This window comes from Pagrus major, chromosome 10 (genome assembly GCF_040436345.1).
Source record: "Pagrus major chromosome 10, Pma_NU_1.0".
Taxonomy (NCBI): domain Eukaryota; kingdom Metazoa; phylum Chordata; class Actinopteri; order Spariformes; family Sparidae; genus Pagrus; species Pagrus major.
The window spans coordinates 4,865,548-5,009,726 of record NC_133224.1 but is presented as its reverse complement, the minus strand read 5'-3'; the positions used below and the strand labels follow the sequence as shown (position 1 = coordinate 5,009,726).

The window sequence follows — 144,179 nt, the reverse complement described above, 5'->3', positions numbered from 1 at the left end:
GTGTTTTGTCTATACATCACAATAAGACAGTAATTACAGCTCATAAATAAGAAGGCGGAAATCTGAGATTCAGCAAATGTGCCTCAAAAGAGCAGGTAAGAGTCCTGACGTAGACTCGTAGAGGCCCGAAGGGACACACACACACACACACACACACACACACACACACACACACACACACACACAAATGCCTTCATCGGTGTAGTTTAAGGTTTCGTCTGAACAACAAGTGTAAACCGATCAGTGGGTCCCCACGCATCGATGTGAAAGGATAGATCCCCCCGTAGACTCCTATGCCTGTGAGTGTGTGTGTGTGTGTGTGTGTGTGTGTGTGTGTGTGTGTGTCGCTGCAGGCTGCAGGCAGTGCACCAGGATGACAGCCTGGTAGAGATGATCCCACAGGGCAGATTAACAAACTGTCTCCTATGGGGCAGAGCAGCGATGTGACTGTTTTACGGTCTTTATGCTAAGCGAAGCTGCTGTCACATGACATCACGTCCTCTGGGATCGGCACATTAAGAGAGCTGCAACAGTTATTTTCTCGATCGGTTGTTGGAAATGACGGGAAAAAATGTCGATCAGTGTTTCCCAAAGCCCAAGATGACATCATCGAATGTCTCGTTTTGTCCAGAACCCGAAGATATTCAGTTTACAGTCACAGAGGAGGAACGAAACCGGAAGATATTCACATTTAAGACGTCCGAACCAAAGAATTCTGCCCTAATCTGTCGTCAAAATAACTGAAATAAGTCACTTTTGTACCTGAGAACTGAGAAATCCATATATCCAATACATCACATCACATCAACGTCCTCAACACAGAGTAAGTAAAACACATAAAGGAGGCAAAGAAATCCAAAAGCCACTCTCCAACAGACTTTTGCAGAGAGCTCAGACCTTTAAATTTCCTCGTCACTAATAAACCGATGATCCGTCTGATCTGAGCTCTGCACACAAACGTATCCTCTTAAAAAGCTCCGGGATCATTGAGCCAGCGTGCACCTCAGGTTACCTCACTGTATCCCGCCGCCGTGCCAAACAAACGCCTCGCACTGCCAGCCGCCGCTGCCAACCGGGGCCTATTTTTAGTAACGGAAGTCTCGAGAACAGAGGTGCTACTTCACTCCTTTTTTTTTTTCTTCTCCTTGTCGAGATGGTGCGAACACAGAGGGGTGGTGGTAATCTGGACATGGAGCTAGTGTGTCTGTGTGTGTGAATGTGTGTGTCTAGGATCACACCTGCAGGCTGAATGAAAACACAACTCTGGCACTGAGAGCCACAGTCTCTCTCTAAATCATCGCTTCTCCTCGCTGTTTCTTTTTTCTGTCTTTGACCCAGCTTTCCGTAACTTTATTGACATTTTCCGGTCAGAAATGAAACAATCTGCTGGACTTTGAGTTTTCAGCTTAAAGGCGTATATTACCAAGAGTTAAGATGAGAAGGTGATGATTAGCTTAGCTTAGCATAAAGACAGTGATCTGGTGGGAAACGGCTAGTCTGGCTTCATCCAAAGGTTACCTACCAACACCTCTAGAGCTCAATAACTAAAACTTTATATCTTTGTTAAATCCTTACAAACTGAGTAAAGTGTTGGTCTTTGTCTTCGCTCGGCCTCAGAAGTGTTGAACTACTCCTTAACAACGTTCGCCACTTTTCTGTTTTGCAAATTAGCGATACACATCGGAGCGTGGGAACATCTTTAACGTCACAGTTCAAAATATATAATACTTCACTTCAGTTTAAATTTCGGCTGCAACCGATAATAATCTGTTAATCTGTTGATTATTTTCTTGGTTAACGAGTTGTTTGGTCTATTAAATGTCAGAAAATGGTTCAAAATGTTGGATCAGTGTCTTCAAACGTCTTGTTTCGACTACAACCCAAAGATATTCACATCTAAGCAACTGGAATCAGAGAATTCTGACTTTTAATTGATGCTCAAAATATCTGCCGATGATTAACCGTCATCACTTATTCCTCAAGTTCCTCCGACCTCAGCTTCTTTAACTCCTCATGAGTCAGGTCACGCAGGTAAAACATCACTAACCACAGACCCGATTAACCTTCAGTTGTGGCTAAAGTTCACTCCTGACACCAGACATCATCAAAACCTCCTCTCGTGTCTTTAACCATATTTAATGAGCTGGATTTTGTGGATTTAGGAGACAGACAAGAATTCCCCTCCGCTGACTCATCCTCCACCCGTCCGTCAGCTGCATCTGCTTCACGTGTCCCGGCGATTGAAGTCGGGCTGCCTGTTCAAACACCTGAGCCCACATAAATAACAGAGCCTGCATTTCGCTGTCACCGCAGTCTGCTCATGTGGCTACTGTGCAGCCAGACGGAGATATCAAAACCACAAGGGTTAAACAGAGATCTGAGTCATCGTCGCTGGGCGTGTGAGGAGACACAGCGCTGAATCCTCGACCTTTAACTTCCTGTTCCTGACCACAGGCAAGACAGACAAGTGAAGAGAGGAAATTCATACCAATGCACACACACCTGGGAGAGCCTGTGGCGATGTAATAAGACCACAGGCTTAAAATTTCACTTTTAACCCTCCTGACTAACAAACGACAGCAGCTTCGCTCCATTAAATCTCACTGATGATGCTGACTAAGCGTGGAGGAGTCTGCTGAAGTCTAATCTGTGGTTTTGTGTTTTGACCGGACGGGCGGAGTCGGTCTGGATCGCATCATAAATCTGGCGGATCGATGTTTGTATGATGCCAGAAGGGAAGGTTTGGGCTTTGTTGGGCTTTGCAGGAAGGTCAGAGGTCAGGGTCGAAGACACTTCAGCAGCACAATGTCCTCAATCGATAAAAATCAGACATTAAAACGGTCATAACAGTCGTAATTTTCTGGATTTCGTGTGTAAAACATCACAGAATGATAAAAAAAAGGGTCAAAACATTAAAAACATGTATCTAAAGCAGCCACTTTTTGATTTAAAGGCACGTTTTTGCAAACTGGACCCTCTCTCCCATAAAATCTGGTCTGCAGGGTCCAGTGAATCCTCTGATATGATGAGAGCTGCACCGGTGCGATGTCCTTAAATGGAAAAGACGTGTGAAGTGAAGCGCGACGCCTGAACCTTCTGCACTATTTTTGTTTTTATATTCTATAAAACAGATCAAATAGGTGAAAATAGTGGAGCTGCGTTTGAAATCTGCAGAGTTATGAGTGATGTGATGTGTTTCGAGGCCGAGCTGCAGCCCGATGAAATGTCCATAAATGGTAAAAAGGTCCAAAAACTGAGGGTGAAGTCTTGAAACGAGAGCAGAATAAAGCTGATGAGTTTGGGCTGGCACGCTCAAGGAACCTTGAGGAAGACCTTGAGATTTTTCAAGCAGCAGGTCAGCCCTGATCTTCTTCTTTTTAATGAATGAGTGTCTGTTTTTTTTTTGCTTATTTCTCTCAGAAACACACCGGTTAAACCAAAGAAGAAGAATCTCTAAATACTTTTGTGAATGCTCCGTAACAGTCGGAGCTTCGGATTTTAAATCAATTTACAGAAACAGTAAAAAGATCTCGAATTGTCAGTAAACACCAGAAGTGAGCAGCGTGTTTCTTCAGAGCTGTAACAGCCGTTTGTTGTTAATTTAGATAAGTAACCGTAACGACTATCAAAGCCTTTAAACATCATTTCACAAACATTTTGGGAAATTCCCCTTTCCCTCGGAGAGTAAGACGAGAAGATTGATGTCACTCTCCGCTGTGACTGGAAGGCGATTAGCTTAGCTTAGCATAAAGACCGGCCTGTCAAGGCGCAGATTTGAAAAATAAGACGTCTAAAGCTGAGTAATTAACATGCTTTATGTAAGTTTGTTGTTTTTTTCCTTTCGTGAACAAACTTTACACAGCTTTAGCCCAGTTCACAGGGTTTTCTGCTAAGCTAAGCTAGGCTAATCACCTCCACTGCTATTTAAAGGGTTACTCCACCAATGTTAAACATTAAAGCGTGTCTACAAGTCTTAGGGAGCACTGCTGGATGTGTGAAGAAAAGTAGTATCTCTGGCGCCAGTGTTGTCACTCAGTGGCTAACTGCATTGTGGGTAATGTAGGCACCGGGTTGCCCATGCACATGATTGGATGCAAAACAACTTTCGGCGTCTTTTAGGGTGGAAACAATTACTTGCATGTGACTTAAAGCACGAGTTGACGTTGAGAGCCACACTTGGCCGAACATGTTGCACTACAGGAGAAAACTACCTGAGTTATTGAAAGTGTGTCTCACTCATTGACGTTAAGTGTAGAAATCTCTCGAAAAACACTCAAACAAATACCGAGGCACGAAACTACAACCGCACATTGTAACCAGGGTCGGAGTATGTCCACGTATAGGTCGGGAAAAAAAAAAAAAAGCTCCCAGCTATGCTATAGACTCCCTCCTCTCCCCTCTCCTCTCCAGTCAATCAGCTTTTCAGCAGCTCCTAAAGCAGCATGGTGAGGTTAAAATATCACCCTGACGCTCCGGCTTTTGTGATCTGATCCACCTCTTTCTCTTCTCCTGCACACACACACACACACACACACACACACACACACACACACACACACACACACACACACACACACAGTCATGCATGTGTGTGTGTGTGTGCGTGTGTGTGCATATGTGAATGTGGGAGAAAGGGAGAGACAGAGGAGAGGCCGGGGTGAGTGTGAGAACAACAGAGTTACCTACAGACCATTAGACTTTGATGGGAACCAGTAAAATACAGCCTGAAGCTGTGAATGGGAGAGACAGAAAGGAGTGAGAGGGGAGGAGGAGGAGGAGGAGGAGGAGGAGGAGGAGGAGGAGGAGGAGAGTTCAGATATACCGACGCTCAAGGACGAGCAGGACAGAAAGAGAGGGAGCTCAATTATTTAAAGATGATCGTATATTATGACTTTGTTATTTTACATTTTACTCTGATATCGATCGATTACGTCACTTTATTTGACACCAATAGTCAATATGAGGCGAAAATAAACAAGATAAAACAAATAGTTTAAAAGCTGTCTTGTGTAGAAACCAAATACGGAAGCTCAGAGGGGACAAATGTCACTAAAAAGGCCACCTGTTGAGTTTAATATTAAGTAAATCTTTAAGAAAATTTCTCTGATTCCAGCAGCTGAAACGTGAATATATTTCTGGTTTCCGACATTTTTTTTTACCCATTTTCTGAAATTTTATAGACCCGACAACGAAGCTATTAATCGAGAAAACAATCGACAGATCAATCGCGGTTGAAGCCCTAATATTAGTTGTTTTCATATATCCATAAATAAATCAAAAGTACAGCGAGGGACGCAGGAAGTCAGTCACAGACGGGGTCGCTGAGGGGTCGGTCTATATAGTGACGTCCACAACATTCATGTTTTTGTATCAATTTCAATCAAGACAACTAGCAGCCACATCAACTACAGCCAGCAACAGCAAAGAGATGAAGAGGGAGAGAAAGTCCCCCAGACTCCCTTAAAAAAACGCTCGATTTTGTGAGTTTTGAGTCAGGAGAAACTTTTTTAACCTCATGAAACACCATCTATGATGAATTCTTAACTATGTGGGCCTTCTCGTTAATTCGGCACACGTTATACATGAAGTTCCTCTTTCTTTGTGTAAAAAACATTGCAAAAATGTTGATATACCTAAAGTCGCTGCTTACAGGTATGTAAAGTAATAATAGTGCATAGAAGAGACAAAAACAAGGCAGATCATCGTGTGTCATATGGAGACAATTTGGTTTAAAACCAGTCATTAAGTGCAGATACACTGTAAAGTTTGTCCTCAGGTTAGAGCTCAGAAGAAAATGAGACGTGGAAATAAACTACAAGAGAAAGCATTAGGAGATCCTCGGACAGTGAGAGGAGGAGAAGAACTACTAAATCACAAACTTGTTGACTCCCACCAACACACCCATGCAGACACATAATGATGAGGCGTTTCGTTAGTTGTGGGCTCCTCAGGCGATGTATGTGTTTATGTGTACGTCTAAACGATCGAACATGTGTGAAGACGAGGCGGCTCCTCGGGTGAATCCGAACGGAGGCTGCGGTTGTGGTTTGACTGTGATGAAAGTGAAGCACTGTAGGTGACATCGTTTAGGGCGCTTTAAACGGCTCCTTCCTGTGGCTCGCCGACGTACGCTTGAAGGCGGCGAGGCTGACGACGGGGAAGGAAGTTGCGGATTAGAGAACGCCACCTTAAACAAACCGAACATCTGTCACCGCAGGTTTACAGCTCGACAAAGGAGGAAAAAAAAGTTGAGGGTTAAGGGTTCGACTGGAGAAAGAAATACTGCGGAGGGATTCAACATGATGCTGAAAGCCTCGAAAACTCCTCTTGCATGTCTTATTTTGGAAAGAAACAGCTTTGTGCATGTTATATTTGAAGGAATCTCTTCTTTGAACATCTGACTGTTTAATTTAAGAGCAAATGTCTTATTTTAATCTTATTTTGGCCCCAGACTTTTCCAGAATCGTATTTTGGCGGCAAAGTCAAAGGCAAACTCATCTTTGAGTGTTTTATTTTGAAGTTTTGACTGTTTTTACTGGCTGCACGCATTGTTTTTCTTCTTATTTTCGAGCCAAAACGTTTCGTGCAAATTTATGTCAGAAGCGTAAGAAGAAGAGTTTTCCTTCCTCTCTGAGGAAACAGTTTTTACCGTCCTGATTCAGTACGAAGCCCGTCAGCATGTACTGTTTTCTTCTCGGAGCATCTTATTGAGTTACAGAGTTTTTATGACGTTGGAAGGAAACTCTTTGCACGTCTTATTTTGAAATGTCACGTCTCTAATTTCAGTGTGAATCTCGTCTTTGTGCATCTTATTTGAACTGTTTCATGCAAATCATGCCAGAAGCAAATTCACCTTCAACTGAAGCATCTTAATGGGGAACGAAATAGCTTCGGTACGTATCAGGTTGCAGGGAAACGTAATACTTCTTCTCTGCGTATTTCTGAGGAAGATCCTGGATTCTTTGCACACCTCATTTCATAAAAATATGTTTTTGGCCTGTTTTTATTTTGGATGAAGTTCTTCTTGGAACAAAAGAGGTTTTGCACGTATCGTGTTACGAGGAAACTCTTCTTGGTAAGTCTCTCAGGGCAAAACTCTTCTTTGTTCGCCAAATTAAAATATCCTTTAAACTTCTGACGTCAGAGCTGCTGGTCTTCGTGTCCTTACAGGAAGAAATGTCACTCATTCAACCAGTCGAAACAAAGTCAAAGAAGACTTAGCAACAAATACCTTTAATCCGACTGATGTGTAAAAAGGAAAGAAACACATGCACACCTCGGTTTGCATGCATATTTCAGCATGCTGCAACAGAGCAGGAGTAACCCCAGCAGCCTCTGACACAGACAGCAGAGAGCGAGAGGCAGCGGGGGAAATGTCTCCGATACCTGCAGGCCAGACCGTGTTGACATACTTCTATTATTAAAAAAACATCAATCTGGATGCTGCAGACAACGGCTCGCCTGCAGTTACGTTCACAATAATAGGAATCACAGCACAGTTTGGACTCGGGGGCTGGTTTTTTTTCACATCTGGGGAAGGTTGGGAGGTTTTGGCATGTTGAAGCAAAATGAGGGTTTGACAATATCGACTCGTACGGGCAAAAACCGTGTACGCTTGCACGCTATGTAAAACACAAAGGATATAAAAGATTGTAGGGCATGAGAGGGCCAAAAACAAACAGCCATTGTATTCTATTAACACGCAAAATGGTACTAGGAGTGTCGTTTCCTCTGCCTTTACCTTACAAAGAATAAAACAGCATGATTTTTAAAGTTATTCAAGACTTTTTTTCACTATAAAACATCTGGCGGCCAAATTAAAAGCCCTCTTGTGGAGCAAAGCTGCACAAAAAGGGGCACGAGTCAGCCTGCAATACAGCTGGAAGATAAGAAAAAGTAAATAAGTGAAGTAAAAATGCTCTTCAAACATTTGATCTATTTTTCACAATCTGAGCACAGCGAGCGACGATTTGTGCTGAAGATAGTCAATTAAAGGAAAACTACGGAAGAACATCAACATTTTTTCTCATTTGCCTCTTTGGGCTTCCATATTGCGTCATTTAGGAAACTTGTTTTTGGCCCCTTGATCCAAAGATTTTCCCTGAACTGAAGTGTCACTCTGTCAATGAAGTCAATTAAGCGAATTTAAGATGATACAGAAGCCCTGAGAAGAAACTTAAAAGGATTATCCTGACAAAACATTTTATTTCTCATGTGTTCTTGTCCATTGTTGCATTTAAGTGCTTGTTTTTGACCATTAAGTTTCAGTTTTGGCCCTCAGTGGAAGAAAGTGTGATGTAGAGGTTATTTTATTGAACCAACACATCAATTTCCTTTAATTTCATTTCCAAAACTCCAATGTAGGATGTGTAGATTCAACCATTAAAGCCTGCAAGCCACCACTGAGGGCTACAGACTTCCTTCACGTCTCTCTGTGCCAACAAATTCCTTCACATTCCTTCTTGTCGAGCAGTTTCTAAAATAAATCCCCGCTCATGCCAACCTATAGGTAAAGAGAAAGCCACCTCCATGTTGGTTCCCACTGTACGCTGACACTGATGAATAAACGCGCCCTGAACAGTGACTCTCAGCTGTCGGCTCGTCCTTTATGCCACCACGATTTACCATCGTCCCCCTTCTCGGTTTCTAGGTGCGCTGCAATGCGAGCCGCATCCAAGTATTTCCCTCACATGTACCATGTGTAATTGAACGGTGTCTGCAAAGAGTGCGCGGAGCCAGCGGAGGCCATATATCGCGCCTCACATCCCGACCACATACCGCGTCTCAGTCTGCAGTCTCCATGTGAGGAGCGCAGGCATCCCGAGGGGATATTTAGGATGCTTCGGGATCAAGACGGGAAACGCTGTGTTGCGCTCGGATGCCGCATACGTTTGATATGTAAATACGAGCCACCTAAGGTTGTTACACAGAGGTGCACAAGTTAAACGTTTCCTGGCGCTGTAATTAGATGTTGTCAAGAGATTTGCGGATGCAATTATTATAATTACAGAGATGCGATTTTAGCAGGAGATTAATGTGGCTGAGCTGATGAAAGACGATCAGATATCAAGTGTAATTATTCTACTGTTGTTTTAGCACCTCTCCAACGCTGTACCACAGCATTTATACTGTTATACTGTAGTTAACATGATAATTCATGTTGATAAATTACCCAGAATAATCTGAACTAGCGTCGTATAAAGCGAGGAGTGCTACCAGTCATTAACCTCTAATGAAGCCATCATCCATTTATACACCTCCGGCTCAGAATCTGGACTGTAAGACGAGCAGCAGCAGCAGCAGCAGGAGGAGGATGTGACCAAACAGACCTGGCAACAAGGCAGGTCGCCCCGGCAACCAGACAAACAACACATATCTGACATGACAACGGTGTGCACTCGACCGGTCGATCCGTTTTAAGATGCTGACACATGCTCTTTTGGAACAATCCCACTTAAGTTTTTTGGCTGTCACATATTTGATTTAAGCCGCTCGAGGCTCACCAAGGGTTTAAAAAAAGATCAGAGTCTGACGCGATAACACCTCAGATGTATTTATTAGGTCGGGAATGTTTGTGTGACAGCCTACGGGAATTTTCAGGGTCATGTTGCTCGTTTAATGTCATCTTTTCACCAGAAACCTGGCAAAAAGATCAGCACAGATTCATGCTCATTCCTCTAAATCCAGAAGACAAGCCTGAGCCATTACAGTCTGACACTTTGCCAGCATTTATTTGCCTAAATATGGGATTCAATTTGAGAAACATTTTGATTTAAGAGCCACAAGAATACGTTTAAATACAGATCAGTCCTTATAATCACTAATAATCACACGGTGCCAAATCTCAAAGTCTATCTACTGTTTGTTTTAGTGTCTCAGATCAAGATCCAGCACCTGTATTTACCTTAGGAATCTCTTATCTGATTTACTTTCGCTCTCAATCATCCACATTGCAAAACAAATGCCTGTCAGCTCTCCAATTTCTCTTTCCGCTTCTTTATTCTTCCAGAGAAACGTTCACAGGGCTTGTTCTCGACCTTCATTGTAATGTTAGCGATGCTTGTTTCGACTGACGTAAGGTATTGTGTGGTAGAAATGTTAAGTTCGGACAGATTTGGACACACAAAAAAGCAACGTAATCCATTTTCAACTTCAAACTATTAACTTTGATTGATGATATCTTGAATTAATTGCTTCTGGATGAAGGTCAGCCATTGTGAAATCGCACAAAGCACCTGTTCAGCAGTGTGGGAAGAAGATGAGTAAACACAAAAAAAATGTGCGGCTGTAGCCACAACAGAGGTCTATTGTCAAATACACTGTATTTAAACAATCACATGAAGAGCTCCACCTTGACTTTTCCCTGCATTTACATCCATACTGACAGCATCTTTTTAAAAAGTAAGACTTTGTGGTTTTTCTCACAAATGGTACCAACAGGGCCAAATACATGATAATAACTATGCCTTTGTTTGAACTGTATCCTTAAGAAAAGCTAAAAAGAAAGGTTTTACATGGCCGCTAAAAAATGTCCGGCCCATCTACGTCTCCTGGTTTTAATATCTTGGTGTAGCTTAGCACAAAAACTGAATCAAGAAGGAAAAAGCTAGCATTCGCAAATGCCTTTTGAAAGCTTATGGATCGTCTTATGTTTTATCTTGAAGCTAGTGCACACATGCAAGAATCACCTGTTGATGTGTCTTTCCTTTGACTAAGCTAGGCTAGCCGTTAGCTTCTTTTTGCTGCAGCAATGTCTGAAAAAACAACGATGCTAATCATCTGTAAGTCAGAAGACTTACAGATGATTGATGACTTGGAAAAAGACTGGAAAAACAACCAACCCGGACGTTTGTAGGCAGGATTAAGGACATGGATGTCTTCTTTTTTTACATAGTTAGCGAGCTACAAAGCTACATCTAAGGAAAATGGCAACAGAAAAGTTGACTTAACAGATACAAAGCAGGCAAGTGTTTGGTGCTAATGCTAGTATGCTAGCGTCTACTCGGTATGTCACCACTTGTCCGAATCCGACATACAACAAGACAGCGATGACAAGCTAACAAGGTCAGACAAAATCCATCACATGGATAAGAAGCTAAGTGATTCCGCTCCAGGTGTGAGGCCAGAGGTGAGGTGAGGGGGAGTGAAGATGCCCCAAAAGACGGAGACAAATGGATGGTGGGACCCAGGAAGTGAAGGACACCTCCGAACCAGGTGCTCCCCTCAGGTGCTCCACTTGTCCTACACTGTGTTTAAAATGACTGATGTGAACGGCTGAACTGAGAGTGCCCTGCCACATTTGTCTTTGTGCCGTTTGGCCAACCATTAAGTCTGTCAGCCCGACATTAGCATGTCTGGTCGGTGACGAAATGAAAAAAAAAACAGAGATAAACGAGACCATGAGTCGATCATAAAACAGCAGAAGGGGTAAAGAAAATGAAATACAGACGGTGTGTCACCGTTTATGATCCGTGAAATACAACTTCGGAAACCCCGGAAAAAACATAAAGCTGTCAAATTAAAATGTGATTAATATCCTGTCAAATGACTCCTTAATGACGTCTAATATATAGAACGGCCATTCATGCCCTCAAACTCCAAACATCAGCCTATATAGTACTCATCACCTCACCTGCTGCCAAGTGTGTGTGAGAGTGTGTGCGACACACATTCCTCTATCTTGCATGTCTCCTCTATCTCCTCACGAGTTACATGACAGGACAAGAGACGTACATAGCTGTCCCTCACCACTGTGAGAGTGTATGGAAGGAGTGTGTGCCGTCCGAAGGGTGTGTGCGTCCAAACCACACAGCTGCTTTTCCTGACACACTTTCCCTTTGGAACAAACTACATGGTTACTTTCCTTCCTGCCCTCACGCACACCGTCCATCTCCTGCTTTATTTCTCATCTCAAATACCGTTTAAACTAGCTTTGAAAGTTCTTGTAAGTTTGTAGAAGCTTCAGAAAATGAAAAATCAATCTTAGATCAACACTCTGATGGATATTTATAGATGTATGACAATGTTCAAGTCCTTGTCTTACACTCAACACCTTTGAAAAGACTTGCATTTCTTTTCATCAATGTGTTCTTGATCCTCAACCCGTTTCTAATGTCATGATAGTCTGTATTAATACTTGAAACTAAATTCAGCATTGAATACCGATAACTAAAGTCTACGATCAGCCAAAACCAAACCAACCAAACAATCAACCAAGAAAACAACCAACCAACCAACCAATCAAAAACATGTAGATCTCATTTTAAGGTAACAAAGATTCAACAGTTCTTAGTTTAATGTAATTATACACAAAACATAAGTATAAAATAAACATAATTATTAATATAATGTATAACGATTTCGACCAATAGATCCCACTAAATTCTGCACACTGGACCTTTAATGTTTGATTGACAGCTGATCCTTACTTAAGCAGTGCAGAAACACCACCACAATGAGTGCTTCAGAACAAAGATGGTGGTTAATCTCGATTTCTGTTCATTTAGTTATTAATCACATTGACTTTTGGGTATCTGACATAAAGCCAGTAGTCCTCACTTCAACAAATGGCCCTTGTGAAAAAAGCAGCATATTAGGAATTCTTCGATCTCCTCCAGATAAGTAAAATGATCCAGTTCAGACAACAGCCCTCCTTCACCGTCCCTTTGGATTCCTCAAATTCCCAGATTTGGAAACATTGAGTTCCTATATGAGGTCTCTCCAGACCATTAAGCCCAGTGATCCTGACCCCCTGCAGCCGACAACATGACATTCCTGACCTCAGCGGTCCACTCTGATCCACTCCACTTCTCCCTGCTTTCATTCCTCCTTCCCTCCCTCCTGAGGTCCTTCCTCTGTTTCAGGGTCAGGGAGTTGGAGGAAGGGATGAAAGGTGAGGGAGGAGATGGACACAGAGGAGGGTTGTGTTGGGACGATATCAGAGTTTTGACTTTGATAGCAAGAGGGTTTCTTTTTTTGGCACTTGATTTACATTTGTCACCAGTTTAGGAGGACTGGGAGGTTTGATAATGCAGTAATTAGTCAATTGGTCTGTTAATTGGTTGGTTCTGTCAGTTTGTCGGTCGGTCGGTTGGTTATATGGCTGGTTTGTTGGTTGTTTCTTCTGTATGTTGGATGGAGGATGGGACTCGGCCCAAAATAAACCCCATTAACTTTTAGTGTGGATCCAGGAATATAACGCATGGATCTTGATGAGATAAATAAATTCTTGATGGAATTAAAGGGGACTGTTTTGGCGGAGGTATGCGCTCTATTCTAATTATAAACAGATACAAATCGAAAACAGACAGTATGGTGATACATGACATCCCGAGGAACAACATGCCATGTCTACACACTGACATATGTTATAACACAGACAGAGGTGGGTCATATCCTGTCTGGAGGTTCACCTGCATGTCTTCATGCAGGTGTATCTGTGTGTTTTCTTTAGCCTTATACCTATAAAAATGGGAATTCAGGACACATACAACAAATTTCCTGTCTCTGTATGTTTCATGAGTCGTCCTATCAAAGCAGGAATGTAATGCATTTGTCTTTAAAATATCCTGTCTGTCCAAACCTGTATGTTTTTCTGTATGTCTACTTTTTGTTCCTCAACGGCTTACAAGCATGCCAGACCTGGGTCACGCAGCATCTGCAAATACCTTGAATGGTTTGTTTATTTGACAGAAACAATCCCACAATCACAGACAGCTATTGAAAAGTCACTTCAGTGTACTTTTTGTGTGATTGACAACTCGGCTGGCAGCGTCTGAATCGCCCTGATGCACTTAACTGTGACCATCTGGATCTTGCAGGCAGGTTAAAACAAACTCGACGTGATATTTGCAAACAGTGTTGGGCACCGGGATCAGCTAGTACTTATTCGCTAAGCATCGCTGAGGGAGCGCTGCATGGGCATGCCTCCACTGGGCCCAGCAGCTGGCTGGTGTTGTGTACCACTTACACCTTCACGTGTTTTCATGTGCAGTTCTGCACCATCGAAATTCAGTACTGCGAGGAGCATGCATAGATTTGAACCAGAACATCTATGTATTTAGGTGTATGAGCATGTGCTTGTGTTTGTTTTGTTAACCCTGGCGTACAGTTAACCTTCCACACGTCACTTTACATTTCCAGGTAATCAGTGCACTGTCTGCACAAGCTCAGGTTCACTGTACCTGCACAATGTATGCACGAAAGGGGAAAGGACACAAACACCTGCACGTATTCTGAGGCAGCCTTTCAGAACGAGGCGTAATGGGGCTTTTATTTACATTTGTTTCTCCACACGCTTTGCTGGAACGAAAACTTTGAGCGTGATGAAGAGGTCAGGGGAAAAAGGACAAGGTGGACCAGATTGATTTGGTTCCCAGTCCTAAAAAAAGTTGTAAGCAGGTATTGACCGGTATGCAATACCAGCACTTTTACATTTTACGCCTTGGTGAACCGTGACTTTTTCTTGCGTACCGGCGCTTCTCATAAGCTGCCAGTGCTCCTTTCTGCGCCAGGGATACACAGGAGGCAGAAGTGCGCCGAAACACACCAGTGCGCACCAAACGAACCGTACCGCGGCACGTTTCGCCATCTGTTCTGTTTTCTTATTTGTTATTGTCGCTGCTGTTTGTGATTGTGGTTTTTTTCCGTACTGTACAATCAAACGTGAGTGAGGAATAGGGATGTACAAATTGGACTTATGCAGAAGAAACTTATTTTGGCCGATTGCCGATGCAGATTTTTCCACCTAATTGGAAAGAACATCACGTCTCTCCTGTAGCAGAACAAACACTGTATTGTGCCGACTCTTATCACAAGATGCTGGAAGATGCAGACATACAACACTTTTCAAAATGTGCACATTCACGATGTGCATGAGTTTAGTTTTGGGCATCTTTTATAGCCTTTATCGACCGTGACAGATAACGTGCACCCACATTCATGCAGAGTACAAAGATTCATGAGTAACAACATCGTGATTTCGACAACTTAATTCAAATTGTCAGAAAACTGAAAACTAATGTTGGAAGTTTACAATTTATTGTCTTTAAACAAGAGTCAGCCTCCTTTTAATGCAAAAAAAAACAAAAAAAATCTGAACTGGACATGTGTCGATCCTCAAGTGCAGCAGTGCATCAACAAACATCCATCACGGTAATGAGGGAGTGTAATTACACAGGTATTTAAAGTGTGTGTGTGTGTGTGTGTGTGTGTGTGTGTGTGTCTGTTGTTTTAACCCGAGGCTTCACAAACACCACGGGGCCGTGTTCTGTAGTAACCTCCGCAGGAATTAACTTGAACAACAGTTTAGACTGTCAACTCGACTACTGTCAGTCAGTCGAACATCAGGAGTGTGTGTCCTCTCTCTCTCTCTCTCACACACACACACACACAAACACACACACACACACACACTCTCTCTCTCTCTCTCTCTCTAAATACCTCTATAATTACACTCTCACTCCGATAGGGGACATCTGTTGAAATGATCCTAATCACCTGGAGCAGGTGATAGGTAGACGATTCGTACTTCTCCAAACACACACACACACACACACACACACACTGACACACACTGATAGTGGCAAGACCAGATCAGATCAGCTGAGAGTTTTTGGATGAAAGGTGTTTAACGTGTCGGTACATCTGAGCGGCCTGCAGGCCTGAGATCCAGGAGGGAGGAGGAGGAGGAGGAGGAGGGAGCGAAAAGGATGGTTTGGGTTTTACCACTCGTTCCCCGACATTAATTTTGACCCTCCCGTCCTCCTGTCCTCTGCGCCCCGGTGCCCTCGACACAGACAGATGAAGAAAGAAAAGAGAGAGAGGGAGAGAATAGACAGACAGACAGCGGGGGAGGGCGAAGGGGAGAGAATGAGAAGAAAGAGGGAGGGGAGCCGGAGAGGATCGCCCCGGTAATTTACGGCTTTTCATAGTGATGCAAAAAGGTCAATAAATTGAGTTGATGTGGGGCTATTGACTCAGTCGGGCCATGAATGCACACACACACACACACGAAACATAACCACACACACACACACAGACAAAATGACCTACATCTGATTTGTAGCCTTTTTTTAAGACGAATAAAAAAAAGTTACTCAGCACATCGAGGTCAGCTCAGTGTGTGTGTGTGTGTGTGTGTGTGTGTGTGTGTCCATGACCTTTGCAGCTACAGACACCGACAGATATACGACCGTCTCTTTATATCGTCTCTCGTCTCTGCGCCCACAATAACTCTGATGTCCGTCCGTCCCTCCCTCTTTCACTCTACTTCCTGCTCCGGTTCCTCAATCTCTCATTTCTTCTTCTTCTATCGCTGTTTTTCTCGCTGTAATCGAGTCGACAGGGACTCGCTGCAGAGAAGGTGACGACCCCTCTGATCCGAGTGACAACTGAGAGAGAGGCAGACGCACACAATGCCAGGAGCTGAGGGTTGACCTTTGACCCCAGTGGGCAGCTGTGCTCCACACATTCCTCCATCAACGAGTGAAGGAGACGTTCACTGACATACAGTAACTCTCAGCATGTCCTCCTACACATATTTGATATTTTGACTTGTTGACTGGTTGATTAATCATTATTTTATGAATGCACACATTGAAATTACACATGTAAACAATGTCAAAGACCCGACTTACACCTGGTATTAAAGTGCGATCTCTATCCGGACACGTTATCCTGACGTATGAACGTATTTGCTCTGCGTTCGCCCGATGAAAATGCCGTTCGAATCAGGCACTGATAGCGTCTTTCTTTTATTACTTTGAATACGTTTTTTACAATAAATATTATTTGTTTACTTTTATTTAGCAAGTTTATGTCATGTTTTGTAGGATAATGTGCAATTTTCAGCAGCATTTAGCAAATTGTGCCCAATGTCGACTGTTTCCTGAGTGTTTTCTTACTGTTAGACAACTTGACAAGACGAGTCACTTCTTATGAATCATTTACAATATGTCCAATATGTGTTTAACTTCCCTTAAATCCAAATAATATGAGTTAGATGTTTTAGTTTTAGTTTTAGTTTTAGATAAGATTTAGATAACCCTGGGCGGACATCTTGTTGCTAACCAACTGAAATCCTCGACTGCAACCAGCTGAAACGTGTCCGTGGCACAAAATACCAAACACTGTCAAATTAAAAAAAAATATTTGTCTTACAATTATCCACTTTTCTGTGCGCTGACAGCTTCGGGATTTCATCTGGCAAAGTTCTTGCACGGCTGCTCGTTTTATAATATTTGAGTTTGGCTTCGGTGATAAGATTTGGCAGAAAAATATCTTCATGTTTCCTGAGGCAGATTCAGAGAAAAGTATTATTTGTATATATGATGTTTAGATTTTAACATGTGTAGTCTGCAGAGCCCCTCGGGTGATGTTACACTGTGAATAAACTGAAATTAAGGTGAAACTAACAAGTTTAAAGTAAGTGATTTTATATATTAATGCCTGCTTAAAAAGATAGAAAACATATATGAAGCAACACACACACACACACACACACACACACACACACACGTCATGGTGTGTAACAGAGGAGCAGAAAACCCTGTTAAACCCCCTCCGACCGCGACAGCAGGCCTTTTGAATGGTAATGCCATTCTCTCCTTAGCTACGGTAAAAAACACCACATCACAATGCGCTGCTCATCTTCTCCACCACGGTCCGCTCTACAGGGGGTCACACACACACACACACACACACACACACACACACACAGGCATGCACTCACAAAAGGACGGATGGGTTTTCCTGCTGAAGGAGCAGCAGCAGCATGTCGACACAAACGAAGTGAGATGGATTGTAACCTGTTGCAGGTTTTCTTTACAGGCCACACACACACACACACACACACACACATTGTCTTTCACACACACACACAGACACACACATGTAAAGACTGTGCTGCCCTTTGAGGTTTTAAAACAGAGCAGTCCCCAGACACCACTTTGCTCCATGTGAGGGGCTTAAGGGGCCCCGGGGACCAGTTAAAACCTGGTGACTCTGTAGGTCACAGAGCTGCTGCTGGCCGGAGAGCGATCACACCGCTCCACTTAAACACATGCGTCTTTTTTAAACACAACGCAGGGAGCTTCAAATAAACACAGTGTAGATAAGCTGAAGGAGATCAGGGCAGGTCAGAAGTGAAAGCTGATGGTTTTGGTTTGATAGGTGATAAAGACGCGATGTGCATCTTCATCGGAAAAGTGCAAACAGCGTGACCGTGACGAGCGATAAAAGAGGGGAAGGTGTAGGATAAGTGCAGTTCTGTCGTTCTCTGAAGGTTCCTGTGTTTTCAGGTGTTGCAAGAAGCCACGCAACGCCAAGAAGTCAGAGGGAGAGGTGTCATGTAGCATTAGCCTGGCGAGCTAACAGGTAGTGAGAAGTGAAATGAATAAATGTGACTTTAGGGTCTCAGGAAGAAGAAGAAGAAGAAGAAGAAGAAGAAGAAGAAGGAGACGGAGAAGAAGAAGAAAAAGAAGAAGAAGGAGACGGAGAAGAAGAAGAAGAAGAAGAAGAAGATGAAGACAAAGGAGACGGAGGAGAAGAAGAAGACGAAGGAGAAGAAGAAGAAGAAGATGAAGATGAAGAAGAAGATGGAGGAAAAGAAGAAGAACAACAAATAGAAAAAGAAGAAGAAGGAGAAGGAGGAGAAGAAGAAGAAGCTAGCAATGTCAAGCCAATAGTCTACAAACTGACGCCAATTTGATTTCAAGCTAGCAGTCATCCTCCAAACTGAGAACTCAGATGTGAGATCTTTTCTCTCCCAGATCTTGTTGAGCAGTTTGAATATTGGCTTTTAACAGATCAGTCGCTAGGCTGCTTTAGCGTTAGCCGTAGCTACAGGTTGGGTTACATCTAGCAGTTAGCTTGCGTGAATGGTGGTATTGTAGATGTAAAGCAGGCAGAAAAGAGTTAATTGGCCCCCTTCTTTCCCACAAAGCGTGATACCTATGACCCAGTAAGTGTCAGGTTGCTTTAAATCTTTACGTTTCTTTTTTAATCTGGACTCCCCTTGAAGAGCTTTGTGAGGACCACTTCAATAAGAAGATTTACATACAGTAGACTCTTAAATGGGTCACTGGGTTACATTCCTATCCCCGTCCAAAGAAAGACCACATTATTTTGTGTTTAAAAGTAGCTTAGCCCTCTTTATAAACACAGCAAATTGAAAGGTAAACTGTTTAAAAAGCTAAAATAACTCGCTGCGGAATAAAACGGTGTCATGGGGATTCGCCAGTGTATTTGGGTTCACATGCAGGCGGGAAATAAATTGGTACTTTGAGTGATTTAAAGGCCGTGTGGGAGTGAAGGTGTGTGTTTGATGCCCCTGACAGCTCAGCTCCCTGCTGGAGGTGGATTCATCCAGGCCACCCAGGATGTAGAGGAGGACGGCTGCCAGATACTGAGTGTGTGAGGCCTCAATGTGTGTAAAATCATCTATAAATCATTTATCATGCTGATGAGGAACCTGTCATTGCGATCGTACAGCACGTTCTTTACAATCTCGTCGTTAATCCGGGAACACTTGTCTTGCCTACACATGCGCGATCCCTCCAGACCTGGATGCAAAACACACACGCAACAAACATCCTTCCAGATCTTGAATGAATCAAATCCTTCCTGCACATTAAACTATGAATACGTGTCCGCCAAATGTGCTTGATTTTGAAATGTACACGTATGTAAACATCATCCGTCAGCCGCAGACTTCCAGAGAGGAACCAGAAGTTTTGGTGCCCAGATGTGCACCACTGAACCCGAATCCTAACCCTTACCAACTGTCTGCAGGAGTCTACGGGAGCTTGGTTCACCTTATAGCATTGAGACAAAGGAGTACTCCACAAAAATATCACTTTTTTTGAATATCAATCATCGTTTTGCCAATAAATCCCCAATTACACGACTGTCAGCTGGGTTTTTGAACTACGAGGAGGGCTTGAGAGCCTGTTTTTTGTCCTTTTTCATCACAGGAATCGATTGTAATCAGTGTGAATCCATCCAAGTTTGCATCCTTGTTGAAGAAGCAAACCATAAGTGCTGTTTTTAAGGTGCAATGAAACAGGAAACTCGAGCCAAAACAAGTAACGATGGGCCACCGCTTCATTACAAGGGGTCGCAAGCCAAAAAGGTTGTGTTGTCTCTGCTCTGGACTGAATATCTGACTATACTCTGATGTTATTGTAATAGTCTGCATGCTGATGGGAAATGCAAGTGGGGGGGAGGTGTGCATGTGTGTTTGCATGTTTGTTCCTACATACTCGGGACCCCTCGGCCTGAATGGGGGGAAAGAGGTCACCAGCGGACATCACAGATCTGGGTCACAGCAGGAGAGAGAGAGAAAAAAGGGGGATGTATGACGGATCCATCACATGTCGTCGGAAGGAGCCGGACACGTGATCCTGTATTGGAGCTGATGCCAGTTTGACTTTGAGTTTTCAGTGTTTTATTTTGTAGGTTTTATCCTGATGTGTCATGTTTTGGATTGCACTTCCTGTCTTTGTGTTTTTTTTCCTCCAACTTTTTTGATCTAGTCTCACCTGTTGCCTGTAAATCTTCCTTCCTTTGTGTTTTCTGTTTGTGTTTTACCCCAAATCTTTGTCAGTTTGACGGCGTTTTGACATCTGATCATGTCTCACCTGTGTTTGCTGCCTTTTCTTTACCGGTTTGTTCGTTTTTTTTGCTATAGGATTATCACTAAATTGTCGTTTTTGCCGGCTGTTTTGTTCTCTGGATTTCAGCTTTTGAAAGCTTGCTTCTTGTTTCTATCAATTGGGTCCTTTTCTGCTAAGTTGTGACACTAGCTCCATCAGTTTTTAGCCTACAGTTTCTTCGAGCTGTTTCAGTTTCTTAGCCCAGCGAGACTCGAACAGAGACGGAGAGCGTCACATCATCAGGTTACATAAACAGGCTGCTACAACGGAGTCAAATATGGGTCCCCTCCCGTTATTTGGACACATTTTTGGAAAACACACCACTCTTGCATTGCTTCTAATTAACCGCAGATGAAAATCATCTGCCTGCACGTTCACGGATCCTCGTAATTTCATCAGACGTCATCAAATCTCTGCAAGCAAAAAACCATCTCCAGTCACATTTTGATGGATCGCTCTCGAATGATAATTTACAGCCGATACATGCACGCAGATGCTTAAACTTATTCCCCCAACTATTGACAAGATTGTGTTTACCCTGGACTGTCACTGTCTGTACTTTATATGCCAAGGAACAGTTCTATCGTATCATTAAGGGTTTGGCGAGATGTGATAAATGTTGTTTAAATCCTTACCAAGTCCTGTGCCACATAAAACACCTCCAATAAAACAGGCAATAAATCAGCTGGATGACTCTCAAATATTCCTTCCTGCTGGCGTCACCTCAGAAAAGTCAGGCTTCTACTTGACAGGTAAACTTTTCCATGCGTGTATCTGAGTATTTCTGGGGAGATGATTAGATATTACACAGGAGGACGACGTGACGAGGTTCAGTCAAAAAACCTAGAGGCTGCTCCTACTTTCGCAAAACACTGATAAGGACCATCAGAAAACACACGTAAACTCGGCCTTTCTCACACACACACTGATGTTTTCTCACAGCTTTTCCTCGACAGAGTGCGAGAAGTACCACCCACACTAGACGAGGCAGCCAAAACAGATTCGTGTAAATCAGTCGCCTCAACACGGCAGCGATAAAATAATCATTCATCTTCCTGAGATACAAGAGAGACGAGCAGAGCGGCCGTCACAGTGTGACTGATGGGCTGGTTCAGGCTTTATTTAACCGGGCTGAGACTGTCACACTGTGTTTAAATGGAAGCTCAAGCTTGATAAAGTGTTTTTACCTCTTGGCAGAAAATCTTGCTGTAATATATCTTTTTATAAATAAACACGGAGCCTCCTGCTGTCTTAAAGAGACAAACAGATAAGAGTTGAACACACACATGATTCAGACCTCTGTTATACACTGAAGAACATGTTGTGAGTCATTTGTTGATGAAAATGATCATTTATTTAATGGTTGTCGCTTCTTAAATGTGAGGATTCTCTCTGCTTTATGTTACTGAAGTGAATATCTGTGGGTTGTTTGGACTAAACAAGGACTTTGAAGGCATCACAGCCAGTTCTGGGACATTGTGATGGACATTTTTCACTATTTTCATATGATTCAAATAAGTTATGAAGTGTTGAGGAATGTTTTGTTCACGTTTCTGCATTTGGAAATCTTCTGGATCAATACATTTTGTGTTTTTATGGAGTAAAATTTGATGCAAACATGTCCAATTGTTATATTTGTAAAATTTATGACATAATTTCAATACTTTAGTCAATTATTATTGTGTATTGTCTTACATAACCTTTTAGCTCAGGTTGTACAGCTTTCAGGGACATGAAGCATCCGCAGATACTCCAACAAATGACATCACAATAAGCAAAGACACAAATGCAGGCGGTCAGAGTTCAACAATAATTGATAACGAAAGTAATCATCACAGGATTGAGTAACACAAAATGGTCAAACTTGTGAATTCAGGTGTGTAGAGTCACAAGAAAAGCACCTTTTGGTGGCACGTGTAGCCTTAAAAGATGTTTTTATGTTCGCTTTCTGAACGCCACAGGATGCAGAGGTTGAAAAAAGTCTGGCAAGACTCACAAAAATTCCCTAAAGCAAAGAAAACAGCACACAGAGTTCACGCTTTCAGTTTAAGAAAGGCTGAATTTCTGTCTTAAAGCTTAAATCTTTAAACTAACAGTGAGTCTAAGGAGGTTCTCCATCGACTGAATGTAAGTCGGGGGGGGGAATTCACGCTCATCCACCTGTGCACATGCACACAGCGACCTGCCGCGGCATGTCGACCCGCTCCACTTTTTCCTGACGCGTTCCTTAAATCGCACATTGTATAACGGAGCTCTGCTGCGTGCGGGCCGTAAATCAAAGACGTCAAATACCAGCAATAAAAGACATGGCGGGAAACATTACGGCTTCGGAACAACAATCAGGGGCAATGTTCGACAAAGCGAGGGAGGCGGGAGGTGTGAAGGAAAGAGGAACGTAAAGAGAAAAAAGATAAGCAGAGGAGAGGGATCGTAATCTCTCGTTATCTACTTTGTGGCGTTGTAGGGCCTGTATAAACCTGCGGCGAACAGAAGACGGGGGCCCGACTGAGTGAGATGAATTGACAGGTAAAAACCTCGGTGTGTGTGTGTTAGTGTGTGAGTGTGTGTGTGTGTGTTACATATTAAAGTGCGACTAGCAGCTACAGAATGTACAGAAATTCCTGTCGAGGCCGGTCATCGTGTATCAGGAGGCTAATCCTCAGAGTGCAGCCGCGGGGGCTTTTCATCACAAATCAGAGGTTTCTAGGAATCTGAACAGGGCGAGGAGAGAGGAGGCGAGGAGGCGAGGACAGAGGGAGGAAGGAGGGAGGAAGAGGAGAAGTTAAAGGTGCAATATGTGAGAATTGTGCTGGAATTCATATTAAAAGAAATAGGGGGAAACATATCGACGAATAACTGCTAATTTCAGTAAAACACATACAATAAAAAGACTAAACTAACATTTCTTCACATTTTGTTGATAATTTTACTTATTTTTTTAATGTTTTTGACTAAAATTCTTAAATTGCACCTTTAAAGGATCATTTGCAGGGGTTTAAAGATAATTTGCAGGTTAGCCAAATGGTTCTGGAAGAGAAAATAAAGGCGAGAAGTAAAATTTTGACACATTTTAATCACTTTATAGACTTATTGGTTCAGCTGTGACCTACCGTGATTGCCATACTTGTGTGCACGTACAATTTTCTTGGTTTTGCCTCCAAATGAAGTATATTTTTTAAGAAAAATCTGCTTAGAAAATCTTGGCAATAATAAAAAACGTTTTTAACATAATGTCAAAACTGTTATTTCTCCACATTCTGTTGATGATTTTTGAATGTTTCAAAGTAAAATTCTTACTTATTATTACAAAATTGTAATAAACCAGAAATATTCTTTATATCTGCTGTCCTCTTTTCTGTGTAGTGCAAATAAATATCATTTTGATGCCACAATAATCCACCTATTATATTTTTTATAATAATAACAACAGAAAAAAGTTTAAAAAATGTCCGAGCGATGCTTAAAATCTCGTTTTCTGTCCGACCAGCAGTCCAAAACCAAAATATAATCAGTTGACTGCGAGTTCCCACATTAAAGAAGCTGGAAACACTCAATGTTTGGCATTTTTTCGGAGGGAGATCGAGGAAAAGACTGAGTGGGAGAAAGAAAAACAGAGAGAGAGAGGAGTGCTGTTAAACAGCGACAGAGAGTCACAGAGGAATGGAGGAAGACGGATGAATAACGTGAGGGACATTTGTTTACCAGCCTCCATCATCACCGCAGCTGCTTGTTTTGAAAGTACAGTACTTCACCACCACCTCCGTCTCCTCTCGCCTCATTGGTCGACCCGGCCCGCCTCGCAACAGGAATTCAACGACCCGAAATCGTCGTCCGTCAATCACCGGTCGTTCAGAGGCTCACAAACAACCACAGGTAAAGTTCAGCCTTCAATCACAACCTATCAATCCGGCTATCTGGAGGGGACAGAGGAGGGGTCGACTGCGCCCCAGAGGGCATTCTGGGTATTTAAACCAACACTGACTGACATGTGCAGCTCTGAATGGGGATCAGTGTGTCGTGTGGATTATCATCTGACACATTCCTCCGAGCAGAATGGGACGGAGGATCAGTCGAGCTTTTCTTTTCAGGAGATATGAGCGGACATGATAACTGATCCGAGAGCAGCGAGTCTTTAGTCACACGACACGTTATCTAAGAGAAGAAAAATCTCATTTTTTTACCAGTTATTGGTCCTAAAATCTGAAAGCTTAAGCGCCACGATCACGGAGAAAGAGACACGTTGGGGTGGTAATCAGTGCGAAGAAGCGCCAAACTGAGCAGGTCTAGACCAAACTCCTTCATTATTTATTTACAGAGGTTTAACATTTCCCCCATGAGCGAGCATCTGGCGACAGTGGCGAGAAAAAAACTGCCTTTTAACGGGAAGAAACCTCGAGCAGACCCGGATTCGACGGTGGGCGGCCATCTGCCTCGACCGAATCACCTTGAATGAAGGAAAAATGGTGCTGAAGTGATAACAGAACAAAAACACACTCTTAACTAATGCACGAGTCTTTCTTAAAAAACAAATGTGTTGTGTCTGGAGGAAGAATTCCTGAATTTCCTCTCTTTCTGGATCCCACACTAAAACAAAGGGATGTACTTTCTCTGTCCCGTCTCCTTCACCGCAAACAGAAAACAATACATCGACTGTAAAAGACACTTTTATCCCAACGGGAAGAAGATGTTCAGGACGTCTTTTCTTCTTCTTCTTCTTCCTTTTCTTTTTTTTTTACTCGCCAGGCATGTGAACTGCAGAGACCCTCCAGTGCTTTTCCAAACACACTGTAATGTAATCTCTACAGCTGGCCGAGGGGAGACAAGCTGAGACACAAACACGCCGTCCAAAACACACACACACAGACACATGCGAACGCCGTCGCACACACACACACACACACACATGCACGCATGCTGTCCGCGGACTCTCAACCGCACGCTAAGTTCCTGTGGTTGTATGTCAAGTGTAGCAGGGGGATAAAAAACGGGTCGAGAAACCAAATACTGAGTTTAAACCCAAACTTCCTTCACTACATGTGGGTGACGGGAGGATGTAGAATGTAACAACAGCTTTGAAGACAATGAATGTGAGGGGTCGTGTGATTAACCGCGACTACGGGGTTCCTCCGTGAAGCTGGAGACGGGCTTTTCTCTTCACATGCGAGACATTCGGGTCGACTCTCTCGCCATTCAAGCGCTTCAAAATCAATCAGAAACTTGTGCCGAGCTTGTAGTATTTTATGACTCTAGCAGATGTCCTGCATCCTTCGAGCCATCTGCAGGTCTTTATTCTTTTTTTTTCCGTTCAAAACAAAACAAAGTTTCTGTGTTTACGTTCGCCGCTACCACCCACGACTCGGTTTGGCTCGGCTTATATGAAATTATACGAGAAGGCGGACATCAAAGCAGGCGTGACGACAAGAATGTCAAGATAACACACAAAGAAGTCGTGTCCGGATGAGAACTGTTGCCAAATCTCGCACGTGTGTTAATTCGAACTCAAACACAAATTACCGGCTGGCTTTGAACGCATCGTGAAATCTCTATCTTTGTCTATTCTGTTCATTAGCATAGCATCTGCTTCTTTTGCAGCAATTAGACAGATCCCAAACAAACAAAAACATAACAAACAAGACATTAAAGCTGGACATGAATGATTTTACACAACTTTTGTCTTGCATATATGTCTTACTTGTATCAAGAGGCCTTTTTTAGGAGCAAAGATGGCAGTTTTTACCCAACACAGCGTATTGATTTACTTTTTTCTTCCAGTTTCAGCCTTCAACATTCAAAAAACGCACCAAAAAATTGGTTTTTATTCCTCTCTTTCTCAATGGACAAGCTGTTAAGCTGTTAAAGTCTCTATCTGACAGGGTAAGGTGGTAGTTATTCATGATATGGGAATTCAAAAAGAAGGACAAGCTTTTTGTGCATTTTGTCCATTAGTGTAGCGTCTACTCTTACTTCCTTTGCAGCAATGAGACGGATCCCAAACAAAAATGCTGCAAGACTTCAATTCCTGCTTGAGTCTGCATCAAAAACTCTGCTTTTTCAGCCCAATCAGCCATGAAAATATGGCAGAATGATTAATTTCATTCAACTATTGCCATTAAAATGTGTTACGTCTATCCACAAAGCCTTTAATGGAAGCAAAGAGGGCAGTTTAGACCCAAAACAACATATTAATTCACATATTTTTCTTCTCAGCTGTCAAAACACACACAAAAAAGTTTGTGAAAGACGTGTTTTTGAGTCTTCTTGATGACTGAACTTTAAAGCTGTCATGACCGAGCACCTGCTGACATGTGAGCCAAAGAATGAAGAAGTACAAAAATCTCCAGTGTAACTGTGATGAAATTGACAGGAGTCGATCCACGAACATGGCGGTGGTATGTGTTTATGTTGGCACTAGTGTGTGTGTGTGTGTGTGTGTGTGTGTGTGTGTGTGTGTGTGACATACCGACAGAGAGACACTGCACAGGCATGCTGCGCAGGCAATTATCAAATTAGACCCTCAGTCTATATTCACTTTAAGTCCTGATGTATACGTATGCTCAGTGTGTGTGTGTGTGTGTACGACACCATTCACTGTCACGGCCCTTTGGCAACTCGTTCATCATATTTTCTATAGATCCCCTGAAGAGCTGATATAATTAATTCTATTCATCTGTCCATCTTTATCTCAGCTCCGGCTCCATTCTGACTGATTTCAAACACTCACAGCTCATTTTAAACAGAGACACGTCTGGTTATTAACTTTTAGCCTCAGGCTGGGTGATAATGGATGAAATCTATAGTGGTGATATGAACAATGTGGTACATTTTTCTGAAGATCTGAGCGAGAAACCAACTTAACAAGTCTGGAACGTCTGTTTTTTTACTCTAAATCTATCAAATCTGACCTATTCATTGATTTACTACGTGTCCTTGCAAGTTACTAAACCTTTTGGTTGGCTCATGACCCCCTTACAGTGATGAAATACCTTCCTGCAGCCCCTCATCACATGTTGCATCTACCGTTTTACTACTTTGGAAACAGAAATCTTAAGATGTGACAAATAAACAAGGTTATATGTAACATAATTAAGTTTCCTACCCCGATAATCATCTTGTTGACCCTTACATGACCACCATCTTGCAACCAAGTGAAGGCAGAAAGAGCAAAGTCCGGAGCAAAGGCCAAAGCTACCCCAAGAACCAAATGGGGACTTCATGGTGCGTTCAAGTGCACCTCACAAACTCTGAAATCCATACTCGAATATACTCTTGTACAACAGGCCTCAAAGTACCTCTGCGATGCTCTCAAGTTGTTTCCCTGCAGCATCTTTAACTGTGAAATATAGATAGATACCTCCAATCATTACTGCAGTTATTCGATCGTCACCGAGCTTATCTCCGACTCTCCGAGTGACTGCATTCAAAGAAAAAACATCTCCCTGGTCCTCGAGTCTTGCAGTTTAACACCACCCTGCTATCACAACACACAGGGTGGGGTGGGGGGCACCAAAGTGACAGGTGCTGATAGGAGCAGGGGTGCAGATTACATAAATCCGATAAACACACACACACACACACACAGTCGAGGAAGCACTATTTTAACGACGGTGACGACCCCGCTCGCTGTAATTGCTGCTCTTGGTTTAAAATAACCGAGACGTGTCGGATTCTCTGCCTATCTGTTTGAGTCATCCGCAGACACAGCGGAGGAGGGGGGACGGGACTGAAGCGCGCTTTTAAAGTATATATTTATCTCAAACTTTTGTTCAAAGACAGTGGCTCTAATTTTAAGGCTAGGCGTGTTTCTTCGCCTTCAGCTTGGCACCGGGAGCCGAGTCACGGGGCTACATTCTGACCTGCATGACAAGATTATCAAAAAATATGTTTTAATGAGTTTGGGTCGCAGCCAGGAGGACGAGATGCTCCTCTGGGTTTGGGTTTGCTCGTTTGTAGAAAGCAGAGAGTGAAACAGAAGCCTGATGAGTCTGTGCAGCAGGGTTCAGCATTTCAGAGTGTGTGTGAGCGTCTGTTTGAGTCCTTAAAGAAGTGTCCGAGGTCTAAATTCAGACAGGGGTCAAGGGTCAAAGCAGAAGTGTCCCAGCTCTGTCTTTAACTGCTTACTGAGTGTGTGTGAGAGGTAACAAACCGAGGGATGTCAGAAGGAGGAAACGTGATCAATAATTATTATTTTACTATTAATTGATGAAGTTTTCAGTCTATAAAATATCAGAAAATGAGAACAAGTGCACAAAGGAAGCGTCCGAAGCTCAAGAGGTCACCTGTCTCCACCTCAACATCCTGTAACATCTATACAGAGACCTGTCTCCACCTTAACATCCTGTAACATCTTTACAGAGACCTGTCTCCACCTCAACATCCTGTAACATCTTTACAGAGACCTGTCTCCACCTCAACATCCAGGAAAAACCTTACTAATGTTAGCAACATGATTTCAGTCTTGAGTAACATCAGTGAGTTTGCCCCAACATTTTTTGACTCTTTAAGTGACCAAATGTTTAAAAAAACATCTGTTTAAGATACTTGAACATGACACAGCTGATCAGCTGTAGCTGTAAGGCATCGTTGTCTCTGACTGAAGTGTTTTTATCAACCTTATTTCACCCTCACTCTTGCTGCAGAGGTTTCTGCGTAGGTGACAAGATGACAAACAAGCTCACACAGGTGAAGTCTGTCACTCCTGTCAGGTGGAACGGTTGTTCGTGAGAAACGAGACCTCCACCTCGCTTCACCCTCCTCCTACTCTTACCTACCCTGACCTCTTCTTTTCCTCTTCTGCTCCCCACCTCCTTCTCCTCTTTCCTCTTTTTCATCTTTCCATTCCTTCCTCGGCTCCTCATCCATTTCTTCTCCTTCTCACCTCGCTCCTCTTAACTTTTCTCCCCTATCATCCAATTCGTCCATCTAACTCATTGCCCTCCGTCCTCCTCCTCCTCCTCCTCCTCCTCCTCCTCCTCCTCCTCCACACTGTGCTTCTCCTGAGGAATTCCTGTCTCGGGTCGCTTGCAGCCTTTGACTGCAGTTACAAGGATCTGTAAAAGCAGCGTGTTTACCTCCCAAAAGAAAGGGTGAAATTCATTAAACATCTTTTGTTGACAGTAAAAAGGCGCGGCTACGCTCGACGGAGCGTACGCTGACAGTCACCAGGTTAGGACCCGACATGTGTGTGTGTGTGTGTGTGTGAAACTGAGGAATGTGAACAGTGTGTTTGTAGTGTATAGGTCACGTCAATCTACAACTTGTTCTCTGGTTAAAAAATGACAAGCTGGGATGGATGAAGTGGAAGATGAAGTGCAGGGAGGGAAGAAGGAGGAAATAGAAAGGATAAGAATAAAGTGTAAGAGGTAACGAACATGGGAAAAAGGAGGAGGAGGAGAAGGAGGAGATGTAATGTTTACATCCTCTCTCTCTACCTGGACTCTCTCCCTCCCTTCCTCCCTCTTTCCTTTTGTCCTCCTCACATTCCTCCCATCACAGGTCAGCCACAGCTGTCAGTTGTACAGGAATGAAAGCACCAACCTCCTCCCCCATCCATACAACTCTGCTCTCATATATGAAGAGACGTTACTATAGTCCTCACTGTGTGAGCTATAAAGGGATAAAGACAGAAAGGGTAGTGTTTTCAGGTCTACTGATAAAGCGTCCTAAGCGATATACAGTCAGGAGCTCGAACCACTGACGAACGAATGCACAAATGTGAGTGTAAATACCATTTCTTGAAGGTGGACTAGGCGGACTCAACCTTGTTAGCTAGCTCCTCAAGCCAGTACGAGCTATCTTTAGAGGCCGATCAATGGTTCAATTGGCCGATGTCGGCCTATCACAGGATACATCATATCTGTGTATATGTTGTCCAAAATACATTGATATGAAAATGTTATGTTGCAAAACAAGATGTGAAATACATCAAATTATTTATAAAGTTTATAAACTGTAATTTTCTGCGTCTGTAACAAGTGTTTGATCCACATTTGAGGGATCATTGTAAAAAAATGTGTGAATATCAGTCGATATCCACGGAAGAGGATTCGGGCCACTGAAAAAAAAATATTATGACTTTAAACTCAGAATTATGCTTTTTCTGAGTCAAGATTTTGAGAAAAAAGTCAAGATTGTGAGAAATAAAGTCCGGATTATGAAAAATAAAGTCAGGATTATGAGAAATATAATCAGGATTATGAGAAATAAAATCCGGATTATGAAAAATAAAGTCTGGATTATGAGAAATAAAGTGATGTCACAGCCTGAACATACCGTATCATGCAGGATGTACGTCGATATGCATACGTATCAGTGGAATGCCACATGACTGAACACGCCTCAGAATTGCCCCTTCTAGGTACAGATAACGTGTGACAGCACTGAATTTAGTAGTTGGCATATTTATAGCGGCCGTAAATAACCTGCCCCCAGAGCTAAAGAGGTGAGAACTGGGGCTAGTGGGGATATTTGATGACCTACGTCTGTATTCAAGATGATTTACAGGATATAAAATTTCACTTTGAGGTAGTTAAATGCAAATAAATTAATATATCCCTTCATTTTTGGGGATAATATTATAAATATTGCATGTAAAAAATGTAAAAATAGGGAAAAGAGCCTTTCTTGTTAAAATATTTACATTCTTAATGATAAAATCCCTCCATGCATCGCTTAAATCTTGATATAATGACTATTCTGTTATTTTAAGTGGGACGTGAGCAACATATAAGGGGAGTTTTGCCAAAATGTACAATAAAAATGTAGAAATTAAACAACAATTGTCATATATTTGCATTTAAAACCTGAGATCTGACAACATCAGAACACCTGGCTGTAGAAAAACGAGCCTACGGTCCTGTTCAAAGACTCCCTTCACCCTCCAACTGGCTTCAATCCAACTTTATTTGTATACCTCTGTTTACACAGCAATCCGTCACCGTATACTTAACGGCATTCCACAGACTTAAAGCTTCACAACAGCGCAAACCTCAGGTAAACTCACGGCATATACAAAAACCTCCTTCACACCCTCTGCCTCCCCTCTATCCATCTTCATCGTCTCTCTTTCTGGTTTGTGTAATCTTTAAAATGTCTCTGTGGCCGTCACAGTCGTTTTTCCTGGAAAGCTTCTCGACGGCGACATAAAGGGAAAATGTGTATAAACTGAAGACCGGACCACCAACGTCAGCCACTTCAAGCAAATCAGCTGCCGTGTCTGTGTTTATACATGTGCGACCGCATGGTTATACACTTTTTTAGCGTCTTTGTAGAAGAGAAATGTCAGAAAACACAAAAAAATGTTGATTTCTATGACTTCAAATGCCATTTTTTGTTAGATTAACAGTCCAAAATCCAAAGATATTCAGTTTATTGATACAAAAATGAAATAAATTATCCAAATCTTCACGTTGAGGAGCTGAAACTAGGCAACATTTAGCATTTTTTGCTTAAAAAAACACTTAAATCAATTATTAAAAAGCTGCTGTTTCCTCAATTTTGACTAACTTTTAGTTTTTTTGGTTCATTTCTGACATTCAGATGAAGAGTTTGATTTTTATCCACCTATTTCTGAAACTGTTAAGTTGTTAATATGTTAATTAATGGAAACCTGAACAGGAAGAGAAGCTGATAATCCAAGAAAATGACATTTTGTCAATTCCTCTTGAGTGTAACGGTAGTTTTGCACATCTGAAAGTAAACGTACGGTTGTCGGGTCATTTTGCTTTTATTGCTAAAAGTGAAATCTTAACACTTTGGGCAGGCTAAAAATAGAAACCATTCACTCCCATTTATCCTCAGACCACTTACTATGTGACACACACACACACACACACACACACACACACACACACACACACACACACACACACACACACACAGCTGCTGAGCTATGTGCTGTGGAAGTTGGCTGTTCGGTGCGAAGGCTGGACATGAAAAGCCACAGCAATGTCACGGCAGCTTGTCAAGGAAGAGGACGACCGAGTGACAGAGAGACACTGACAGAGAATAGAGAGAGAGAGAGAGAGAAGGTGTGTGCTTCAGTGAACGTAGGCATGGCGCTGTATTTGTGTGTGTGTGTGTGTGTGTGTGTGTGTGTGTGTGTGTGTGTGTGAGTGAGCACGCCGGCCGGACAGCTGGTGGGAATCTCTCAAACGTCAGCTCTGCTTGCTCACCTTGTGATCTGGCAACAGGTTGCCGCAGCAACCATGTACATAGAGCCAATCGGAGGCGGGCTGGCAGTGTTTGGCTGACGGAGAAGTCGGAAGTGAAACAAGGACTCTTAGTTGTCACGGAGACGAGTGATTACAGTTGAAATAAAGGGACAGTTCACCGAAAATAGCAGGGCTGGGCAATATATTGATATTATACAGTCATCGTGACATGAGTGTTGTATTTTCTGGTTACGATACAGTACGAGACGATACAGTACGATACAGTATATTACGATACAGTACGATACGATACAGTATATTACGATACGGTATGATACGATATAGTACGATACGATACAGTATATTACAATACAGTATGATACGATACAGTACGATACGATACAGTACGATACAGTATGATACGATACAGTACGATACGATACAGTACGATACAGTATGATACGATACAGTACGATACAGTATGATACGATACAGTACGATACAGTATGATACGATACAGTATGATACAGTATGATACGATACAGTACGATACGATACGACAGAACTTTATTAATCCTGAAGGAAAGTCTTGTGCCAGAAAGTGTTCAAATATACAGTAACATCAGATTAAAATACAAAAACAAAATAGACTAAAAATAAAAATAGTAAAAGGAGTAAATGCTGACTTCAGCATAAAATAAAATAAAATAAGATTTAGGAAAAAATTAGTAAACACAATGATATTGAGAGGTAATAAAAAGTTACACCGCACCTGATATTATAAAGGTAGTATTGGAAACGTCATTGATATCTGTAATGGGACAATATCGGCCAATAATATCAGCGAACCAATATATCGGTGGGCTCTCACACAACGAGCTTTAACTTTATTTGTGTCTTCTTGTTGCAGACGCTCTGATTTCAACAGGGTTTTTTTGCAAAAAACACAACTTTTGTTCCCCTTATTGAGCAAACAAATCCCTTTTTGTTCAGACCTGTCCCCCAACACATGATACACACAGTCCATTTTTAGTCCACACACACACACACACACACACACACACACACACACACACACACACACACACACACACACACACACACAGTGCCAAGAAGCCATCAGGTAGGTATGCGGAACAGGCCTGAATCCAGGATCCACAGGTATTAAACAAGGGAAGAAGGTAGAGAGACAGACAGACAGTCAGACAGATGATACAGGAGCAGATACGTTTTTGTCTCTAACACACACACACACACACATCACACACCAATAGTAAATCACCATGGAGCGCGCTGTGCTATGATCCGTTTAATCCACAGAGATATTTCTCATTTGTCTCAGTGCGTTAGACACAGGCCACTGTGTAATTTATGACATGAGGCGGCTGCTGCAGCCTGTAAACACAGCAGGAAGCTCTCAGAAGAAGAAGTTATACACGTCACGATCAGATACAGCGCGGGCTGAGTACGAAGCTGTGAAGGTAACATGACTAACACCTCTGCGTCTGATGATTTAATCACTGACAAAGAAAAAATGTAATTCATGTGTGAATGAAGAAAAAGCCTTGTCAGGAGTCGAGCATCCAAACCTGCAGTTCTCAACAAACAGATCGATCAATTATTCATTTGAGAAAATAAGAGATTAATCATTAAAGGGAACTACTCATTAGTCCTGCAGTTGAGTTAGAGTAAAGCAGTGAGTGACACTTTAACCCGGTCCAATCCGTTGCCTTAAAAGACCAACAGAGCTGAGAGCTACGGAGTCACAGGAGGGCCATGAAAAAAAAAGGTAAAAGGTTGAAAAAAATAAAAATAAAGCCACATTTTTAATTTACCAATTTATTATTTTATTAATTTCTCCCTATATTTACAATTCTTTTTGTTTTCTTGTTTATTTTTCTGTTTTTTCCTCTTAATATTGCCACATATTATATTCATTTCTTCTTATATCTCCACTTTCTTAATGTTTTTATTCATTATTTTATATATTTATCCTTATATTATCACATTTTTTAAACTTACTTATTCTTTCATTTATTTCTCTTTATATTTTCTCATTCTTTCACAGGCCGTGGAAACATATAGAGAAATAAAAGGAATAAATAAATGCATATAACGTGGAAATATAAAGAGAAATAAAAAAAAAAATGGATATGGAAATGGATGTGTCGCTCCTATGACTCCATAAGACTTCACTGATGAGTGATTTCCAGGAATACTTCGACACGGACAATTGCACACAAGTGCTGAACGTTAACCTTCAAAGAAAGCAAAAGTAAAAGAATACCATACTTATATGAAACTTTCAGCCCCTTTGACAAATTTTCTGTCAACTGTGTCAACAAAAAAACAATGTGAATTTCTGTGTACGAGGTCATAAATATAAAATATAAATGCTTTGATATCAACAAGACAAAGGGAGCGCAGTACGATGTGACAGCCAGGTGATAAAACATGATTTGTACGACCACAGAGGAAGATGACTGAGCAGCTACAACAGACGTCAGGGGAAATTTATGGACTTGAGGTACCGACGTATTTAAAAATCAAGACATGTTGCAAAGAGGTGATGAGTAATTTATCTTTAGAGAGACTGATCTGGAAGTAATCCAGAGGTTAAAGTAAAAGCACCACTGATTGAATCATGCACCGTTATCAACTTCAACTGATCTCAAAACAAAAAGATGAGTTATGAGAAGATTTGAACTCATATTCACACGCTGGATGATCTCACTTCGGAGGATATCCGAAGGATAAATTCTCCCCCCGACTCTGAGAAAACAACCTGACAACCACAAGATTTAAAGAGTCCTCTAAAAGCCTTCCTCTCTTCATCCCCGAGGGAGTTGATCTGTCTTCCTCCCACCCACAGCAGAGTCAGAAGGTCGAGGATAGGAGGCTCAGGCCTGCTCCTGAACTGCATCTGCACTGCATTATGGGTGCCGGGTGTTTAATAAACATGTACACAGTTTACCGAGAAGTTTTAAGCCGTGTCTGGAGTCACAGATGTAACATGTGACAGTGTGTACACTGGGAGACGTGCAGCCGCAGCTTAACGGTCTGTATGTTTAAGAGACGGGAGGACGAGCTGTAAATATCAGAGATAGGAGAAGACGGACGAGACATAATTCAGTTAGTGGACGACGAGGAAGCTAAAAAAAGAGACTTTTAACATCTCCACGTTTCATTTTTATAAAACAGTGCAGTCATTATCGATGACGCGTGGTTTGGACGACACACTCCACTAGCCGCTAACCACTTTAGCATGACTGTGGCCGCAGGGGTGACAGTTTGCACATAGCGCACTGGCAGTAAACCCAGAAACACGATGAATCGTGCCATGGTGATCAGCGTTCGGACCAGTATTTCGATGTAAGGAGGTATTGCATGAAAAGATGAAGTGGCTGATGTCTCTTTGCACAGTATATCTGTAAATCAACGTGTAGAGATGGGATCTTGCTTTTCTTGCGTTTCATCACTCTGAAACGAGCGAAACTGCAGTGAAAACAGGACGAGATGTGCAGATGATGGACGTCCTCTGCATTCATCGGTGACAGCCGTTTTTTTTATTCTATTTTTTTAAAGAAATGCAGGGACTTAGCCGAGCTTTACACAGCTGGCAGGCGTCACCGTTTCACACGAGGCGGGAAGTCCTGCCTGGACACGCCGCCTGCTGTCAGCCCCCTCGACTCCCCTCTCCACCGCAGGAAACCTCCACTCTGCTGCGAGGAAGGGGGGGAGGAAACTCAGAAGTAGAAGAAGAAGTGGGGGAGACATTTTGGATCAAACCACACTGAAATAATACAGAGCGACTGGGGTTAAGTGTCCCGCTGGGGAGCCATTACAGCTCAACCGATCGTCGCTGCGAGGTACAGAGGGACGCAAAGGATGACGGATAGACGTACGGACACAGAAACAATATTATGCATCACTGAGATAAGATCAGAGGCGTTCCAGATGGAAGCCATTTTGGGGCTCCACCATATTGAAATAACATAGGGTGAGTGTTTGAGACGCTGCATGGAGGGTCAAGTGCTTCACACATAAGAGAGGAAGAGGTCAGGGTCAAGATAGCTGTTTGATCCGAACACAGTCGGAGGGAGTCAATCCCAGGATCAAACACGTTAATGCCTTAATTTACTTCTACTTCACGGGTCTTTCCCATCGTGGGAACTTCAGGAGAAATCCAGGAGTCTTTATCGGCATTAAGACCAGAAGATGTAACGTCTAGATTAAGTTTCAGGGCCAGCAAGACCAATATCAGGGAACCAAGTCTCTCTGCTCACCTCATTTGCAAGCTCTATTCAGCCTTCAGCGTCACGCAACATTCAAGCACATAAAACAGCACTGTGGGTCCGTGTTTGTTGTTTTGCCACGTCGGAAAAAAGCATCTCATAAACAATCTGTTATCAGACATGAGACAATCTTCACCGTCCTTCAAGCGCGGCGTATTTGCAAACAGGAAGATGGAGAAGGAGCTTTATTGAAGTTCCTGAGGCGCCGTAGGTTCTGGTGGAGTTATTTTGTGTTTTTTTATATAGTTTATTGTTGTTTATGATTCATTTATTTAGTTTTTTTTGGCTTTTGACTTCAGTTTAGTTAGGGTTAGTTTCCAGAGTGGGTCTTCTCGCTGCGGCTCAGTTTTTATTGTTGGAAAATGTTTAGTTTTGTGTTTTTTAATCAGAATATTGGGGAATTTGTCAGAGGGAAGATTAATGAAGTACAGAATAGTAACTTAAATACATTTACTAATTACCAGATAATGAAATGTAGTCAGTTACCTCGTCCAACTATCCACGGGTTTGGGGAGTGACGGAGTTCATGAAACAGGGTTACGTAATCAGGATACAAAAACATTCGGGTAAAGTTACAGAAAGGAAAGGTGTAATTAGATTACAGATACATTCAGTTAACAAGGGGATTACTAACAGGATTACAATTCTTAAATAAAGAATAAAATTTGTTTTCTCTTGTCTTTATTTGCGGATGTTTGGTATTAAAGTAATCCAAAAGTAACAGGAAGTAATCAAGTTACAATACCTTAACATTGTGATACTTGGATTCTGTTATGGACATTTTTAGCGAGTAATTAGTAACAGTATCAGAATACATTTTTAAAGTAATCCTCCCGACTCACAATAGTAAAAGTAACTTGACTACTTTCTGTTACTTAAGAAATAAGTAAGTATCATTTTTTTCTCCTTTTTCCTCAAAGTATCAGTAATCTAATTACATCTTTATTTCTGTAACTTTAAGGGAATATAGTAACCTTTTTTTACGCATCCAAATTAAGTAATCCCGTCACTCCCCAAGCCTTGGACTGACCAAATTCAACCTACTTTGAAATCCAAACATGAGCGTCACACCTAGTTTAAGGTTTTAGTTCAGTTTTCGTCAAAGCTCCTGTTCGTAAGATTGTGACACTGATGCTTTGGGTTTATTAACTCGCTCTGGGATCGTCGGTCGCGTCGGCCACCATCCCAAAGCGTATTTGACGAGTTGGGAATGAGACTCAAAAAAATCAAGTCTTACAAACACGAGCTTTAACAACAATAACTTTGGCTTCTGGATCTGAAAACTGTTGAAAGGCAGTTGTTGTTGACACATTGGCCTCGCCCATCAATTACCCTAAAATGATGAAAGTAAGATCTGAGATGAAAGTGCAGATGAAACTACATCTGTAGGGGAAACACTGCAGATTACACAAATAGATTTATGCAGGAAATAAAAGTGTGATTTGCTTTTATTTTCTTTGGTTTGGACGTCAGAGCCGAGGCTAAAAGCTTCATTTAGCTCGGTTTCACAATAACACTCCAGAAATTCCCCGCGCGTGAGCCAATCAGTGATGCTTCCACCTGCTCGGGGTTAATTACCCATGAAGCATTGCATGTTAGAGCGCCCACATGCCCGGGGAGTTCAGAGGAAGAAAAACATCCTTCTGCCTTCGACTTTTCTCCCGACAACATGCAGAGAAAACTAACACAACACGCCGGGAAAAAACAGAGGACACTCCCTGCCAACCAGCACCCCTCCTCCTCCTCCTCCTCCCCAGCTCCTCTCTCTTCTCCTGGTCGACCTTTGACCTCATCTGTGGAGAGGTTGAGACAAGTGGAGGGACAGGAATGCTCCGACATGGGGTCAGTACGAGGAGACAGAGACCAGGCGAGTAAATGTACAACCACGGCTCCTCTGTGGCTCGCTGCTCCACGTTAACCTGCTTTATTAAAAAGGGTTCCCACAACAGGCAGGTGTCCATGTGAGGATTTAGAGGTTACAGGTGACAAAATAAATGGATATCATCCAAAGTCAAAGTCCTTTTATGTCCAGATTCCTTCAGTAGCTGTGTCCTAAATGCATATTACATACTGTTTCTACTACTATACTGTGAGTGTCAACATATCTGGGTTGCAGCTAACAATTATTTATTTTCCTCTCTGAGCTGTAATGGAGGGAAACTAACAAATGGAGGTAATTTTGCACTAAAAGGACTTTAACTTTGGAAGATAACCACTTTATTTGATTAACTCCGACGGCTGAAGCCTCATATTAACTGTGGATAAGCGTTGGAATGTATTTTTGCACTCTGGGAGGATTATGGATTTTGTCCCTCATCCTTTAAAGGGATCTTGTAATAGCCAGTTTTCACGAGATCTGACACCTCGTTGTTGTTTTAAGACGGACTTAATGAACCCAATCCTTTGGTGCGAGCATTTCACATTATCAGTATCTCTTTCTTGCTTTCTTTAAGGTAAAACCGACTCTTTTAGCTGATCATTGACTCTCTGAGACCACCAACGCAGCATCCTCTGTCCTTAAATCATCAGCTGACTAACGGATGTTAAACTTTCCCAAACTTAACATTTCCACTCAAAAACAAACACTCAATATTTTAAACTTTGGGACAGAGTCGGACAAACGAACAGCGACGACCATTAGCCTGGAAACGGAGAGGCTAAAATGTTCTTCGACCGAGAAGCGATGATTTACACGAAGAACAGGAAGCAGGAATGTTGGCCATGTTGGATGGTTGTAGTGTCGAGGCGTAAACAATGACCCTCTGGTGTGAAAGAGCGTCATGGGAAAGTCTGTTAAGGAGAAGGAAGGCAGAGCATTGGTTTAATTTGGTCATAAACATGCCGGCTGAGTTATGGGGAAGAGGCCCAGGGTCCATTTTGCTTTCTTTTTGTGTTGTTTCTATAGACGAGGTTATGGTGTTGAAGGAATGAGGGGCAGGAAACAGCATCCGTGGCGTGATTTTGCTATTTTATGTCCAATTTCTTCAAACTCCTTCCACCTTTCTGTTCACCTCGTTCTCAATTATTTTCCTGAACAACATCTTGTCAAGTTTTTGGAGGCCAATTAGCCAAAAGCACCTTGACATCGCGCATGAAGGTCACGGGGAGTTTAACTTAAAGCCAAATTCAGTCAAACGTTGAGCCCTTGTCTTGTGATTGGACGTGTTAAAAGAGCACAAGGTGTTTTGCGTGAGGCTTGTCTCCAGGCGAACACCCATTGCATCCAAAGCCGTTCCTTCTTGTTTATGAGAAGCAGCTGCTGACTACAATCATTTTCCCGAGGATCCAAGACGATCCTTTGTCAGCCTTGAGCATTTTCAGGAGTTAAATGCCTTCAATTCTTCCCCCAAGACTCATTATTGTCATCTTCAACCGATGCTATCTCTAGACTCCGAGCTAAAGGTCAGTCCATGACCGATTCTGAGAGATGGACGAGAGGTCAGACTTACTTCAGGTGCAATCTCTCTAATCAGCGACATGTCTCGGCCTCACTTTTACCTCTTCATCCTGAGGTCATCCATGGTCACTTGGACCATTTGAAGGAATCATTAACCCGCCTTAGTTTCACTTTTTCCATTTATTTTCGCTCTAACCTTGCTTCATCCATGGCTGGAGATCAAGTCTGGACAAGTCTGAAGAGTTTAACTTCAACCAAAGACCATTTTACACCAGTGTTGCCTCATCATCGTGAGGTCACCTGGACCATTTAAAGGGGTCATTACCTCGCCTTGGTTTCACTTTTTCATGTATTTTTGCTCTGACCTTTCTTTGTGCATAGCGAGAGATCGAGTCTGGACAAGAACTCAAACTGTCCCTCTAATCAGCGACATGTCCCGGCCGCACTTTTACCTCTTCATCTTGAGGTCATCCATGGTCACTTGGACCATCTGACGGGCTCATTACCTCGCTTTAGCTTCACTTTTTCATTTATTTTTACTTTAGTCCGCGGCTGGAAATCAAGTCTGGTCAAGGACTAACCCCTCTTAAGACTTTAACTTCAACCAAATATAATTTCCGATCTAAGTTATGTGGGTTTGCATCTTTTTTTTTTTCTACGAGACACACCAGAAACGATCAAGAACCGACCAGAAAACTGTAGAAAAAAGTTTTCTTTCAAATTCAACGCAGACAGAATGACATTGCTGATGAGTTTGAATGGAGACAGATGGAAAACATTTCCAATATGCATCATAGCATCACAGAAGAGCCAGTGAAGGGGCAAAAATTAGCATGTCCACCCAGGTGTCAAGTTTCTATCGATGTCTTGTTTCGTCTGGTTTGAAATGAGTAAAAGTGAATCTTACTCTGACAGCAAACAGACTGACAGCAGTGAATCACAGTGTTTAAAACAATTATGGTGTTTTTGAAAGAATGCTGGGTAATTCTGGTCTCCTGCTCACAAAAATAAAAGCCAGAAACTGTCACTTTCAACAAAAAACAGTCAAAGCACGACAGCTCGTTCTGATCCAGCCGCAACAAGATTTACCGCCTCTCCTACCTGTGGAGTCGACAGGTGAATCCGTGGTCACTTCCTGCCGTCACGCTCTAATAAACCCTGAGGAAACTCAACTTTGAGCCCAATCCGTCATCTCCCCTCTTATCAGCTACAACCCAAAAGACAACACACTTTCCAACTCAACAAACAGATAAAACTGCGACCTCTGCCACGGTCCTGAAAGGTCACCTTTATGACATGCTGCGCGCACAACCGAAAAAATCCTGAAATGCGTGTGAGCTCTTGTCAACGAATTCCTGAAGGTGACATGTAACGTTAAGTAATTGAAGTCCTTCTTTTTTAATGGTGACCCTTGTGCAAAACCACACAGCCTACCTGCTGGCGCTCGCTCACCTCCGACCTCCAGCTCTCACTTTGACCCCTCGCAGCTTTTCTCCGTGACCCCGGGGATTAGGTTCCCACACAGATGGATTTATGGGTATTGTAGTTGTTTTAAAAAAGGGGGAGAATTCACCTGTGAAAAAACCATCTGCTCGAGGATACATGTGGAGAAGCAAAAAAGAGGAGAGTGAAAGGAGACGCTGAGGAATGTCTGCGAGGTTCTCGGTTATCCAGGTTACTGGATATGAAGTCGTGAGGCTGAAACAGCTGCGGTGCGTCGTCTCTAACATGTTTTTTGTGGCTCTTTCAAGACAAAACATCTCCAAGACTAAACACAAGAAGAGCAGCGGCCTCTGACTCACTACCAGACTGATACTGAAGCTTCAAGCAGCACTTTTTTTTATGTAAGATTACACCTGTCCTCTCAGCTTAAATCAACCAAAAGCAGCTTCACGAGAATCCAATCCTCACCGACTGAGACGTCGTGTGTTCGTCTCCTGTCCTTCTGCTGACCTTTATACTAAAGCCGTTACAGAATGACGTGGTTTACATGTCGAACATTAAATGTCTACAGTAGATATTAGTTTCCTCAGAGATTTACAGATCGTGTAAGACCTACATTACATAAACGATTATATAAATGTTTATATAAATGAGATGAGGGCCGGCTCAATAACAGAAACATCTCTAGGATTAATTCAATAAAATACAGCCTCTGAAATGGACGTATAGTTGCATCGGTAGGATTGATGGCAGGGCTTTCAGCTCGGTGTAGTTGATTTTCATGAACAATCAGTTAACCCGAACCACTAATCTTATCCATACCCTTAAAAAACTCACGTAAAGTGGAGTGTCTCAGCTTTTCAGTGGTCTTGTTTGGGCATTCAGGGCCTCCAGTACTGGATGTGATTACACCATCATGTTCTGCAGCATTGATTCATCAAGGAAAACACCCAAGATCATATCTTTAAATAAAAAGACTAAACCTCCTGAGGTTTTGTCTGAGTTAACAGTAAAAAAAGATTTTGGGAAATTCACCCATTCTCAGACAAAGGAAATGTAAAACTTGAGGAGAGTCCGGCGCCCTGAAAATTGATCTAGGTCTGTGAGGGTTTTAATTAACTGATCAGTTAATCGTTTGGTCTGTAAATTGTCTGAAAATGGTGAAAATCACAAGATGACACCCTCCTATAGCTTGTTTTGGCTGAGCAACAGTCAAAAACCCACATTTATTCACTTTAAATGTACAAATTCGAGGAATATTTGTGTTGAAAAAATTAAATTGTTTTTAACAAGACAGTGGCGCTACAAAAATACGATGATCTCATAGAATATGATGCACTGCTGCAGATTAAGCGAGCCAGCCGTATATAAAGTAGCTAAAATGAGCTAAAAATGCAACTTGCACATTAAAATATGACATATAACAGTGAAACAACATTGTACTGCACGGTGAGTACTGTTACTCTTAATACTTGCTGGGAATACTTTTACTTTATTACAAAAAATCAATGAGGTCACTGAGTTCAGATGAGATATAAAGGACGGGGGGGAGGTGAGGAAAGGAAAGAAGAGGTGCAGACAGGTGTGCGACCTCTTCGAGGAGCTGGAGGGCAGCGGGGGGGAGGAGGTGGTGGTGGTGGTGATGGTGGGGGGGGCTAGTAGCTACGGCGATGACAAGGAATGTTCATGTCGCCCCTGGCAACGGTTCATTAGCTATCAGCCCTCACAGGCTGACGGGTCCTCGGCCCAGACCTGTTCCTCCCAAACCGTCTGTCACGAGGAATACCAGAGCGGCGCTGACGGAGGAGGAGCGGCGCTCGAGGAAACGTCACGACGACGGCTGCTTAGTTACGCCATCTTCTTTCTAAACATGCTGTAATCAGTGATGGAATGTAACTAAGTACATTCACTCGAGTACTGCACTTAAGTACAATTACTTAAGTTGAGGTACTTGTACTTAACGTTACTCGAATATTTCCATTTTCTTCTACTTTATACTTCCACATCGAGCGTTTTAATTTTTTTGATTACCTTAGTTACTAGTTACTTTGCAGATTACATGCTGCATCATCAAGTATGTTTAATATCGATACTTTAAGACAATATATTGTACCTGGAGGTTAATCAAATGTTAGTTTATAGTCATTTCAAGGTTAACTAACAATAAAAAATGCTTTATAATCCATTTATCAAGCAATTATTTAATGTAAAAGTGTAACTGTTACTTTTTAAATGGTTAATAAAACAGTTAACAGTTAAAAACGTGTCACTAAAGTTTAACCAATTATAAATAATGTTGGTTATGATCATAAAGTGTTACTAACATAACTCAGTAAGGCCTGAATGTGATTCAGTGTGATGACTCTGCAGGTTATTTTCTCAATTCGTCGATAAACCGTCGGTCAAAAAACATCAGAAAACTGTGAAAAAAGCTCAAGAAGACGACATCAGATGTCTTGTTTTGTCCGAGCAACAGTCCCACACTAAAATATTTCATAAACTATGATACAAGATGAAGCAAAGCAGCAAATTCTCCCGTTTGAGAAGCTGGAGCTGTCAAATATTTGACTAGTAAATCAAATCTCCTAATCGTAGCGGTTCTTCTCTCTTCGCAAAGGTAAAGACAGTTTGGAGACCCGGTCGGAAGGTCAACGTGGCCGCGAGGAGACCTTCCTGTGATGTAGGTATTGTTTTGAAATATGCACTTAATAAGCTTACGCTGTGTACAAAATACTGCACATACCTCCTCGTGCCGTCGCGCGAGCTGAAAGGGTGAAATGTATGTGGAAGCTATCGCTGCTCGGTGACGTCGCTGTGTAAAGAAAGTGAAGCGTGACAAAGACAAACGGAGTGGAGGTGTAAAAGTTTGGCAATCTGAGCTGGCGAAGGCTCCTCTCAGTGTGTTTCTGTGCTGTTAAATGTCAAATGAATCCACCATTGTCTGTACTTCATGCTCTTGCAGGCCCCTCAAAGTTACCGAAACGCTCTGACAGTCAGATCTTTGTATCAGTTCATCTTGTAGCCTGCAGACAGAACCGACGACACCACCACCACCTTCTCCTGCAGTGTGTTCAGGCCTGCAGGTTTCAGTTTTTGTGTGTGTGTGTGTGTCCTTTTTTTAAAGCCTTCGAGCCATGAATCTCTGAGCGATGTCAAACAGCCAATAAGATTCAAAAGATCTGCGAAGCACTCAGTCATGAGATAATGGCAGATGTGACAGGCGATAGAGGAGGTATGTAACATTATAACATGTACAATGAAGGTTTTATTGTCTCCTTTGCCATTTTCAACATTTACGTAAAATAAAGCAAATGTCAGAGAAGTTGCCGGCTGTCAGTCACTCGGTGGAAACATGCCGGAGCAGAGCGTAACATCGCGTCATTGGCCGAATTCCTGCGAGCTGCTGTAAGGACTCGCCGAGCGCAACAAGCTGACAAGATATACGCTGTTAAAAGGCCAATAACTGTCTTTTCTGTTGCCTAATTGATCCTCTGTTCTCTCTCTGTGCCCACACTGACTCACTTCATCCTCTCTGACTTACACTCACACACTAATTTAACACATTAAAGTGTGTGTAGGGTTGCAACGGGGGGTATTTTCATGGTATGACCCCTAAATGAATGAAAAACTTGATATAAACTTGAAAATATATATCAGGAGTCAGTTTTTATACCGTGACACACCTTAAAAATGATACATCGCTGCAGTTTTGCACGTTTTTTGCATCATTTTACTTCCTCACTAACTTTTGAGGAAGTTTGAGGACAAATATCTGAGTAATATCTGAAACAATTTGTCAAATCAATCAAAATGTTTCCACCTTTTCCTCGTGACAGCTTCTTTAAATGTAAGTATGGACAGTTTTTCTCTCCTTTGTGTTATTTTGATTGAATATCACGAGGTTGTGGACGGTTGTTTGGATAAAAACAACATTTTTCTGACGTTTCATAGATGAAACAGCTCAACAGAGTCATTAGTTGCAGCTCAAAACCAAAGTTATGTCAGTAAATCTTAAACTTTAGCGTCTCCTCAGAGTAAATATTGTCAAAAACACGCCGCACAAACAGAATTCAGTCCATAAACCAGGGTCAATATCCAAAATGTTGTCGATCCTGCGCTGACGATCCCTTCACTGACCTCCTCAGCGGCATGTTTGTGTGATTTCTCTGTCACACACACACACACACACACACTCACCAGCACGCTGACCATTCACAGACATAATGAAACCTCACCCCCTTTTTTCACTTGGCCCACAGTCGAAGCTGCTCTCTGGCCAGCTTGCGACCGAGCCAGCGGAGGCTATTTTAGGAACAAGAAGAGGAGCCAGCTAAATAAATATGAGGGGCAACTGCACTCTGTTGACAAACACACCGAAACAGGACGGCAAGAAGTAGAAGGAAGTGACCGGCGGACGGCACGGGAGTCTTCCGGCTGAGGGCGAGATGTTCGTGATCAAGATGATAAGAGAAAAACTTAATCGGTGGTGCTTTCGCAGTTGGCACAATGATCATCTGTCCCCCCTCATTAGTGGCCGTTTGGGGCCACGGTGGGCAACAGGGAACTCAGCCAGAGGACTAGCTGAGGCCCTTCACTCCGTAATGAATGGGAGTTAAAGCTAAGAGCACGAGGCTCAGGGTGAAGTTGAAGGGAACGGTGCCAGGTAGTGCTAAGCTGCGAGGCACTTCAGTCAGGGCGCTACAATGAGCACTATGCTGGATAACCTCTATTAACTGCTTAAATGGATGTTTTTAGGGCTGTGAAGCGACACAGAGCAAGTGTGTGCAGCTTTAAATCATATCGGTTTTCAAAGGTGAATTATTACTGATGTAAAGCGCCGTCTTTGTGTGTTATTTTGGTCAACGTTGTTCATTTTTATCTAATTTTTCTGCGTTAAGAAAGCACAAAAATGTCACTTTTCACCCACAAGATTTCACCTGTGAGATCTGAGACAACATGTGAAGACAACAGCATATTCGCCAGAAGAAAACTGGGTATTTTTAACGAGAAATCGAGACATTTTTCAGCGAGACAGCCAGACACTTCCAGCTGTGTTTGTGGTAATAACACTGAATATTTTTGACTAGATGTCAGGACATTTTCCAGCCATATTAGTGGCAACAAAACTGGATATTTTCAGCAAGACAAGCCCTGTTTGTGTTGACAAATTAAGATGTTTATGACTAAATGTCAGGACATATTCCAGCCGTGCTTGTGCAAACAAAACAGGATATTTTTGACGAGATGTCAGGATATTTTCCAGCTGTGTTTGTGGCAATAAAACAGGAAAATTTTGATAGGATATCAAGACAATTTTTGACAGCCACATGTCACTTTATGCTTTCTATAAATCACTTTTAATTGCCTCTGTGTTCCAAAGCTGCACGATAAAACCTTCCCACGCCTTAAGATATCAAACAAAGACATAAACACTGAAGTAAAGTTGAGTCGACTGTGATTTAAAGGGACCGGGGGGGGTAACAGACACCTGACAACAAGAGCTCTTTGTTAGACGTGACGTGAGCGCTACACCTGCCAAAAGTTGTCTTACACTCCCTCGCATTCACACAGCCAGGTATGAGGCCTGAGTTAGCGCTGGAGAAACTGGGCCGGGGGTTTGCGTGTGAGGAGGGAGTCCCGCCAGCAGCGGCGGGTCAAGGCTGTTTAATGGGTGCCTGCCAGAGGACGGAGTGACCCAGCCACTGAAAATACCCCCTCCAAGGCCTTTAAAAGTAGCCGCTACTCCCTCGTAAACAAGATTCTGTATCGCCGTGAGAGTTCCCCTCATGAATACCTGAAAATTCACACGCTGCATATAAAAGTTATACACCGATAATGACTTGTTAGACACAATCACAGCTTTAAGAGTCAGGATTATAAAAGTTAAGACTGACAGCTGCTCATCAGTCCCGTCACAGGTGATGAATAGTTTGGCCGGTGGGGGTTCAACTGCAGGGCGTGGGTGAGAGCTTCGCACTCAGCTACAAAGCACAGTAAATTACACCTGACTGATGTGGTATTTTCCCCCTCTGGATAGGCCCAGGAGACAAATTGGGAAGCCTTCGTGATTTATGACCCTTCGCATGACAATGCTGATTGACAAAGGTTACTTAGTGGGTACAAGTGAAGAGAAACAGCCGTGTCGTTAGCTCGACCGCCCTGAAACGGCCGTAAAACTCACAGATAACCATCAGTTTTGCAATATTTCATATGCAAATTGCTGAAAATATAAGTTAGAAAGTCTCCACAGAACATTAAAATATAAATGTATATACTATAAACTACATATAAACAATAATTCTGACACAAAAACATCAAAAAGACATAAAAAGAAAACTTGAATGTCCTTTTTTTTGCAATCCACAACATATCTGTTGGTCAGACAAGAAGTCAGCTCTGAAAAACATGTTTCAAGGCATTAAACCAACAAGTTATTGCCTTCATACATGTGTCTGCTTATACAGCAATAAGCTGGGGCACTTCCATAGCCAGCGGCTGTGTTTTCCTCAGAGCGGTGGCATCATTAACTTTGGCAGCCGCTCCAGCGAAGTTATGACAAAAGGGGGAAGCGAGACAAACACAGACAAGCTGGCATCACGGGCAAAACATCCAATAAAGTGGGAACCCGATGCACCAACGTTCTGCAATTCCTAAGAACCTCAGAGAGGAGAGGAGGGAGGTATATGGCGGCGTTAGATACCTGGCTGCCCGGATTACCTGGCTGGCACAGAGGAGGCAGCGAAGGATGAGTGTGAGACAAAGAGGTGGAAAAACAGAGCGGAGGTATCCGTAATTACAGGGACAGGCAGAGACACAGTGAGGTGGTAATAACTGACACATCTGATGTGCCAATGATAGTGTTCCTATCACACTGGGACATTATCGGGCTGAGGCCGGGGCTTACCTCACCATAGATACGGTAACAAGGTGGGCTGGGTTGGAAATGTGTCCTGATCTCAACCACGACAAAGTCAAGGGAAAGTTTTGCTAATGAGAAAATGTTGTTTCTGGAGAACTGGAGAGATAATACACAGAACACACATGGAACTGTTGGTGGTTGAGTTGCATTGTGGGTAATGTAGGCACCAAGTTTTAGACTACTGGTGCTTTCCATTTGAACTTGGAAGTTCCCAGTTGGCAATTTTAACAGGAACGACTCTCCCGAAGTCCTCGACAATCCCAACCCCAAAAATCCAAGCTATGCTAGCATGCTAAACCGATGGAGAACGCTTTAAAATAGCCCAAGATGACGTCCTCAAACGTCTCATTTTGTCGACAACCCAGAGATATTCAGTTTACAACAGCAAAACTGCCAAAAAAAGTCTCAAAATGCTAACTAGCTAACAGTAACTCCTGGTCTGTTAGCATGGTTAGCATGCATGGTTGATTAAATCCCTTTTTTAAGCTTTAACAGTTCAACCAATGTAAAAAAAGACAAAAGAGAGAGACGGAGAGCTTTTTCACCCTCCTAATGAGTTCAAGCTAACGCTGCAGTGCTAAAGGCAAAGTTAAACAGGATATTAGCGCTGTGCACACATTTGTTTTGGTTTGGTTTACATTAGCTGCCGGCCACATTTATCTGGCCGCGACGAAATGGGCAAATATGTGCACCTGCACCTTTATTACCCACAACAATGACATTAATGAGGACTAAAGTATGTAATTACAGTCTCGATTCAAGAGCATTAATGGTAATTAGAAAGTCACTCAAACACACACACACACATAGCTACACACACCTTGTCCCTGTAAGGGCGGCTGTTCAGACCACCACCACCACCACCACAGTAAACTGACAAACAAAAGAAGATGTGTTCCCTCTGCACAGGCATGCATATGATAATTGCAGTGAGGAGGAAAAAATGTTTGACTTAAAGGGCTGATGTTGGTGGCTAATGCCAAAGTAATGATGTTGTAGGGGAAAAAGTGCAGCATCAAAGCAAAGCGGGAATTGAACCTGTCAAGCTTCCTGACTTCAAAACAAACTTAAAGTGCCTGAGGGGGTTGAGTTTCCATGCTTTCATTGACGATAAGAGGTTCAGAGTCGGGTTTATGAAACTTGGATAGAAGAAAAATGTAGTCCTGATAGACCTTTAATCATATATTAAGTTTGTTATGTTGCTTATTTACACATTTAAGAGATCTGGATCTGTCTCCTTTTAGCTCTGTTTTGGTCCCCACCACCTCCTTAGAGAAATATCTGTCTCTTTAGCTGCTAGCTGCTTCACTATGTTCTGTACTGCTATAGTTGCAGTCTGTGTCTCTGTTGCTTTTTAGTGGTGAACAGGTGAGTTTTTGGAGCTTTTTCAGTATAAACAGCTGCCTGGTAGAAAGACGAGCTGAACGACACTATAACACATTGTGGGGCTGGTTTGTTTGTCAGTTGTTTGGTTTGTTAACTGGTTGGTTGATTGGTTAGTTGGTCACTTTGTTGGTTGTTTGGTTTGTTGATTTGTTGGTTGGTCAGCAGGATTACACAAAACCTATTGGATGGATTTCCATGAAACTTGGATGAAGGATGCGTCTCAGCCTAGAACAGACCCCATTAACTTTTGGTGAAGATCTGGATAAAGGGATGCATCCAGGAACTTTTTTCTATTTAATACACTTATTTAGGTGGCTAATGCATTTATGAGTGAGTACTGTTGGGTCTTGGCAGAGGTTTGTGCTCTACTAAGTGCCATTTTCGTTCTCTACAGGACTCCTCTCATTTTAAACATAGCCATTAAATCCATTGTTAATACATAAATATAGATTAGGGCAGCTTCAAGTCACCAAATGTGAGGGACTTGAGGGAGTAAAATGTAAAATGGGTCAATATTGGGGAGTTACATGAAAAGTAAAGAAAGGAGCAACGCGTGGGGAGGTTGAAAGGAACAAGATCAACAAAAAGGAAAGCAAGAAAAGAAAGAATGAAAGACACACAGAGGAGAAAACCCAACAAATGGGGAGAAGTAGATTGGAGGTCTAATCCTTCAGAAGTGCAAACAGCCCTGAGGGGAGCGATGGCATTAAGGAGAAGGGACCGGGCACGTCGAACAAGCCAAGACAGCACTCCCACCGAGCATCCAGCCAGCCAAAAACTGCCCCACCTCAGCTCCTCTCTGACAAGCCTAAAGACCTTCACAAACACACCCCCGGGGCCTGCAGACAGATAGAATAACCCCCCTTTTCTTCCCTCCCCTCCCTATCGGTGCTGTTTTTCGCTCGTCTGCCTTTCACGAGAGGCCGAAAAGCAAAAGACAAAGTGCGATAAACAAATCTGGAGAGAGCGGGCGATGGAATGTTAAGCCGTCGCCGCGGCCGCGAGCCCCTGCTGCCTTTGTGCTCGGACGACCTCTGACCTCGGGAGTTCACCGCGACCAATCGGGGGACAAACTGACAGCGTGTGCTTCGTCGAAAAGAGAAGGAGGCGGGGGGTCTGATGTGTGAGAGTGGATGTGCCAAGGCACGGCAGATGGAGGGGGATGATGTGGTGGCATGAAACTGTTTCCTAAACTCGGTTGTTTGGCGAAAGCTCCGGTTTGCACCAGCACCCGACAGCTGCCAAGACTCCCATTAATCCCAATCACGGCCCAAGATCTTCAGTGCCACATCGACTGCAAAAACAGCCAAGTCAATTTATCAGATTACAGTCACCCTTATCAATCATTCCAATCAACCTGTTGTGCATCTGCTCCGGAGATGTTTCAACAGCGATGGCTACAGACCTTTAAACCGTAACCAAACAGATGACTCGAAGGGATGCACTGAAAGATGGATGGAGGCCAGAGCATGTCATGGAGGCTTTTTGGGAAGGATTGCCCAACGCAAACACTGTTACCAAGTGAAAGCCCAACACACAGATGAAGAGGAGGGAGAGGTAGGGCAGAAGGCAGCGTCTGTCAACAGATACGCCAACATACCTCTTTCGCTTTGTTGCTTTTGGATGCTTTAACAAATTTTTTTGACTTTGGCATAACAGAGATCGCATTACATTCCTCCATTACCGACCTGGCCCTTGCCAGGTTTTGTAGATCCCAAATAAATATCAGAAAGGTCACTGTCGTTCACGGTTTTGATCTGCGGACGATGAAGATATAATGCTAGCCAAACGTGTACCTTCAAAACCTTGTCAGGTCCTTCACCTGATTCACCTTCACCTCATTATTGGACTGTTGGTCAGACAAAACAAGAACTTTAAAGTAACTAAAATGTCAGTTTTTCCTGTTGACAGGCATTTTTCAATAAATCCTGACCTTTTACAAACCAAACAATGACTCACTTTATAGAAAAAGCGGTCAAAATGATGCAGAACAAAGTCCTAATTTGGAGTTCAAAGTTGAAATTATGAGATAAATGTGGACTTTTAATGTCATGATTATGATCTCATCACATAATTCTGACTTTTTATCTCTTGATTTCTACTTTTTAATCACATATCTTTAACTTTTGAACTGGCGGAAATGGGCTTCCATAAAGAAAGCTTCCAACATGACATAACTGACAAGAAAACAAGATGTTTAATTCTCTAATGGTCGTTATCTCATAGAAAAGCTTGCAAACAACATGCAAAAAGTTCTGTATTGTGTTTAGTTACTTTGATGCTTCTCTAATGTGTTTTTTTGGTTTCACTCATTGATCTCCTCTGACTGCAGATTAGCGTTATTTGTGTACATTACTGTGACATAGAGTAGCTGCAAAGCCAGGGTGTACTCTTAAATAGTATTGTCGGGGTATTTCCCAGCCCTTCATCCCACCTGCACTTGCAAAAACACAGAGACGTATACGACTTTATGGGGAAACGTGCATGAGTGCATGTAAAAACCACACAGGTAGAGGAGTCTTAGCGGTGGGCGTGGGAGAGAAACAGCAGGGGCTTTTCAACGGTACGTTAAACCTGCTATATGTGCTTTATAGGTTTCCTAATGCACTTACGGGCTAAGTGTTTAAACCTTCTTCTGAGGGAACTGCAGAGGGAGAGACGTTGGTAGGAAAAGGGTTATTCCAGCTTTTAAAACATGCAAAGAAACGATCTACATCCTGACTCCTCCCGACCCACGACATGCACCACAAACTGAGACAAGAGTAGCATGACCCGGTCACATCAACCCACAAACACGCTCTCTCCAGATTTACCAGCCGGCTCTTTGTCTTTGTCAAATTCCAAAACAGCGTCAGATATTTTCCCTAAACTCGACTAATCTCACCCTGACCCAAATCATCAGCCCTTCAAGCCTTCGGGGGAAAGTAAACTACAGCACAGTCACATCTATTCCTCCCGCAGCTTCTACAACACGCCAGCATCGTCACATGCGTAAAATCTCACATATTTAAAGTCATAAGTTATGTTTAATTATGCTCGACAGGCGCCTCTGCACTGCAATTATGTTGTTTCGGTGCTTGTCACCTTTGTTTTTCTCACACACAGCAAAAACATGAATTTCATTGATGTTTAATGTTGCAAATTATAAATCAAAAGCACTTAAAAAGTAGAAAAAGAGTATTTTGATGATAAAATATAAGAGAAATCGTGCAAAAACGCCTTAATTGCACCTGCAAATAACTTGGTTTGTCTGACAAACACTCCAAAAACCTAAAAACCTAAAGTTTACTATCATATATGACAAAACACGGAAGCAAATCCTTAGATTAGAGAAATTGAAATGATGAATCGATTATAAAAAAATACTTGCAGAATGAGCGCCTGCATCTAAAGCAATGATAAAAGATTGATCTTCCTTTGCAAAGAAAGAAAGAAAGAGGAAGGGTGAAGAGGTTGTGAGGCACCACAACTCGCAAATCAAACCACAAATCAACTGGTAATGGGTTGTCAGACTCGTGGAAGCAGCGAGGGCAAAAAGTGATAGGAAAGTGGGGTGTGAGGGGGTAATGATCGGGTGAGGGAAGGAGGGAGGAGGGCAGAAGGGAAAGGAAAAGGAGGTGGGGGACTCCGTTTCGTCGGGGAGGGTCGAGGAACCACAAATCAAGCAGCGATCAGTCGCCTCACTTAGTGTTTCTGGAATGTTCCAGCCTATAGCACCTGCAGGGAGCAAGAGACAGCCTGACAAGTCCTGCCAAGCTCGGGAGGAATTCAACCGAGGGGAGGGGCGAGGAGGGGAGGAGAGGTAAAAGGTAGTCCCTGCAGCATTCGTCAGTTTGTGCAATTAAAGTCTGCGGCATCATTTATGCACCAGAACCACCTCTGAAACACAGATACGTTAAGATGTCCCAAGTTTTCTGCAGCTACCTCCAGTTAGATGCCACTTCTACACCATTTCTTTGACTTTCAACAGAGTCATCGCATCAATTAATTTCCTATATATGCTCAGCTTTTCCACAAACACACCGAAGTTCATGTATACGACCACACCCGTGTTTTTCCGGCCCAAAGAAGCAATCGGCAATCTGACAGAAAAATCAGCGATACTGATAAATGCTGAGTGAATATCGTACCCGATCATCAGCCAGGGATGTTCATCAGTCTACCCCTAGCAGGTAAACCTACCTAGCATCAATAAAGAGCAATAAAAGTCAGAGTTAGGGGTCGTTGGACGGGTCGAACGCTGAATTTATGTTACATTACTGTGAGTGACTGTCTAGGCTGCGTGACGTATGCGTTGCAAACTCCTGCAAAGAGTGCATTTCTGGATGATTTCCCAACTGTCCAGGTACGGCAGAGAATCACTCCCTCCAACCTTTTGTTTCCCTCCTCTCCTTCCCGTCATGCCTCCTCCCCTCTCCTCACCATTCCTCCTCACCCGTGTGTGATGTTTTCCCTGTGCCAACAGCTGTGTCAGCCCTTACAGACACTTTGGAGGAGCTCCTGCAGGTTCTCTCCCTCTCTAGGTTCACTGAAACATCATTTTCAATCACGGAGGTTGAGCTGGGAAATGCTAAAAAAATGTGAGCTAGCTAAAAGAATTGTTGTGGTGTGAGTTTGGGTTTTGATTCTCCTACAAATCATGTTTGTATAATGCTAACTAAAGCTAGCTTCTTCTAGGTGAGCTAACTAGACGGTTAACAATAGCTAACAGATACTATGGTTAGCTAGTAATGAGTAATGAGTAAAAAGGACATCCAACACCAATCGTGTCTTCCAAAAATTCATTTCCAACAGCAAATGTTTTCCAAGAAATGTAGCCTAGCTAGCGATGGCAGTTGTTTTCCCTCCAATTTTTGCAACTGGAAACTCAAGCAAGATTTCTATGGCTTATTAGAATATACTGTATACTGTTAAATACAGCTGCTGCTAAATGCTAATGCTGTTTTGTACATGGAGCTGTAACACTAATGTCTTCAAGCTTCTACACCAAATTTCTTGGAAAACAAGAGTTAGAGGATTAGAGGATAACTGAACCAGTAGCACTTCCACCAATTTTTTCTGGTATTGTTTGCAGAGAAAGAATCAATAAACCAATATTTTCATGCATATAAGTCACGCTACCTTAATCTTACAATGCCACTGCGGTGTCAATCATGCAAGCTAGGCAACAGTATTTCCACTCTGAGACAAACAAGTATGTTTGTGTTCAGTTTTATCTTCTGACACTGATAACATCTGACTTTGTGTGCTGTCAATGTACAGCAGGCTGGCACAGAAAGATAATCACCTCCACATCTTGATTTAGCCCAAACAACACACACATGCACACACACTAGCTCAGAGCGCGACCATCGCCACATCACCACGGCGCTACCCACCCAAGGACCCAGTTACCGCGGTTACGGCAACCCAGACCACCCAATGAACTCATCTGTCAGTCACTCAAGCCCAAACACACACACACACACATATATCCATGCACTCAGCCACCCAGTCACCCACACACACAACACAAAACACCAGGGAGGTGGGAAGTGGGTGGAGGAGTCAATTCAAAGTCAATGCGGCTCCATCAGCTGAGTCCTATTGAGACACAGGAAGCTTTTTGGCTGCTGACTCGCTTTAATGTTCCCCCGTCAGCGTCTCTGTCGCAGCCGGCGACGACCTTACTGTCACCTGTCGCTCAGCTGGTGGAGCAAGGCACTAGCACTGCAGGGTTGAGGGTTTGATTCCCAGTACATTTACCCAAATGTGCAATTTTTACATGCTTTACTTAAGAACATGCTACTTTACACTTATATTTTACATATAAAGACCAACTTAAACATAAAAATATGATGCACTGTTGTACATTTTACTGCCATCTAATATATGAAGTCATTAAAATTAGCGCCAACTCCACCAACCACGACTACAAGACACTTTAGATAAAAGTGCACGTGAGATTTGATTACTTCTGATGCTGATGATACTACTTTATATTTACTTAAAGACAATGTTTCAACTACTTTTACTTGTACCTTAATATTTTTATATTGAATTACTGCTACTTTAACTTAAAAGAAAAAGATATATCAATATTTCTTCCGCCACTTATTATAAGAAACTTTATATAAATGCACACGTGAGAACGGACATTTCAAGTTTTCTTTCAACGTCATAAAATTCACCAACCTAAAAGCTAAAATTAAAGATTTTGAAGCTTTTACCCGACGTCAACTAAATGTAGTGACGATGTAATGGATATCGAGCTCACACTTTTGATTCCCCTGAACCACAAGTCCTGACAAAGTGACAAGAAAGAGGCCATGTTGCCCCCTATCAGCCTGAATGACACCATCAAACAGCGCCACTGCTTTCTTATTCTAATACGGGAGGTAGTGGGTGTGTTGCTGCGCTGACCCTTCTCTTCACAACTTAACCTGATGACCCTTGTCATCACAGATGGTCAGTCTGTGTCTCAATAAATGTTCTGTTGTACATTTAGTTGAGTCACACTCGCATAGTGAATCGTCACGGCCCTGTGAAATCCATGCATCTCCAAAATGTCAACTTTTCGTGCGCTGAGAAACAACAGCCCTTATTCCAGCTGTGTGATAATGCACTTTCAGATAAACTGAAGGGTTTTTCCATAGACGAACACTTAATAGTAGTTTACTTTAACCCCCTCTACGTACTGCATTCATAAGCTGTTTATAAACCTTTTTGTGAATCACTTACAAAACACAATAATGGAGTTGTAAGCAAACAGGTGTTTGTTAATGTGTTTGTCAACAACTGTGACTTGTAAGTAAGCTGGTGTATAAACAGATAATCGATGACAGTGTAGGAAAGTCAAGTCATCAGATACAGCAGCTTCAAACTATGATGTTTTACCTCTCTAGCGCAAGTTTAGCAATAATATGTAGTATGTTACATCTGCTTTGACTTTCAAAATAAAGCAAGCTGACAGATAGTTCCTCAATTATGACATGTTATGACTTTTGGGGGGTTATTAACATTGGTAAAAAGTCGAGGTTTGGTCAGGTTTAGGCACAGAAATATACTTAGGTTAGGTTTAGGAAAAGATCGTACTGCGTTCAGTCTCGTAACTTACGAAAGTGACCTAACACATATAATGTTAGGCAAACAACATAAGCCCTTCACTCATTTAATTACCTTAACTCAGCTACGTAACTTTACTTACAAATAATTCTGCATGAGAGGGTCACTTCTGAATGTTTCTGAAATGTACTTTTTTCTTCATACGACTACTTTATAGTGCTTTTAAATGCTGACTGGTGAGCGTTAAAGTAAAGTGTTGCCATAAATTCAAATTTGGAGATACATGGAAGGTAGAAACTTATATTTTCCAGTGCTTCCTGTAACAATAAAGGCGTAAATAAAGCAGCTACTAAATTGTGGCTGGTGGTATAAAGACATCATGATATCGGGAGTTCAGGGTTACGCAGAAATGAATATGTGAATATAAGAACTCACAGCCCTTTAAAAATGATGTTTCTTCAAATGTGTCTACAAAATAAAGACTTCAAGAATATAAATGTGTAACTTTTGAGTGTCAGTACATCAGATGTTTGCTCGCCCTCTCCAGCTGCAGCAGCAGGAGGAAGTCTTGTATAGGTGTGGCTTGGAAAAAGGCACGTTGCCCCTAATAATCTCCTTATCCTGAATATTCATCAGCTGAGGGGGGGCGGGGTTTGAATTGCAAATAACTGTGAGCGGGCCCACTCAAAAGTGAACTACTTTTTTCACTCCCTCGGGCTACTTATAAATGCAAACCCCTTCAGTCCAAAGCTTTAAAAAAAAAAAATGATCCACTTAGTCTGGAGAGTGTTTGGCACAAGTGGTGCGACATTAAAACGCACCTGGAAGTTTGAATATCTATGAAATGACAATGATAAAAGTAGGAGAAATGAGCAGCTGAAGTGTCCTTAAAGGAAAATATTCTGAAATGTGTCTCCTCATGCGGCAGGCTGAAGACACCCACAGCGTGACGCATCGAGGAATAAAGGCACGTAGGAGCAGAACCTGTGCAGAGTGCAGCTCTCTGCTGTGGACGACATGCACGAACGCCACTTTAAACACATTTATAATGCAACAAGCTGAATATTTTCTATTAAATCGTATTTTAAAAAGTGCTTTTTACGCCCCGTTTGGCCAGTTGAGCCATTTTTACGCGCATGAAACGTGTCTTCTACCCGCAATTACACATTACGCAGCCACCATGCGAGAGGAAGAAGGGAAAAAAAATCAGTTTCATCGCTGATGCGCTGTAAATAAACTTCCCCAAATAAACCAAAGTGGACAGCCACTTCACGTGAAGGAGGATAGTAAACAAATGGGACTTACTCCGTGCGCAGATCTCACCGCCACGGCGACTGCTATCACACAAATCCTGCAGGAGAAAATAAACATTTCGTTAAGAGTGTGTTTTCCAGTGATTATCAGGCAGGTAGAAGCTGCGCCGGAGCCGGGCCAGTGGAGCCCCACCGCCGCGGACAACAGCGCGGCTTGCTTGCTTTTGCAAAGCCGAAAACTTTTGAATAAATTAATCTGAAGTTTTTTTTTTAAAAAAGGAGAAGAGCTCACAGGAATTTCATCTTGGTCCGACTGGTAGAGGGGGAACCGCAGGTCGAGACTCGACTCCCTTGTCTTCACCAGCAAGGCACTTCAAACGCGCTCATCGACTGCTCCAAAAAACCCTGTCATCTACCCGGAGACAGAGAAAGAGAGACATAAAGTAGTCCCACCGCCACACACACAACACACCGCCTGTACGCGCACACACACAAGCACAAGCGTCAAAAACACAAGCAGCCAGAGGAAAAATTAAACCACCTGATTTCTTTCATTAAAAACGCGAGCTTATCCAACTCACCAAAGTTGCAGCGGTGAAGTCGCTGCTGCGCTCTCCGGGCTGTTGCGCTTCAACTCAGCAGCGCACCACAGCACCAGGAGGAGGAGGGGCCAAAACACATGTCATTCATGCCTCCATACCTTTTTGCTGCCACGGGAGAGTTTTGCCACCACTCACTCAGGACCAGAACCTCTGCACAGACAGCACAGGGAGACGTCTGGGTCTGGTTTCAATCCATGAGATAAAGAAAAAATGACAGAAAAATAGGAAAATTTGTCATTTTATGAAAACCTTTTCATCTATTACACACGATTAAGAACCATAAAGCACCTTTTCATGTACTTTTCTTCACTTTATCAACTTTATACACCTTAAATGTTATGTTGGCTTGCTTAAATTTCTTGATTCAAGCACATCCAGTTGCCTCGACACACCTGGATGACTTAAAAAGTTAGTTTTGCGATAATTACTTAACTTCAACGTGACCTTATGAAGCTTTATGCAACATTAACACCCATATAATCAATGAAGAATGCCCAGTTCTGCCAATCTCTACGTCTGTCTCTTCATTTAAACTTAATAAATCAAATACATTTTTATTATATAACCCGAAAATCCCCATCACATCGCCTCAGTGGGTTTTACAATCTGTACAGTGAACATCCTCCGTCCTTAAACCCTCGATTCCAGTGAGGAGAAACTTATAAATCTAAATATAAATACATCCTGGGAATAAACAACATGATTATCTTCGCTCTCTGTCCTCATATCTGTCTTCAGATTGAAATCAAAGACTTTGTTTGAGCTCGTCTGTCCTGCTCTCCGCTCTGAACGTGCTGCAGACACACTTACTCAAGTTGCAAACGGTCCTCTTTTAGCCCTCCGAGGTTCTATTTTGGTTCTACTTGACCCGAGGGAGCCGCCAGCTCGGTTAATCACACCATTCATCTCCTGATATGTTTTGTTGAAAGTGAGCTCGTGTTCCTGGATAAATATTGTCTCGTGGATAAAGATATCATTGCTCGGCAGCTGCGGTGTTCCACAGGGATCGTACCCGGGACATGTGTAGTTTGCATTTAAACATACAAATTTAAAGGCGTATTATTTGTTGTCATGCATGAATTATTACTATATCACTCACCCGCAGGGCTAGGTATCGAGTTTTGATGCTTTTATGGCAATGACTGAAGTATCAAAAAATGTCTCGTCATTTGATTTCAATCCCTGAGGAGTTAATCCAGTCAGCGTCAGTGAGCCAGTGAGCATGCAGCATACAAACGTTGTGCCAAGGTCTAATAGAAATAGAAATAGAAAGAAAAACACCAGGTTTCTCCCAGAGACGGGAGAAAAATGTATCATTCAGGAACTGGCATCGAAGTCAAAGTAAAGGTGTTGATACCCAGCCCTAGTTACCCCAGTGTGTTCAGACTAACGGTGTTTAAGCAACAGGGAACAAATTAATGAAAATCGACGTCCGAAACTTCGCCGCTGCGTGACGAGTGTGACTTCTACAAGTCAAAGCTGAGCTGGCTTCAACTTTCTTAACTTGGCGACTGTGTTGCTGCTCACGTTTTGTAACTTTGTCGTTCATCGTGTGAATGCAACGCAACCCTCAGCCCATCAGAGGAAGACTTTCTACCATCAGGATCGTTCAAGCTCCTGTTGGTAAGATAGGAATACTGACACTCCTCCTAGGTCGGGTCGGACGCCATCCACTTATAGAGTTATAACGTGCTGTGCATACATGCAATATAACAAATGAAGAACTGTCTCACTAACAGGAGCTTTAGATTGATTTGACTTCTGCCTGTGAACCACAACCTGCATCCTTGAGATGTTCTTCAACTGTATCCCAACCTGAAGTCCAAAGGCTTGCAGAAATACTTGAAAGCTAAGAAACTCAAAACTGTCTTCAGAGTTCACCAACACTCACTGAATGTTGAGTTCATGATCATCTCTGCAACTTTTTAAACTCTCCAAACTCACCTGCATGAAAATATCAGACACGTTGGCCTACACTAAGTTCCTCACCTCACTGATAGATGTTGATGGGTGGACAAAGTAATATAAACACCTCTTAGTAGGACACAGTACAGTTCAACTTCATTCAGCCTCCAAAATGATCACTTAAATCAACACCTCTTACAAAAAGGACTGTTGCATTCGACTACATCAGTTTGATAAACTGGCACCTGGCTGTAGTTTAAGTGAGGAGAACATCAAGTCACACACAACTGCAAAAATGTCAAGAAAAACACAATAAAGTCCAAGATTTATTTCCATTTAAAGGTCCAGGTCGTAAGAAAGTTGAGTTTCCAGTCTCGTTCCCGACTCGTCAGATGCTTCGGGATTGTTGTCCGTCCCAAAAAGTCGAGTTGAGAATGAGACTCAGAAATCTACTGAATTACAACCTGGAGCTTTAAAATAAAGAAAGCAAAGATACGGGAGACGAATGAAGTCACTCCAAGTCAAACATCCAATAAAGTTACATTTGCTGATATGGTACGATGTCACACTTTTTAGTTTCCCATTAGCTACAACATGTTTTCACATGTTTTCAAATGTGTGCTGGTTACTTCTCTAAATATTTTTTTGCAATGAAAAAAGAGCAATTCTAACACACACTTGACACTTCACCTTCGCATTGACTGATTTATTAAAAAAAGACCTTCCTGAAGATGATACCTGTCTTCTCACAACTCGAGGAAGGTCTCTGAGGCCAAAGTGTCGATCCTTTTTCAATAAATCAATCAATGCGAAGGTGAAAAGGTGTGTGTGGGAAATTGCTTGTTTGCTTTGGAAATTTGATTTTTATGAGGATTTCAGCCGCTGCAACACAAAAAGACTCAAAGAACAGATACTGATGTTGGTTCTGCACGCAAAAGTCTGCCAGACAGTTGGTTCAACACTGCTGTCTGGTTTCAAAACTCTGAATACAGCCAGAAAAGTTTGTTAAATACAAGTCGTAAAACAGATAAATGATCATAAACTTATTGCTGCTTCACAACGACTCGCCCCCATTCAGAACCTCATTTGCGTTTTGGCTGATTTAGTGCTTTCATAACTTATTGTCACGAAAACTGAAATTGAAATGTCAGTAAATCAATTTCATGTGTCCTCTGGACGTGTTGATGAGTTCGTCCATATAGTTTGAGGATAATCAGTACCAGCAGGTGTGAATGTGACATTTTCCAGCTAATCTCACAACGCTCACATCTAAAAGAATGTAACAGTAAAATGAGAAGCAGGAGGGATTATACACTTTATTGAAAAAAAAAAGTGTCATTTTCTTCTATTCTGCCAGCAGCATCCCTCTGTCAGGAGTCAAAAGTGAGTATTTGACCTTTAATAATCTGGCAGGAATGTAACGTGTCCGGGCGTATAGAAAATGTCAAATAAAGGTTTAAAGTCAAAGCTTTTTGTGCAGCCTCAGGCCTTGGGTAGGATTGGATAGACAGGCAGGGAGGAAGGCAACATATCCATCCGCGTGTGAGAGGTCCTAACATCACCAAATTCTTTTTATACGAGCAGAAATTAAAACAGGAGACGCGAATCGTTATCTGGGGTGACTTTTACGCACGCCCATGTGCAGATTTTAACGCGCGAACCATCCAGAAAATGTACTTTAGATGACTTGTGTGTGTTGCTGTAGGTGCACGGGGGCGATATCAGTGCGCCATGGGTGTTGGGAAGTAGATCCGGCTGGGGCAGGTTTGCAAGTCGAGGAGAGAAAAAGTTAGAGAGGGGGACTGCAGAGGCGCACGGTGCCAGAGCCAGGTCCACTAGGAGCCTCTGCAAGCGCAACACGCCGAGGAGGGAGAAGAAGGGAGAAGAAGACTTTCTAGTTATTTCTATTCCGCTGAGGGGCGAGTGTGCACGGGGGGGGGACAGCAGCGCTATGACATGCGAGTAGAGAGCCGTAGAGTTTGAGTGTTAACGCAGGCGGATCCTTGTTTTATTCCCCCCAAGATGAATCAAGACGTGAAGAGCCTGCGACAGCTCGCCGCGCCGCTGCTCTTCTTCCTCGCCCTGTGCGTCGCGGTGCAGCGATCCGAGTCTATGGTAAGTGCGTTTTCCACTTCTTCCTCTTCTCCTTCCTTTTGTTTCTCTTTTGCACAGATTTATTTAAAAAAACTTTTGGCTGATTTCACCCCCGCAAGATGAAGAAGCGGAGGGAGAGGGAGAGGGAGAGCTGCTGCTCTCAGTGAGCCGGCGCCGGGACACCACCGGCTCTCCCAGCAAAAGGTTTATAAATAGAGAGGGTGCGTTAAACAAGTGCCTCTAATAATAATCCGCACCTTATTCTCCTTTTTGTTGCATTTTAGAGGAATAACCACACACTCAGGTTAGTTAAACACCTCTCTGGGTAGCTTTTTATGGCACTTTTTTTTTTTTTCCTCCACCGTCGAGGACTCTTTGTAGTTTTCTGGCGGACGGAGTTTCTCTCCAGCTCCCCTGCGCATCACGTTTCTTCCTCCCTTCGCTCCCCGCGACAACCTGTAGCAACACGCCAACCCAGTCCATCCCGATCCTGCATGCGTCTTTATCATGTCAGGAGAGATTTCAGACTTTTTTTTTTTTTCCAGAAGAAGAAGAAAAACATAAACCGCTGTATTCCTGGTAAAGCGCGTCCTTATCCGAGACATGTGGTGCGTAATTTAGTTTGGTGACAGGGAGTGTGTGTTTTTTCTTCTCTCTAGCAGCTTTTATCTGCCCTGCAGGTGTGTTTTATGTTGACAGCACCTGGTTCCTCCTGCACAGATGAACAAATCCATCTTTATTGGATGATTTTTGCTTGATTCGTGTGAGAAAACGTGACTTTAGTGGCTTTTTTTTAATCAGCTGTGAGGGTGAAACTCGTCTTTGCACTTGTGCAGACATCCAGGAGGTGTGTGTGTTCGTGTCTGTGTGCGCGCGCGTGTGTGTGTGTTTGCGCATACTTCACATTTGTTTGACTTATCTCATCCCAGCTGCGCCTCTTCCCTTAACTCTAACATCTTTGACATCCCTGAATCCACAAATCAGAAGAAGAAGAAGAGGAAGAATCTCAGTCTGACTTTCTGCTCATGTAATATTCCAGCAGGCTGCGTTAATGTATGTGATGAATATTCACGCCTCATTAATAATTCATGAGCTTGATTCCACAGCGGTCCCGCCCACACACCAGGCGTGTCCAATCAGGGCCTCATCATCAGGATGAGCAGAGAAACTCTCACATGTCTCCGACTTTAAAGACATTTAGAGACACAAACAGAGCAGGAAGTGAACTTTAAGGCCAGTAAACTGACGTAAAGTCACTTAAAGTAAGTTTAGGCTGAGGTCAGAGAGTCGGCTCACAGTTTATAGAGATCAGCTTTGGATAAATAAGGAGCCAGGTGGCTGCTTCTGCTGAGTTTATGCATCTTGGCTGCAAAATATGCAGCTGAATGTGAACTTTGAGACCTTCTCGTGCTTCTAAGTGGCATTTTAGACATTTATCGACGCGCGTAAAGAATAAAAAAGCAAACATTTATACCTTCTGAAAGATTAAAGAGGCTCCTTAAGTAGAATATTTACAATAGTTTCGATCTCAGTCATTATTTAAAGGAACAGTTCATCCAAAAAATGAAAAATTCAGTCATTATCTACCCACTCGCATCCCAGAAAATGTAAAAGTCAGGTAGTTTTGCAGTCTGCAAAACATTTCTGGAGCTTCACCGTGAAACAGTGTTGCAGCGTTCTCCTAAACAGCTGAAGTAGATGGGGACTTGTTTTAAAATGCTTAAAAACAGGCAAAAAAAGGCATAAAATGGCTCAATACAGCTTCACAGAGAGCCCAGATTGATTATTAAAGTAGGTATTTACACCTTCGATGCTAACACTGTTAGCTTAGCAGCTGCAGGGAAGAGTCCAGCTTAAAAAAAGTGCGTAAATAACGTCTTTTCAAATCAATTTGAGATCTTGCGGCTGTATGGAGCCACTTTATGTTTCTTTTTTATCATTTTAAAACAAGTCCCCATTTACTTCAGTTGTTTAGGAGAAAGCGCGACACTGTTTTGCTGCAAAGCTCCAGAAAAACGCTTTGTGGAAACTTCATCCATCGACACGAGAGCGAGCAGATAATGACTGGATTTTTTATTTATTTGTGTGAACTGTTCCTTTAATGACTTTTCATTCGCAGGTAAAAGCGAGATAAGCCAAAATTATGAAGGCGTACTGCTGTGTGCTCGTTTTAGTGGCTGTTATTGTTGCCATGGCGATGTCAAAGGGGTTGGAGGGTGGTGGTGGTGGTGGGGGGTGGTCCATTTTGTTAGAGAGGAATGTGGCGGACCCCACCCCTCCTGGAGAGGATGAGGATGAGGATGAGGGAGGAAGCTCTAAGGTTCATAAAAGACATTCTTGACCTTGGGAACAGAGGAGCTTTAGTGATGATGATGATGATGAAGAGAGGGAGATGTGGACGAAGAGGGAGGTAGATGCAGGTGTGGTCGTCCTTATCTCACCTTCTCTCCCTCTCCCTCACACACACACACACACACACACACACACACACACACACACACACACACACACACACTGTTATGTCTGCCCTGTAGTGCTCTCACTGAGGCCCCCTAGTGGCGTCGGTGTGTTTGACACCAAACCACCAAATACTTCCTCTGATTTCAGCTCGTCTTCATCATCACCGCTCTCTAGAAACCTTCTATCTCCAAACACGGTGACGCTTTAAATATAAATGAAGCATAAACAATTTCATTTATGGTATTTTTGTGTCAAAATGTCGCACAAAACCCTTAAAAATCCGCGTAATGACTTCATAAACACACTGTATCGACCTTAAAAAAGCCATTTTTGTGTATGAGGTTGTGTAAAGTTGAGATTTGTAGATACATGGTTTTTATAGGACAGTGAGAGGAAGGATTACTCACACACACACACACAAACACACACACACACACACACACACTGAATCTCATTTAATTTGTGATCATTAACTTGTTGTAAATAGAGCATCTCAAACATCACTGTGTCATAGTTATGTGGTTGTGTGTGTGCATGTGTGTGTGTGTGTGTGTGTGTATGCATGTGTGTGCATATGTGTGTGTGTGTGTGTGTGTGTGTGTGTGTGTGCGCAGTTTTAATCCTCGCCCCAGATATGAATCTCTCTTCAGCCAGGTGAGGGAGTTCAGCGGTAATGTATACCTGGAGGTCTTCCTTTGAACCCGTCATGCTGCGCAAACCGCAAACACACACACTTAATTTGATGCAAGCTTTTCCTGCGCACGCACACACACACACACACACACACACACACACACACGCACGCACGCACACACACACGCACGCACGCACACACACGGTTGCACAGCCACCCACAGCCTCACGGGTTCCCTAACCTTTCACCTGACCCACATGTGTGTGAGGAGGAGGTTGTTAGCCATAACATCCTCAGATTGTGGAGATAAATCTGCGCTCTGTTAGCTAAACACATCGTTCAGTGACAGACTGAGACGAGGTCGTTCTCCAGAGAAACCCTTCGCTGTTTTATTCTCATCTTTGTCTCTGGTTTTTCTTTCCTTTCCTCTTCACCCATCCGTTGATCTCGCTTTGTTTCCCTGAGTGCAAAAACACACAAAAAAAAGGAACTAAGGTGTCCCACCAGGAATTTGAAAGATTCGATGTAAATTAAGGAGATTTATGTGCAGTTTGGGTTGAATTATAAGAGCTCTCTCCCAGTTTAAGCTTCACTGCAGGTTCATGCTGAAAAATAATCCAATTCGGATCCAATTTAGTTTAAAAATCCAGCCTCAATCTCCATAAATCGGCTTGTAACTACGCTCGCCCCTCAAACTTCATATCGTCTGTCTAAAGTCTGGATGTCAGCTTTAATTAATTGCTTTTGTTGTGAATCAATTAATCAGTTTAGGTCATTTTTTAAAGAAACAGTCAAAAGTCTGTGATTTCAGCTTCTTAAATATGAACAGTGTCTGGTTTCTTTCCTCCTCTATGACAGGAAATGGAGTATTTTTAGCTTTTTCACCATTTTCTGACATTTTATAGACCAACCAATCAATTGATTAATAAAGAATATTAATATTATATATATATATTAATCAAAAAATAAAAGTTATTGTTAGTTGAAGCCTCCTGGAGCTTGTTAGCAGCACTACTCAGGATACAGCTGCCTTACAGACTAAATAAAGGGGGGAAAACACCCATATTTTCTTGGCGCTACCAGCAGAAGGTTTTCCTGATAGTCGTTTACTCTAATTTATTATGTATCCAGATTACCAGTAAGTTCGTGTAACAACTAACTTAACTTAACCTTTTTACCACAGTAGTTTATCCACAAATGGATGTTTATTAAACATGATTTATTCAAGTTCGAGGCTGTTTGTGGTCATTTTAAGCCCAAAAACAAAACACAACCCCTATGAGAGTTTGTGAAGAGACTGAAAACAGACTACATCCACCTCCTTTGTATCTCCCGCCTCCCTCCTTCCCTCTTTTCTCCCCCGTCCCTCCCCTCCGATTGTGTCTGCTCTCCCAGGCAAATTCCATCTTTATCTCACCTGCTCTGAGAGCAGGGCTCCTTAAACAGGCCGCCGAGTGGGCAAAAACACACGTGTGCACAAGCAGGTACATCATATTCACTGCTTCATACTGCAGCTACTCATGCTAAAGGAAGGTATGTGTGCTGTGTTTGTGTACGTAATGTGTGTGTGTGTGTGTTTCCTGGTTGAAGTCACGCTGTGGTGTCAATGAGCCGAAGATGCCGTCAGGATTAACAGGTGGACAAAAGTCAATGAGAGCTAACGCCAAATGTTTAGACAGCTAATTACCTTCACACTCCTCCTCCTCCTCCTCCTCCTCTTCATCTACCTTCTCACTCACTCTCTCTCCTGCAGCTGGAAGAAGTACTGGAGTAGTAAAATATGTAATAATAACAGAATGCAGTAGCAATTAAAGGAGTACTACAAGTCTTTAACATTAGCTGCAGCAGTAGAAGTAGTAGCAGAAGTTAGTTGTAGTACTATGTAGTCATAGACATAGTTAATAGCAGTAGTGAGACTTTAGAGTAGAAGAATTAGTAGTTTGTAGTTGTAGAAGTAGTTAACAGGAGTAGCAAGACTTTGGAGTAGTAGTTTGTAGTTTTAGAAGTAGTAACTGCAGTAGTTTCAGTTGCAGCAGGAGTATTTGTAGTAGTAGAATGAGTAACATCAGTAGTAAGAGTTACAGGGCTAGTAGCAGTATTTATAGTTGCACCAGTAGTATTATTAGTTTTAAGTTGTAAAGTTATTTCATAAAAGTTGTAGTAGTGTTAGTAGTAATAGCAGTAGTCTCAATCATAGAGTAGCAGTAGTAGTACCGGCAACAACAGTATTTATAACAGTAGCAGTTGTAGTATTAGTAGTGGCGGTGATAATAGCAGGAATAGTATTGGTTTCAGTACAAGTTGTAGTAGTAGCAGTAGTCACGATAGTAGTTTGGTAGTAGTATCAGCAGCAACAGCAGTAATAGTAGTAGTAGTAGTAGTAGTAGTAGTAGTATTTTCAGTCGTTTCAGTAGTAGTAGTAGTAGTCCCAGAAATAGTTGTAGAGGTAGTTGAAGTTTAAGTGCCATTTGTGGTAGATTTAGAAGTACTCGCAGTCGTAGTTGTCGTAGCTGTAGAAGCAGAAACAGTAGTTGTAGCAGTACTTGCAGTAGTAGTACCATCAGCTGCACCAGATGTGTAAACATTAGTAGAAATACAATATGCAGTTTCAATAGATTATAAGCGCAGTAGCATCAACAGTAGTAATGGCAGTGGCTGTAGTAGTGGTAGTATCACTAATCCCAGATATAGTAGTAGTGGGAGTTGAAGTTGAAGTACCAGTCATGCTAGAATTAGCATCATAGCATTAGTAGCTGAAGCTGTAGAAGTAACAGTAATAATAATGATATAATCCTCAACCCGGCTTGGTTTCCCTTTCTTTTGGGTAATAATCTCATTTAATCTCTTTGCACAAGGTTTCGTCTCCTGTCACTTACACTCGAACCCCATCATCACCCCATCTCCCTCCCCCTCCTCCCCCCCTATTGAGCGTTAAGAGGAGGGTAAACAGGGTGTGTTTGTTCGAGACTTCTTTATTTACTCCGTCCTTCACTGTTTGGTTTAAGGCTTTAAAGGTCAGCATCTCTTTTTCCACCTCTCACATCATCCATCCATCCATCCATCTTTCTTATTTTATTCTCTCCAGACCACCGTGCAGTCTAAACCTATTTTTACTCGTTAATGACCCCCTAAAGCAGCTCATAGTCGTTGCTATTCAGGGCTCCCCCCACATGACAACAGCTCTGTGTGCTTCATGTGACAGACTTTAAGTTTCTTGAGATCTCTTTGGGGTCAAAAAAAGTCAGGAATCTCAGATCTGGAGGGTTAAACAGCGGTGACTTAAAGGTCTGAGAGGAACTTCCTTTGAAGAGAAGTGAGACTATCCAGATTAAAGCAGAGCTCTTTGTGGATTTTGCTTCAATTAGGTTACAGATTAAAGTTAAAGAGCCTTTGTTGGAACCTTTGAATGTATAGCACACAGAACTGACCCTTTAAGTCCTGCTAACTGTAAGCTAGTTAGCCCAGTTAGCCATGTAGCTAGCAGTCAGGAGTGGGAGCTTGGAGCACCAGGGACCATCTCGGCCTCTGTACATGGGCGAGGACACAGCCTCCTCTGTACATGGGCGAGGACACAGCCTCTGTACATGGGCGAGGACTCAGCCTCTGTACATGGGCGAGGACTCAGCCTCCTCTGTACATGGGCGAGGACACAGCCTCCTCTGTACATGGGCAAGGACTCACCCTCCTCTGTACATGGGCGAGGACACAGCCTCCTCTGTACATGGGCAAGGACTCAGCCTCCTCTGTACATGGGCGAGGACTCAGCTTCCTCTGTACATGGGCGAGGACTCAGCTTCCTCTGTACATGGGCGAGGACTCAGCTTCCTCTGTACATGGGCGAGGACTCAGCCTCCTCTGTACATGGGCGAGGACTCAGCCTCCTCTGTACATGGGCGAGGACTCAGCCTCCTCTGTACATGGGCAAGGACTCACCCTCCTCTGTACATGGGCGAGGACTCGGCCTCTGTACATGGGCGAGGACTCAGCTTCCTCTGTACATGGGCGAGGACTCAGCCTCTGTACATAGCCGAGGACACAGCAGTATGTGATCCAAACCTGCTCTTATGACCATCAATAGTAAATTTAACTACTTTGGGCACTTGTTAAACTTGTGGTTGGATACGTAAATAAATAAACATTTCCTAAGCTGTGAGTAAGCTGCTGCACACATACGGGCGTCTGTATCTTAGTCTGAATCTGCTACATCTTCTTGTCTGAGTCTTAGTCCATGATAGCTTTGGATCTTTTCACGCTTAGAGGAGTGTTTTTCTAGACTTAAAACCAGCTGAGAGAGATTTACGTGGGACGGGATGTCTTCTGGTTCTGGGATCAGCTCTGTGGTGGCGATCCAGACCTGGAATTTCTGCCGTTTCCCAATGTCAGAATGTGTTTTTCGTGTTTTGTCTTCTTTTTTAGCCAACTTTTATATTGTTTGCATGTGCTGATGGAGAAGTCAGACGTCTGGAGTTTTAACATTAGGCACTGTTGATTCGTGTCGAACCAGAAGATGAAGCTGTGCGAGTAGAAGAGTTATTTCATTGATGGAGATGTTTCCGACCGCAAGAATAACTTGTGTGTGAGATATTCAAGCCTCAGCTTGTGATCAAATGTTTCCTTTGAGGAGCTTTATCTGAATGTCTCTTGTACCGTTTCTGTGTGTTTGTGTGTGGCTGCGATCCAACGGGCTACCTGACAAGTCCACCTACACAGAGCAAGTCACAAGACATGCCGTCCTCTTCACCTCCCTCCCTTTCTTCTTGTGTTTTCCTGACCTTTTTCCTCATAAAACCTGTGAAAGAAGCAAAGTTAAAACTCGACTTCTGAGGAGTTTTTGGGAGCGATCGAAAAAGGAAGTAAATACAGGAGATGGAGATTGAACAGCGTTACATGTTTCTCCTCTGAACAAGAGCATTTATTGTTTTGCATTCTTTCTTTCTGCAGAAGAAAAGGGAAGGAGAGGAGTTTTAATCTGTCTGAGATCAGCGGGCAGCCTTGATCTACAGATGTCTACCTCTTTCCCTCTAACGTCTTTAATACCGTCACTTCTCGTATCTTTCTCTCTGCGTCTGAATTTGTCTTTAAAAATTGGAAGCTGAACGTAAAACACAAACTGAACTATTGTCTCCAGTCTGTTGTTTAATCTGCCACTTTTCACGATCAAACGATCAATCCTTCAGATTATAAAATGTCAAAAAGATAGCACAAAGTTACCGTTGTGCTTTCAAGGCTGCGGTTTCTTATTTACCCGACAACGCTTTGAATGCAACACAAAGGCTTTTTTGTTACTTTCCAGCTGGCAAACATTCATTCAGTTTACATTAACTAAGCCGGAGTCGAGTCAGGATTGAACGTAACGTCTTCAGATTACTTCTATTGTGCGACCAACAGTCCAAACCCAAAGATTATTCATTTACTTTCATTGAAAGTAGCAAATCCTCACGTTTAAGAAGCAAATGTTTGACTGAAATGATTCATCGATTGTCAAAACAATCGTCACGTGCTACGTTGAATGCTGGTGTCGATAGCTGGTGAACATACTGGAGCGTTTAGCAGCTAAAGAGCCGAGTACTGGCTCTGATGGTGTTGTAGCAGTGCTGCAGGCCCACTTCCATCTGCCACGAGATAAAGAGGTTGTAATTCCTCTGAGCCACGAGAGGATCTTGTCGGAAAAAATTTAAACATACCTCAATTGTTTTTAGGCAAGGAGGAGGAAAGGTCTGGACGAGTACATAAAAAGTAATGTGTGTAACTGTATACACTGAAATATGTAAAGAAACTGCAACACAAAGACACACTCGCTCATACCATTTGTCCCACGAGGCGTTCGGGGAAACACTGTTTCCTCCCTCGCTGGTGTGATGAAAGAAACAGGTGGAAGAGAAAGCATTAGAAGAAGTGAGGGAACAGAGAAGAAGAGAGAACCAGACGCCCTCCCACGCTACCGAAAAGGTCGATTCAGCCACAATCGAGGCTCATTTGTGTGTTCGGTTGCGCCAAGCGACGCAGTCAAAACAGCTTTCTGCCGCTCTGAAGCAGCTCCGATGACGTCACTCCGAGCGCCCACAGACGACACGTTAAGCACACTAAGCTGTGTGTGTGTGTGTGTGTGTCTGTTACAGCAGCGTGAGTGTATGTGTGTGTGTGTTATCGCTCCTCGCCATCGGTCGCTCTCAGGCAAACATGGGGTTGCGGTGGCTCATGTGAGATGAACAGATAGAAGGTTGGGTGGAAAAGATGGAGGACGGTGCAAGAAGGAGGATGAGGAAGTTTTATTTCACGACTTGAACTTAACTCTTCCTGTTTATGTTTCAAATTAAAAGCCTTTTTACTACCATAACGTGAAAAATTGCTTAATTTCATCATTTTTCAAGCAAAAATGTCAAATATTTGATGGTTACAGCTTCTTAAATGTCAGAATTTGATGCTTTTCTTTGTCTTTTATGACAGTAAATAAAGAGTCTTTGTGTTTTGGGGCTGTTGGTTGGACAAAATAAGAAATTGTACGACTCACTAACTCAGTCAACACAGTTAAAATTTAGGCACTAAAACCATTTGACTGATTTTTCTATGACTTGGCGGCAGCGGAACAAGCTGTAAGCACAAAATCTGATGTCCAAAAAATCCGCTTTCATTAAGACTTGTGTGTTTGTTGCCACTTGATGAACATATGTCTTAAAATGTCTCTACTTTTTGCTCTGTTTTTGGTCTCCTCCAACCCCAAAGAAAAATATCCGGCTCTTTAGCTGCTAAACGCTGCACTTTGCTCCCCAGCTAGTTGCTAACTTTATCAGGCTGTCATCTTCGGCTGGAAATGAGGTGGATAAGAGCAGCGGAAGTAAATTTGGGGTCCTTTTAAAACCAAAACAAGAGCTGAAAGATGATAAAAATGCTCAGTGGAGCGGAAGTGTTGCCTGATGATCCTCTGGCCACTTAGCTCCACGGCTAACGAAGCTAACTAGTCACTACTTACGTAACTTACATCCTTTGTTTCTGGCTCGTTCTGTCTTTCCTTCACTCGCTCCTCCTCCCTCTTCATCAGATCAGACTCCGGTCAAACCCTAATAACTTGTACTGTACATACAGAAGTCACAAATACTGTTTGGACTTTACACTAAGCCGTACACCGCTGCGTTTCAGTGTGTGTGTGTGTTGCTCAGGTGGAGCCCGGTCGTAGTTAATCCCAGGTCAGTGTGCCGCCTGGTATGCAGCTAAGCCTTTAGCATGCAGTCGGAGGATAATGTTCAGCAGCGTAGAGCGAGCTGCATGTTTCTGTCAGGGCATTTTTCACATTGCTGAGTGACACAGAGGGAGGCAGGAGGCGAAGTCACAGGAATCAATTCATGTTTATTTATTATTAGTTGTTCTTCTGTCGTTTATTTTGAAGTTTTTTGGGAGTTTTTGGGGACAGCTGGTGCATTTTTGACGTACTTGTTGGTGTCTTCTTTCGTTTCGAAAGACTTTGCGACTTGTTTTCTTTCTGTTTGTTGATGTAGACGCACAGATTGGTGACAAATTAAGGAAAAATCGACATAAAGTGTCTTTATTAAAGCTTCCAGAACAGCTTAAGTGCTTGTCATCATAGACTCTCAGGACTTTCCATTTAATTTGACACCTGTTTGCGTCAATTTGTGGTAGAAGTGTGATTAATGGCGAGCTTTTAATTTGAAATAGTGTTTTCCTTCGCTCTTATTGTTTGTTGAACTTCCTTTATCGTCTTTTTTCCGACTTGTATTTTTTACAAAACAATTTTGAATGTTTTTCAGATGATGTCCTCAGATATGAGTGTGTGTTTTGTGTGTGTGTGTGTGTGTGTGTGTGTGTATTGGCAATACAGAATGAAATTCAAAGTATGAAGACGAGAGACATACCTTCATTTATTTATTCATTTAATTATTTTCCCGCTTGTGAGAGTGTGTGTGTGTGTGTGTGTGTGTGTGTGTGTGTGTGTGTATGAGTGTGGGTGCACATGTGTGTGTTTGTGCGTGTCAACACTGAATGCACGGCATTCCTCGTGGCCTCTACACAAACAGACCCCCGCCGACAAGATCGACGGGAAATATCAGACATCTGTCACAGCGCAGAAAGAGAGGAGAAGAAGAGGAAGGAGTGGAGAGGCCTGAGGAGAATGTACTCCAGTAGATCTGGACTTTACTCGAGTATTTCTACTCCTTAGTCACTGAGGAACCGGTGGGCTTTGGGATTTGCTTTTAAAATGTTGTTTTATGCAAGAAAAAGAAAGACTTTATTTGTTGCCGTAGGCTAAAACACCCCCTAAAAACCGATTCAGTTATCTTAAAGGTGCAGTGCCACAAAGCTGGAAGGTGAAATATGTGTACTCGAAACAAATAGAGGCAGCGCACCATTAGAGAAACCGCTAACTGCTGCTAATTGTATAGCTTATAGCTCAGTTAGCCGTGTAGCTAGCACGCTGACTTCAGTAGATATCTCTGAAGACATCATAACGTCATCTGTTGTTGATCATTTAAATTAATTTATGAATGCTTTCAACTAAAATATTTGCGTATTGCCCCTTTAAAATAAGTTTTTTTTTCCTTCTTCCTGAGAGGTGAAGATCAGGATTACGTAAAGATAAAGAAGGCTTCACTAAATGACTGAATATCCACCATTTTAAAGCTAAAAGCTAAGCTAGAGAAGCTAATCTATAACAGCACATAGAGCAGATGTGTTGTCGAGCATCTCCGAGTTGAAGTCGTCCACGTTTCCCCTCAAAATGTTTCACTTTTTCTCCCTTTTTCAGCGGTGAAAAGCTGCACAGTGGAGATTTTTCTGTAACATTTAAGCTGCAGCGCTCAGATATGTGTCTGTTCTCATTAGAAAGCAGCTTTAAGTGAGGAGGATATTAAAGAGAAATGTAGGCAGGGCAGCACAACCTGCCGCGACCTGCCTCTCCACCAGATCAGATCAGACATTCAGGACACGGGAGAAGCAAGAGGGAGCATGTTGAGAATCAAACTACAGCAGGAAAAACACAGTCAGCAAATAAAATGTAAATGTTGCTCATTTATAAACCGAACTGAGGCAGAGCGAGACGTCAGTTATCTTGTTTAATCTGTCTGAGCTGGATTTGCAGCAACAGAAGCAGTAAAATTCATCCAGAATATTATTATTTATTACTTTCATGTTTTAATTTCTTTAAAAAAAGGTATTTTTTAATTGATTTATCGGCTTCTTTATTAATAATTGTCTAAATAATGGAGTCTTTATTGTGGCTGAGCTGCTTCTCATCAGTTTACCTCCGTGTTTCCTGCCGCCCTCATGTGGTGGAGACGTGTAACTACAGGCGGACAGGTAGAAAGATGGTATGTGCAGAATGCCTCGTGGTTTTAACATAATCATCAGAAAAATACTGGCCTGGTGAGCTCATAGTGAAGAACGTTAACCACAGCATGGTGAAAAAACTATCTTACAAATAAAACATGTCAAACCAGCTACAGCGATGATAAATCCAAAGGTGCAGAGGGTTCAGATGTAAAAAACAAAACAAAAGTTGCCTCTCGCCAGCGGGCACATTCTCAATCAATGTAATGTTTGCTTCCAAATTTTGTGGCAAAAGTTTTCCTGTTTCAACATGATAGTCGTCTGTGCACAAAGCCCGGTCCATGAAGGGCTGGTGTCGACTCCAACAGCTCTGGGACCCACTGTGGGTCAAATGGGAGTGAATCCCTGCAGCAATAAAGTCAATCACAGTATGAAAGTACGTGATTCACATGTGAAAATGTGGAATTCACATGTAAATAAGCCAATTTCACATGATTTTATGTGCTATGTTTTCCTTCTACATGTGTAAATTCTAAGCCAATCACAATAAACATACAAGTTTATACATGATTCACATGTGGCACTTTTTATTTACATGTGAAAACATCCAATCACATGTGAAACTGTGTAGAAATGTAGAAATCACAGGTGAAGAAGCAAATTTCACATGATTTCATGTGATTTCATGCACAATGTTTTGCTTTCCACATGTGTAAAACGACCTGTTCACATGTGACATTATTTTGTTTTTACAAATTGTTGTTCACATGTGGAAATAGCCAGTCTGCTGCAGCATTTCCCATCCCCATCCCACGCTCTGCATCATTAACTCTCTCCGTATGATCTGAGCTCTGAATCGTACGTAACGTCCTCAGATCCGAGCTCAGATCCGTCATATGTTCCTCCTCTCTGCCGCTCTATCTCCCTGATACGGTATCAGGACATCCTGCGCTCGTCTTGTTTTGTCTACAGCAGAGGCTCCTGGGTAAATATTAAGGTTAGGCTGCAGCTCATCCAAACAGTGATACACCTCGTGCTCGGAGAAGTTTGCTGTGTGCTCGAAGGTTTATACAGATGTGCAAACATCGATATGTTCAGAAGGTAAACAGGAACATTTGTTTTCTTGTGATGTGTTCAGGCTCTTCTGGCTGACAGAGACTCTTTGATCTAAACCCTGGATTACAGGGATTCCTTCAAACATAGATGAATTTGTTCTCCTGCAGCGCCTCACGTCAGGACCGCTGGACTGAAACCATGAAGCGCTTCAGGCCGGTCACAGCCCGGTGATCCTCGCACTTCAAGTCCAAAGAAAGAACAACATGTGGGACCACACAGATTTGTGTTTGTTTATTGTGGCTACAGTTTCCGACCGTGACCGTGAACCTGAACGCATCGCGTAGACCAAATCCTACATGATCTTATTTGAAAGCACATTCAGAAAGTGCAGGTATTTTCCACCTTTCACTTCTCCGTCTGCTTCCCCTCCTATAGCTTCCCTCCTACCTGCCTCCTCCCAGTCTGCCCCCGGGCTGCACATATCCAGGTATTCAGCTGGCGAGCTGCCGCTCCCCTCTCTAATTTCTTGTTGCCCGTAGCTACAGCGCCGCGTGCCAAGTGGTGATGTATGTGGAGCGCTGCAGAGAGAGGCAGGCGGGCGTGTGTGAACCTGTGTCAGGCAGGGCCGGGGCCAGACCTGGGCCGGGCCGAGCAGGGCTGGGCGAGGCCCGGTTGTCATATTTCTCTCGGGGAAGGAATTCGAGCCCCCGTAGTTGAAAGATTCACGTATGGTGAGGACATTTTCTGGAACAAACTCTGGTAGAAACTGCTGATATGCAGTTTTTTTGCATTTTCTAGGTGTGCAAACCTGCAAATCCAACTAATATTGAGAATTATTATGAGTGAATTTGAGCGTAAAATTCAATTTAAATGAGTTGTTTAAACATTTTTATAAGAGCAAAGAGAATGAGAGCGAAGGCACCGACATTTTCAATGATGTGGCAACGAAAAGTGATCAAATTTACAGCGTTCTGATGATTAAACTCAGAGATCACAGCTGTAACTGCTCCTAACTTTAATAGATGTTGATTATGGATTTCCTTCCTGCAGCAGTTTGTTTAAAGTCCAAATTCTGAGTTTAAAAGTAAAAATTCTGAGTTTAAAAGTCCAAATTCTGAGTTTAAAGTCCAAATTCTGAGTTTAAAAGTCCAAATTCTGAGTTTAAAAGTAAAAATTCTGGGTTTAAAGTCCAAATTCTGAGTTTTAAAGTCCAAATTCTGAGTTTAAAAGTCCAAATTCTGAGTTTAAAGCCTGAATTCTGAGAAAAATTGTCCCTAATCCTCTTCCGTACCCTTCTGAATCAATCCACGCAGCTCAAACTCCCAACAGTTCGTCTTGTTTACCTTTCTGGTCCAAACCCGGATGAACAAACACACTCCTGCGGTGTGAAAACCACAGTAAGAGATCAGATAAGTGGCGACCAGATGCTGTTTTCACTTCTGAATATTAGTGTCCGTGTGTGTGTGTTTACCTCAGCGGACTGTTTAGATGATGAAGGTCAAGTTGTAGGAACGTCCAACACATCTGCGAGTGAGAGGAGGCAGATTTTGACCACGTTGAGCTCCAAAGTGTCTTTTTATTGAAGTTTTTATTGAAAATAAGTTAATAAATGTAGAAATGAAGGACTAAATGAGCTGCAGGTCTGGAGGGGGGGTTGCAGAGATGGTGGTCAGCTGCCTCTCAGTGCTCTCCCTGCAGGTATCTCTCAGTGGGAGGTCACAGGGGTCAACATTCATTAGACCAAATGAAAGGAGAAGAGACGAGAGAGGAAAATTGCATTGAGAAGAAAGAGAGAATTCCCGGGAATATCAATGGAATTCCTGGACCGGCGCTGTGGCCCGATGGCATGTGAGAGTCGGGGGGGGGGGGGGGTCCGGTTCCAGTCCGAGGGAAAATATTTGGTTTGGTCGTCGCTCTCGGGGGCGTCGGCACCTTGAAGTAGTCGAAGTCCAGCGGCGATGAAAAGGGAAGGTCGGTTCTGACGCAGCGTCTCGGCGCCGCTCGGCTGAAGAGGATAAACACTTTAAACACACTGATGCAGAGCTGTGAAATGAAACCAGTACAGTAATGTCATCTGCTGGTTTCTCCTCATCTTACTGGATCTTTTGTTTGTTAGACACAAAAACTACTTTAAGTTCAGGAAATCATCGTGGTTTGACTCAGAATAACTACGTTACTTATGTATCTTCAGTTACGAACGCACGTGACGCAAGCTAACTGTGAAATATCTCCCCGTTAACCATCTGTTCCCATCGTTCTCCTCGTGTTGCTCTTCACACCGCTCTGCCCGACTTCCTCCTTTGCTGCCGTAATAATAACTACGTCCACTAGAGGGAGCTGCCGGACAAGAGACGTCAGAGGACATTTTACATTTCTGTGTGTTCCTGTTTATGTTGTGACAACGAGAGTTAGGATAAGATTATGTTTTTTGTGTTTTTTTTACTTATTAGCTTCTAGCTTATAATTTTTATAGCAAGTTCAGCAGGAACCACCTTCTTCTCCATCTCCTTTTTTCATCTTTCCTGTTCTGTGATGACGGCCTACAGATTCACGCTTACAGTCGGACTTTGCATCATGCTAATGAAGGTTTATAAGTGTCTAATCTAAATAATAATCTATACATTTGATTAGATTCTGATATAAAACACAAGTTGTTCTGAGTTATGCATGCATGTAAACTTGATTTTGATAACAGACCAGAGCTGGAGTCCAATATATTCAGGATTTGTTTGGTTGTGTGCGATTGTAGCGTGTATCCGTGTGTGTGTGTGTGTGTGTGTGTGTGTGTGGGTGTGTGTCACTTTAGAGCAGGTGTGAACATGTTGACTTAAGACTGCGGTTACTGACTGCCGAGCTGAGCTAACTGTCGGTAAGGAGAAGTTAACAGTTGTGGTCAAATCAGGTCCTCTGTGTGTGTGTGTGTGTGTGTGTGTGTGTGTGTGTGTGTGTGTGTGTGTGTGTGTATTAATGAGTGTGAGTGTGTATCAAAAGAAAGAATAACCCTCTCAGATTTATTTGTCTTTGCAGCTGTGTGTATTGTTAATGAGCTCTATCTGCTGTATGCATGTGTGTGTTTCCATGCAGCTTGAATGCATATGTGTGTGTGTGTCTTTGTGTGTGTGTGTGTGTGTGTTATGGAGGGCAGGGCGGTGTGTATAGGTGTCTAATCATCAGTCTTTGATGAGCGGGGGAATTCCAGTCTCGCCGGTCTAATCCCCGGGTGCGTGCCTTCCGCTCGCTCGTCCTCCTCCCCTTCCTCATCTCGCCCACCCTCACCTGGCTCACCTCGCCGTCAACTCTGCACACCTCGCTCCTTTTAGCTCCTTTTACTGTTTTATTGTACCAACTTCCTCCCAAACGGCGTCATCTGCCTTCGTCTGTTTAGGTAGCAGTTAGCGTCGTAGCATGTCAGATATACAAATTGCATCTGCAGTTCCCAAGTTGCTAAGCTGGGGTCATAAAACATGCCAGAAGTTGTTAAAGTTAGCTTAGACACACACTACATGACTGCTGTATTGTTTTATTGTTTGCTAAACATGCTAGAAATGACTTCAAAGCAACTTTAGAGTTTAGAGAATTGCTGGAAAAGTCCTAGCCATCTATGATAGACCTACTACTTTGCTAGCTATAGCTACAACCCAGAAGCTAACGGTAAAGATTGGTTAGCTAGCTTGATGAGTGTATACATCTCTGAATGTTGGTGCAAATTAGCCGCTCTTTAAAGTCTCATGAAGACGTTGTTGAAGTGTTTTTCCAGCTAACGTTTGAACGCACACCTTCTAGCCTGCTGTGTTTTGCTAGCGAGCTACAACCCCCAAGCTAACGGTCAAGTTTGGTTAGTTAGCTTTTGGTGCACAATGGCCGCTCTTTAAAGTCATTGTGAAGCTCATAAAAAATGTAATTTTCAGGCTAACAAGGTTTGGCTAGGTAGCTTCTGGTTTATTTCCAAATAAAATTGGTCATTTGAGTACACACCTGAGCTAAGATCATAACGCCACAAGCTAACGGTCAACTTTGGTTATCCAGTGGTGCCAAACCACCATTTCCTGGATTCTGAAGCAGCTTCACTTGCACATATCAACACATTAAAGCTACTTTTAGGCCGTTTCCTGCCTCTTCTTGACCTCATATTCAACAGCTGAATATCCAGACCCAGCGTCAGAGCTCTACCTGAGCGCTCACGACTCTGTCTGGCGATCACCTGTCCTGTGCCGACCTCCAGCGGCAGGCCCGACTTCACCTGATCGCCGGGTTGGCGTGACGGAAAAAAATGTGGGACGGAGGTGAGGAGAGAGCGAGGGAAGTGATAGAGGGAGGCAGACGGCGGAGAGAGTGGAGCAAATATCTGCAGCTCACTGACCTTTCTAAGTGGATTACATGCCCCGTCAGTGCTGCGGGGGTAAACGAGGGGCGGAGGGTAGAGAGAGGGGCATCAAGCATGGACAGAGAGAGAGAGAGAGAGAGAGAGAGAGAGAGAGGTTTGCTCAGTTAATTTCAGCTCTGTTTGGTTTATTATTTTACAAATTAGCAGTAAATGCACCTCACAATCATCCAAACATGCAACAAACCACCAGTTTGGGCATTAATAATACCTTTATTAGGACTTTAGAGTATTTCTACTGTCGATATATATAAAGATTAATGATGTGATAATATAGATTATACCATAATTTAGCCTGTCAGTGTTTCTGCATCATCATATATCTAATAAAAAGGTGTTAATGCTCAATATTAGAAACATTTAAAGGCAGGAAACCAGTGTGTGGTTCCCAAGCTGAGGTCAGGACCCCCAGAAAGGGGTCACGGGATGTATGTGAGGGGTCATGAGATGATTCACAGGATAGTAAAGCAGGAAAAATATAGAATATAACGCACGTAATAGCACTTTAGCACACAAGTTGAGAGGAAAATGATAATGTATCATCACAATATGGTACAAAAACAGGTTTATGGACCTTTTATGTTAAAGAATAATCATGTTAGAGTCGTAAGAACGTCGCTGCAACCAGCTGCCGTGTTCAGTTTGAGAGAATTGTTTTATTATTCATCATTTATCATTTATTTAGTGTTAATTCCTGAAATATTTAATAAAAATCAGCCAAATATGACGTCTGTAAGATGTTTCTCTTCCGTCTTATCGATGGACGCTGCTTTCTTTGACCTCAACTCGAGCTCAGAGTGAACATAAGTGCATATTCATGGTTAATTCGAGGACACGAGCGTCGTTAGCTCCCCTGAAGGAGCTCCGGGGGTTTCACTGAGCATCTTAACAAATGTTTTAGAGCTTTATTAGAGCAAGTGATCTCTGTCACGCTTTCTTTTTTCTTTTTTTGGATGAACACATGCAGAGGAGGAGGGGTGGATGGATAGAAGAGGGAGAGATGAGATGAGATGAGTGAAGGGACGACGGGAAAACAGATGGATGAAGAGAAAGAGAGGGCGAGCTGCAGGCCTGGGCGTGGGAGAGCAGACTGCATTGAGCTGAAGCAGACCAGAGACTAATCTGGAGATTCAGGGCTTGTAAAAACACCTCCACACACACACACACACACACACACACACACACACACACACACACACACACACACACACACACACACACACACTTGACTACCCAGATGTATTCAGGCATGTGTGTGTGGGCTGCTAACTCGCCTTTTTTTTTGGTGTTTGATGCCAACGTGCGACATTCTGTGTTTCTTTTTAATCCAAAGCTTTCGACTTTTGACACGTTACGCAGTCGAGTTCAGTGGGAATCAAACCTGCAACCCTGACTGTGACTAGTGCCTTGCTCTGAGCCTCTGAGCCTTTTTGCAGGAGGTCGCGTACAGACGCTGCCGCAGCTCGCAGGCGTCTGTCAGAACGCACATCTGTGTGGCGAGAGAGGATCTGTGGTTAACACCTGGTTTATAGCTGTGGACTCACACACACACACACACACACACACACACCCTTCACTGTTGATTATGTTCTCGATTAATCAATAAGTCGTTTGGCCAACAATGTGTCAGAAAACGGTGATGCCGTTGGTTCGAAAGTGTCTCAAAACTGATCTTTAGATGAAGCGTTTGAGTGTTTTGATCGCTTAAATGTCAGAAGATTGTGAACGTGACGTCCTCAGATGTCTCGTTTTGTCCACAACTCAGAAAATATTCAGTTTACGTTCACTGAGGAGGAAAGAAACCAGAAAATATTCACGTCTAAGAAGCTGCAATCAGAACTTTGACTTTAAACACATCACAGTAAGACGTGTTTGATGCTAAAATGATAAGAAATAGTTACAGATTTGTCTAAAAGTGGATTAAAGCTGCAAATGATTATTTTTCATTGTTGATTAAGAGGTCAAGTCAATTATTAAATATATAAAAAGTCAGAAAATAATGTCAAAAGTCCCCAAATGTGACCAACAGCAGGAAACTCAAGTATATTTAAAGTACGATGATGTAAAAACAGAGGAAAAAGCATCAAATCTTCACATTTGAGAAGCTCAGACCAGAAAATATTTGGCATTTCTCATCAATAGTCAACGGTCTGATATCTGAAAGGTTTCTGTGTTTTGCTGTGTCGGTACTTTTCCTCCCTCGTCACTGCTGCTTTACTCCGTCCCTGTGAGGTAACTCTGTTTTGGGAGTCAGTCTGTGTTTTCACAAAACAAATGACTTCCCTCCAATGATCTCACTGTGGGAATCACTGGGCTGAGACTGAGACATGTGCCTCAAAGTCACAGTTTGTGACTCGCTCAGCCCTTCTCACCTCTCTCTGTTGTGTCTGACCGAGTTTTAACAATTAATTAGAGGAGTAATCCACAAATATCTGCGAGAATTTGCTGCTTTTTCTGTGTTTTGTTGGCCTGTCGGTGTCATCAACCCGCCCAGTTTTCCTGCAAACCTCTTCTTCACGTTGCAACTTTACTTTTCTTTAGTTTCAGTTTTCTATTTCATGATGTGACATCACTATGATTGTGCTCTGGGTATGTTTAGGCACAGAAACCGCTTGGTGAGGGTGAGGAGAAGATCACGTTTTAGCTTTAAAACACCTGTTGTGGTCGCCATAAAAACACGGCTGGAGATGATCCGACTTCCGTCAAATACCTGTTTTTTGTCGCTACAGTCGCGGCTGGAAATCGTCCCGAGGTCTCAATGATGTCAAACTTAACTCTGGTTAGGTTTAGGCACAAAACCCACTCGGTAAGGGTGAGGAAACATCATGTTTTTGGCTTTTAAATACCTGCTTTGGTCTCCAGAAACACAAACGCTGAAGATATTTTCCGACTTCCTGCCAAAAATAGCTGTTTTTTGATGCCACGGACAGGAAACACAGTCCTGAACTGCGGTCGCTGGCTTGGCAGCCGTCTCCAACTCCTCACATGTTTATGACCTAAATGTTTGTCTTGAACATTGTCTCAGCATTTGTAAGCAACACAAGCAAGACTTCTGGAGAGTTTCCAGTCGTATTTATGGCGACAAAGACCTCAGGACCAAGTGGTTTTTGTGCTTGAATAACCCGACCGTGAACACATCGTCGTGACGCGTGTCTTGTGAATTATAAGAGGGACTTTTCTATATTTTGTTGACCAAACACTGACTCATCATAAGAAGTCAGATTGAGTCACAGCTCTTCTGTCTGCGCCGTCCAATAAAGCGGTAACACACCGTCAACACAAACACGGACCCACAAAGAGGTTTGTGCAGACACAGAAGAATGCTGACTTGTCTGTCCTCTCTCTCTCTCTCTCTCTATCGCTCTCTGCCTCTCCATCTTTCTCACAACCTGGCTGCCTGGCATGCGTGCAATCGATGCCCGTCTGGCATCCGCTGTGTCAACAAGCATGGGAAAAGTTAATCAACAGCTTGGCACTCCCCCGTTCGCCTCCCTCCCTGCCTCCCTCCCTGCCTCCCATCTCGGCTTTTTCCTTTAACCACAACTTTCTCACCCTCTGAAGAGTTCAGCTCCTGCTGAGAAAAAGCGAAGACAGATATCTTACTTTAGATAGAAGTGTTTTATTTTGGCGTGTTATCCGACCTCGTCACCTCATCATCAAACAAAACCTGCGGGGGGAATCCACAGAGCTTCTTCTCTGTGGGAAGAAGTGCAGTGGTGCAGCAGCGTGATCATGGAGCGCCCTCTAGTGGCGATGTTGCCGTTTAGTATGTCCCAAAATGTTCCCGTGCTGACTGAAAGAAATGCAAAATGCAGGAGAAAACATGCACACGAAGATGAAAACGACTTCTACCTTTTGATTTTTGTGAAAATATATAAATATTTAAGGTCTTTTTGTCTGTAAGTCTTTGTTTTTGTTGTCAGCTTCGGCTACGAGACTCTCTGAGCTGCAACCAAAGGACTGTTGTTTCATCGTCCATCAATCTGTTGATATTTTCTTTTACTTGTTTGGTCTATAAAATGTCCGAAAACGTTGATCAGTGTCTTTGTTTTGTCCACAACCCAAAGATTATTCAGTTTACTGTCACAGAGGAGGAAACAAACCAGAAAATATCCACATTTAAGGAGCAGGAATCAGAGATTTTTGACTTTTTCTGACACAAACCGATCACTCGATTGTCAAAATTGTCGTCTTCATCTCTCTCTCTTTTTTTTTCTTGTCGTCCGACAGTCATGCCACGGATGTTCGGGACCCAAATGTGACTGTCCGAACACGAAAGGAACCAAGGTTGGTAAAAAAACCACACGTACAATCGATTGCTTTTACTTTAATCCCTATTGAATAAATGGTTTATATCACATCATGATGTTGTTTTACACCTTTTATATTTTAACATCAATGTTTTACTGTATTTTCATTTATTATCTGTTGATGCTGCAGCCCGACTGATGTATTGTTTAATATCGGTGATATTAGGAGCCTGATGGATACTTTTTAGGTTCAGATATTTGATAAATCAGCAGATATACACAGGTTTTTGGAAAAGTATCCCTAAAATGTGATTATCAAACGCTTCGGTACGCCGTGGTCGCTGCTGGATCAGAGGACGCCGATATAAGTGAGTACGTTTAGGGAGATGTGCAGAAGAAACATTTTGTGTCCGTGTCTTTGTGTACAGGGTGAGCGGGGTTTTCCAGGTCTCACCGGACCTCCAGGGGTCCCAGGATTCCCCGGACCTGAAGGGCCCATCGGACCCAGAGGAGAGAAGGTGGGTTGGAATCGAGTTTAACTATTTAATAACAGGGCGTCTAGTTCGGACGAGGGTCGGTCCCTGTAGGTGTGTTCAGGTAGAAAAGGTGATAATACGATTGTGTAATCAGGGTTTTGTTTCAGTGATCTGATCCGGTTTATGTCTGTTCTTCCTCTCAGGGTAGCGATGGACCGGGTGGACCGGGTGGTCCAAAAGGAATAAGAGTAAGTACATCACTTTCATTTCTTTCATTTCCTCACAAACAGCAGCGTCAGACTTCATGTTAGAAACTGAAAAAAACCCTCTCTAATCAGGTTTTAATTTGTTCCTTCTCCTCACGTCAGACGGGTTTAGTTCAACAAGTTTGATTGAGTTTGCTTCATTTTGCTTGTTGATTCATGGAGGTGAATTGTCTGAGAGATTTGAGGTTGTCGTACCTCCTCCTGACCAGCAGGTGTCCACATTTCATCTCAAACAGAGTCATGAAGAAGTCTTCTGTGGTTGCGCCTCTGATTTTTTACTCTTCTCCTCCTGACAGGGCCCGTCTGGATTGCCAGGATTTCCAGGAACGCCAGGACTTCCAGTGAGTTTCCTGTCATGAAAAAAATCCAACTACTTCGCCCCAAAAAACCCAGGTTGCATGTGTGATGTAACTTCCTGTTTTACTTCCTGTTTCCCAGGGTCTGCCCGGGCAGGACGGACCTCCGGGACCGAGAGGAGTGCCAGGATGCAACGGCACAAAGGTAACTGTCGTATCTGATTTAGATATATTTGATTAATTTTGAACAGATTTAAGCTCATAAATGACTAAATTCTTCTTCCTCCTTTTCTTCTTCTCCTCTCCAGGGTGAGCGGGGCCTCCCAGGAGGAGGAGGAATCGCTGGACAGCAGGGACGGACGGTGAGTTTGAAGAGGAAGTTTGTTCATTATCAGACTGTTCGACACATTAATTTATTAATGTTCCCCATTAACAACTTCTTCTTCTTCTTCTTCTTCTTCTTCTTCTTCTTCTTCTCTTTTTCCTCCTTTCTAGGGTCCACCTGGTCTTCCAGGACCAAAGGTGAGTGCATCATCATTATCATCTCATCTTTTTTTGATCAATATTAGATTTAAATTGAATCAGATTCAATGAAAGAGAGCAAACAGTGCAGATTTTAAAGGGAAATATGTGGCAGTATGTCGACTTCAGCATCACGTAACATAAGAAAGATAATAATAATAATATAAATATGAAGGATTTGTTAAGATAAAAGTGAAAAAAGCTGTTTTTTCTCTGTTTATTGGTTATTTTTCTTCATCTGCAATGTTATTTAAAAAAGCAAGCACGCAGCCACATGTTAGATTTACTGTGTAATTCACTCAATGCTTTAATTTGCATTGTATTACATCATCATTATGCTGGACTGATGTGAAGTCATTGTAAAAGTGAGTACGCCTCAGACAAAAATACTCCTTTTGTTTAGTTGGCTGTTCTTTAAGTTAATTAAGTTTTTATAAAGTCGATTTTATTAGAAATGTATCTGACTTTATGCCTTTGCTGCTGTTTTTTGGCCACAAGATGGTGCTGTTGTCCGATATGTTGGGACAAAACAAACCTCAAGGAAATAGCAAATAGATTATTAATAGTTTAACATCGTCTTGTTGCCTCTGACATCTGTTTTGTCCTCCGCAGGGCGACCCGGGCGATGTGATCTCCACCAACCGCTTTGGAGAGAAAGGAGCAGTGGGGCTGCCCGGGTTACCAGGAGTTCCCGTGAGTTTAACTTCTTTAAAACCCAAACACACTCGGTCGACACCACTTTTAATCTTGTATTTTTAAATTCTGGCATCCGTCCTGAAGTTGATGCGCCAGAAATCTCTAATAAAACAAACAAAATCAGCTTTCAAACTTTCAAAGCTTCTCTTAAACGTCTAAACGTTTTATGTTTTTAAGACTTTTTCTGTGTGTTCGCGTCACAGGGCACATCCGGACCCCCCGGTTTACAGGGGCCACTCGGCCCTCCAGGACCCAGAGGCTACGAGGTAAAGAAGCCGCTACAAAACATCATTTCGCTGACGCAAATGTTGTATTTCATGTTTATTTTTATTTCAGCTGAATGAAAAATAGAAGAGTTAAACCTTGTGGTAATTGTTTTCCGGTGTTGTTTTTCAGGGTCGTCCAGGTCCTCCCGGTCCTCCTGGACCAAAGGTGAGTTCAAACATTGACGAGTCCGAAGAGAGTCAGATTTTTAATTGATCCGACAAGATGATGATGCTTTTGAGAGCTCTTACGTTGGTCGTTTAATATTTCTCTGCTTTCTCCTACAGGGAAACATGGGACTGAACTTCCAAGGACCCAAAGGAGAGAAGGTATTTACTGCTGACCAGTGAAAAGGTTTGCTGTCGTCACCCTTTGCTCGATTTATTTTAAACCCTTAATCTCACCCGGTGCGTGTCTGTGTGTGAAAACAGGGCGATCCCGGCCTGCCAGGACCTCCCGGTCCTCCCGGACAAGTGGGAGAACAGAAGAGACCACCTGAGACAGAGATCCAGAGAGGAGACAAGGTAACACCACCAACAGAGACCTGAGAGTGACACGATATCTCATCTAATGCACCGAGCTTTGTATTCGAGACGTTTTACAGTAAAGCTGCAGCAGCACAGCTAGTTTAGATCTAATCTGACAGGTGACAACAACAAGAAAGCAAAGTTAAGAAGCTGTAAGGCGACAAAATTAACATCAAACTAAACTCATTTATCTAAAAAATGTGAACTGAAACAAAGAAAAAAGTAAAAAGACAACCAGTGTTTACTTCAGGGTACGTTACTGTAGGTATAATCCATTTTATATGAACAGATGTAATAAAATGTGAGGACATTTATCTAAACATTTAAAATGCTGGATGCTGCGATCTTCACTTCAACCACTAGATGGCAGCAGATCATCTCTGCAATAGTGTTGGACACTTCTTCAGACATGTATTTACTTTTTTACATTTTTATCCTGGTGAGTACCGGATGATAATGGCTATCATTAGAAAGGTTAAAAAGCTTTTAGTTTCTAATCGATTCCTTCTCCCTGGATGGACATTTTCAATCAGTCGAATTGTTCGATCGAAGCTTCGAACTCTTATGTTTTCTCTTCTGTGTGTTTTCTCTGCAGGGCGACCCAGGACCTCCCGGACCAAGAGGCGATTCAGGCTATCCAGGACCTCCAGTAAGTATCTGATCCCACCTGTAAAACATCAGAGCCTGCAGTCAAAGTGCTCCACATGGTGGAAAGTTCAATTGTGAGCTTCTGTACTTCCACATTGTTGACATGAGTCCGGCTTGTCTTTATAGGGTCCCTCAGGTGGACAGAGAGGAGAGAAGGGAGAACCAGGAGAAGCAGGCAAACGCGTAAGTAGATCTATACTCAGGGTGAAGACATCATGTATGTCTAACCCTAAACTTTAGTCCCACAGCTTCATTCTTCATTTCTGAAGGCCTCAGTATGCTTCAAAGTGCTTAATGAATCATCTAAGAGCCGCTGGAACCCCCCATCCAAGTGCAACCAAGTGCAACTCCATGAATTATTTCAAAAACAGACAGTCCGAAACTCGGCGTCATTATCCTGATTGTTACAATTAACAGAAGACAATGAATTCTTGGGAAAAGCAGGAGGGACGCAGCCACAAGGAAGCTGTGATGGTGGACATATTCGTACGTAATGTTGTCCTAGTCAATTTGAACCATACTGACGCTTCTGACAAAAATGAGGAAGGCCAAATTGTCCTTACTTTCTAAATATATCTTTACTTGTAAGGTCTAAACTTTGATTCGGGGGAACCCTCATCCAACAACGGACTTGAGGGAGCGTTTGCGTCCATTGTTTTTAGTAACTTTACAAATAAATCTGTCAATCATGCCCACTTTATGCAGCTATTATCCCAATTTGTTCAATTCATTGCATATTATTCACAAAGACATACAAAATCCTGATCAACATTTTCTCTTATCTACAGGGCAAACCAGGCAAAGACGGAGACCCTGGTTCTCCAGGATTCCCTGTGAGTTCTGCAAACAACAAACTAAAATTATACAAGTCCTTTTAGTAAATCTCTCACTCATACGTCTAACTTCCTTTTTTTTTTACTTGTTCACTATCAGGGAGTCAAAGGAGAATCAGGCTCTCCAGGTCCTCCAGGCAGGGATGGAGAGAGAGTAAGTTTTCTTTAACTTTTTAAATAAATAGATAAATAATGAACATGTCGTAACTGTGCAGTCATGGGTTGTTTTGCTAACCTGTCCTTCTCTTTGTAGGGATTCAAAGGTGATCGTGGATATCCAGGCCCACCAGGAGTGGTGTGTATTCTACCTTCTTCTCATTTATTGCTTTTCGTCCTGGAGCTATCAGCAGGATCTCAGTCTTCATCAGCAGATCATTTGCTAAATTGTCCAGGAGTTGTTTTTTTAAAAACAACTCGATTATCTTCTAAATTTCATAATTTCGTGTTCATGCAGAGGAATCTGTAATAAGGATTTTCTGAATGTATCGTCCATGTACTTTTGAAAAAACCCAGTTTAAGTGCACTTTATTCTTCTGACCACTGTGTGGGGACATTTCTCTCCGTCTAGCTTATCTCGTCTTTTACATTATTTCTTAAGACAAAAAATACTTTTAGACCGCAACTATCATCTCATTTGGTGTCTCACAATGAACTAAATGTATATAATTCAGCCAAAAAGGGGGAAATTATATAAAGAAAAAAATGTGTTCAGTGCAGTACATTCTTCTGACCACTGGGTGGTGACACTTCCCTCTCTCTCACCTTGATTTCATTTTGTTCACCTATACCGTATATCAAAGTGGTTAAAACTGAATATAAACAATCTGAAAAAAATAAAAAAAATCTTTCAGGAATCTGAGTGTGATGCATTTCTTTTGAATTTATTTGTTATTGTCCCACCAGGTAATTGGTGGACAGACAGGAAGTCGAGTCGGTCCTAAAGGTGAGTCCGGGTACCCCGGAACACCTGGATCCAAAGGAGACAGAGGACCACAAGGTAAATAAGCGCACTCACACAGACACAAAACATTTGCTATAAAAAACTTGGTTATTAAAAATAAATGGAGATAAGCTAACAAGCTAAAATTAAGTGCTAGTGTTAGCTTTTTAATGTTAGCTTGTTAGCTTATGAGTGATTATGTGGCACTCCCCTTAGAGGCTTAATTGAGTCTAACCCCTTAGGTTAACCCTAACCCTAACCCTGTAATATTTCTATTTCCGGGTAGACCCAGTCAGCTAAATGGACTGCTAGCTACATAGCTAACTGAGCTAACTTGCTAACAGCAGTTACAGTAAGCAGCAGTTGGTGGTTACTTATTTGGAGTATGAATTTAACAGGTGGCAAATACGAACATATTACACCTTTAAACTCTACCGTCCTGTCTTCTCCAGGTTTAACAGGCCCTCCAGGAACACCAGGACTTCCAGCTGTTGGTGGCGGTGGTCAGCCCGGACAACCAGGCTTCCCGGGAGAGAGAGGTCTGAAGGGTGAATCTGGTGCTCCAGGGATATCTCTGCCCGGTCCCCCAGGACGTGCAGGGGCTCCTGGTCTTCCGGGTTCACCAGGTCTCCCTGGACCTCCAGGCTTTTCCACAGCGGGACAAAACTGCATCCCTGGAGAACCCGGGCGTCCCGGTTTGCAGGGAGACAGAGGTTACCCAGGAGAGACGGGCCAGAAAGGTGAGAGATGATGGTGTTCATCCAGAAATCCAGGTTGCACGGGTCAGCGTTTAGACACTGACCTCAGTGATCTGTTGCTGTTTCAGGTGATAAGGGAGACACTTGTGTGAACTGCTTTGGTGGTACCAGCGCTCTTCCAGGACCCCAGGGACCTCCAGGACCGCCCGGATTCCCAGGTGACACCACTTAACTTTCTACTCAGTTTCAGAGTCCCACCAGACAAAGTCAATTCAGATACTTTCTGTAATGATGGACGGTCAGGAAACCCTCCATGTGGACAAAATGAAACGTGAGCTCATGCTAGCTAATGTTATGCTAATGTTAACTCAGATCATTTGGATGCCAGACCTTCAGATTTGCTTATGAGGAGATCATTATTTGTCTTTAATGATCTCTTGCGTTAGCAGGTGTAGTTAGTTCCCTCAGAGCCTCAAGCAGTTTTTAGCTCCTGTTGCATTTTTACTCACTGTGGACTCATTTTCCACTGCGGTGTATCCTGCAATAAGTCCTGCACTGCTATACTGATTGTCGTTCACTTTGGACAGTGTAAATCTATATTACACAGGAGATTATTGCATCATTATTACCGCATGTGTCTCCTCGATCAGGAACTCCTGGTGGCCAGGGTATCAAAGGAGACAGAGGATTTCCAGGAACGCCTGGTGGCGTTGGACCTGCTGTGAGTACTTCTTAATTTTCCTCAAACAGCTCAATTCATCTTAGAATTTATATTCATAACTTTGAAAAATTATAATCTGGGAATTTCAGCTTTAATTTGAATGAATAAATATATTACTCTTGATGTCCACTGGGACCATGCTGTAAGAAAGAATTTGACTGAACTCTTGTGCCGAAAATGAAAAAATATCTAACGCTATCAACAACCTCTTTTTTTTACTTAATCTAGGGTACTCCTGGTCCTCAAGGTGCTCCGGGATACACCGGAGAGAAGGGAGATCCAGGTGATGCCATCTCAGTGAGTGGCGTACGGGGAGAGAAGGGCGACACCGGCTTCCCTGGATCGCCTGGTCTGCCCGGTCTGGATGGACGACCCGGTCGTGACGGAGTGCCTGGTAATCCTGGACCCAAAGGAGCTCCTGTAGGTGGCTTTCACTTAATCCCTCCGTCATGTAGATTGATCCATGATCCATTCCATGACCAATGTCTGTTCAACAGGGCTCTTTGCAAGTGAAAGGAGAACGAGGGCTCCCCGGTGATCCAGGTTCCCCAGGTAATCCGGGAGACAGGGGTCCTCCAGGACCACCTGGCTTTGGACCTCAGGGGCCTTCAGGAGAGAAGGGTGTCCAGGGTGTATCAGGAAGACCTGGAGGTCCCGGAGCACCCGGTAAGAAGACAACTTCAGGATGACGGACTGCAGACACTTGAGCTTTTCCCACAAATTCCTGCCATCCTTGTTTTCACCTCTTTGAAATTTCTGTATCATGGCAGGAGGGCTAATCGTGCACAAATATAATGAATTTTGCTCACAAAATCGGGGAAACTAAAAAATAAAGGCTTGATTCTCAATTACTGGCCTCATACTTTTATGCTTCTTCGAGGTCCAATTAATCTACTGTCACACAAAGTACCAGTGCACTTTTATCTGCTCACTGAACCCATCCAACCATCTCTCTCCATGCAGGTGCAAAAGGTGAACCAGGCCTGTCAGTTGCCGAGAAAGGCTCACCAGGACCCAGAGGACAGGATGGAGAGCCAGGACTGCCCGGCTCACCAGGTACAGAGTAATTATTTAAGTTTTATTTTTTATGCAGTGACACATGTTTCTGATGTCTGATCAGCTTTTTTATTTAACTGTTGTCAGGTAACTCAGGTCAGCCTGGACAGCCTGGTTTCCCCGGTTTACCAGGAGCCAAGGGTGATCCTGGACTTCCAGGCATTGGACTCCCAGGATCCCCAGGAGCTAAAGGTAAAGACACTCCAATCAAAACTCTCCCCCTTATCCCTTTCCTCAAGTTTTCTTCCTCCATCTCACCCTGTTTTTTTCCCCCTTTCCTCAGGATTCCCAGGTATCCCCGGACAGCCAGGATCTCCTGGAGGACCAGGCAGACCAGGAGTTGATGGACTTCCCGGCCAGCCTGGAATATCTGGACCAAAGGTAAGTAGATAGAAAGATGTTGTCTTGAACAGCTACTTTACTAAATGACCAGATTTAACCGTTCTGCCACCCCTCTGTGTGACAGGGCGAGCCTGGCTTTGGTCTTCCTGGCCCTCCAGGTTTACCAGGAGTACCTGGATCTAAAGGATTCCCTGGAACAAAGGGAGATCCTGGTTTCCCTGGCGGCCCTGGTTCACCTGGACGATCTGGATTTGACGGCGGTCCAGGATCTAAAGGTAGTCTTCAATTACGGATTTGATGTTTTTCAATTTACTTAATGTAAAAAAAGGTACGTAAAATTACTTTCTCGTCTGTTTCTGTGTAGGCGATCCGGGCACACCTGGTGCACCTGGAGCTCGTGGCCCACCTGGATCCCCCTCCCTTGGCTCACTGGGACAACCTGGCACACCTGGACCTCCTGGCCCAATGGGACCACCAGGTGACATAAATAAATAGTGCTGTAAAAAGTACCCAGAAGGAAGATTTGAGGAAATGAGAAGATATCGTGTTTAAATGTGACTTTGGTAAAAGTCAAAGTCCCCCTGAAGAATAGTACTTGAGTTAAACTCCTAAAGTATCTGATATTAAATGTACTTAAGTATCACAAGTACGAGTAAAAATGAAGTATGGGCCCGGCCAATTATTTGTTCTGAACAAATAACAATAACAATCTGAACAATAAAGTGTAATGGAGTAAAAAGTACAATACTTGCCTTGAAAATGTAGTGGAGTCGAAGTGTAAAGTAGCACAAAATAGATCTCAAATGAAGTACAAATACCTCAAAATTGTACTTAAGTAGAATACTTACTTTTTTGTGACACTGATTTTCATTTTGTTACATATTGTGCATGTTTGTACGAGTTTATCATTTTGAAATGTTTGTCAGTTTGATGTTGGTCACCCAGGACTGTGCATGACCACCCACCTGTCCATGTTTTGGGCTTGTAAAAGGTGTCTGGATGTCATTTTGGTTCACTGGTTTAAATCGTATATATCACACACTTTCCATGTGAGCACCTGAGCACCTGTCGACGGGTTTGTGTGCTTGATTGAGAAACACAGTCACCCTTTTGGTTGGTGATCAAGGTGTGTGTACAGATTGAGTTCGACTGTGTGTCTATCCGGGGGCCTCTTGTCTCTGCCACTTTTTGTTTTTGAAGACACCACCAGCTCTCTCACTCTGTCTTGGCTGCGTCACCATCTTCTCACACGTTCTTGGAACAGCTTCTGTGTCGCAGAGCAACGTCACTCAAGGCACTTTCTTCATTAGCACACCAACCTTAAATTCAAGTACTTGCGTCTTCTCTCGCCGCTTTAACCGCACGCCACTTTTCCTTCGAATGTTCGCAAAAACCACAAACTAACCCACGTTCAACAAAATCATCGAATACTCTGAATCAGAGTGTTTGTAATAAAACGGCGTCATCTAGATGTTTTAATGCATTTAATGCATTATAATCTGTTCTCCTCATCTCATCTTTGGCTTATTCCAACGCTCTTCGCCCCCTGCGCTTTGAAACACGCCCCTCCCTTACCTGCGATGCTCTGACGCCAAGGCGAGAAAGGTATTGTAACCCAATACTGGTGCTGGTTGACGGCCGTTTAATAGTGACACATATCACACATGACAGTGTATGATTGTGTTATACATTCAGACACACACACATTTAAATACATATATCTGTATCAGCCTATATTTTGCCTGATATGCGGCAATATGCAAAACATTTTCCAGAGATTAAAATGCAGAAAAAGATGTTCGGGGTAAATTTATGATGATTCAATTCTCCGTCAAGTTTCATTATCTGAACAATGCAACCTTGATATCATCATCACAGGATTCCCTGGATCAAACGGAGAGAAGGGAGACCCCGGTCCTCCAGGTCTAGACATCCCAGGTCTGCCTGGAGACCGAGGAACTCCTGGTTTCCCAGGTTCCCCAGGACCTGCCGGAACCCCAGGACCTCCCGGAGGACCAGGACGTGACGGCCTGCCTGGACTGCCAGGTAAAATATGACACTAACTAAATCTGTGAATCCACTTTAGCAGTAACTTGAATATGTTGCCTGTTATTTAGCTGGCTACCTGTCCCAGTGGTTTAGTGGATTGCTAACTGGCTAGCTAGCTGGATAACAAGAATGCTAGTTGGAGCTGAGTAGCTGGCTGGTAATATAATAACCAACTAGCTATAGCTGTGTGGGTGACGGACTATGTAGTTGAATATTTTGAAGTTTTTTTGTTTATTTTTTGCTCTAACTTCGAATGTCTGACTGTCTGCAGGTACCAAAGGTGACATGGGTCCCATGGGATCTCCAGGACCTTCTGGAGGCCCAGGAGGCCCAGGAGGGCCCGGTGCTCCTGGCTTTAAAGGTATTCACATAAACTCACACACACAGTATGTCCCCAAGTTTTGAAAGGTTTTGAATTTTTAACGTTTGTTAACACTGGTTTAGAGTATCCAAGCCGTTAGAAAGCAAATAAAAGCATACTGTATCCCAAAGGAATAATTCATGATATTTTCACGTAAGTAAATATCAGTGTTGTTACTTCTGTTGTTGATATAACAAAAAGGGGACTCAACAGCAGTTTTTGAAAGCTTTTGCTGACAAAAAGTGAACGAAGAGACCACGACAATGAGCAGTGACACCAAATACATCACAAAAATGACAGAGTAAAGAAAAAAAGGAGTTAAATATCTCTGATTCTCGCGTTCTCCTCTACAGGTGAACCTGGATTCCCCGGTAGAGACGGCACACCCGGCGGTCCCGGTGGTAAAGGAGAGAGAGGTGACCCAGGTGTGATGGGACCCCCGGGAGCCACCCTGACATCAGCAGTCACAAAGGGAGACAGAGGAGATCCTGGACTACCAGGTACAGCTGAGAACACCTTCACTGCCTCTCCACGAGCGATTTACATTTTGTCTTTAGCCTTAAGAGCTTATTGTACCTCTCACCATTTTATTAAATACACATTGTATTTCTGTGTGTCGTGTCCAGGTGCATCAGGTCTTCCAGGTCAGAAAGGCATCCCTGGTCTCTCTGGTGACCCCGGACTGCCGGGATCAGATGGACGCCCTGGAATCCCCGGACCACCAGGTATGGGTCTACCTCCTTACACACACACACACACATATAAAAACCCTCTTACTTGTGCAAGTAGAGTTTCTAATATACTGTTTCAATTGTGCTACAGGTCCTAAGGGAGATTCTGGCATCCCAGGAGGTCCAGGTAGTCCTGGAGGTCCAGGACAAAAAGGCACAATGGGAGAAATGGGAATACCAGGTGGGTTTGAACATCTCATAGCTCTCTGTCAAGTCTTTGTTATCCAGTTGGTAAATCACTGAAAGCTTTCCACAAATTTCTTCTTAAAATGGGATTAAATATTGAAAAAGCTCTGAAATTCAATTTTTTTTGAAAATATTTTAACTCCACCCAGATACCGGTTTTATTTTACATCCTGTAGCCATACTTATAACGTAAATTTGTTATAAATGCTGATGTTGCATTTTGATGATGTCACAGGACCATCAGGGCAGAAGGGTCTACCAGGTACGCCAGGAAGGTCTGGATCCCCAGGACAGCCAGGAGGACCTGGTTTCCCTGGAGCCAAAGGTGAACCAGGCTCTGCTGGAGTCGGACCACCCGGAGTCTCCGGAGTCAAGGTACACGACGCGACGAGTGAAATGTCGTTTTGTTCAGAAAAAGTGCAATTTTAGGTTGACGCTTTGTTTTATTCGTGTCTCTCATAGGGTGAACCTGGCCAGCCAGGGTTCCCAGGAAGTCCAGGACTGAAAGGAACTCCAGGATCCTCCGGTCTCCCAGGTTTACCAGGAGGGCCAGGTGCCAAAGGTGACCCCGGCCTTCCAGGATTCCAAGGTAAGTCTGACGTTTGACAACAGCAGGTTCAGGAATGACGTACATGAAGCACATATTCGATGCTGTCTACTTATACTAACTATAAAGCAAGGAACATTTAATGAAATAAGTAAACTGAAGTTAAAGTAAAACAGAAAAAGTAGTATTGACAATTAACTGACGTGTCGACCATCTCCTGTCAGGTTCTCCCGGTATCCCCGGTCCCAAGGGTCTCGACGGTGGGCCTGGTGGCCCAGGTCTCACTGGAGCTCCCGGCAGACCAGGAGAGCCTGGCCGACCAGGAGGACCAGGGTTGCCAGGAGACAAGGGTCAGGCCGGTCGGGACGGGATCCCAGGACCAGCTGGAGTGAAAGGAGAGCCTGGTGAGTCACTGCCCGACATGTCTGACAGAAATGATCCTTACCTATCCATGTAGTATACTCAGTATGCATTTGATTTCCTTCGCTTCCAGGTCTTCCTGGTTATGGTGGTCCTGGTCCATCTGGTCTTCCAGGGTTGCCAGGTGAGTAACCACCCATTATATGTAACAACCATTTGTTGTGATTATTGTCTCCGTGCCGATACGACAAACTCTACTTCATTTCTCAATAGGTGCGAAAGGAGACCCAGGTCCTTCAGGAGGACCTGGCACTCCTGGTTTCCCCGGCACTAAAGGAGAGGCTGGTTTCCCCGGTTCTCCTGGTCCTGCTGGCAACACCGGCCCTCCTGGATCTCCAGGACTTGCTCTGCAGGGCCCTAAAGGACTCCAAGGACCTCCTGGACCACCCGGAAGAGCAGGTAAAGTACTTTGATTTACTATTCGCCATCACATGTTCTGCTAGAAATTGCTGCCTGGTTTTCTTATTGATGGCTTCTTTTACCCAACTACAGTAAGAGGTGGGTGGTGTTTATTATGTAGGATTTCCAATTAATTTTAGGTCAGGGCCTAAATTAGGTTAACAGCATTATCCAAATGATCTTAATGCACTAAACCCTGTTAATCTGGATCAGTAAACAGGATAAAGAAGCACACTGCCAGCTCCTGGCTCCACTTGCTGTAAAAGTACAAAAGCCAGAGAGTTAAAGATAGCAATATAGGTCTGGCCCAGTGACAGGCCATAGAGAGCGCTTACACTCGGGCCAAATACAACAAACAATTGTGGTCCACAGGTGATCCAGATCTGGTAAACACACAGGCCATAACACAGCCATAGCTCAGCCAACTATGGCCTAGCTCATCCTAATTCCTCCCTATGTTGGACACGGGACTCAATTTTGTTAATTTAGAGAAAACTCAGGATTACCGCTGGATATTGTGAAAACCAGACAGCAAATGGCAGAACCTGCACTTTAAATGTGAATGCTTTCATCTCAATGTCAACTGATTTGCATGGGACATTGCTGCACCACCAACGGCCTAAGAGCCACGTCACTGTTTGAGCACCACCTGTCCAGTCATTGTCAACAACACTTATGATAAAAGTTTGCCATGCACACTCCTCCACCCCCCCTGATCCTTCTTCACCAGGAAACGCCGGGGTGCTCCTCACACACCAATCACTGTTTGTCACTGGGGGTTTGACCACGCCCCCCAAAAAAGAGCATGTGTTTATACCACTTTGTTTTCATCATCCAGTTTTTTTCTTTCATCCACCAATCCATCTGTCCTCATGTCTCCTCACCCCCTTGCCCTCTTCTCATGATCCCATAATGGGGGGGGAGCTGTAATCTATCCATCTCTCCACAGCCATGAGGTTTATGTGTTCATGTCCTCCTCTGGACATCGTAACAACAAAATATGTGTGTCAAATGTTTGTGGTCGTGTTCAGTAATGTTGAGGAAATGTCGGTGTGAAACAGCTGAGCCTGGGGCAAACAAAAAATCTTTCAACTGCATCTTAAAAATGGAGTTCAAGATACATTTTTTGAAATTGTATTTAATGGGATTCAGTTACATTTTTGTTAGTTACAGTCCCCTGAAAACCCTGCTTTCAAATCTTCAATCTATTATTCATTAAGAGTTTAACAAATGGTCAAATGGTCGTGCTTAATTGTAGTGATATTCGAATGTATATATTATATTATAATGAATGAAATATTCAAATGGACCAATAGAAAACCCAACTTTACCCTTATTTCTAATTTAAAACATATTTACATATATTTAAAACATAGAAAATTAAACTTAAAACAATAAACTTAGAGTCAAGTTGAGAGTGTTGGGGTTTGCCTGTGGCTCAGCTGCTCCGAGTGTGTTTTGTCCCACCAATCAGTCATCTGCATGGGCACTGTTTGTCCCAACACACACTTAAACATACACATGAGAACAAGTGTGACACAATGCTGGGAATAGTGGATAATGCAAACACTTCACCCTTTAGTTTATCTGACAAATTCAAAATCAACAAATTTGGAAAGGCATGTTAATCATTGGTCGGGTAACATGCAGTAAATGTTGGTAATTTTCCATGTCCACACGTTAAACTGCAAAAAACACTAATGTAAATACATCATAACATAAAAATGGTATCATGCATAGCACTAGATTTGATTGTTTTGAAGTTTTTACGCTAAGATCAGTTGATTTCTGTTATGAAACAGTTAAAATATATAAAACTCAGTGTATCCTTTTTAAAAGTAAACGCCAGCACTGACGACACAACCCAGCACTGTGTCAGGCTAGTAAAAACAAACACTTGTCAAGGTGACAAAATGAAGCTATTTTACCCCCTGTTCCCTGTGGCCCCGCCTCTTCGTGTGATGACACGTGCATCCGGCTGCCGCAGGTCCCTCAGGTCAGATCAACGGCGTCCAGACTTCTTCTGCACGTTCCTTACAGCACCAACAAACTGAGTTTAACACCACTTTTCTGATCTAGCAGGACCAAATTTCACCTGGGAAATCACTGCATTTTCTCATTCCTGACTCTTACTTCTTTCTAATCACTGTCTTCTTTCACTTTTCATGCACACTGATGGTAGTATAATGCACCTTCAACAAGTAAGCACCCTCTCTAAAAAAAAAATGTTTCATATTAAATCAAATTAACTTAAACCTCACAGTAGTTTTCTGGCACAATTAGCATGTTATCTGGATCACATATAGGTACTGTCAAATACAAATCTAACAGTTTGTGCACAAAAACACGTAATATAACTAACTCACCTGAAGCATCAAATCATTGTTTTTAGTTTGTGAACATACTGTAATTCCAGATCTGTTGGATTTTTACTGAAATTTTGTATTTGTACAAATATTTTGAACACTACAGCTCCCCCGGCTAGTAATAGTAGTAGTAGTAGTACTAGTAGTAGTACATACGGTAGCAGTAGTAGCAGTCATAGAACCAGTAGTAGTACATACAGCTGTGGCTCAGGAGGTAGAGTGTGTCGTCTAGTAATCCGAAAGGTCGCTGGTTAGATAGTAGTAGCAGTAGATTACGTTAGTAGTAGTAGCACTAATAGTAGCAATAGTTCCTCCAGTAATTGGATGGGTACAACTAGTAGTAGGAGCAGTAGCACTAATAGTAGTGGTAGTACTAGTAGTAGCAGCAGGAGGTAGAGTGGGTTCGTCCAGTAATCGGAAGATCACTGGTTTGATTCCCGGCTAGTAGTAGAAGCAGTAGAAGTATATTATGACAACTATGGAAGTAATAGTAATCACAAGGTGGCAAACAAATAGCAATTCCAGTGGAGCTTTGGTTAACACCTCGACAAAAAATCCTCTGGTTGGTCTGACTGTGTTTCTGTACTGATGCTTGCTTCTGTCTAAACCTCCTCTTCTTTTTGCCCTGTGCCGTCAACCCTACTCCGCTTTTCCTGGGAATTCTGGGAACCCTAGGTCTTCCAGGTTAGACTCCAGTGGTTTGATGGTTGTGATACGTGCTGTGGTACATGTATCTCATGCTCATTTACCCTGTCTTTACTCCACAGGACAGACTGGACACACCGATAAGAGAACACATTTACATGTTTAGTCTTATTGTGTCACTTTTGTACAAGGTCATCTTTACACAAAAAGTTTTATTCTGACGTTATCTCACCATTTTCAGGAAACAAAATTGTGTTTTTCTTTTCTTGTGTTTCTCCTTTGTGATTTCTGACTAAAGTTTCTCTGAGATAAATGATCTGTAGGAAACAAATCATCTAATTGGTGGATTTAAAGATACAACAGAAATTAAAAGTAACATTTGTAAATGAAGGGGTCAATATGGCTATTAATATTACCTAATATTCCTGAGAAATACACCAATAAATTAAAATTAAATTTAACATTTTCTTAGCCAGTTTTGTAAAATTTGGGAATGAAACTCTTTTTTACATCGTATACAGTAGCACAGTTGATCTGTAAAAGACTGGACGGATAATATCATACGCAGATGATGTGCTGCTGTATTTGTTTATTTCATGATTCTGTTCTGGTCTGGTTCAGTTCAGTTTCCATTTATACGGTTAAAAATATGAAGCAGGAATACACTTGCTCAACAAGGCAAGAAAGTCAACTACTACATGGCGTGTTCTTAAACAGCTTCCTGATTTTTCCTTGATAAACGGAAACCAAACTGATCCTAAAGAGTATATAATGAGAAAAGACTTCTTGTGCGACCATCTTGTGTTATTTTTCCATCATTCTGTACCTGATTTTTTACTTTTGTTGTCTGCTAATGAAGGTCCACCTGGCCCAGAGGGTCTCCGTGGGCCCGCAGGAAGCGGTGGTGTGAAGGGAGAGAAGGGTATTCCCGGTGCTCCTGGCCAACCAGGCTTCCCCGGACAGAAGGGAGATTTTGGTACTCCTGGATTCCCTGTAAGATCATTTTGTTAAATTAGCTAAATTTGGTCTCTTGAACTTGAAGGAAGTTAAAGAATCTCTAAGAGATAAAATGTGATCCTGAGCCTGAGATGTCTCTTTCTTACCAGGGTTCACCCGGTCTTCCTGGGGGTACTGGTGTGAAGGGAGATATCGGTCTGCCTGGTGTTCCTGGATTCCCTGGTCAGTCCACGATACTGTAACAGTATTTCCTCATTGTTCCCTCTATCCAGAAATGTATTTTTATGTTATACTTCCATGTTAAGCAAAGCTAAATTAATTGTTTCATTTGTGTTTTTGCCAGGACCAAAGGGAGATCCAGGACTTGCTGGTGGTGCTGGTCTTCGCGGTGATCCTGGAGATATCGGACCCACAGGTGCGTGAACACATTTACCTTTTTGTTGAATTCAATGCAAACTTGAGATTTTCCTTTAGACTAATTCAAACGGATTATTTTTTACCTCTAGGACCTCCTGGTGACCCTGGTGTACCTCCGGCACCCATTGTGGTGAAGGGAGAGCGAGGACCACCTGGTCCTCAAGGCCAGCCTGGTGGTCGAGGAGGTCCTGGTTCTCCTGGACGTGATGGAGCTCCAGGTGGGTAATTGTGGACTCTTGACATGATGAAGGTCACAAGACAGTTGCATAAGAATTTGTGGGCAAGCTTGTCTTTTTCTCCTCTGCTCACTTTTTTAATGGGTATTGTGAATATCAAAGAATAATTAAGACCATCATCACTGTGACGTATTAGCGCTGTTAGCTGTAAGCGCCGTTAGCCAAACACACTGCAGGACTCTGCTGCCCACTGGCTGCTAATGCTAACTGGCAAAGATTTGTTGTTCACAATGTAGCATTATCAGGGAAAAAAATAGTGTGCATCCCGCATCGATAATGAGTTCATCTAACAAAACTTTGGTCATCTAACAAAGAGGACTCTTGTTTTTCACTGCTCTCAGGTCAGGCTGGTGACCCTGGAGATGCTGGTTTGGAGGGTCCTCCTGGCTTCAGCGGTCCACCTGGCAGGAAGGGAGACAGCGGACCGGCCGGTCAACCTGGTGAGTGGAACAGTCAAACCCACAGACTGAATCATACCGTGTTTTTGAATTTTTCCTCAAATATAGGCCTTATTACCTGCTTCTGTTTCTATTTGTTTCTAGATTTAAAGAAGTTAACTTTATCTGAAAGGTTTTATTCGAACAGCAATCTTAAAGAGAAATATTAAAGTGCATCATAAATCATTCATGTAGATTTTAATAGATACTAACACTTCATTGAATTATTTGACATTTGTAATGAAATAAATGTGATACTTTCAGTTGGATGTTCAGTTCAAAGTCTAGAATAGTGGCAAGATAATCAGCTATCAGCATTTTCCTGCTTGAAATTATCGTTTTTATTTTAAAATTCACTATCAGTCACGAACCATTACATCACACCTGGCTCAGCCTAGCATAAACAACAAGCCAAACATAAAACAAACATAAGCAATGTGGTGTTGTGGTTTAAAATTCCCTCTTTTGCTTAAAGTTGGCTGAAGAATTAGTAAAACTAGAAACATAATAGCCTCCCATTTCTAAAATGTCCCTTTCCCCTGATCGTAGGTCAAGCTGGCTACCCTGGTCCCCCTGGTTCAGATGGTCCACAAGGTCAACCTGGTCCTCCAGGATCAGTGTCTGCGGCTCACGGCTTCCTCATCACCCGCCACAGCCAGGGTCAGGATGTTCCCTTCTGTCCTGATGGCACTAACCTCATCTATGACGGTTACTCCCTGCTGTATGTGCAGGGTAACGAGAGAGCACACGGACAGGATCTTGGTATGTAAACAGGGTGCTGCTTCAAATCTAAAAGGTTTTTGCTAAAATCCCGTTGTATCAAAGTCACTTCATATATTTGATCGTCTTCTTCCTCCGTCCTCTGCTCCAGGCTCTGCCGGCAGCTGTCTGCGCAGGTTCAGCACCATGCCCTTCATGTTCTGCAACATCAACAACGTCTGCAACTTCGCCTCCCGCAACGACTACTCCTACTGGCTGTCCACGCCTGAGCCCATGCCCATGTCCATGGCCCCCATCACTGGAGAGGGCATCAAGCCTTACATCAGCAGGTAGGGATGGAGAGAAGGAAGAAGAAGAAACAGGTTGGATGAGGTCGGATGCAAGTTGTTTAATTATATTTCTGTGTGTGTGTCTAGGTGTTCAGTATGTGAAGCTCCAGCCATGGTGATAGCAGTCCACAGTCAGACAATCCAGATTCCCTCTTGCCCTGCGAATTGGAACCCTCTGTGGATTGGATATTCCTTCATGATGGTAAGACGAAACACCTCTACCCGCCAATATTTGTCCTCAGCACCCTCTCTAACTTACCCTTCAGCACACGGCACGTTTCATCTATGCACTGCAGTACATAACCAGTGTTCCCTGTCATCCACAGCACACTAGCGCAGGAGCAGAGGGCTCCGGTCAGGCCCTGGCCTCCCCCGGCTCCTGCCTGGAGGAGTTTCGCAGCGCTCCCTTCATAGAGTGCCACGGCAGAGGGACGTGCAACTACTACGGCAACTCCTACAGCTTCTGGCTGGCAACTGTAGAAACCACAGAGATGTTCAGGTATGGATACACAACTCAGCAGGATGGTTTAGTTATTAGAGCCCAAACTCATTTCTCATTATGTTGTGAGGATAATCAGGAAAAGAGAGGTTTTTTAGTCAAATAAAAGCTGGGTCTCGAATAATGGCCAGGGAAAAAACAAGAGAGGATAAACTCCTGGTGGGTGTCAAATCATGTGTATGCCAGTTGAGCATAATGTATAATAAAAACAATATAATCATGCTTTTTTGAACACCTTGTTCTGAAATACTTATCTAAAGTGCTAATGTAACTGTCTTATATGTGTTAATGTCTTGGCCTAACTGCATTTTACAGTTACACACAAGCCGACACGTTCTTGCAAATGTTTCACAATAGAAATCTGTAAATTTTACATCCATCCGTCTGTCCTTAGCGTTGTCCCTAGCGTAACCACCCTTTACCTTTTGTACCTCACAGGAAGCCCCAGTCAGAGACTCTCAAGGCGGGTAACCTACGGACGCGCGTCAGCCGTTGCGTGGTCTGCATGAAGAGTACGTAACGGCACACGGCGGGGGACGCCTGATCGATTACAAGAGATGATTGGATGACGGGGGACAAGTAGGGGGGTGGTGGTCACAGCGACGGATAGGCCGTCATCGTGGTGACAAAGTGGAATTCCAATGGTGCATTGTCTTCCGGAAAAAAAAACAAAAAAAACTACAACTAAAACAATGGTGCTACTGTGCAACACAGCTTATAAAAAAAAAAGAAAAGAAAAAACTGACGAAAATAAATCTTACATTTAGTCTTTGTTTTTCTTAAGAAGTACCTCAAAATGACAGCAGAAAAAAAAATCCACTAAATGGTGCCATGATGGATGTGTGACAACAAAAGTGCATTTTTCATTTCTTTGCCCTTCTTTCCCAAAAAGGATCAGTTTCCTTTCTCTTTTTTTAAAAAAAGAAAATCACTTTTTGACGTTGTTGCAACAAAAATGTGATCCTGTACATCCATTTGTAGACAGAAGTGCTCCTTTTTTTATTTTTTTTTTTTTTGTTTTCGGCCTTATTGATGAGGAGTGGATGGTCTCGGCACTTTGACTTCGGAACATCCAAGATGAGAGATGCACTGACGATGAGCTTTCCTTAGTGAGACTGACTGCCTTTTTTATTACTAGCTCTTCATTCACACGCTCTTCCTCTCTCTCTCTCTCACTCTCCGTCATTTTTCTGTCGTTTAACGTTACATTTGGTGGTACTAACCCTGCTGTAGCCCGCCTTCTAACCGTCAGCCTACACCTTCTTTCTCTTACTTTTTTTTTTTTGTAAGTAATTAAATGTGTATATTGTGTAAAACACCTTTTGTTTTTAGTGTATTAGGTCCTGAATCTGTACCAGTTCTTTGTTATAAGACAACTTTCCAGGTTCTTTTTAGCTCACACACTCACGCTTTCACACACAAACACACCCACAGACACACACACATACATTCACTTCACTGCTCACTGACACACTCAGATATTGTACAAAGTAAGGCTTTTATGAATGAAACAGTATTTTATATATAATAAATATATATTTGAAAAAAGAGGATAAAAGGTATATAAACTTTATTCGGCTGTGGGGAGATTGTTCGCTGTTTTCAAACACAAAGGTCAGGCATTTCACCGATAAAATAAAGCTAACTACTGAGCAAAGACAGAGCCATTTTCCCTCAAACATAACAGTCTTGTATGATATTAACGACGCCAATCGCTTAAATCTTTTGTACTCAATTTGTAGAATTAATAAATGTTGAACTGAAATAAAGGGGATTTGCTTTTAGGTAGTCTAATGATTGGGAAATGTTCCAGATATTGTGCAAAAAAAAAACAAAAAAAAAAGGATTTGAATTAAATCTTTGGCTCCTTGATTAGAAAACCGTGAATTTTGTTTTGTGTTTTGTAACATTTCCAGGTGCTGGGCTTTGCTGTAAAAAGAGGGCCTGAGGTTTTGAGGGGCTCATTTTGCACCCCGAAAAACCTTTAAATCCACTTTCGCTGGCTTGAATTTGTATCCAAAATTGGTTTAAAGTGTTCACACTCGAGCCTGTTGAGACACAGGTGGAGATCAGGTGTGACAGTGACGCCTGATGTGACGCTTCTCTCACATCTGGCGTTCGCACTCCTGATGTACTGTAAGTCTACAAGAGCTGTTCTAGGGGGGGAGAAATGTTTTCCTGTGATTTTATTGTTATTTTTATTTTTTCAAAACTGCTTTTATGAATTCTAATTTTGTCAACCTGGGGTGCGATTAAAACAAAATGTGTATTTGTTTTTTTTTTCTTTTGTTTTTTTTTTTTGTTTTTTTGTTTATTTTTCATGTTATGTTATCCAGAAGTTGTTATAAACTTTTAAGACTGAAATAAATACTATGTCCAAAGTGCTGTCTTTTGAAAATGAATCACGACCACCAAGAGAGAACAGTCGAATCTCTTACAGAGGAATTTAAGCATTACTTACATTTCGAGGATTTCTTTAAAAGGTTTTTGTTCCAACATTATAGTCTTTTTTACTAAAAGCGCTAATATCTTACTCTCACAACCAAGCCGACTTAATTTTTAATGTTATTTTTAAAATTTCTTTCATTATCAAGCATATAGCTGAGCAATATATTGACATTGTACCAACGTTATGCGTGAAACTTCAGTTACATGATGTAAATGAGCCACATTGGTTAGTTAAAATAACTCACCGTTGACTGTTACTTTCACGCGGAGCACCAATAGCGGTCTTCTGGATGTCCTGTGGTTGTTTGACCTAACCTCTTCGCTTGGCAGACGTGTAACCTGTCACACTTCACCTGACTTTCTCCTTTTGCTGTTGTAATACTTGCAGCCACCATAAGAGGTCGCTTCAGAGTCGAGAATTTAGAGTCGTAGTAAGCTGCTTTCACATTCAACCTAGGTTTTCTGATGAGGACGAACTGTCTTACAACTAAGCTAACTTAATTTTTAATGTTATTTGCACATTTTTTATAACCTGTCCAACGTAGGGCTTGGCAATATATTCATATTATATCATCATCACATGAAGTGGACATGAAGTATAATCATGCGTATTACTTCACCTTGCATAATAAGGCAAGGCAAGTTTATTTGTGTAGCACAATTCAGACACAAGGCAACTCAAAGTGCTTTACAGGGGCATTTAATTACATTAAAAGAAATTAAAAATTGCATTTAAAATACATTAAAAACAAGTAGGAAGACATCAAGAAACAAAACATTAAACCAAGTTAAGAAATAGGAAAGTTGGCTAAAATAGAATAGGTGTAAAAGAGACAAGAATAGAAAATAAAAGTCACAGTGCGGTTCAAATAAAAGAAGTACAGGAATGTGAGAGGGCCGTCTATGACCAAAACGACACAAAGAAGTCACAAAGAAGTCAGTAAAGTTACAGTCATGTCGCCTGTGTTGTTCTCCATTGTGCTTGTCGCCCAGTTGTAGCATTTATGAAGCGCATTTAAGGAGATTTCAAAATATCGCAATAATATTTTATGTCCATACCAGAAATTCACAGCAAAACAGTGTTGCATCATTCTGCTAAACGACTGAAGTAGACGGGGACTTGTTTTAAAAATGTAAAAAAAAAAAAAAAAACTGAAAGAAAGAGAGCGTGAAATGGCTCCATGCAGTTTGTCCTGCGTAATCCCAGTCTCCAGACGCCCTGAGATCCCAAAATGATTTGAAAAGAGGTTATTTTTTAAAGCTGGTAAGCTAAAAGTGTTAGCGCACACCACGTCTGAAGTGGGTGCACAAGCTCGCCTGCACATCAAGGGTGTAAATAACGTCTTTTCAAATCAGTTTGAGATCTCTGGGCTTCCAGAAGCCTGGATTATGTTGGATGAGCTGTATGGAGCCATTTTGGGGGGGGTGGTTTGGTGGTATTCTTACGTTTTAAAACAAGTCACCATCTACTTCAGCTGTTGAGCAGAATGCTGCAGTGCTGTTTCGCTGTGAAGCTCCAGAAGTGTTTTGTGGACTACGAAATGTCACCCGACTTTCCATCCACTTGCATGTTGGTGAGTGGATAATGACTGAATTTTCATTTTTGGGTGAACTTATCCTTTAATAAAATGTATATTAGTATGGGACAGATCTTTGGATCATCTTTGAAAGGTAAGTTTTATCTTTTGTTTGTGAGGGGAAACAAAAACTCCATGTTGTAAACAGGAGCGACATGAACGCACCCCGACTTCCTGAAACCGCTCCTCTTCCTGGAATTATGAAACCCAGATAAGCCCTCCCTCCACTTCCTGTTTTGAAACAGAGCCAGACCCGTTCAAAGTCCTGCCCCCTCCATAGATCTGCAGTGTACAGTTAGCATACCGTTAAGTGCCTGAGCAGACAGTCCCCATTCAATGTAGATCACCAAGAGCACATTCAGGAAATGAAGTCAGTTTTGTTTTGGATTGGAGGGAGGCGTTTGACTCTCTGAGAGTGAAAGGGCTCAACAAGGCTGTGAACAACACTGTTCAATCTGTTCTGATCTGCTAAAGGATCCGGTGACTATTCCCTGTGGTCACAGCTGCTGCAGGAGCTGTGTTAAAAGCTTCTGTGAAGAAGAGAAACCCACCGCTGTCCTCAGTGCAGAGAGGTCTTCACACCAAGGCGTGTCCTGTTGGAAAACACCATGGAAGAGGATTTACAGGAAGGACTTCAAGGTGCTTCAGGACCTCCAGATGTGTCCGATAAGCCACAGGAAAGTCTTCATGAGGACGAGAAAGAGGAGCCCAAGACCAGAGCCGAACTCTTAAAATACTCATGTGAAATAACCCTGGATCCAGACACAGCTAACCCACGTCTGTTGCTATCTGAGGGGAACAGGAAAGCAACAAAAGTGGACGAAGACGTGGAATATCCCAGTCACCCGGACAGATTCGTGGACGCATCTCAAGTCATGAGTAAAGAGAGTCTGACCGGGCGTCACTACTTCGAGGTGGAGAGGAGCGGGGGGCCTATTTCTGTCGGCGTCTCGTACAAGGACATCAGCAGAACGGGAACCGAAGCTACTTTTGGATTCAACGAGAAGTCTTGGGCTTTGGACTGTTTGGACGCTCGTTTTATGGTCAGGCACGTGTACATCACAGCCGCCGAGCCCCATCCCGTGTCCTCCAGGGTCGGAGTGTACCTGGATCACGGGGCGGGAACTCTGTCCTTCTACAGCGTCTCCGAGACCGTGACCCTCCTCCACACGGTCCGGACCACGTTCACCGAGCCCCTCTACGTTGGACTCTGGGTTCACGGTCAGCGAGCTGTTGCTGCGATGTGCTACGAGCATCAAGTTGACTGCGTGGATTGAACACAAGTGATGTGTGATCAGGTCCAGTTCGTGTCTTCTGCTGCCTACACTTCACAGGGTATTGTGTTACCTGAAAATGCATGTGCAGCCATTTTCTCACTGACTGTTAACCAGTGATGGAATGTAACCAAGTATAGTCATTTTGAAGTATTTGTACTTTACTTTGTGGCGGTACTGGCAGTAAAATGCTTACAGGCCAGCCCGCCCTACATAGAAATATAAACAAAAAACATGTATGTACAGGGGATGCCCAGTGTCAGCTACTTGGACAATAAACCAATAAACAAATGCCTCTTCAGGGTATAATCAAACTAAAATGTGCTCCTACAGGCCCCAGTGAAATAAAATGTCAAACTGAAGGTGTGTAGGAGCTTTAGGCGTCGTCACACCCTGATTGGTCGGGAGGGGAAAGCCCCAAGCTGCCTCCACTCCTCCATCAGGAGTCAGTCTCCCCACCTGCACACAGGTGATCTGAATCCTCTGCAAACTGTCCTGAGGGAGTTTGAAAATCAGCCCAAAACAAAGAAAGACAGCAATTATGAAACAATGGGACTGCTACAACTTTAGTATTTCCATTCTCTGCTACTTTATACGTCCATTAAACTACATTTTGGAGGCAAATATAGTACTTCTTACTCCACTACATTTATTTGATAACTTTAGTTACGAGTTACTTTACAGGTGTCATGTCAAAATGTAAAATAAAATACAGGGGAAGGGTTTTGTAATCATCTCAGTTACACAAAGAACTTGTAACATGTAACTAAGTACATTTACTCATTGTTTTATTTATCGACATGATAAAATAAAACTTATTCTGTACATTTAACATCAGATACTTTCAGACTTTCACTTTTACCAAAGTAATACTTTAACACGATATCTTTACTTTTACTTTTAAGTATGACTTTTGGGTACTTCTACAACTGCAACAAGTATTTCTACAACAAACTGCAGGATTTGTTTATAGAGTCACATTATTCATCATTAAAGAAATAAATCACAAGCCGGTCAGTCCCTGATATTAGATGTTTTTAGTTTAACTCATTGTCTCAAACACTGATCTCGAGTCCCAGTTTATTTAAAGAGGCTCCAGAGGGCGCTTGAAACAGTCACGACCAGCAGATGGCAGCGTTACACTACAGAGTGTGAGGACACACACACACACATTTTGATAATCAGAAAAATGCTGAATATCATATCCGATATCTGTGTCGTCTGATAATCAGTCGACCCCGAAGTATACAGTCAATACATACACAAATATATGTAGAAGTTACTTTTACTTGTACATTTAATATCAGACACTTCAAGTACTCTTTGTTGAGATATCTTTACTGTTACTCAAGTATGACTTCTGGGTACTTTTTACTTCTACATGCAGGGGTGTCCCCTGAAAGTTGGGGGGTCGGGGGGCAGCCACGGCCACCCCACTGGACCGCTGGCTACATGAAGACGAACATTAACAGGATGGAAATAATCAAAAGATTTCTTTTTAGCGACCATGTTGAAGAATCAGAAACGAATGGAATATGACTGGAAAACAAAAGAAAAAGAAGGAAATATAAAAATATGAAACCAGCAGACGTCATCGTAAAAATAGGATAATAGCAACGTAACAGTTCCTCATTCAGGCTTGACAAACGTCCATCACCAATGTCTCGTGTCTCTCATAAACCCGGTGCTGATAATCTTATTTTAACTTCGACCTAATCCACACCTGGTCGACACTCTGATTTATAAAATGGTAAAAAAAAAATGTGCGTCAGGAATAAAGATGTATTCAAAAACACACGCACAAACAAAAGGAGAAACATAAAATAACTAGAGTAATTAAATCAAGAGAGCCAGAAATAAAGTAAAAAACTGGCAAACTGCTCTTTCCCTTTTCTTCCCCGTGTTAGCTGCAGCTATTGTTTTGCTCCGCTAAGCCGTTTGAGGCTACAGGCTTTCTCGACTAATCTACTTCCTGATTCGTTTTGGCTGAGCTATAGAGACAAGAGAGGATCGGAGGTGAGGTGGTCTGTGTGTGTCTGTGTGTGTGTGTGTGTGTGTATTGTCTCGGCCCTCTAAGCTGTTTGGAGCTACGACTGCCTGCTGGCTTCTGGAAAGACACGCTGATCTTTTGTCTGAGCGCGTTTCCCTCCGTGGCTTCCGTTCGACGCACAAAAGGTAAGTTTGGGACGCGCGACGACAAAACACAAAGCGCGGCATCACACCACGGCTGGCGGCGGCGGCTGGGAGGTTTCCCCCCTCCGGTGTTGTTGAGAGCCCATCCCATTACCAAAAAACAGATTAGGTGTTCCCTGCACTTAAAGGCCGAGGTGTCCTGCCAAAGTGTCCTTAAGCGAAGAATCCCCTGCTCAATCAGGATAAGTCTCTCAGGATAAGAGCATGAGCTAAAAGTGCATGTATATTTACACTTAAATGTCAGTGCGGATGAACGTAATGCTCACATTTCACACTCGTACACCTCAGACAATGAACCGCACTGTGCAAGTGACTGAATGCCAGTCTGACGTCTAACCGACGTGAACGCCGACGAGCTAAAATGTTCAATAAAAACGTCTTTGATTGATATTCCAGCGAAGTAGCTGAGATTTAAATGCAGCTAATCAGGTAGAAAAACCTGAGAAATCAAATTAAAGGCAAGAAAATCTCATCTAACATCAGGGTTTAAGGTTTAATATGTAATTTGTCCAGTGCACCGTTTTACCTTGTTACCCTTGTGTCTGATCAATACCCCCAGATTCCTTTTAAAATGCTACAAATATGGTAAACAGTAATCAATACGGGGGACTTCTTTGTCACCCATTGAGAAACTCACCAGACTCCCTTTAAAAATTGCTCAATTTTGTAAAATGTTGAGTTAGGAGAAGCTTTATAATGCTGTATCTGACAAATTCTTAATTATTTGGGCCTTCTTGTAAATCCGGCATTGAATGCAAAACATTAAGTTGTTTACTTCCTTGTAAAAAGTCTCATTTTGTTGTGGCATTGCTTCGCTATCCTGTCTGCTTCTGTGTCGACAGCGCGTCGTACTTGCCAACATTTAGCGGCTGTTTGAACACAGCAAAACATTTGACACTAAATTTATGAAAGAAGACATTTTATTAACGGTAAACACGTCAAATTTTACAAATACGGTAAACAGTAACCAGTATGGGGGACTTCTTTGTCGCCCATGGAGAAACTCACCAGACTCCCTTTAAAAATCGCTCAATTTTGTGAGATGTTGAGTTAGGAGAAACTTCATAAACTTTGTGAAACGCCGTCTCTGACAGATTCTTAATCATTTGGGCCTTCTTGTAAATCCGGCATTTGTTATACATGAATTTATTTCCTAAAACACAATATGTTGACCACATTAATGGTCCCATTCAGAGAAAAACAGATAAATCAGGGTATATATGACATGTCCAGTACAGTAGGAGATATGTAAACGGACAAACTACTGAGTGTCAGTCGAGCAGAATCAACCCTGAAAGTGGGACATGACTTCACTTCACTTCGCTACATGGCTGTGTAAGTTTAATGTCAGCCATTACTGTGTGTGGGCACTTTTGCTTCCAGTACATATCCAGTTATAAGACGTCTAAGCACCTGCTCTCGAGGACACCTGGAAAGCCCTATCTTTCTTGCTTGCTACCTAAATAGGAAACTCCTCCTGTCGATGGAAGACGGATGCCGTTGTTGAGCGTCAACGAGGTCATCCCCCCCTGCAGGGTGCGATGCGGTCAGGTGACACTCCTCACGCATCCTCTCTCATTAGAGGAAACCATCTGTGTTGTGTGAAGGGTTAGCGAGTGGATTCCAGGGATTTTGCATACACTCGCCGACGAAGATGCTAATAGCCGCGCTGTAATAGTTGAAGAGCCGCGTACATCAGATCCGCGCGGTGGACTCCAAGCCTTGGCCCGCGTCGTGCACATAAACACGTATGAGCACACTGGGTGTTGTTTTGAAACTCTAGCACCAGTCTACGTCCCCAGTGGGCCCACTGGTTCGTCCATCAGTAATGAAACCCTAGCGGGTCACATGCTGGCGTTGAAATGCCCCCTGCCTGGTGCACTGGAATGGCCCTCATCATCCACACACACACACACACACACTCACACAAACACTGGTATACATCATCATATCTGCCTCCAGGCGCTCACTGTGGAAGTCTGTCAGTCAGCGGCGAGGCGGTAGACGCTCTCCCCCGGGCGACTGGAGGGGTTCGCTGGGTAAAAACCGTTCCAGGGGCTACGTTTGTAGGATTAGAGGCCACGTTAGAGGTCAGTTTCAGGTCCATCAACTCCTGAACCTTTCTCCTGCACACGCTGAATGTTATGAATGAGAATATGTCAGCCTGGTATAATTAGGTGATGTAACTAACCCTCTCGTGGCCATATTGGGGGACCTGAGCTGGGAGCTACCGATGAAGACACTGAGGTCATGTCTTCGGTATGTTTTGTGGGTTTTTACTTGTTTTTTATCGACCTGACATGGGGTTTAACTTCTGAAAATAAAAGTTACACATCCCTAAGGTAGAAGAAGAGGAAAAGGTAAGCTGGGACTTACTTTAAACAATTAAATATAAAAGTGTAAAACTTCAAATACTGTCTGGCTTTTTTTATTCTATACATACACACACACACAGAAATGTTGACCTTCATTGCCCACATGTATCCAGCGCAGAGATGAAGCCTAGTTTTCTTGCATTTGGACGACCAAAGTCTAACTAGGCCTACTCGAGTCTTGCAGCTGGCAAGCTAACCGCTAACACGCTATCAAACCAGGAACCCTATTTGAGCGTCTGTTTTCTAGGCCTCATTTCAATTTATAAAAAGTTTTAATGAGGGGAAAAAGACCTGAGCTAACAGGCTTGCTGTCAGTTAGCTAGCTAGCCCTTTGATGGCATATGACGCCAAAGATTTCTCAAAAGTCCAGCTGTGAAGTTGCTAGATAGGAGCTAATGCTATTATTAGCCTATTTAGCACCACTTACATTACGGGCGAGGTAATGTAGCAGGGTCCTCTCTTCATTTTCACTTGTAACAGGGTATTTCTACAAACTATTAAGTAAAATTCACGTCCTCCACCACCGTCTGCATTAATCATCAAAAATATTTCCCTCATTAGCTGCTAATTAGCCCATGTTGACTAGCTAAGCAGCTAACTCCGTCTGTCTGCATGCTGCTGGTTTAATATCCCACAATCCTGACAAGTATTTGAGGTCCACTGTAACATCTGTTGTATCTCTTATCTCAGCGCTGTGGCTTCTGGGTTTACTCTGCAGCTGAGTTACTGCGAAGTGCGTCACCTAAACCGAAAATGTAAATTCATGAGAATGGCAGGATATCTTGGAAACACTCGTGCTGACGTATTTTAGAAGTCCAGATGTCGTCAGAGGAGTTTTCTCAACAGCTATCTCGGTGCAGTCGGAGGGCAGAGCGAGTCATGTATTATAAAGGGCTCTCGAAGCAAAGAAATGATTTATTCTTCCTGAAATACGAGTCTGATAACGTGCACGGAGATCAGAAGTGGGGCATTGAGTAAGACCCTTGAGTTTGACCACTATATGAACTTTCTGTTTGCAGAATAAAAAACCCCGGTTTGGCGGTCGGTCTTTAAATAACAACACCAGAACAACACATTTATTGAAATACAAGTTAAAAACCAGGCTGCCTGTGGTGGATCGAGACTCTCCTCTCAGCTGACCGCCACTCATGACCAGAGTGAACTTTGGCTTGTTTTGACAGTTTGGACTTCGGTCACCTGGGCTGGATAAACATCGTCTGTCATCGGCCTGAAAAAACCCACTCGTCTGCAGAAAAAAAGCTTCAGGAATGAGGAAATGAGACAGCCGCCTTTTTAACAGGTATCAAAGGTTCACAACAGCCCCAGTAAAACACTCTGAATGATTATCAGTGCAGGCGAGGAGAACAACACGTCTGCTGTCACGTGTTCATTCATAATGCAATCAGGAACAGTTTGACACCGAGTCTGTTCCTCCACGTTAACATCTAATTACATTAAACAATATACTTAATAATCTGATGTCTACAATAGAGGCCGTTTCTCCCAATAATTTGCTTTTATAACTTAATGTGAACGTTGACTCGAGCTAGGCTAATGTTTCCCTCCATTCCCAGCCTTTGTGCTAAGCTAATCGCCTCAAAGCGCCTCCCAAAAGTGTCAAACTTTTACTTTAAAGTTACTGCGAGCATGAGAACAGGCTAAACGTTGCAGGTAAGTGTTGTAGTCACCGACATGCTAACGTTACGTAGCACGTTAGCTCGCTGATGTCCACGGTTTCTGTGGATTCATGTCACAATGTCATAATTTACGTACTGCATTCCCACATTATTTGTAACATTGTATTAGCTTGTAACCATTAGTCGCTGTAAGTGAAGGAATGTAACTAAGTGTGTTTACTCGAGTATTGTACTTAGGAACAATTTTGAGGTACATGTGTGTAACTTTCTGCTGTTGGAGGCAAATATTGTACTTTTTACTGACTCAGTAAATTAACTCGTAACTGAAGTTGAGATTTATAAAAAAAACAGCACAATTACTAATCCGATAATCTACCAGGCTTATAGTCAGTTGCTGGTAATTTACAGTATACACATACTGTAAATATATATATAAATGTAATGTACTTTTACTTGTACTTCTGATATCAAGTACATTAAATATCAGATAGTTACGTACCACGAGCACGGTACGGTTGTTCTTCACTTTTACCAAACTAATATTTTAACACGATATCTTTAATTTTACACAAATCTGACTTTGGGCTACTTGAATCAACGCTGCCTGCTCTCCATGCAGAATTAAATACATTATTTAGTAAAGATATCGTCTTTGCAGCCTGCATTTGTCGTCACATCACGATTTAAAAGCTTGAACTCGGGCTTGAGAGCACGTGACTGCAGTGTAGTCTGAGATTTGCTACCGTACGCAGGATAAAAACCTTTTGTTTTAATTAACAACATGGCATTTTATCTGCTCATCCACAATCAGAGCAAAGTTTATGTTCCTGGCCGGGTGTCTCTCCTGATTTAATCCATATGACACATTTGTTTCCGGTGGGTGACGAGTCTCTGGGGCACAAAATGGCCTGAAAGAGGCACAAGAGGGAAACTCTGGCTTCACAGGTCTTGAGGTTATTAAAGACGTCACTGCAGATAATCAGTGTTGTGTTGTAAGGATTTTATCACTCAGTTATCAGGAACATTTCCCAACCTGCAGAAGACTCGCACGTTCCTTCAGCCTGACTTAAAACATTATATAAAAAACATGTTTTCAGATGACAGGAGGAATCTTTTTCCAGCTGCTCAGGTAAACAACCTGTTTTTCGCTTTCGATCAAAGCGCGTCTTTGTGGAAACGTCTCAGTCACTGTGTCAGAACACACTCGCCTGAGAAGTCGGTCACAGGCGTCTGAGTGTGTTCAGCAAACAGCAGCAGCCTCGCAAAGATTAACATTTCTGGTACGTGTACACCAGAGTTTTTGTCTCGTGGTGACGTCAGAGCTCTCGGGCTCGGCCGATTGGACGTCTTGTTGAAGAGTTGCGGAGACGCACAGAAGGAAAAGAAAGGACAGCCGAGACCACAGCGGTTACATGAACACATTTTTATTGCAATAGCTCTATCGAAAGCAAAAAAGTTTTGATAAATATAAACACTATGCCGATGCTCAAATCGCCTCTGAGTACCCCTCCTACCCCCCTTTCCCTCCACGAGGAAAAAAAAAAAAAAAAGAGAGAGAAAGAAAGAGAGAAGGAAGTAAAACAAAACAAAAAGGGGGGGCACCTGCCGAGGCGCCGATCATAACATGAAAAAAGCGACAACTTGAGTTTTCCGTATTTACAGAAGGAGGATTTTTCCATTTTCCAACCACAGGTTTTTTTTTTTAAACTCTTTTTTTCTTTCTTTTTCGTATATAGGACGTACGTCGCTGAAAAATAATGCACATACGAAGGATACACACCTCCACAGTATTTTTTTTTCTTCCAACTCTTTCTCTTTCCTGTAAAGCTAATAAACAACAGCATTCAACTCGGAAACTAAGAACACAGGTAGCAGGGCAGAGAGTGGGGATTTGCTTTTTCTCCTCCTCCACCCCCGTCACCCCCCAAACCTCCTCCTCCGAAAGGATTCGGGAGAAAGAAAAACGGACCCCGCGGCCTGATAGCAGGTAGCGATGAACGCCATCTTCATCGTCGCCATCGACAGCATTTTTCCCAACTTGTTAACTGTACTACACAGCAGCAAATAAACTGTAATATAGTTACAAAAAAATAAACATTAGGCAGAGGTTGTAACCCATTTCTTTATACAAATAACTGCAAAATGCCTATGTACTCTTAAAAAAAATACTACCCCTTGTATCGCTTTCGTTTTGTCAGAGAAACAAGGTCGCCCCGATAACAACAAAACAACCAAAAAAATAAGATGATTATTTTCCCTCTGTGTAAACTAGAATACAAAATAAACCAAAAAAGATTAGAGGAAAAAAAAAAGGAAACAAAAAGTTTTGCATAATGATGCAGTACCCTAAGTCTTCTCTGCGAGGATTATATATATTTATATAATATATATATATATTACGTAAGGTCTCATTTCTTTCTCAGTTCTCCACCCCCGAACAAGAAAAAATTCATAACAGCTGATTTTCAACATCGTAATCAGTAACATCGAGGAGCTTTGAGGTTGAATTGTTGCCAGAATAAACACAGATTCTGTGTAAATTAATTCAGTCGTGACAAAAAGGGATTAAACAAATTCAGACATGAAGGCGATCAGACATGAAACGACACAGATCCATTTTTTTGAAACAATGCTTCAAATAAATTAAAGGGGAATTCTTCCAAAAACAAACAAAAACAATCCCCTCCCCTCCAGAATCTAGGCTCTACACTTTATTTTTTTTTGTTTTGCCATAGCGTTAAACTCAAAAGCAAACACGTCGCTGTAGCAGAGTAAGTACACAAAGAAACAAAAAAATGTTCTCGTCTGTCGCAGCCAAAATATTCTTATATTCAATTCTTTGTTCGTTCAAACGGGGACGAATGAAAAATATCTCAAATAGTTCAGAATGTACATATAAGAAACGCCACAGGCTTTAAAATCTTAAAACAGCATTTTTGTGGATTTTTAACGTTTGGATCAGACCATTAAAACATGGATCTGCTGACGGGGAGACGTTAGCTTCATTATCTCGACCCTCCAGAGGACCATCAGGAGGTAAGAGGAGGGTTTCTGTACCGACTCTGTTAGCGTCAACCTCCACGTAGCTCTTGTCCTCCTAACATGATGCGTATACGTGTCGTTTTTGGCATTAGGGAGGGAAATTGTGAGGATATTGAGATATTTTGGACTTGGATAGGACAATTTTGAGTCTTGATATTGATGAAATACCTCTGATTAATTAATGAAGACGCACTCTGAATTACCTCGATGCAGTAAAACTCCACATATCTGCTAATTTAAGCAAAGTTCGATGAAACATTCGAGCCAATAATCAGGCAAAAGTTGCGGAAAAATGCCGTTTTCATGGTTTTATATGATTGTGAATTGATTATCTTTGGGTTTTTGACTGTTTGGAAGTTGCGACTTACTTTTTTGTGGCACAGTTTTAATCACTGATTATTTGATTAAACATGAAAAAGCTACGAAAAGATGCGTCACGCTGAGACGTGGCACTAAAATCGTCTCCTAGACAGCTTCGTTTGGTGCACATGCTACGATATAAGCGTTACATCAACCAATAACACCGTGTTCGTTTAGCAGATCTGCAAAATAGACAATAAAATTGAGTTTCAGGAGTGAAAAATCACTTTCAACGAGACTAAAGCTTGTTTTCTTTCTAATCTTGTGCGCACATATGTAGAACAAGATATCAAGTCAGAGTATCATTCTGAACTTCAGGGTCTCAAATGAAATAAAGCAGCAAAATTTAACTTTTAGGAGAACGACAGCTCTTTGTTGGGTCAATGGTTGGCGATGGACCTGATCCACCGACTGCAAGTCAACAAATGTCGACTAAAAGTTAACTTTTGTTGCTTTAAATCGACAAATAATGACTCTTTCGGTCATTTAATGCAAACATTATTTAGGATTTTAAGTCGTTTTCAAGTTATCAAACTTTACTCGTACAGAACGCTAAAATGTGAACGATCCTAGCATGTGGCACCACGCAGTCATCTAGCCGAGATATTTATGACTTTATTGCCAATCTTCCAAGTTTGCATGGGAGTATCAGATGTGTAAAGTTCACTGCATCACGTAGGCGGCCATTTTGAGACTATTTAAACTTCGAACATTGCTGCAAAAAAAACCCATCTAAACCAGACACGAACAAACTATTTAAAGACACCTTCAGCATCCCTGCTGTGCGGGGGCCCTTAAAAAGCGTGACAATGATGCGTCCCACACAAAAGCGCAGCGAGAGTGACAGGCCTTCATCGGTCCAAACAAATTAAAACGAGTGGGCTGATGGAAACACAACGGAGGAAAATCTTAAAGAGGGCAAACACTGAACAATTCGGTGGCCTACGTTAGCTGTCAGTCTTTGTGTTTCAGCACTTTCCTCTCTATGAAAACAGCCGTGTGGGCTCCAGTCATGGGAGAGTAGCGCGAGTAGAAATGCTAAATATGGGCGTATCAGTCTGTTAAAGCGTGTGTGTGTGTGTGAGTGAGAGAGAGAGAGAGGCCGGCTGAGACTGTGATTGATGTGGGTGTTCGCTGCCTGTCCCAACGTGTGTGTGCATACATGTGAATGCGTGCGAGGTTGTAACAGGGCAAGTATGACCAGCGCGCTGCACCTGGGGCTGCAGCTCAGGTTACTGGAAACCTCTTTACGTCACTCGGCGCCAATGACGAACACCCCAGCATGCATGTGCGTGCGTGCGTGTGTGTGTGAGAAAATCCTGGACGCCACCGAGAGACGCTGACAATGAGCCCAACTGGGGGGCACGCAGGAGTTACCCTCGCCTAAATAGGGCTGCATGACTACTGTGTGTGTGCGTCACATGACGGTGACACGCGTCTTCGCGACCTACAGGTATGTGCGTGCGTGCGTATGTGGAAACATGCCACTGCTGAACAGTATACGGTTCTTTGCAGGAGATTTCACGTGTTTGCATCCAAGTGTCAGCGTCTGTACTTTGTGCTTTCACCGTTCACAGCATTGTGTGTGTGTGTGAAGTTATGAATGGTTGGTCAACAGTTGGACTGATGGTGTCACGTCACGCAAACATTAAAAAAAAAAGGTGCAATATGTAAGAATTGGCCAACGTGTCGCGTTTATACTCCAGACCAACAGGGGGCAGCGTAACATTGGCGTTACTGTTGCTAACTAACCTGCAGAAGCTGAGCTATACTATCAGTCTACTGCCTCTTAAAGTCTAAAGTGGTATTGCGAGACAGGACGGCCAGAAGCTAACTGTTAGCACGCTAACAACTGTAGAAAAGCTCTGTTAGAGCCTGACCAGTATCTCAGTTATTTAGTTTTCGGGCTCTAATCTCTGTAACACAGAAAACACAGACGTCTTTAACGTAGCGTCAAAACTCTACTGTACTCCCGTTACATCGTCTTTTAAGAACTTTAGTAACATTTTCTTACGTACTGCACCTTTAGCAGCTGGTAGCAATGTAAACCTCTTTGGAAATGTTTGAGCCACTGATAGAAAAAGTTAGACCTTTAATGTCGACGTGCTAAAAGAACAGTTGATGAATTATTTCCTGTCTGAGGTAAAAACTGAAAATGTGGACAAGAAAAACAAAACAAACTAAAGCACCTGCGCTTTTGTTTCCTCGGGTGAAACAACTGGATAACACAACCGAGCAGAAGGGCGGGAAAACGACTTGAACTGTTGGTCAGCCATAGCAGCTGAGTTCAAAACATCTGCAAGCTACTTTCATTAATTACTGATGTTTTCTTTTTTTAAAAGGGATAGCTCCACCAATACTGCTCTGATATTAGGCTGTTTAGGTTTGTTATGCAGCTACAGCCAGCAGCCGGGTTAGCTTAGCTTAGCATAAAGACTTGAAACAGAGGGAAACAGCTAGCCTGGCTCTGTCGGAAGGTTACAAAATCCACCTCAAAAAAATCTGGGGTTTTATTTTGACGACCCTTGGTCTTCTCTGCCATCCAAAATCTACCTATAAGCAACTTTAAAGCTCACTAATTAGCGTGTTTTATCTGGTTTCTTTAACTTTTAGAAAAAAGCCCCACAACAACATTTATACGTCTTGTTGGTAGGTAAACTCTGGACGGAGTGAGGCTAGCTGTTTCCCATCGCTTCCAGTCTTTGTGCTACGCTACGCCAGCCGGCTGTGGTGTCGTATCTATCGGATCAACATTAGCTCTTGGCAAGAAAGCCAGATAGCTTTGTTGAACTATCCCTTCAAACTGTTCAGTTTGATGCAGCAGCGGCTTGCAGAGGAGACAGTCTTCAAACAAACAAATCTTTCCAGCATTCGATTGGTGGCCGGCGTCGTTTTCTCCGCCCTGCTGCGTACCGCCTCAAACACAGAAATGTACCGGACTACTTGCACCTATCGCGACAAATAAATAATATGTGCTACAGAATATGAGGAGAGTAATGCTTCAAGGTTTAAACCCATACTGGCGCAGTACCATATTTAAAAAGTATGGGAACAATCACGGTGCTCGTGCAATGCCACTTGTCGACTGTGAAATGGATCGTACCATTTAAGGGGGTAACTCGTTCAAAAATATAAACATTTTCCGTTTCCGTTCTGTACGGTACCGTATTGAGGATGGATTATACATGGGGTAAAAAAATTAGAATAAAAGATAAAATTAATATTTTTAAGTTCAACATAAAAGTGTCCAAGTCTGTACCATAATGCCTTTTCTTATATTCCAGCCTCCCTTTTTTAATACCGTATGGAGAAGCAGAACCATCGGATAATAATAATAAGACCATCTAGGGTTCTGTTGATGCCCCCGTCAAACATGAGGGGTAAAAACAAAAAGCAGCGCACACTGGCAGCATCGATTGTGAGAGGGGGAAATGATTAAAACAAAAAACAGGACAAGATATGCATATAAAACACAAAAAATAAAAGATGAAATACATTTAGAAATAAAAAAAAAAACTGCAAGCGTTTTTTTGTCATCTGTTGTGATGTTGTTGTTGTTTTCTGCATCCAGAAGGGAGCGGCTTCTTCTCAGTCTGGGTGTAAGAGGTCAGAGGTCACCGGCGGGTGGGGGAGGCCAAAGGTCACAGGCAGAGTCAAGTGCCCCGAGCAGAGAGATGAGGAGGAGGAGGAGGAGGAGGAGGAAGAGGGTGGGGAAACTCTGTCGTCACGTTGCTCAGTCTGAGGGAGAAAATCAGAGAGAAAACAGAAAATCTTAAGTATGCGAGCCATCTTAAAACACACAATCACATCAGCTTTTCAAATCAAGTTTACATCTCTGGGCTTCCTGAAACTTGGATTATGCCGGACGAGCTGTACGGAGCCGCGAAGTGGAACCAAGGTGAACTTATCCTTAAAAAAAAACTTAAAAACTTACTATAAAATGACGACATCTAAAGGCCAAACACAACAAAACCAACAACCAAAATATAAACCAATGCGTAGCCGTGTGGGAACATATTATAAAAAAAGATCACCGCTTCGTCACATGAACAACAAACACACGACTGTAATACAAATCTGATCGATGATATGATGACGGTCATATTAGACGAACCTACATATGAAAAGAGAGGTTGAAATATTGGGGTTAAACCAATGTCAGTCGATAATAGGGGTGTCACGATCGGGATCCCAAATCGAAATCTGAAACGAGCTTTCAGTTCCAGTCATCGATTTCTGAGTGAGTATAGGTTGTGTTGTTGAATCATTGAAGGGTGGTATTTATTTTGTTGAACTCTGGAAACTTTGTTGAATATTACTTGAACTTGTCGACCCCTAACCTGCAAAAAGCCACCAGGTTTAAGTCAAGCTGTTGTAGCAGAATTTAAAAATGTGATTGACAGTCGTCGGAGCGTAAAACCACTGCCTTGTTAGTAATATTTGACTGCTGATTAACTGCATCTGTCTGGATAAATACTGTATTTATGTTTATATATAAGTTCAGGAGGTCAGTTTTTCCCTCCACGTACACAAAGTTCTGACAGAAAAACTTACTGACAACTATTTTGATCGTTGAATTCATAAAACAGAAATCCTTCAAGCAAAAATGTTAAACATTCAATAGTTGAAACTTTTTTAATGTTATGTGATCATAAAGTATGTTGGGTTCGGGCACTTCAGGTCAGATTAGAAAAAGGGATTTTAAGAAGTCAGCTCCACTGTTTTCTCATATTTCATAGACAGAAAAAAAAATACAGTGACAGCTTCTGTGGCTGATGGAAAAAAAAAAAACCCACACAGAAAGAACGTGGAATGTGGCTGGTTCACTGACTGTGGTTTGGACTCGCAATATTAGTTGTTTTTGGACATTTTGAAGCCAAGTACTGCTGACTAATTCTGACTGGAATCTGCCTGGTTCTCTGCAGAGGAGTACAACACTTATCTTCTCCCTGATTTGGGGGGGATTTCAGGGGAAATCTGTTGACATTTTCAAGAAGGAACTAATGACGACGCTGTTGAAGGAATCCGTCTACTGTGATAAACAGTTTATCAGCTTATTTACCACAGCGGTGATACAAAAACAGGGAGTGATGAGGGGAACGATCCACAGATTCCATTGCAGATTATATAATCAGTAAAAATTAAGAGTATTTTGGCTTCCTGAGGTGAGTTTAGCTCAAACTTCTTGCTGTATCATACAAAAATGTGTTTGTCTGGTAAATAAGTGAGCGTGGCTGGTGGACTTTGGATCCAGCTCAGCTGCCAGCAGACACACAAACACACATATAAAAGTTTGTTTCCTGGCCTGCTATCGTGGCCGGAGCCGGGGCTGTCAGGTCGGCTGTTTTGGTGCGGCCCGGCGGCCCCAAATGAACCCTGGCGATGGACGCCGTCCAGCTGGGTTATTCCACTGAGAGCGAGGCTTTGTCTGACACAACAATGTGAGCAGCACGCCACAATACAGATGCTTTGACAGGGGGCACTGCTGGAATGCTGCTTCTCTGTTTGTTAGCCACGGGGATGGAGGGATGGATGAACGGACGGACCGATCGAAAGCACGCAGAGGAGAGGAGCAACAGCCTGAACGCAACCCAAATTACAGCCAGAGACAAAAGAGATGTACATCTACTATAAACACTCCAGAAACCCAGAGAAGACGCCGAGCACACAAACAGACCTGGCAACCCAAACGACACGAGGGAAGAGACGGAGCAACACCTCCCGCTTCTTGTATAAAGACACAAAGTTCTCAGCCAAAATAAAACTCAGACCGAAAAACAAAATTCAATATTTACTCGAGGAAACACGTCGAAGCCTGAGAGAAAACAGGTGGAAGTGTGCTGAGCTCCTTCGACAACATCAGCCTCCACTTTCTGATTTTTTACGGTTCTCACCGTTCAACCAATCAATCAAACTTTATGTGTGTACGACCTTTCGTACAGGTTAGTGAAGATCCAGGTGTTTCACAGCTGGCTGACAAGTTGATAGAAAGACAAAACAAAAAGTGTAGATAATATAGTGAAAAACGAGAAGTAAAGATGATGGCAATGAAATATAGTAACATTTATTAAATTCTATACTATAATAAGTTGGAGTAAAGCTAAATAAATCTGATAAAAAAAGTCAGAAAATACTCAATAAGTGGAACAAAAACATGATTACAAGTACATTTTTTAGCTACTTTACTTGAATACTTGATTTTCTGCTACTTTATGCTTCCTCTCCACTACATTTATTTGATACATTAGTTACTAGTTACTTTGCAGATTCAGATTGTTCAGTGTTTATAGGCTATTAACTGTGAGATGGTGTTGTTGGCGGGACATTGTGTGAGAGGAATCTGCATCAGAGCCAACGAAGAACATTTTAAAATTAGTTTAAAGCATTTAACTGGCGAAACACCAGTTGACAAGTTCTCTTACAAACTAGGCTAGTCACAGGAAATGCTAGGTGTTCAGTGAGTTTAGCACTTCCTGCCGTTGTTGATCAAAAATGCATCTTCAAAGCAAAACAACGGTCATTTTGTCATTTGTTGATCAATTCTAAATATGTCAAGGAGCTGTTTTATAATGAAGAGAAGGAGCTGCACCTCCAACTTCTCAGTAAAGTAACCAACTCCTTTACCCTCGTCAACGTTATCAGCTTCCCTGGTAATATTGGGTTTAAATCAGAAATACTGCCAAACAAATGCGTTGACCCCTTCAGTTTGTGACTCAAGTACTGATCTTTTTGGTCGGGACGCAGGACAAGTTATGTAATCAGTGTATGCCCGAACAACGGTCACACTGACTACCCCAACACGACTATTATGTACAATAATTTAGTTGTACTTGAGACGTATATTGTTTTCTATCACTGTAATTTAACCAGCTGAGTTCGTATTAAATCTTTCAAGTGGTGGATCACTGAGAAGCTTTTATTTTGAAGCACCAGAGTGGATGAAAACCAGCACATACATTGAATATGTTGCATTAAAACAGGTGGATGAAAACACATCCAGACAGACGGAGATAAACAGAGAGTGGGGGAAAAAAAAAGAGGGAGAGTCGTCTGAGGTCGCAGATCAAAACAATGCTGCGAGGACACGAGCCGGACTGACCTGAGCTGACCTCAATAAACACACACACACACACACGCCACAAAATCGGGTTATAAAAACAAAGTCCGCCAAACACCTGCATTAGCTAACAGCTTGTTGTGTCGTTGCAACACAGGCAGGTGTTCAGAGCCGTGACCGTCTCCCTCTCCCTCTCTCTCTGTGCCCTCACCGACCCGCCGCCCATCCCTCTCTCCCTCTTCCTCTCTCCCTCTCTCTCTCTCTATGTCCCTAAACCCCATTCACCCAGCTGGGACAACAGATGAAAGGCATCATGGGAGTGAACAGCGAGCGTAACGTGTTGACCTGACACGGGCTGGCGTGACAGCTGGGGCGGCGGCGGCCTTATGAGGGCAGATCGAGGGACGAAAAATTTGATCGGGCGGTTCGAAACAGCTCCCAAAGCTGACTCAACGTTTGTAAACAGCTTTAAAAATATGAGGTCTATGGTGTTATCTAAACGTCTTACAAGTAGTCGGTGGAGAAGAAAAAAAGGTCAACGCAAATATTTTAAGATTTATTTTAGTTTGTTCAAACTGCGGATCAAAAGGTCTCCAGAAGCTGCAATCAAAAAAAGTTGCTGTTTTCCATTAAAGTGCGCCTGAGAGAGACAAAAAGAAGAAGAAGAAAGAGAGAAACATGAAGGAAGTGAAGACATAGAGAAGAAACGAGAGTCGCTGCGTGTCTGAGAGCAACAGGAGCCTCTGTGATTGAGTAACGTTCAGGACCACCAGTGAAATCGACACTCGAGAGGAACTAAAAACTGGTGCAGCGGTCAGACCACACTGCTGACAGTGTTTAGGTCCATTCATTACTGATGAGACACAACATTTCCCCTTGAGTAAGCACTGAAGGATGTGAGGCGCACAACTGAGCTCAGTGACTTCATTTCATTCGCACGACTTGAAAAACTCACTTCTCCACTTCAGTATCAGTTTTTTGACAATGTTTGGAAGATGGAAATAATGACAGGATCGCTTCATTTCAAATATTAAAACGATTTTTGGTTTGCATGATTAATTGTGTAGATTAAAACACCGGATTATTAAAAAGTAATTGTTTTTAGTTATTTTATCTTCATTAATCAAATAACACGTTTTACTTTTCTTTCTTCAGATGACTTATTCTGTCCAGCAATAAGTTTACTACCACATGAAATCAAGAAGATCTGCAAAAGCCTCACAATTTAGATGCAGAACTAAAAAATAAATGAAGTTACTTAACGGATAACTGATGTAACGAGGTACATTTATTCAAATACTACACTTTTGAGGTGCTTTTACTTGAGTATTTCCATTTTCTGCTACTTTAGACTTCACTACATTTATTTGATACGTTACTAGTTACTCTGCGGATTGCATGCTGCATCATTAATTTATAAGCAAGTTTTATTAGTTTATCAGCTATTGTATAAGAAAAAAAACACATATTCCAATAATAAAAGAAAATTCTGATTATCCGATTTAATATCTGGCCCGGCTGATAAATGATTGACCAATTATATACAGTAAATGTACATGTAAATATATGTATATTTTTATTTTACTTGTATTTTTTGAACGATTTTGATTTAAGTACATTTATTGCCACGAAATTACTTAATACTTTCACATGTACAATTTGTAATTCTTTCACTGTTTGTAAAGCTTTTCATGAGAAAAGTTCAAGCACTTTCAAGTACTTTTATGGTACTTAAAAACAGTTTGACTTGTGTACTATTGGTTCACAGGAGTGACTGTGTCAATGAAATACCAGATTATTTTGAAAACCTTGTCTATTAGAAATCAAGCATATTCCCAGCCTTTAAAATCTTTAATTTTAAGACCCTGTATTTTCCAATATGTTCCTGCACAGTGGGACTACAAATAAAGATCATTTTTAAAGGTGACGCATTCAAATGATTTAATTTGTCCAATAACAGTCTAAACCCCAAATATTTAATGTTTAATATCATATGAGATGAAGAAAATCAGCAAAATACACAAAATTTAGATGCTGGAATGAGAAATAAAAGAGATATTTTTGCTTGGAAAAGTACGAAAATTATCAGAAAAGCTGCAGATTAATTTTCTATGTTCCCAAATATCTCAAACTTCCTCAAAAAAATCAGAAAACCGACCACGCGGAGCATCTCCAAACTGAAATCTAACCCTCTGGGAAACGCCTCCTTAAATTCTGTAACACTCCAGGAAGTCACTGACCAATGGGAACCCTGCTGGCGCCAACACGTCCGGGGTTAGGGGATCAATTCCCTGTTTAGCTCAACGGACACCAACACTGCCCGGTTTATAGATTCCCATGCTTCTCAGTGCGGCCCACCCATGCTAACAGGACATCTAGCATGTCAGTGCTTTGAATTAAGGTGCTCATCGGTTATTTTAAGATTATTTATTCGCCTAACGGACACGTCGCAGGAAAAAAGCTCAGCGTCCGGGGGGCTTTTAGAGAGCCGCAAATACTCCGCTGTGACAGTCCGAATGGCCGCTTCACATCAAAATTGCTTTGTGTGCACACATGATGGTTAATAATTTTAACATCTGTGGGAATATATACGTGTCTATTTAAGAGAGGGAGCTCTACATGCAACACACACACACATACACACAGAGCAAAAAGGGGGGTCCTGTTACGAGCATGCCTCGGACCGGCCCCATAAATTCATGTCAGTCTGGAAATAGACCTGTAAATATAGACGGGCCTGGCCGCGGAGGTGGGAACGAGAGAGGAAAGGGCAGCCTCGTACCATCTTCTCCCACATCTTTACCCCCCCACGCCTCACACTCTGCCTAACCTTTTACCACATATCCACTCGCCCGGGACACGGGGGGAGGCAGAGGGGGAAAAGGGCAGGTTCCCACCGCTGTCACTAACGTTTAAGAAACTCCTGTCTGAACCGTTAAACTGTGCAACTTCCTCTCCTGACCCCACGTTAACCCTCCGCTTCTTATATCCACCTGACCACGAGAGACTGAGGGCGGCCTCGCTCCCGTAATCCTCCTGTCTTTACCCTCTCAAACATTAAAGACGCATCAATCATGCATTTACAACCTTTTAAAGTATTTTAAATTGGGGATATTCACCGTGATATGATACTGGTACCGATAAGTCGACCCAAAGACAATCAACCAGCAACATTCTGATAATTGATTAATAGTTTAAATCATGTTTCAAGCAAAAACAAGCAAACATTTGCTGGTTCCAGCTTCTTAAATGTGAGGATTTGCTGCTTTTCTTTGTCGTTTATGACAGTAAATGAAGAGTCTTCAGGTTTTGGACTGCAGGTTGGACAAAATGTCATTTTCTGACACTTTATACACTAAACAATTAATCTATTAACCTTGAAAATAGTCGATAATGAAGATAATCATTAGTTGCAGTGCTACTTAAAAATCTTTTGGTCTTTCAAATGTCAATAGATCAAATTTAGACTTAAAACTGTGTATTTTGCCTTACTAAAATACAATAAACCCTCCTGAAATATTAAATTCACACTGATTTGAAGCAGAGAAAAGCATCAGATCTTCACATTTCAGAAGCTCAAACCAGACAAGCAACTTAATGTACAAAATTACAACAATTAATCAGTTATCAAGACTGATGACCATTCATTTTGTGTCTGCTAACTAATCTTTTTTGTCTCTAACCAGGAGCATCGCTATGGTTGCATGTTCAATTACTGCACGCTGTCTTTAATTTATTTATGATGCATTTTCAAGCTAAGAAAAGATGTCACACATCACTAGACAGCGCTACAGTAGTAAGACTGCAGCTGGAAGACATGGCGTTAAAATAATACCGCAGTATTTTTAGGCTGTTTGGCGATACACAACATATATTTTGGATTTTGAAGTCTCCTTAAAAGCACTTCATAAATGCTGGGACAGGGTGACAAAATCATAGAGATGATGTTTGGTACCTTCACAGTGACATTTTTGGTATATAATCATCAGTAATGTGGATATAACGATCAAGTGGATAAAGACGAGTACTAGAGCAAGTAGAAAAATGTGGCAAGTTCCTTTAAAACCAGGAAAAGGCAACACTTATGACACATCACCGTGTAGTAATATCCAAAATCTAAGATAGCCTCATGTTGCAATAACGATGTCAGACAAAAAAAAACAAAAAAGGTGCTGTGTCCCCAGTTTGGACATGTATGAGAAACTTTTTACAGGAAGTGTTCGTTACACATGAAATCTCTTTCATCGTCCCGAAAAACAAAACAAGTCTGCGAGAGTGATGAAAGTTTGAGAGAGTGCTCTGGCAACCGACACGAGTTGCCATGTGTTGACGGGAATAAACACAAAGCAGACATCACCCTCTGAGTCACTGTCTAGTCGTCTTTATGATAAGAAAAAGGCCGGCAGCAGCCGAGAGAGTAGAGACACGATGCACATCGACACTGCCAGTCTTTACAAACAAAACACTAACATCCACCTGAAACACACTGGTCAGTGCAATCGGCAGAAGTGAAAAGCTAACGTTAGGCTATAAACGAACGAAAACATAGACAGTAAGCCTCTTTCTACACTAAACTACACAAGTTTTATATAAACTGATCAATCTACAAGTTGTTAAGTTTGAGTTAGAGGAGTTTGCAACTAAAGTCAGCCTGTTATTTCTGTAAACTATAATACCATGATTAATCTAATGGAAACACTTCTCTATGGATGAGTCTGTGGCTAGCAACCGCCCTTTTCTGGAGAAATGTTAATGATTTATAACTCAAACGTGGGGTATTAACGGATGCATATTATGTCATAGTTAAATCTCTTAAACTTGTGTTAACCACAGACTTCATTTCAGGCATCTGACCATAAACCCATCCATAAAAAAAAGCCATTGATTTTGAGACGAGGGAACCAGATGTCCAAAAATGCCAACTTATTTCCAGGCTTTTAGGACTCACTCCTGAGGCATCCCTGTACCACCCGGACTACAAACCCACGTACAAAGTGATTTATAAAACAATCTCAACTGTTGTTTCCAACGTCTAATCCTTAGTGTCAACCTCGATTTATCTGATTTTGTATCTTCAAAGCTGAAGTCCATCATTGCTTACATTATCTTTTCTACCCCCAGTCTCAGGAAGTCCCGTCTATCCCTTAACCACAGCTGATGTAAACACACTGAATCCATGTTTTATTCAATATTTATAGCAGCGTCTCATAAGTTCACACAGAACCTCCTTGACAGCTGGACCGAGCCTCTCTCTGTCCCTCCCCCCTCCTCTCCTCTGGGTCAAGGATCCAGGTGTGCCTGTATCAGTTCAACACCGCAGCTGAGAGGAAGTGCATTCCTGAGTGATGATGATGCGTTTCCTCTCAGGCCCGTTGTGTGCCTTGACACGCTGCCGCCGCAATTACGGCGCCACATCAAAAGGCCTGCCTGCCATGACTCAGCACGTACAAACACACACACACACACACCTACCTAGACGCATGAACTGTAAACACACCGACACACACACACACGAAGACCGATCATGCTCTGCGAGTGTGTGCGTGTGGGCACGGATTAACATTTCTGAACGTTGCCTTGAACATTGCATCGACACACACACACTTAATGAACCTGCTGGCAGCGACTGAAAACAAAAGTACACACAGACAGACAGACAGACGGACAAACACAAACACACACAATGGGATGTGCTTGAGCGCTTTGAGTGCCAGTTGATCTCCTGTGTGAGCGAGCACAGATTTACCACACACACACACACACACACACACACACACACACACACACACACACACACACACACACACACACACACACACACACACACGCTCTTTCATCTCCGCTCGGCAACACGATAAACAAATGAGTCAGTCGGCGCTCGCAGAGAATCCTGACTCATGCTCATGCACACACACACGAAGCGACACAGTAAAACGGTGATTCGGGGAGGAAGCGAGGGGGAAAAGCGGGGAGGAGAGAATATAAGAGGGGACGAGTGGGTGAAAGAGAAGAGGAGACGATCAAAGAGGATGTGAAAGACCAACTCATTTCGTCCCCCGAGCACGTCTGCGACCCGACTGTAGACCGAACATCAGCGCTGACGCACACATCCGCGTCTGGACTCAACATTAAGTAACCGAGTGCTATGCTGTGTCAGAGCGTCTCCGTGTAAAAACATCACGCACACCTACTGTACTACTACAGGAGCAACATGCTATTATGAGATATATTCTGAGTAAGCGATGATGCCCGATGAGGTGTCCGTTATTAGGAACGAATGGGCGACGTGGAGGCTAAACCTGTCCGATGTGACGTCCATCAATAAGACAACTTACAATAGTATTTATGGCGTCATCTCCCAAATTTCTGGTACATCAGGGGACAACTGCAGCAGTCACTGGAGATGTTCTCATCGACTAATTTCTCTGATGTTTAAAATCGTAGCAATCGACAAAGCAGCCCCTAGTCACTCACATCCCTTGCAGTCAAAATTAGATTTAATCAATGACTTAAAGACAGTAAACAGGTTATATACTTAACAGCACAACCTTTAAACTTCAGAGACGATTTGTCAGTCAGGTTTGTCGATCTAAGCAACTTAGATCTGTGGTAAAGACATATGTATTAGGGACAGATCTGGACGATTATCATGGACGATATTCAGCATTTTTTCTGATGACCAGTGTCTGTGTTTTTTGTTAAATGAATTTAAAAATGTGCTACTTCTGCTCTGACGCAGCATCCTTTATCCGTCTGAAGAATTTGAACCTACAAAGTAACAACATTTATCAAATAAATGTAGTGGAGAGGAAGAGTAAAGGTAAAGTACCTCAAAAATGAAGTAGTAAATTGTACTTTGTTTGGGCTGATTACTGCCAATAATCGGCATCTGCCCTGAAAAAAACATGTAGGTAAATCCCTAATGCATATACATTCAAACTTCAAATGATTATTTGACTTCATTATATCAAATCAGATGATTTGTGCTATAAACAACCAAAATTATGTTTCACTATAGCCTTCTACAGAAGGATGAAAAATAAGGAAAACACAAAAAAGTTTCATGTTTTAAGTGTCTCTATCTGTAAGCAGACTTGGCATCCTACAACCCGACTGAGCCATTACAAAACAACTTATTATGAACGTAATTTACAGTTTCAAGTACTTTATCCAAAAACCAACCTTGAAAACACCTCATAAAAATTCAAGTGTTTAAGGACTTCCAGCACCAGAACAATCGCTGTAAACCACTGCCAGCTTACTGCACCTCAATGTGTTTTGCCATCATACTAACTGCTCCTGCTGGCACTGCACTCAGCCGTGTTTTGTACACACAAATATATTTTTTCAAAGATGTAGAAAAGTGTCTCAAGTGACAGCCTAACAGCAGACAAAAGGCTGCGAACACACAAACACCCACACGTTGGTACACTCGGCGCACACATGCTGACACAAAGAAAACAGCGGCACGTGCACAGACAGGCACAGAGAGAGACACCACCGGCTACAAAGACAGGAAGTCAGTGCCTTTTTTGGGTGATTCAGTCCGCACTTGACCTCAGATAAACCTCGGTTCATTCAGCGAGCTAATTGTCTACCCGTCTGCTTGCACACAACACACACGCAGACCTCAAGATGAACCGCATATTGGTGCCACTTCCTGTTACAGCCTAGACTTCAGTTCCCTGGACAGATGCCTTCAAAGACAACGTCTGGCTGCTCAAAGCGCCCGAACGCAGCCTTGTCAAGATCACAGAGACTTGATCCAAAATAGACTCACTAGAGGAGCTGCAAATTGATATAATGCGACTAATAATAGCATACGGCACTTAGGGTTATTTTGGATTTCGGCGAGGAAAAAATATCCTCAACACTTGCTCTCTTTTTACTCACACATGAAAGCTCATTCTCACAAAGCAGGAAACTGTGTTTTTCTTTATGTAGGCTGGCTGCTGTGGCTGTGTAAACTCCTGAATGTAAGATTTAACAACCAAGTATGACTCTGAAAGTAGAAAAGAGCCTTCGAACAAGCTGTCAGAGGAGACAAACATCGTTCGGCGTGTGTATTTACTCACCCTTGGTTGTCGTGGTGACTCCATCTGATTTGGTGAAGTCTATACTGGCATAGGCTCCGTTCTCCAGCAGAGGCACCGTCCCCGCCGCCGCCACTGCCGCCGAGCTCCCGTTGCTGCTACCGGCTCCCGACGTCACGGCTCCCATATTACTCCCGTCCTCCCTCAGCTCCAAGGCAATGTAGTTCAGGCCGTTCTGGTAGCCCACAGACATGTTCCTGCACATTCTCCCTGCTCCAGCCCCCGAGGAGGAGGAGGATGAAGCGCCCATTTCTTGGGATCTTACTGGAGCGTGGTGAGCAGGCGAGTCCCCTGAACCCTCCAAGGACACCCACACGCTGTCAAAAGACGCCGAGCTGGCCCATCTGGAAGCCTGACCCTCCGTTAGGTAAGATCCGTTGGGGGCCGTGGGGTTGACCAGCGTGGGGTGGGCGGCTGAGGATGAGGAGCCGAGTCCTCCTCCAGAGGGAGTTGAATTAGAGGAGGAGGTGGAGGAGAACGTCTCAGAGCTGTGTCTCCTCCTGCCTTGCGGGTCGGCCCGTACCACCTTGGGTTCCAGCTGCTGTGTCGGCGCCCTGCCCGGGCTCGACGGAGGGAGAGGAGGGGAAATGGATGAGGAGGAGGCGGAGGGAGCGTGGCCGTAGTGTCCCTCCATCACACAGAGATGCTGCAGCATGGCTGTGGGGCTCGTTTGCGTCCTCTCACCTCTGCTGAGGTTAAAGGTCATGTCCGTGTAGTCGTCCCCCATTGACCGCCAGTGACCTCCGGCAGGGACTCCAGGGGAGGCCAGCGCCCCAGGATTGCTAGCCAGGGGTCGGATATAGCTGGGTGGGTTCCAGGGAGCAACAAGGCTGGGTCTGGGGGACTGGTTTTTACCCAGACACCCAGCGCTGTCCTGCTGGTCTCCCCCGACCTCCACACTCATATAGTCCTGGTGAGTTTGGGGCTGGGGAGGGGAGCGACAGTGGTCGCTGGACCCCTGGGAAGGCGCTTCGTCTTGGGCAGAGAGAGGGTAGGCGGGGGGCTGTTGTTGGTGGGGGTAGTGATCCCCAAACTCAATGTTAATATACTCTCCGGGGCTGGAGGGCCCTTCAGATGAGCTGACAGTGGCAGGGACCGAGGTGGAGGTGCCTGCAGATGCTGTGGAGGGCTCACTAACCCGCAGCGGACCGTGGAAACTTCTTCGGCCTAAAGGGAGGCGGTTGGGCCTCACCACGCGCCGGTCGGCCATCGCTGTGGTCGTATGGTGAGCTCCATAAGGCGGCGGTGGGTGAGAGGGAGTGGAGGTGCTACTTCCTCCTCCACCCCTCTTCTCTGGGGTTGACATGGAAGCTGTGGCAACTGATGAATATACTGGCTTGGCAGGAGAACTCATAGGAACATACTCCCCATACTCCTTCTCATCCCTCTCTCTGGTGGGGGCCTTGTAGGAGCGAGGGAGGGAGAAATAAGGGCTGTAAGATTTTGGGGTATTCTCGGGTGTGCCAGGGGTGTAATACCCACCGCTCCCTTCATTTGAGAGCTTGCGCCCCCCGCTGCTGCTGTATGACATGTCCATATATTCTCCATTCTCTGGCCTCTCTGCTATGCTGTCACCCCCACTGGCACCTGCCGTGCTGGAGCTACTGTGAGGGCTGGGGGAGGCCTGCCCAGGAGACGGGGAGCTGCCACTGCCGCCTGGGAGCATCATCATGTAGCCGTGGGAGTCTGTGGAGGATTGGGACTGGAGCTGGGGGTGATGGTGGGCTGAACGGGGACCTAAAGCTGGACTGTGAAACTGAGGAGAGTGGGAGATGGGATGAGAGTAAGAGCTGGGTTGCATAGGCATGTAGTCGGGAGGAGTGTCCCGTGGCGACGCGGCCACGCCACACATCATAGGCATGTAGCCGCTGTCTTCCTTGGCAGAGGAGGAGGAGGAAAGGGGCGGGCGCTCGCCACCGGCCTCCGTCCGGGAGAGCGTGGAGGGACGGCTCTGCTGGCTGTGCTCGGAGCAGGAGCTGTAGTCAGAGCGGAGGGAGGAAGAGGAGGATGACGGGCCGCCGCGGAGCAGCCCACTCCCGAATGGCAACACAATATCTGACCCCTCCTCCAATGAGAAGTTGGTCTGGGTCATTTTCTGGTAAACCGCCACTCCAGAACCGCTGGTTGCACCACCGGCTGGTCTGGAGAAAGAGTGAGTCCTCCTCCTCAGTGATGATGAAGATGATGTAGACAAGCGCTCATCCTCTGTTGTCGACGTGCTCTCATCTCGTGGCGTGTCACCTCCGCTGTTGTTTCCAGAGCCACCGCCTGCGCCAAACACCTCTCGGTTCCAGCCCATGGCCATGTAATCGTTTAGACAGTTCTCTTCTCTGATTGGCGGCGTGTTGCCGAGGGAGTCGGGCGTGTTACTCCGCACCCGGAAGTACCGGAAATCACCAGGACTGGAGCCATACTCATCTGACGAGTTGAAGCCGCCGTCAGACGGAGAGCCGCATATCGAGGCGCTTGATGGGCGGGTGAGAGTGTCGGAGACTGAGCCGTGGCCGCTGCTGGAGGAGACGCTCACTGGGCTGGTGGTGGAGGGGAAGTGGGAGACTGGCAGCGAGGCAGAGCGGGCGTGGTAGGTGGACGAAGAACCCGGGATGGCTCTGACATAGCGTCCGCTGCCAGTGCTCGTGCCAGCATTTCCTGTGGCAACGCCACTTCCACTGCTGCTGGCACCGCCTTCCTGGCGGCCATGATGAGCACGTGCAGAGTTAAGGTGAACCAGACTTCCTGTGGCAGAGCGGAAGGGCCGGTTCATCGTCCCCTCGCCCTCACTGGATGTCCTGAAGCGATAACCACTCGCCCCAGAGCTCTTACTTGACGGCGGCGTGCCAACAACTGACTCTGTCCTCGACCGCCGCTGCAGTCCCGTCTGGCTTGGTGGCAGGTTGCCCAGGTGGCGCCGCGTTGTGATAAACGGCATGGGGTTGGAGCCTGACGACTGGCTCTTACTCCTGGGCCGAAACTCTGCAAAAGCCTTCAGGGCTTTCATCGTCTCCAAAATGGTCTCGTGCATGTTTTGGGCCACGACTGAATCATCCACCTGCATCCATATCTCTCCCGGCCCGATGGAGGAGGAGCGACCCACCTCGATGAAGAAAAAGCTCTCCGAGTGTCCACAGCGTCTGATATTCATCAACTGGAGGTTGACACAGGGAGTTTCAGAGTTCAACTTAACGAGGTGAATGGTTTTAGTTGAGAGGCAAAGCCGGTAAACACCTGTGAGGTTTTTAGTTTGACCCAGTCCTTTAGGCTTCACATTCACCTGCCACACCTCTTTGAACACAGTACCGGGGGTGACCGTGCCGTACCCATCATCCAAATCATCTGAATCCAAGTGCCCTTTTTTGCCCTCACTCATCAGCTCACTGACAGCCACGTACCAGTCCTCTTGCTCCTGCTCGTTCTCCGCCACAATGGCAAAGTACTCGTCCTTAGTATAAAGGGCAATGAGGTGTTTGTTTTTGGAATCCGCCCTTTTGTTTACCGTGAAGCACTGGTAGAGGTAAATAACCCTTTTCGGGGGAGAAGGGGCGACCGCTCCGCCGCTGGCGGCGGCCGCGGCGGCAGAGCGCAGGCTGTTCCTGAATTTCTTCTCGCTGTCGTAGTACTCCAGGCGGCTCGGCCCGAGGTGGCTGGCCGCCCGGAGCACGAAAAACCTCTTGTGTCCGTGTTTTTGCTTTCTTAAATAGCCACATTTGCGTATATCGTCCACAACGTCCGACGTGCTAGCGACGCTCACAGCCGCGTATACATGGCCGCTGCCGCTGCTGCTGCCGCTAGCGGCGGAGGAAGCGGCGGGGTCCTCGGCGGCGTGTACCTGGCTGAGGGACGAGGAGGAGGCTTTCCTGCCCGGGGACTCTGCGATGTTTTCTCCGGAAAGATGCTGCTGCTGCTGCGGGGCCAGCTGGTAGTGATGGTGCTGCTGCTGTTGTTGATCCTTTGGCGGGTGGTGGAGGCTGAGGTGTTGATGGTGGAGGTGGTTGGAGGGCGGTAAATGATGGAAGCGAGAGCCGCCTCCTCCTCCGCCGCCGCCGCCGCCGATATTAATTAACGGGGAAGGGGGTTCCCCGACCGGGCCGTCTCCGTTTGCGGTGGCGGCCGCGGATTTCGTCCCCGCGTCCCGCTGCTGCGTCTCCACCATCAACATCGCCGCCTTGCCTTCCTGGTAATTCGTGAAATTCGCCATCGGAGAAACACAATCAAAAGGTCACTTTACTAGCGAGCTAATCCGCGCGGACCTAGACCCCATTCTTGTTTTGGGAGACGAGCTCCCGAGTCCGGCTAGGCCAGCTAACGTTCACTCGCAACGGCTCAGATTTTTTTTGTGTGGCAAATCCTCGCGGACCCGGCGTCGTTATTCCGTCCGAAAAAACCCCAAAACAAAAACAAAAAACAACAACAAGTCCCGTCGCCCGTTAAGCAGCGGGGCTCGTTTTTCTTCTTTTTTTTTTTCCCTTCACGAGATGAAGCCCACCGTGAGCAACATGACCGCGCTTCAGCAGCGTTTCTGTAGTCGGGAGGATCCGGCTAGCTCGGTTAGCAACCCGTCCCCTCCTCCGCCTGTACACATCTCTACGGGCCGCGGCACAAACAACACATGACCCTCTGCGTCACCGGCCCGACGGGAGGAACAAAGAGGCCACGGCGCCCGCTGATTGGCCCGTCACTCTGAGTGACGCGTCTTGACAGGAGTCCGAGCCAATCGCCGCGGGGGATATTAGTGCCTTGCGTCAATAGCTCGGGACCAATCGCGTCGCGGGGAGTTTTGTTGGAGTTAAAAATAGGCGGTGACTTTTTTTTTTTTAAGGGCTGATCCGGAGTCGGTTGTTGAGGATGTACGGCTGCCCAGAGGAGGCGGGAGCCGGCTGATCTCAGATCTGTAGACGAGCACAGAGCCACACAGAGTCTTCCCCTTGTCTCTGAGAGCACATCTGAGTGTTGGGTCAAGTTGTAGATTTTATTTTATACACATACACGGATTTTTTTATATAAATCATTATCCAGGAATATGTTTTTTTTACTCAAATGTATATATTACATTATATAATATGTAATTTACATATAGATGCATTTTTTTTACTTAAATGTATATGTTATGGTATGAATGCACTTTGTTTATACTCATGTTTTACGACACTTTTATTGAGAAATATTGTATTGAAAATACTCACTACTCAATTATGATTTAAAAGTAACTAAGTAGTGTGTGAGTAAAATGAGACTGGGAAAAAGTACTCCAAAAAATTGACTTAATTACAGTAATTTGAGTAGCTGTAATTAGTTACGTCACATTCATGCAAGCACTCTGCAAGTACAATTTTGAGGTATTTTGTCAGTGTGCATGAGTATTTTCATTTCACAACATTTCATTGAGAAATATTGTACTTTATATTCCACTGTTTTTATCTGAGCTACAGACACACGCTGCTCTGCTATATTATTATATTCTGACAGAATGAGCAGCTAATAAAAATGCATTGTTATTGATTAAAACACTATTCAAAAATCAACATAAGCTACACATATTGCCAACTGCAACACACTGCTCACACATAAATGCACCAGTAAAGTGAGTTTGTTGCTTCGAGTACATTTTTATAACAGTTCAAATGTTATGTATGAAGCATTTTTCATATAAATATGAATATATGTGTGAAAAGTCTTATTTTGCCCAGTGAAAAGTAACTATAGTTGTTAGATAAATGCAGAGACATGCACAGTTTTCCTGTTTCGAATGTAGTTTCCTCTTATAAGTTGATTACGACATGTTTCTGTTGCTCTTCGCCTCTTTCTCTGACGCTTCATGTGTTTACTGTCGACTTTTCTCTCTTTTCCACCTTTTAGAAAAAGCTTATTTCATGTCTTTGGATCTTTAACCCAAACGCCGAGGATACTAACAGCTCCCCAAACGTCGGACCTCTTGCCTGCCGGAGCCTGAGGTTTACTAAAACACATAGCTGCTCCAGTCATGTGAGAACCCACTGGTGAGTTTGGGCGCTTGCCAACCTCAGTGTCAGCAGGGGTCAAGCCAGCCGGAGTGACCTAACATGGCCTGCACCCTTTTTTCGACTAAAACCAAACCCCGCTTTGGCACAGGTGTCGACTTCAGACCGAGTCCGTCCTCGGCATCGACCGCACGCCACACTTGAGTGATTTTTATGCTGTGTTTTTTGTTTTTTCGGGCAGCTACATGTGGCACTAAACACTTCTTAAGAGAGCTTGGAGATTCGAGCCCCAGCTGTGTTTTCCATGGGAACCTAGATGGAGTAATTAAGGAGGACTCCCCCCTCGGCCCAGGGGACGTATCTGTGTTCTTTGCGCGCCTCGGAGAATGCCACGCTCGGCTTTCCGAGCCTCTACTACACTTTGCATGCAACAATTTGCTGGAGCCTTTTATCCCAAACACCTTTCAGTATCATGAGTGGGATCATGTGTAGTGCAGCTGGCCCCGACGGGACTCGTACCCTTCAGCCTGGCAGAGTCGGTGCCGTGGTTTACCAGCAGAGATATGCAGGACCACCTGTCTGAGTGCGCCTCCGAGTCTGTCACTGTAAAGCAGAAAAATCAGTCATTTCAATCCATTGCTGATCCATTATACTCTCTATATTATAGCGTATTTAATTATATTATTCTATTTTATATGCAGTTAAAGGAAGAGTCTGACTTTCTGGGAAGGGTCTCCTCGCAAGGTCAGTTCAGCAGCTTGTTCTTGAGCTTTTGATCGTATCGCACCGTGTTCATCAGCAGCTCCACTTTGTTTGTGTCAACTTCTCTTTCAAAGGTCAGCCTCGATGTCAAATATCAATTCAATCTTTGGCCGTTCGCTTTCCCAGGACATGTTCAGCCTAGCTTAGCCTAACCGAGCTCAACTCGAAAAAGCTATTCAGTTGTATCTTGTGACTTGTGTATAGATCACACACACACAGAGGAACAGAAAACAAACAGTAGGGTTAACTAGCTATCTAGCTACACATATAAATATGCCAAAAAATTATACAGCAGCTGTAGAAAATATATATAATATAGTCCTCCTAGCAACCAGTGCTGTTGTTGCTAAGCTAGCAGGCTAATGTCGCTCACAAAACACACCTACATCATCCCAGCCCCTCGACTAATATGAGGTTCAAGTTAGATTATCAGGCTGTAAGCCTTCAAATTTAAACTTTACTGAGTGAAAAACAGCTAAGCTAACTGGATGCACGCGTTTTCAAACCTCTCAACAAAATCCAGGTGAGTCTTTGAGGTATATTTAACTAGTTTGCTAGCTAACAAGGTGAACTGAGTAGCTGAGAGGTATATTTTTAGCTGTCTTCTCTTTTTCTGCTTCCAGTCTTTGTGCTAGGCTAGGCTAAATATGCCTCCGGCTCATTTCCTCTTCGATATCGATCTTTTTGACGCTCTAAAATGCTAAAAACCTAGCTTAAAATTAGACTGGCGATACGCTGGACGTTTGCGAGACTTCTTAAGGTGAGCTTTATCGACACCGAAGGTAAAAACAGTGTTATCAAAGCTCTCTCCCTGAACCCTCTTTCGCATGAGCCAGCTTCTCTCAGTCTTTCGCCTCTATAACCTCTTGTTGTGGAAAAAAAAAAAACTGGACAGCATTGTGACAGCCGGGAATACCGGCCTCCGATCCGTCCCCACAATGACGGCGAGCTACCAGTCGAGCCGACAGGGCAACCCAACTCTTCCCCGGGGAGATATCAGCTGCTTTTCAAAGGAAGCCTGGTTCTGCTAACCTCCTAACGTCTGGCGCGAGACCAGTCGACGAGGCCCTCAACCTCTAACTCCTTTCATGTGCTGCTGAGAGGAAAACTGAACAAAACACTATCAACTTTTCACCCTCATGTGTTTTATTAACAGAGGAGCATGTCTGCTTCTGATTTCACTGCTGTGTTTCTTCAGAAGCCTGAATTCTGTGGAGTTTTCCAAACAAATGGTGTGACTGAGCCAAGTAGAGACTTTTGTGGAAAACAAAGGTGTTTTTCTGGTGATTTCCTGAGAATACGACACCGATTCCAGCCGTTCGGGAGAGACTGCGAAGGCTAGACGGCGTGCTCGGTGTTTGCATGTGTCGAAGCGTGAGCGCGTCAGTCAAACGAGCAACCGGCTCGTCGGCTCGATGATGCAAATGTTGCAGTCGATTCTGTTACGTAAATAAAAATGTGAAGAGGAATATGTGCAGTGATGTAATGTAACTAAGCACATTTACTCAAGTACTTTACTTAAGTACACTTTTGAGGTACTTTATTTGAGTTGTTCCATTTTCTGCTACTTTAAACTTCCCACAAAGGCAAATATTGTAGTTTTACTGCGCTACTTTTATTTGATCACTTTAGTTACTAGTTACTTTGCAGATTACATGCTGCATCTGGGTAACTTAGCTCATTTTTTACATACATTTGTTGGGTGGAAGTAACTAAATACAGCTACTCAATTTTTTGTAATCAAGTAATCTTTTATGAGTATTTTAAGTCTGTGATTTCACTTAAGTATGCATGACAACATGTAATCTATTTAGTTACTTTTAAATCTTCTATCTTGTATTGATAAAACATTAAACACCAACCGTTAAAACGTCACTAATACTCTGAGTAGCATTTGAGAAGAATAGTTTTTTGTACTTTTACTTAATTATTATGTAAATACCAGCAGTTTTACTTGTAATAAAGTAATATCTATAATGTAACTGTACTCGTGCTTGAGTGCACGTTCTCTAACTCTCACAATTTTTGTTTTATTATTGCAATGTTGTGCCAAAATGTTGCATATTCCTGCATTAATGCAATAAATCTGGGGCCAGGCATTATTCAGCATATGAAACTACACTGGCAAAACAGTAAAAAAGAGTAAAGTTGTCAGAATAACTTAAAAAAAGTGATGAAATTGTCATTAATTTATAAAAACATACATTTGTTTAGCTGTTATCTGTTTTATTTGCTGCGTCTTATATCTATTCAGTCACCTCTTCCTGTTTCTCTCTCCTCCTCTCCTCATTGGCCACAGCGCCCTCTGCTGGTCAGCACGGCGCCCTGCAGCACAAATCAGCTGCTGCTATTGTACTTGCAACAAAGGAGCAGAGCCAACAAAGCTGAAACACACACACAGGAAACACAAAGGAAAGCATGCTTCCCTTTGTTACAGACTCAGTCTGTTATTTCAGCACAGTTGCGACATCACTGCTGCTGTTGACAATTTAAACAGACACACACACACACACACACACACACACGGTTTATTTATTCAAGTGGGAACAAAATGTTAAAACCTGCACATGTTCAGAAGCATTAAGTAACAATCTAACTTTGACCTCAGTGAGTGCACACTGT

General features: G+C 43.0%; 3 protein-coding genes across 3 annotated transcripts in view; 1 reads left to right on the top strand and 2 right to left on the bottom strand.

Annotated features, from left to right (window-relative positions):
- Nucleotides 1-58,843, bottom strand: part of col4a6 (collagen, type IV, alpha 6) — a 115,707-nt gene extending 56,864 nt beyond the window's left edge. Inside the window, exons 1-2 of the mRNA XM_073475573.1 lie at nucleotides 58,833-58,843; nucleotides 58,593-58,638 (exon numbers count right to left, since the gene is read on the bottom strand). Of these exons, the coding sequence (XP_073331674.1) occupies nucleotides 58,593-58,638; nucleotides 58,833-58,843 (57 nt within the window). The remainder of the gene's footprint in view (nucleotides 1-58,592; nucleotides 58,639-58,832) is intronic.
- A 10,923-nt stretch (nucleotides 58,844-69,766) lies between these two features.
- col4a5 (collagen, type IV, alpha 5 (Alport syndrome)) lies at nucleotides 69,767-107,118 on the top strand. The gene is made up of 49 exons (XM_073475571.1): nucleotides 69,767-70,276; nucleotides 85,182-85,238; nucleotides 85,630-85,719; nucleotides 85,881-85,925; nucleotides 86,240-86,284; nucleotides 86,382-86,444; nucleotides 86,548-86,601; nucleotides 86,735-86,761; nucleotides 87,374-87,454; nucleotides 87,661-87,723; nucleotides 87,854-87,889; nucleotides 88,009-88,050; nucleotides 88,153-88,245; nucleotides 88,844-88,897; nucleotides 89,023-89,079; nucleotides 89,685-89,729; nucleotides 89,830-89,883; nucleotides 89,983-90,024; nucleotides 90,633-90,726; nucleotides 91,122-91,409; nucleotides 91,496-91,585; nucleotides 92,018-92,088; nucleotides 92,317-92,508; nucleotides 92,586-92,754; nucleotides 93,052-93,144; nucleotides 93,232-93,336; nucleotides 93,428-93,525; nucleotides 93,611-93,761; nucleotides 93,851-93,964; nucleotides 95,365-95,532; nucleotides 95,807-95,896; nucleotides 96,250-96,396; nucleotides 96,523-96,621; nucleotides 96,719-96,808; nucleotides 97,049-97,188; nucleotides 97,276-97,402; nucleotides 97,585-97,764; nucleotides 97,854-97,904; nucleotides 97,994-98,179; nucleotides 102,050-102,183; nucleotides 102,297-102,369; nucleotides 102,491-102,562; nucleotides 102,654-102,782; nucleotides 103,142-103,240; nucleotides 103,787-103,999; nucleotides 104,109-104,286; nucleotides 104,374-104,488; nucleotides 104,613-104,785; nucleotides 105,224-107,118. Exons 1-49 carry the CDS (start codon nucleotides 69,767-69,769, stop codon nucleotides 105,303-105,305), a joined length of 5,469 nt encoding a protein of 1,822 aa, XP_073331672.1. The 3' UTR covers nucleotides 105,306-107,118.
- Nucleotides 107,119-122,971: 15,853 nt separating this feature from the next.
- On the bottom strand, nucleotides 122,972-139,124 carry irs4b (insulin receptor substrate 4b). Its single transcript, XM_073475509.1, has 2 exons — nucleotides 134,824-139,124; nucleotides 122,972-123,429 (listed from the first exon to the last, which is right to left on the bottom strand). Exons 1-2 carry the CDS (start codon nucleotides 139,034-139,036, stop codon nucleotides 123,425-123,427), a joined length of 4,218 nt encoding a protein of 1,405 aa, XP_073331610.1. The 5' UTR covers nucleotides 139,037-139,124; the 3' UTR covers nucleotides 122,972-123,424.
- Between the last annotated feature and the right edge of the window lie 5,055 nt (nucleotides 139,125-144,179).

What these genes read in the sequence shown, in the direction of transcription:
- col4a5 (XM_073475571.1), top strand. Translation starts at nt 69,767, where the DNA reads ATGGGCGAGGACACAGCCTCCTCTGTACATGGGCGAGGACACAGCCTC. An exon ending in GTGGTCCAAAAGGAATAAGA is followed by an intron (nt 85,926 to 86,239) that starts GTAAGTACATCA and finishes TCCTCCTGACAG; the next exon opens with GGCCCGTCTGGATTGCCAGG. An exon ending in AGATCCAGAGAGGAGACAAG is followed by an intron (nt 88,246 to 88,843) that starts GTAACACCACCA and finishes TTTTCTCTGCAG; the next exon opens with GGCGACCCAGGACCTCCCGG.
- irs4b (XM_073475509.1), bottom strand. Translation starts at nt 139,036, where the DNA reads ATGGCGAATTTCACGAATTACCAGGAAGGCAAGGCGGCGATGTTGATG.